A 144,179-nucleotide genomic window follows, 5' to 3' on the forward strand; every position below is an offset into this window, starting at 1 on the left:
TCTTCGGGTCAGGACAGGGATCAGGTGCCTCACACGGTCAAACACCCTGACGATATTCACTGTCCAGACTTGCACATGAAGAATGGTTACTCGAGTGAGGTAATGGAACACTGGCATGGAACCAGAGCTCAACAAGGAGCTAGCACTTTCAGGAATTCGGGGGAGAAAATGGCAGATCGCAAAAGAATTAACTTTTCTAACAAAGGTTCCCACAGCTAAGGAGATGACGTATCGAAACGGATCTAGGACACTGTAATTCAGGGCGGAATATGGTCCCATGACTATATTGCTACTGAACACTTGTTCAACCTCTGCTCTACAGAGGAATGGGCTACGGTCAAAGAAGTTCTAAACCAAAGGCTTTGAGACGCACACTCCACACAAGGAAGAGGACAAAAGCCCCAAAGTTGTACTAGAAATTTTAATGCATTTCTTTTTTTTTTCTGTTTCACAGCAGTGCATTGCCAGAACTGATAGTTTAAGTTGTACATTGGACTGGGCGAATACAATAGTGATATAGCCATTGGTCACACACTTATTATTTCTGTGCATTGAACAGAATTTACATGTTAAACACTAACATGCAGCAAACAAGGCAGATCACAGATCTACTGAAAGTGACTGTCAGACAGGGCCTGAAGGAAGGAAAGCACTTTATCAACCTGTGAGAATGGGAAAATGTGGAAATGTGAGTTTGACAGGGGATTGAGAACGTTGGGCGTACAAGAATGGCAAGAGTTTGTTTTTTCTTCAAATACTCAACAAAGACTTGAAAAGAACGGTTTGCCTATGATTCCCTTGCCGATGGCGATGGTTTGTGCGACATGCTTCCTCTCAGCTTGTGTTACCTGAACGTATCTGCTCCACTATTTAGCTGCTGAATTGGAGGATGTACAGAGCTTCACGGATCAGCTCTGTAAATGGTGAGGGGATCGATCGGCATATGGATGGAAACATTTAGATATTTCGCATGCCAACTGGCTCAAGTGGGCATTCTGCCTCCTACTATGAATCTGTCCACTTGCCCCAGTATCCCCCCTTGCAAAAACAAAAAAGACACTGCAGCTGATGCCACACATACTAATGTACTGTACTCACCTGCACAGTACTCATCTGTACAGTACTCACCTGCACTGCACTCACCTGCACTGCACTCACCTGCACTGCACTCACCTGCACTGCACTCACCTGCACAGTACTCACCTGCACTGCACTCACCAGCACTACTCACCTGCACAGCACTCACCTGCACAGTACTCACCTGCACTGCACTCACCAGCACTACTCACCTGCACAGCACTCACCTGCACTGCACTCACCTGCACTGCACTCACCTGCACAAGGGGAATTTTAACCAGCCAGGAATTGAACAATTCATGCACCTGATTTGCAGCAAAGGAAATTCAATCACCTCAACCCAGAACCTCCCTTTCGCTAGCACCATGTAAAAAACAAATCACAAAAGTGGAGGTTTGTAGCTATGATGGTCCCAAAACATCACCAAGGGCTTGGCTTGCTCATGGTTTTTATATCAATTTGGTACTAAATAGTAACTTTTTTGTTGCTGTAAATGTTTGACTAGGCTGGAAATAGTGATTTTTATCACAGGACGCAGTTCATTCTTGTCCAGATAAATGCTCCAAAAAAGATTGCTCTTTGTACCTGGCACTGTTCACAGTTCCAATGTAAGCAGAAATGTTTGAAAGGGAAGTTAGGTTTCTAGGTAAATTCCATCACAGAGAGATACTTATCTATACTGTCCATCACAGAGAGATACTTATCTATACTGTCCATCACAGAGAGATACTTATCTATACTGTCCATCACAGAGAGATACTTACCCATAGTGTCCATCACAGGCAGGTACACTTCCAATGGTCCATTCACAGAGAGGTACTTACCCATACTGTCCATCACAGGCAGGAATTCAGTCATAGAGTTCTCCTACATCAGCTTTAAAATAATTGGTGTTTAGTTTTGCAGACCTCTGACTTTGGTCTGTCTCTGTCTGTATAGAGCCTTTAAGCCTCCGATTCAGGAAACCTGTGTGGAGCAGATACATGGGGGTGAGTTCAGGCGAGCAGACGCTTTCAGAACTCCTGGGACCTCACTATCCTGGTCTCATAGCAATTGGCATTAGTGGATATTTCCTATATTATTTTTCAAGCTTCCGCCAACTAATAATCCCAGCTCACCTGCAGTCTGAAGCAGGACCAGCTGAGTTTGGAATTCATTAAAGCAATGCACGCAACTAAACAAGTGTTTGTTAAAAAAATGTATCAGGAGGGACCAACACACAATAAATAAAAGTGCACATCCGTAAATGTAATAATTTAACCTTTAAATATATGTGGTTTTTCTTAAAATACTTTTGCCTTTCAATGAACATGTATGGAGTTATGGGATATCTTGAAATCGCTTGAGGATTTTGATGCTGTCTAGGAGATTTCAGCAGCTTTAAGCAGAAACCTGTGTTTGTTTCTGCCTTCTCTGGTGGCGGCATGACAGAAAATGAATCAGGGTTTGTTTCTGTGTGGCTCGATGGGTGGCTGCCATCTTGCCTGGGTTCATGCATCTCAGGATAAGCATGTGGACAGAAAATTCCGGCTCAGACTTAATCCTCCATCAGGTGGAGCTCTCTAGGTGCTGGGATTGAAACAAGATAAGGAGAGTCCACAACGCATTGTTAATCCCCAGATACGAAACACGACAAAACGGGATACTCTCCGCCAACCAGCCATGAAGCAGCGAACGGAATCAGGCGTGGAAAAGATAATCAACGATCAAAATACAAACAAACGGTCTTTTATCAGGTGAAATTCTAAGAGCGAACTCCCTCTAAGTTTGGTTTTGCTTTAAGAGCCCAGTTGTAACTCGGTATTGGTACAGGTCACTAATAAGCAAACACAAGCAGAAAAGGAGGAGGTGTAATTCTGGGCTTGCAAGCAGCGTCAGGGGGTGATGGGCCCAAACACTCACATGCACTATTAACAGATGCATAGTTTTAGTTGGTGAAGGAACAACAGATCTACGAGCTGGGCGACTGGTAACAAAGCATCTGCTCACCACAATGTCACTGATGGCGGTACAGAGAGGACGAACAAAGCAATTTACACTTTCACACAGGTCGCATGCACATCTCTTGCAAGGCCAGTGAATTGTGTGGGGGGGGGGGGGGTCAGGGATCAGGGCGTGATAAGTTTGCAGAGAGACGTTTGCGATACTTTCGTTGGTGCAGAAAACCATCAGGTAACCACGGTAACAGTGAACCGACAACTCAACGAGCACTTAAAGAGACAGCGTCCCCCTCACTGAATAAAACGACTGTATTAAACAAGAAACACAGAAGGCCACACTGTATTGTGTGGCAGGAGCTCCAGGCCGCTGTGTGTAGCCAGTAATTAAGGCTCCCACTCCCTATGGCTTTTTACAGCTTTTTGCCATGATTACATTTTATTAAATTATTTGCTATATCTAAGATTAAATAAAGTAAGTTTGGGAAACTCGCAGATTGGGAATATTTCTTAAAGGGGCTTTGATGTCTTCTTATTACAGCACAGGAACAGGCCATTCGGCCCAGCTGGTCCATGCCAGTGTTTATGCTCCCCACGAGCCTATTCCCACCCTACACCATCTCACCCTATCAACTTAACCTTCTATTCCTTTCTCCCTCATGTACTTATCTAGCTTCCCCTTAAAGGCATCTCTGCTATTCGCCTCGACTACTCCATGTGGTAGCGAGTTCCACATTCTAACCACTCTCTGGGTAAAGAAGTTTCTCCTGTATTCTTTATTGGTTTATCAGTGACTATCTTTTATTTATGGCCCCTAAATAATTTCTACCCTGATCATTTTACCATTAGGAATCCATCAGTTTCAGCTCAAGCTCTGTAGCCCTGCCGCCAATTCCATCCCCTCCCTGGTCTCACGATCTCAGATTGAACTATTATTTGTTGTGCTGTTTTTTGCAGGTACATCCAACCCCTGAAGCATCCTTGCATTGCAAACCCTGACATTGGCCTGTTTAAGAGCATGGGGCACAGACCATCTGATGTTCTATTTGATCTCTCGCTGGCATTCTTGACAAAAAAAAAGACCAGTTTTGAAAAGTGAAGCCAGCGTGCTTGTGACGGAGATACATTACCATGAGCGACTACTGATCACGAGGTGTTTAACTGGGAGGAGAAAAATATTGAAGGATCTGTAGCAAGAGCGGGGAAAGAGGTTTAGTGCGGATAACTCTGATGTGGAGCTTGCACTGACACAAGCAGGAGCCAGTCGATCTGCTTGTGTATTGACATTTTTATGATTCTATATCATCGTAAATTCCTTGACTTGGTCACAAACATCACTGCCTGAAAGGGCGGTGGAAGCAGGTTCAATAGTAACTTTCAAAAGGTAATTGGATAAATAAATGAAACTGTTTCCACTGGCAGGAGGGTCGGTAACCAGAGGACACAGATTTAAGGTAATTGGCAAAAGAACCAGAGGGGGAGATGAGGAGAATTTTTTTTAACGCAGCGAGTTGTTCTGATCTGGAACGCGCTGCCTGAAAGGGCGGTGGAAGCAGATTCAATAGTAACTTTCAAAAAGGGAATTGAAGTGGAGAAATTTGCAGGGCTCTGGGGAAAGAGCAGGGGAGTGGGACTAATTGGATAGCTCTTTCAGAGAGCCGGCACAGGCACGATGGGCCGAATGGCCTCCTCCTGTGCTGTATGATTCCATGATATTGCATTGAAGTATAAGGAGATACCACAGTGCCAGAATTTAACGGCATTGCAAATGAAATTAAAAAGTGTAATATACAAATGAGATATTTTCCTGAGGTGAAAAGGTTAATAGCAATAACAGAGATTTCCAATTTGAAAAGCTTCAGGTTAGATATTGTATTTGCAATTTCGAATTGCAGGGCTGGGAGTTAATTAGAAGCGATACAAACCAGGGCTGGAAATTGCACTCACCGAATAGCCTGGGGCTCATTGCCTTCTGATTTTTGCTTCAAGTAACAGCAAAACAAATAGACCGGCAAATTCAGCAGCTTCTTTGTGTCTGAATGTTTTAATGGCTTCTGATGTGTATATAAAGCAAAGGCCTTGATTTTAACCCTGCGACTGAGATACAAGAGCAGGAATTGAAAGAGAAAAGACAAGTTAACGATTCGAGTTAATACCGGTTCCAAATAAAGGTCTGCGCCCAAAATCGTGACTTTTTAAAAAACTTTTTAGACGCTGACTGTATTTCTGATGCTTTCTGCTCTTCTATTCAGCACTTGCAGTTTTTATTTCTAAGAGAAATAATGGCCTATTGCACGCATAATTCCAACTTCAATCCCAGGTCTCTTTAAGGACGTGCAGGGGAACGCTGTCTCTAAAATAAACAAGTGCAGCTCAGTTCTGATCAATGCCCATCTGACCCCAGCCTGGAACCCCAATTCCCTCACATTAAGTCCTGGTATAAGCATCACATTTCTAACCATAATAGAATTAACAAACAAACAAAAAAAAATAGCAGAGCATACTTATCGACGAAATAATACAAGCAAAATTTTAGATACCAGGAGACAAAACTAAACGGGGAGGCTTCCAGTCCTGTGGTCACAGCTCCAGCAAACTGCACTGTGATAAGAATTCACCCGCATGAATTCACACCGAGGTTTGTCCCATCACAAACTGTGCTCTTTGTCAGTCCTCCAGCCTCCTCTTCTTCTTGGTGCCTGTGATTTCTGTATCAGAGCAGCACCTCCCCTTACTGTACTGGTGTGACATTTTAAAGAAGGTCGAGGGATCTGCGGTACGTTTTATCAGGGTTCAGCTGCACACATCGAGCTTGATTCATGCTCATCTTATCACATGATTACAGAGACAAATTCATTCATTGAAAAGGAACCCATCAGCACAGAGATAGAAATGAAACCGTACACTTGGTCTACTCCGGGCAGGCAATTCACACACATCAACACTAAAATATACACCTGACACAACTGGAACATTTCGCTACACTGAGAAATGATAAAATAAATTAAAATGTACAGAATGATATTGACCCTTGTGGTTTCCTATCACAGCACAGGGACTTGCCCCTCCAGGACCTTTCAGATGCTGCAATGGATGATGGGATGGGTGTCTCTGGCAGAAAGGAGGATTTTTCTCATTTGGAAGCACCTCACAGCATCTTGTTAGCGTGCTTGTTGGCTTCGTTGATGCGGTCTTTGTTCATATCACCCTGGAAAGGAAAACAGAAAAAGATTGGAGGGGCAGCGGAGTGAAGATTTACTTTCTGTTGCCCTGAAAGATTTGGTGTGTGTGTGTGTGTGTGTGTGTGTATGTGTGTATGTATGTATGGGGTGTGTGCATGTGTATGTATGGTGTGTGTATGTGTGGTGTGTGTGTGTATGTATGTATGGGGTGTGTGTATGTGTATGTATGGTGTATGTGTGTGTGTGTGTGTGTGTATGTATGTATGGGGTGTGTGTATGTGTATGTATGGTGTGTGTATGTGGTGTGTGTGTGTGTATGTATGTATGGGGTGTGTGCATGTGTATGTATGGTGTGTGTATGTGTGGTGTGTGTGTGTATGTATGTATGGGGTGTGTGTATGTGTATGTATGGTGTATGTGTGTGTGTGTGTGTGTGTATGTATGTATGGGGTGTGTGTATGTGTATGTATGGTGTATGTGTGTGTGTGTGTGTGTGTGTGTATGTATGGTGTGTGTATGTGTGTGTGTGTGTATGTGTGGTGTGTGTGTGTATGTGTGGTGTGTGTGTATGTATGTGTGGTGTGTGTATGTGTGTGTGTATATGTATGGTGTGTGTGTATGTATGTGTGGTGTGTGTATGTGTAGGGTGTGTATGTATGGTGTGTGTATGTGTGTGTGTGTGTAGGGTGTGTGTGTCTATATAGCTCATGGACTAAAAGTTTCTCCATTGTACTTATGCAAAAATTACGCTGATTTCCGCCGGGTTTCTGCGCCGATCTTGCCGACAGGAAATTACACCTGAATTACCTGCTTTGCTCACTCGCCGAGGCTGGAATATAAAAGCCGGCGTAAAACAAGCACGAATGCGGCGCCACTAATCTGTCACGGCGCCTCACGCCCACAGCCTCTTGCCCCTTGGTAGGGGGCTGCACTGAGACTGACAGCACCTTGGTTATGTATAGAGCTGGTCTCATTAAGAATTTAAAAAAAAATTAAATTGCGAGGAAAATCGCTATTAAACTCCAGAAATCTCTGGTCCACCAATATCAGGTGACTTTGCGCCGTGCTGCACCTTTGACGCTAGTGCATTATTTGCGTAAATCCAGGAAACTAGCACGAGCTGGCCTTGTGCATTGGCGGGTGGGGGCTACGTAAATGAGGGGCAGAGGGTTTCAGCGGACATAGCTGGGAAGTGGCACAAACAACCAAGGAAACTCATGTATCTACCCTATCAAATCCTCGAGTCATCTTTTCCTTTTGCTATTTCCAGTTTTTAATGACCACATGTAAAATAATGGAATTGATTATAAGGAATAAACTCGAGGACTATCGAGGCGGCAACAGCCCAGTAAACCAGGAGACAACATGGCTTTAGACAGGGAACTATCTTGATTTCCTCGAGGAAGTCACAACCCAAGTTGCCTGCGGTAAATCCTATGAGTTAGGCATCCAAAAGGCATTCGGTGAAGTCGCAAGGGTTGTGAATCTTTGGAATTCTCTACTCCAGAGGGCTGTGGATGCTCAGTCGTTGAGTATATTGAAGACTGAGATCACTGGATTTTTGGACACTAAGGGAATTAACAGATATGGGGATAGGGAGGGAAAGTGGAGTTGAGGTCGAAGATCAGCCATGGTCTCACTGAATGGCGGAGCAGGCTTGAGGGGCCATATGGCCTATACCTGCTCCCATTTCTTATGTTCTTTTGTCCCACCCAGAAGGCTACTAATTAAGGTCAAAGCTGCGGGGGATCAGGGCAAACTTGGGGATGGATAAGAAACTGGCTGAAGGGTAGGGAAACAATGGGTACTAGGTTAGAGGGGTAATGTTAGGGTGAGGCTTAGTGTTGGGGCTAATACTGTTTCTAATTTCTTTCAATGACTTCAAGTTCTGAAACTCAATACAAATTGATTACATTTGCAGATGATACCAAACTAGAAGGGGCAGTGGAATCAAAGGAGGCAGCCCAGAAACTGTAGAATGAATTAACCAAAATGGGGGTTAAGTTTGGGAGCGCCAACTCCCGCGCCAGCGTTAGTACCCCGTGCACAAACGGTGAGGTCTGAGGAGCCCCGGATATTGGGCCTCGGACCTCATAACGAAGAAGGCTGTGGGAGGAGGTCGATGCCCCAACTTTAGGCCACAGGACTTGAATGCAGGATCAGAGGGCTGAGTCGGGATCGAGGACTTTGGGCTTGCTGTAGGTGGGGGGAGGGAGATCGGGGGAGGTCGGAGGTCGGGGATCTCGGGACCAGGAGCAGCAGCGATTGGGATGGTGGTTGTGGGAAGTAACTTACCTTTTTTTTTGTTTAAAGCACACCTCTTGTTTGTCCTTACCCAATATGACGGGTGGCGTCAGAAGTGTGCACGCGCTTCCTGCCCGCCATTTTGTAGCCTTTGGAGGCTGCGTAGCGTCTGAAAAACGGGGGCCAATTTAACCCCCCTTATAGGAGTGGCCCAAATAATGGCAGATGAAATTTAATGCAAACAAATGAAAAGTGGGCAACACATATACTTCATGAATGGTTGTGAGACCTGGCTCTAAAAAGGGCAGGATTGGGTACTAAATATTCCTGTTCAAGGTGTTCAGGAAAGATAGGGAAGGAAAGAAAGGAGGGGGGAGGCAGTATTGATTAAGGAGAATATTGCAGTGCTGGAAAGGGAGGATGTCCTGGAGGAGTCAACGACAGAATCTATTTGGTTAGAGTTAAGAAACAATAGAGGTGCCATTACACTACTGGGTGTATTCTATAGGCCACCAACTAGTAGGAAGGATATGGAGGAGCAAATTTGCAGGGAAATTACAGAGAGGTGCAAGAACTATAGACCAGTGATAATGGGAGACTTCAACTATCCTAATATAGACTGGGATAGTAATAGTGCATAGGGCAACGAGGGGGAGGAATTTTTGAAGTGTGTTCAAGAGAACTTTCTTGATCTGTATGTTTCAGGCCCAACGAGGAAGGAGGCATTGCTGGATCTAGTTCTGGGGAATGAGGTGGGTCAAGTGGAGCAAGTGTCAATGGGGGAACATTTAGGGAACAGCGATCATAGTATCATAAGGTTTAGATTAGTTATGGAAAAGGACAAGGAGCAATCTAGAGTAAAAATACTTAATTGGAGGAGGGCCAATTTCAGGTGGTTGAGAACGGATCTGGCCCGGGTAAATTGGAATCAAAGATTGGCAGGCAAAACTGTAATCGAACAATGGGCGGCCTTTAAAGGGGAGATGGTTCGGGTACAGTCGGGGTACATTCTCACGTGAGAGAAAGGTCAGGCAACTAAAGCCAGAGCTCCCTGGATGACGAAAGAGATACAGAGTAAGATGAAGCAGATAAAAGGGGCGTTTGACAGATGTCAGGTTAATAATACAAGTGAGAACCAGGCTGAATATAGAAAGTACAGAGGGGAAGTGAAAAAGGAAATAAGAGGGGCAAAGAGAGAGTATGAGAATAGACTGACGGCCAACATAAAAGGGAATCCAAAAGTCTTCTATAGGCATATAAACATTAAACGGGTAGTAAGTGGAGGGGTGGGGCCGATTAGGGACCAAAAAGGAGATCTACGCATTAGAGGCAGAGGGCATGGCCAAGGTACTAAATGAGTACTTTGCATCTGACTTTACCAAGGAAGAAGATGCTGCCAAAGTCACAGTAAAAGAGGAGGTAGTTGAGATACTAGATAGGCTAAAAATTGATAAAGAGGAGGTTCTAGAAAGGCTGGCTGTACTTAAAGTAGATAAATCACTTGGTCCGGATGGGCTGCATCCTGATGCTGAGGGAAGTAAGGGTGGAAATTGTGGAGGTACTGGTCATAATCTTCCAATCCTCCTTAGATATGGGGGTGGTGCCAGAGGACTGGAGAATTGCAAATGTTACACCTTTATTCAAAAAAAGGGTGTAAGGATAAACCCAGCAACTACAGGCCAGTCAGTTTAACCTTGGTGGTGGGGAAGCTTTTAGAAACGATAATCCGGGACAAAGTTAATAATCACTTGGACAAGTGTGGATTAATCAAGGAAAGCCATATGGATTTGTTAAAGGCAAATCATGTTTAACTACCTTGACTGATTTTTTTGATGAGGTAATATAAAGGGTTGATGAGGGCAATGCGGTTGATGTGGTGTATTTTCAAAAAGCGTTTGATAAAGTGGCACATATTAGGCTTGTCAGCAAAATTGAAGCCCGTGGAATAAAAGGGGGCAATGGCAGCATGGATACAGAATTGGCTAAGTGACAGGAAACAGAGAGTAGTGGTGAATGGTTGTTTTTTGGACTGGAGGGAGCTGTACAGTGGTGTTCCCCAGGGGTCGGTGCTGGGACCACTGCTTTTCTTGATATATATTAATGACTTGGACTTAGGTGTACTTGGCACAATTTCAAAATTTGCAGGTGACACAAAACTTGGAAGTGTAATAAACAGTGAGGAGAATAGTGATAGACTTCAAGAGGACATAGACAGGCTGGTGGAATGGGCAGACACATGGCAGATGCAATTTAACGCAGAGAAGTGTGAAGTGATACATTTTGGCAGGAAGAATGAGGAGAGGCAATATAAACTAAATGGTACAATTCTAAAGGTGGTGCAGGAACAGAGAGACTTGGGGGTATATATGCCCAAATCTTGAAGGGGGCAGGACAGGTTGAGAAAGCGATTAAAAAAGCATACGGGATCCTGGGCTTTATAAGTAGAGGTATAGAGTACAAAAACAAGGAAGTTATGATGAGCCTTTATAAATCACTGGTTCGGCCACAACTGGAGTATTGTGTCCAGTTCTGGGCACCGCACTTTAGGAAGGATGTGAAGGCCTTAGAGAGAGTCCAGAAAAGATTTACCAGAATGGTTCCAGGGATGAGGGACTTCAGTTTCGTGGATAGACTGGAGAAGCTGGGGTTGTTCTCCTTAGAGCAGAGATGGTTGAGAGGAGATTTGATTGAAGTGTTCAAAATCATGAAGGGTTTAGATAACATAAGTAAAGAGAAACTGTTCCCATTGGCGGAAGGGTCAAGAACCAGAGGACATAGATTTAAAGTGATTGGCAAAAGAACCAAAGGCGACATGAGGAAAACTTTTTTTACGCAGCGAGTTGTTATGATCTGGAATACACTGCCTGAAAGGGCGGTGGAAGCAGATTCAATCATGGCTTTCAAAAAGGAATTGGATAAATATTTGAAGGGAAAAAGTTTGCAGGGCTATAGGGAAAGAGCGGGGGAATGGGACTAACTGGATTGCTCTTACAAAGAGCCGGCACGGTCTCGATAGGCCAAATAGCCTCCTTCTGTGCTGTAATCATTCTATGATTCTAAATAGTTAAGGACGAAGTTCAAACTGATCTTGGAGTCTTAGTAGACTCAACAGTCAACATTTCTAGACAATGCAGAGCAGCGATCGGACAAGGCTGAAAGAATGTTGAAACACACTGTATAGGGTTCTGGTCAGACCACACTTTGTGTGCGGTGTCCAGTTCTGGTCACTGAGAAACAAGGGAGACATTCAAACACTGGAGGCATTACAGGGAGGAGACTAGTGTCTCGGGTCTGAGTTGCAAGGAAAGACTGGAGAGACTTGGGCATTTCAGCCTGGAAAGGAGGCGTTTGAGAAGTGATCTTATAGAGGTATACGATAGTAAATGGTATGGAAAAGGCTAAATCAGAATACCACTTTAAATTAAACAGTAGGAATACGACAGCGGTTTAAATTAGTTAACAGTAACTTTCGGACTGTTATCAGGAGGTTCTTCCTCAGGCAGAGAGTGGCCAACACTTGGAATGGACTTCACTGCACAGCAATGGAGGTGAAAACCCCGGAATCATTTGAGAAACTTATAAATGCAGCAATGGTGGGAGTGCAGGGTTACATACGAACACGTGACATCCGACATATGAACACACAAACACATGACATACGAACACACAACATACTGACATACGAACATATGACATCCCGACATCCGAACATATGACATACAAACATACGACACACAAACACGTGGACATACAAACACATGGACATACGAACATATGACATTCGAGCTTACGAAATGGACGGGCAGGAAAAGACCAGCTAGTCCATCAAGCCTGCCCACACCATGATGGCCAGATAATCGTGGCTAAACACTTCTTCCCTCCCCCTCCCACCCACCCCCGCAGCCATGTAATCTCTTGGGAGAGGCAAACAAACAAAGATAAATCCCAGTTCTGGATGGATGAATTAAGATGGGCCAAATGGCCTTCCTGATCCGTAAGTATCTTGTGCTCTTATCACTAGTCTCTGACTTCTTCAACCCCTCTAGTCATCGGAAAGGGATTATCATCGTTCCCCGCAATGAAAGGGCTAGCGTTTGATTGCTCCCTCAAATGACCAGACAGTGCTTGTTTATTTACAGTTTGGTACAGTGAGGCTGTTATCTGGAATAGAGGGAGTGGGTAGTGAGACTTAGCAAAGCCAAAAATCAATTACACTTCAGCCCCGGGGCGGAGAAATGAGTTCAGTCGGAGGCTGTTAAACATAGAAGCCAGCCTACGGTCACCGTGGGTCACCAATTAATTGTAGCTCAGTAAGGATCCTCTTCTAGGCTGAATTAAGTCGTTGCATTGTGGAGATAGCTCTCAGCAAGCTTTTGTTATTTTGCTTTTATTTTTTGGTGACTATTGGTTCAGCGAGATGAGGGATCTTAGAGCTGGGAGCACTTTCCCTTTTCAAGCACCCAGTGCCAGCATCAAGCACTTTCAGGTCAGTTATGAAGTAAAGTTTGACTCGGCCTCAACATTGGGCCAAACCTTGCTGGAAAAATAATGGCGTGTTCATGATGCTGTTTCACACAAACGGCATCTCACCCTTAGCCTCCCCATTATTTTTAAGAACTTGCACATTAATTGCCCATTAAACTCGCCACAGAAATTAACAGCATAAGTACCCCATTAACGTTAATTGTTAATACAATGCGAATTAACCTCTTTGGGCCAGAAAGGGAACAATTTAAACTGTTCAATCTCATTCCTGCATGTAGTAAATTCTTCTTAGAGATTTAAAACATTTCAAATTTTAAAATCTTTTTCTTACTTTTCCTTTCTGTCTCTTTTTTTCTCTCTCTCTTAATCCAATCTTTCTTTCATAGAAACATAGAAAATAGGAGCAGGAGTAGGCCATTCGGCCCTTCGAGCCTGCTCCGCCATTCAATATGATCATGGCTGATCCTCTATCTCAATACCATATTCCCGCTCTCTCCCCATACTCCTTGATGCCTTTTGTGTCTAGAAATCTATCTAGCTCCTTCTTAAATATATTCAGTGACTTGGCCTCCACAGCCTTCTGTGGTAGAGAGTTCCATAGGTTCACCACCCTCCGAGTGAAGAAATTTCTCCTCATCTCAGTCCTAAATGTCCTACCCTGTATCCTGAGACTGTGACCCCTCATTCTGGACCCCCCCCCCCCAGCCAGGGGAAACATCCTCCCTGCATCCAGTCTGTCTAGCCCTGTCAGAATTTTATATGTTTCAATGAGATCCCCTCTCATTCTTCTAAACTTGAGTGAATACAGGCCGAGTCGACCCAATCTCTCCTCACACGACGGTCCTCTCTTTCTTTCATTTCTGTATCTAATTTGACTCTAATTCACCCTATTTCCTTCTCTGTCGTTCCTCTGTTCTTTCCGATAACACATACAATGCACCACAGAGCATAAACTGCAGACTTTCCCCCCTCCCATTTTAGTCTAATGGCTTTGCCCCATCACCGATGGCTTTCATATAACAGCGAACACAAAATCCAGGCTTTGACATCCTCTCTTGTGCCAACACTTCTTTTCCCCTCAATAACTCTAAACTTTCTAAGACTGAAGTCCATCTGAGATTTGAGTAAAGCTCCCACATCTGGGAAGGCTGTTCTAACACACTGCTGTTTAGGGCTCAAGAAACCGTATTGGCTGATAAATGGTCACATTACCACTTCTGGCCTTCAATCTCTGTCTCTCCATCGCAACTCTCCCTGTCTTTCTTTATTTTATAAATATTATGATCAGTGCTTTTCTGAATATTCCTCTCTTCCCCTCCCTCATCACCACATATACCGTCCTGCACATTATCCCTCCTCACCGTGCTGAAACCAAGACCCATTGCACAGTCCTGCTCTAACTCGCGCTTTCCTAGAACTTCTAAACTGTGGAACTCATCTCCTCCCTCAGTTCCTCCTGCGATCTACTGGCTTTCAAAATCCAAGCTCGGTGTCACCAAACCACTACAACTCGATTTATCTCGTCTTCTCTTTCCCACCTTAGAAGTGTCCTACACTATGGCCCATTGCCCTTCACCGAGAATTTCCAACAATACAATTCAGCTTCTTACCTTGACCACAATCCTGTCAATCTGGGCATTCTGGGAGCCGATCTCATTGCTCATGTCAAGCGCCATATGTCGCAGGTTGCCGATGATACTGCCCACCTGATCCAGGTTCTCTTCCATCTCGTTTTCCCGAGCGTCTTCCGTGACTCTGAAATCAGACCAATTACGTAAGGGAAGGCGTTGAAACCAGAAGCAGCCTGGATGCCTGCTATGGATGACTTCAGTTTGGCCCAGGCTGACTCCGATATATTGAACTCAAAGTCAAATCTGGATGACTAAAGCCATTGAACTGGAGGGGACGGATTCTGCTTCTGGACTTTGAGAATGGGATCAGATTTCTTGACAAAACCAAACTCTGCCTTTTGATAAGAAATCGCAGCTGCGCCAGCTGAAGCCTAATTGCAGCACATCCCAACCAAACTATTCAAGATTGGCTGCACTTTGCTTTCCAGCTTTGCATTTTCCTTGCCCCTAGTGCCTCTAGTAACCTAAATACAACGTAAGTTACGATAAACTGGTCAGCTGTGGTTCACTGGTAGCACTCCCGCCTCTGGGGCAATAGGTTGTGGGTTCAAACCCCACTGCAGAGGCTTGAGTATAAAATCTAGGCTGACACTCCAGTGCAGTACTGAGGGAGTGCTGCACTGTCGGAGGTGCCGTCTTTGAGATGAGAAGTTAAACCGAGGCCCTGTCCACTCTTTTAGGTGGATGTAAAAGATCCCACGGCACTATTTCGAAGAAGAGCAGGGGAGTCCTGGCCAATATTTATCACTAAAACAAAAGATTATCTGGTCATTATCTCATTGCTGTTTGTGGGATCTTGCGGTGCGCAAACTGGCTGCCTTGTTTCCTACATTACAACAGTGACTACACCTCAAAAGTACTTCATTGGCTGTAAAGTGCTTTGGGATGTCCTGAGGTTGTGAAATGTGCTATATAAATGCAAGTCTTTCTTTCTTTCTAATCAATCTGCAGTGTGGAACCAAACAATGCAGATCAGAAGGTTCCCAAATTCTCATCCCTGGTCTGTGGTGAGTTAGATAATCTCAACTCAGGTGTCAGTTGAACTCTGTGACCCTGAAACAGTCAGCCACCTTGTGACTGATATCAAAGATCCGTGAAAAAAATGCCCTTAGAATTATAGAATGATACAGCTCAGAAGGAGGCCATTCGGCCCATCGTTGTTGTGCCGGCTCTTTGAAAAAGCTATCCAATTAGTCCCACCCACCCTGCTCTTTCCCCATAGCTCTGCAATTTTTCCCCTTGAAGTATTTATCCAATTCCCTTTTGAAAGCTACTATTGAATCTGCTTCCACCGCCCTTTCAGGCAGTGAATTCCTGATCATAACAACTTACTGTGTAAAAATCTTTTCCCTCATCTCACCTCTGGTTCTTTTGCCAATTATCTTAAATCTGTGTCCTCTGGTTACTGACCCTTCTGCCACCGGAAACAATTTCTCCTTATTTACTCTATCAAAACCATTCATGATTTTGAACACCTCTATTAAATCTCCCCTTAACCTTTTCTGCTCTAAGGAGAACAATCCCAGTTTCTCCAGACTTTCCACATAACTGATGTCCCTCATCCCTGGTACCATTCGAGTAAATCTTCCCTGCACCCTCTCTAAGTCTTTGACATCCTTCCTAAAGTGTGGTGTCCAGAATTGGACACAATACTCCAGCTGGAGCTTAACTAGTGTTTTATAAAGGTGTAGCATAACTTCCTTGCTTTTGTACTCTGTGCCTCTATTTATAAGGATCCCGCATGCCTTTTTAACAGCCTTTTCAACTCGTCCTGCCACCTTCAAAGACTTGTGTACGTACACCCCCAGTTCTCACTATTCCTGCTTATGTGTGGATATCAGGTGACAACAGGGCCATCTATGATGGGTCCCCCTCCCCAAAGCAAAAGAGCCAGCCAACTTTCACTGTGTAGGCTCCTACATAGAGATTGGCCACTGGCATTTGACCAGTGATCATCTCTATGTAGTGGAAGCATACAATAGAAGTCAGTGCATTCAGGAGAGTTGGGGGTGGGGGCGAAATTGGGCGAAAAACACTTGAATACATCATCTGAAGTAGTTCAGTGACACGGTTTTAATAGAATAAATAAGGACAAATCAATAAGTAGAAACTGTTTCCAGTGGCAGAAGGGTCGATAACCAGAGGACACAGGTTTAAGGTGATTGGCAAAAGAACCAAAGGCGACATGAGGAAACATTTTTTTTTATGCAGCGAGTTGTTAAGATCTGGAATGCGCTGCCTGAAAGGGTGATGGAAGCAGATTCAATAGTAACTTTCAAAAGGAATTGGGTAATTACTTGAAGGGAAAACATTTACAGGGCTATTGGGAAAGAGCAGGGGAGTGGGACTAATTGGCTAGCTCTACCAAAGAGCTGACACAGGCACGATGGGCCGAATGGCCTCCTTCTGCGCTGTATCATTCTATGATTCTATGACACAGCAACCCTAAAACTCACTTCAAACTGTTGTGGGTTTAAATCACTGTAGTGCCTCAAGTACCTCTGTACAATTGAGTTATTGCAGTTCTCATCTCAAACCAGAGAAGAAGCATTACTGACCATCATGTGAGATGAACCAGTGATGTTCTGAACCATCCTCTAGGTGGTGTATGAGACTCTCCCTCTGATTTTCACTCCTTCCCTTTTGGAAAGCATCCAACATCCACTACCCCGGTGCCAAGCCACAGTGGAGGAGTTAACATCTTGCTGTGTGAGGGAATAGAGGTACCATATCCCAGCACTCTAAGATGTACCATATCCCAGCACTCTAAGATGTACCATATCCCAGCACTCTAAGACGTACCATATCCCAGCACTCTAAGACGTACCATATCCCAGCACTCTAAGATGTACCATATCCCAGCACTCTAAGATGTACCATATCCCAGCACTCTAAGATGTACCATATCCCAGCACGCTAAGATGTACCATATCCCAGCACGCTAAGATGTACCATATCCCAGCACTCTAAGATGTACCATATCCCAGCACGCTAAGATGTACCATATCCCAGCACGCTAAGATGTACCATATCCCAGCACGCTAAGATGTACCATATCCCAGCACTCTAAGATGTACCATATCCCAGCACTCTAAGATGTACCATATCCCAGCACTCTAAGATGTACCATATCCCAGCACGCTAAGATGCACCATATCCCAGCACTCTAAGATGTACCATATCCCAGCACTCTAAGATGTACCATGTCCCAGCACTCCATGGGGTACCATGTTAGAGCTCGTTTGCCATCTGCAGGAATGTAATTCCTATTTTAATAGCCTTGGAACTATGACAGAGGCCATTTATCAACATAGTAGTTAAGATGTTCACTCTGTGCTGTGGTGACAGCAGATTCCAGTCACGGCACATTTCAGTCTGGCAGCAACCTGCAATGTGTGTTCAGCACAAATGGACGAATATGCATAGGCACAGAATGAGCACCTCCTACCAGCAGTTCAAAGAATGTCCATTTAACATCTTTCCGATTGGGAATTAACAACTTCTGATTTTCTTAAAACAAAATCCTTTACCTTCGGATGTATCCACCGCTCATCGCCATCTGTTCCCGATCGTCCATCACTCGGGCGGGCTGGCTTGCCACTACACCATCCTGGTTATTTCCCCACACCTTCTTGTAGGCTCCTCCTGCCTCAAAGTTCTTTAGCCTTAGAAGGAGAAAATGAACAAGGAGTTTGGTTGTTTCAAAATCACCATTGTTTAAAGTGCAACACTTCCCTAGTTACACACAGTGCCCATAGTCTACACACGGTCAGTGGGAAACCCACTGGCAACACAATAATTACTAACGCTTTGTGTAATATCTTTTTACAAATGTATATTTTCCAAGAGATTTTCCCTCATGTTTATTCAAACTATCTCACTGTGAGTTGTGAGTAAGAAGCTGAAACCAGGCAACAAATTGCTTCAAACTGTAATCACTCCAGAGCATGCAAAGGCATGCCAGCAAACCCAATGTCTCATCGTTACTCTACCGCAAGCAACGTGCAATCAAAGTGTATCGTGGTTTCACCAAATATGCACACCCATAAAAAGGTATTTTTAAAAACACTCTTTTATGTAACTGTGTTAGGTGTATACCTGTTTTTTCTTTCCCCATCAATTTTCCCTTCTTCTGTCCTGAAGATGTTGAAGCTGGTTCTATGGGCTCGGATGTGAGAGTCCAGGAAAACTATTACAGTCCTGCTTTAAAATAATTGCTCAAAGTGCTGATGCTGGGTCTTAGTCTTTTAAAAGGTACTGCTTGAAAGAAGAGAAGTTAAAGCTTTTATACTTAGTATTCAAAATCTGGTGCATGGCGTGCACTTCCTGACCACAAACATTACTTCCTGCTGTCACGTTTTTTAGTCACACTTTTGTGTCAACATTTACCATTGTAAATTACTACGTTTCTCTACATTACAACAGTGACTACACTTCAAAAGTACCTCAATTGGCTGTAAAGCGCTTTGGGACGTCCTGAGGGCGTGAAAGGTGCTATATAAATGCAAAGTCCTTTCCCAATTCAATTTTGCTATGTCAGCTGTCACGATGGTGTAGTTGCAGATGCCAGCCACTAGATGACTCTCTGGAGTAAGATTCTGAAGTCTTTCTCCCAACACTGTCGCCATCTTGTATATAAAAAAACTTAGATTCAATTGACCATGAGCAATGCCTCGGGCAATTCACTATTATAGTTAGAAAGATATGAGATTTGATTTCATACTTGTATAAATTCTTTAGTATCTTTTATACAAAGGAAACAGCTGCATGAATTTAACAAACTTATATATTTCAATTCTCTTATATGAAGGTGGTAAAAAAGAAACTCCCCAGATGGCAGAATAGAAAGGGGCAGGTTGGGAAGGGGCCCTCATAACCAACTTAAGTAGAGGTTGCAAAATTGTACAGCTAGCCTGTATACCTACAGCCAGCTCTGTATACCTACAGCCAGCTCTGTATACCTATGGTCATCTCTGAATATCTATGGCCAGCTCTGTATACCTACGGCCAACTCTGTATACCTACAGCCAGCTCTGTGCAGCTACGATCTGCTCTGTATACCTACGGCCAGCTCTGTATACCTACAGCCAAGCTCTGTATACCTATGGCCAGCTCAGTATACCTACAGCCAAGCTCTGTATACCTACAGCCAACTCTGTATACCTACGGCCAGATTTGTATACTTATGGCCAGCTCTGTATACCTACGGCTAGCTCTATATACCTATGGTCAAGCTGTGTAAATCTGTGGCCAGCTCTGTATACCTACAGCCATGCTCTGTATACCTACGGCCAGGTTTGTATAGCTACGGCCAGCTCTGTATACCTACGGCCATGCTCTGTATACCTACAGCCAGCTTTGTATACCTATGGCCAGCTCTGTATACCCACGACCAGCTTTGTATATCTACGGCCAAGCTCTGTATACCTACAGCTAGCTCCGTACACCTGTGGCCAAGTTGTATACCCATGGCTCAGATTGTAACTCCCAGCTTTGATGTCTTGTTTGCTTGTAGTTTCATACTTCATGGTGCTAATAGCTCAGGTCACAAAACCACGGTTTATGCCAGTTGTCTACACAGTGGGTTCTCAATCTCAGCCATGCCATTCGGAAACCAAGCACTGTTCCACAGGCAAGGGCAAAAAACTTGATGTTGACTCATTCTAGGCTGCTCTTGTGTATCTCCTAGCGACCAGTGGGATAGAAGAATCATAGAGCAGGCCAAGTGCCCTCTACAACGGGGGAGTGCTGGGGAATGTAGAGATTTCAACAAAGGGGTAATGTTTCAAAATAAAACTCTGTTTATTTAGCGATCTTGTGCTCCCAACTCGAGACCTTGCTCGATGGAAGCAGGCATCAGAGATTCAGCACTACAGTGTTGTAGTTCTATCACTAATCAGCCTTCCTACCTTGAGATGTTCTGTGTCAGGATCCTCAGGATTACTGAATTCAGCACATAGCCCATAGAGAGGTCACGTTTGGGTTCATTAACTGGAAACTAATGTTACAGCCCCTTTCTGGATTTACTGAAAAAATAACTTTTTCTTTCATTTCTATTTTCCCTATACAGGGTAGAAGATGACATTGGCGGACAAACACTTAACCTGTTCTCACGACATTCCTCCATCTACTACTTAAAATAAACAGCTCCGTAAAACAGTGGACAGAGAAATGTCATATGAATGGGTTAAGCATTTGTCCACTAAGATTTTAACAATAATTTCTAGGCTTACAAATTAATTCTAGACTGGGTTGGGGGGAGTTCTAAATTGAACCATACCGCTACTGGTGCTTAAACCCTAATCCGAGTGGAGGTGACTGCACGGCATTGCCATGCCCCACATTTCCTGCCCTCGTGGCCTCTCTGGGCGAGTCAGCCACACTGGACTGAATAGCTGAAAGCAGATTGTGTGATAGTCCCAATTTTGGATGGGCTTATGGGGAAAGGGCGGGGGAGTGGGACTAGCTGGACTGCTCTTGCAGAGAGCCGGCATGGACTCGACGGGCTGAATGGCTGTAACCATTCTATGACTGCAACTCACAACATTATAACGACATTAGCATCCGGGGGTCAAGGATAAAGGAATGTTTTGAAATAAAGGAGGGATTCACAGCACTCTCTGACACCCCTCAGGGTGCTTCTGATATGCCTCTATATTGCAGTGAGGATGCTGACTTCCAGCAAACACTGGGGAAGCAGGTATTGGACCCGTGCAGGCAGACAATGGAAAATTTTGTCCCTTTGGGTTCTGACTCACTTACTGAAATAGAATGTGGTTCTATATCAGGGAAGAAGCTGCTCTGGGTTTCCGGTGCAAAATGTTGTCTTATAAAATGTAACTATTGCTCACTGAATGGAGAAATGCAAGTTTCAACCTGGGCTCTGTTCTTGCCTGCTAGTAACGTAGGAAAGTTATAACTCCAGCAGCTTCATAAATTTGCACTGTTGCAGCCTTACACTGCAGAGAAATATTTTCTAGTAACAGTTAAAACACCCCAGCGACTGGCTAACTGTTGTGACCATATCACAGCAGGAAATAGGAATTCACAAACAAAGTAGCATGAGACATATAGATGGAAATAGAAACATGGATACTGATGGAAATTGTGGAGCTATGTGAATTGTGGACACATATCTGACCAAGTTTTTTCTTTTTATTTGTTCTCGGGATGTGGGCATCGCTGGCAAGGCTGGCATTTGTTGCCCATCCCTAGTTGCCCCTTGAGAAGGTGGTGGTGGGCCTTCTCCTTGAGCCGCTGCAGTCCGTGTGGTGATGGTTCTCCCACAGTGCTGTTAGGAAGGGAGTTCCAGGATTTCGACCCAGCGACGATGAAGAAATGGTGATGTATGTTCAAGTCGGGATGGTGTGTGACTTGGAGGTGAACCTGGTGGTGATGGTGTTCCCATGCACCTGCTGCCCTTGTCCTTCTAGATGGTGGAGGTCGTGGGTTTGGGAGGTGCTGTTCAAAGAAGGCTTGGTGAGTTGCTGCAGTGCATCCTGAAGGTAGTTCACACTGCAGATATCATAAATTCCATTTTCCTTGTCTATAAAATATTATTTTTTCTATTGAGTTGTGCACAACTTGAATGTTGTTATATCTTCTAACACCGTCACAATCCTGGAGCGGGTACAAGAAAAAGTAGCTAACCTGTAGGAAGTGGAGTATGCATGCTCCCTTCCTGTATCCCACTTCTGGTTTGACTACCTCTCTGATCACCCTTACCTGGACACGTGGTGACAAAAACCTATCTTCACCAATCCACCAGCGCATTATGCCACTCTGTCACTGCCCAGTGGGTAGCACTCTCGCCTCTGAGAAGGTTGTGGGTTCAAGCCCTGCTCTATAGAGACTTGAGCATGTAATCTAGGCTGACACTCCAGTGCAGTACTGAGGGAGTACTGCACTGTTGGAGGTGCAGTCTTTCGGATGAGACGTCAAACTAAGGCCCCATCTGCCCTCTCGGGTGGACGTAAAAGATCCCATTGGCACTATTTCGAAGAAGAGCAGGCGAGTTCTCCAGGTGTCGTGGCCAATGTCTATCTCTCAACCAACATCACAAAAACAGATTATCTGGTTATCATCTCATTGCAGTATGTGGGATCTTGCTGTGCGCAAATTGGCTGCCGCATTTCCTACATTACAACAGTGACTACACTTCAAAAAGTGCTTCATTGGCTGTAAAGCGCTTTGGGACCTCCTGAGGGCGTGTAATGTGCTATATAAATGCGGGTCCTTTCTTTCTTTCTGTTGTTTCTCAGCAGTTCCGTGCGCTGAGCTGAGCAGTCTCCCGGAACTGCCCAGACTCATTCTGCCCACAACACTTGCCAGCCGTGAAAGAGAGGAGACCATCAGCATTCCATTACATTGAGTCTTAGGGGAAGCTGTATAAGCACATGAGGGAGAAAGGAATAGAAGGATATGTTGATAGGGTTAGATGAACTAAGGAGGGAGGAGGCTCCTGTGCAGCACAAACACCGGCATGGGCCAGTAGGGCCGAATGGCATGTTTCTGTGCTGTACAATCTATGTAATTCCATGTAACAGTTCCTGAGGGCAGCGTCCTATCTCGGTACTCTTTAGTGGCCCAACCGCATCTTATATCACCACTGTGTGTGGAACATAGGTCACTTATGGGGTCACTTTACAACCAGAAGTAACATAGCTGAACTTGGGGCACCTATGGCCATAATCACCACAGCTTTCAATGCATTCTTTCCATTTGAAGCCATACAGACAAACGGAGGGTGAAGAAATCCATGATGTCAAGGCCTTAGAGAGGAGATTTACCAGAATGGTACCTGGGGTGAGGGGTTTCAGTTATGTGGAGAGACTGGAGAAGCTGGGATTGTTCTCCTTAGAACAGAGAAGATTAAGGGGAGATTTAAAAGAGGCGTTCAAAATCATGAGGGGTTTTGATAGAGTAAATAAGGAGAAACTGTTTCCACTGGCAGGAGGGTCGGTAACCAGAGGACACAGATTTAAAATAATTGGCAAAAGAATCAGAAGGGAGATAAGAAGAATTTTTTTTACGCAGCGAGTTGTTCTCACCTGAAATACACTGCCTGAAAGGGTGGTGGAAGCAGATTCAATAATAACTTTCAAAAGGGAATTGGATAAATACTTGAAGGGAAAAAATTGCAGAGCTATGGGGAAAGGGCAGGGGGGTGAGACTAATTTGATAGCTCTTTCAAAGAGCCGGCAGGGGCACGATGGGCCGAATGGCCTCCTTCTGTGCTGTACTGTTCTATGATTCTATTCTATGTAGGAACATGTTGTGCTGCCATTCGGGGAAGGGCATATTTCAGACCACATCTCCACTCAGCATCTTTATCATTTATCTCCACGGGGATGACAACCGAGGTGACCAGAATCTTCCAGCGAGAGGAGTCACTGAGGAAAAAGCAGTCGGCCTGTGGCGCCTGCACAATGCTGGCAGGCTGGTGTCCCATTGGGGCAATCAGATCTGCAGAGGTGAAGGAAATTGGACATTACATTTGGACATTATAAGTTTAAAACTGCAAAGGCTGCAATATGCAGAAACTTCAGAGAAGCTTCGGTTTTCAACAATGACTGATAAGAACGAAACTTCAAACAGGCCTTTGGTTCTCAAAACAACTGACTTGGAAAAACAACTGACTTGGAAAAAGTGCTGAGACAGTTAGAAATCCTTGGGAAAGACAACTAAAACTACAGCCTCTGGGTTCCCAGGGATGAGAGACCAAAGCAGGTTTCACGCCGCGGAAAGACTGCGTCAGAGTTCACGCGGTTTTGAGTGGCTCAGCCAACTGTCCATCATTAATGCAACAGTAGGTGAGTGGCCAAAATGGGACTGTTCTTAACTTTTGCTGACATCCCAACTGCCAAAAATCACCTAAAGACGGGACATTGTGCCAGCTTCTTTACTGCAGTCGGAGGATCCTGATGAAGCTTCGCTGAAGGACATCCAAGAAGAAGAAGAGCCTCAAGATCTACGAGAGAGCTGATCACTCTAACTGCCTCGATGCTGAAATCCTTGGTTTTTAAGGTTGAATGTATTGCTTGATTTGCTTGATGTTTGTGTGAATTGTTTAAACCATTAAATAATCGCTTTGATAAATGAAACTACATGTGACTTTCTTTGACTGACCACTGTCCAGGTTCACGAATCACTGGAACATCTGTATTCCTACAGAGGAGGGATTGGTACAGTTTGAAATTTTGATCCTAAGAAGGCTCTGGCCGTGCTCGGGTGGGTCAGCCCAAAGCTTCACCTCTTTCTGGGTCTTGGACCTTTCAAACAATGGGAGATTTGATGAATGAGGTACAAGCAAACTGTTTCCAACCATCTGTGAAGTCTGTCTGATTCACTATATCCTTTCTTTATTAGCATCAAGTGTCAGTGGTTAGCACTCTTGCTTCTAAATCAGAAAGTCATGGGCTCAAGTCCCACTCCAGAGGCTTGAGCACAAAATCTAGGCTGATATGTCAGTGGAGTGCTGTGCTGTTGTTCAGATTAGATGCTAAACTGAGGCCCTGTCTGCCCTCTCAGATGGATGTAAAAGATCCCATGGCACTATTTTGATAGAAGACCAGGGGTGTCCTGGCTAATATTTATCCTTCAAACAACACCTAAAACAGATTATCTGGTCATTATCGCATTACTGTTTGTGGGACCTTGCTGTGCGCAAATTGGCTGCCGCGTTTCCTACATTACAACAATGATTATACTTTAGAAGTACTTCATTGGCTGTAAAGCGCCTTGGGACATCCTGAGGTTGTGAAAGGTGCGACATAAATGCACGTCTTTATTTTATTGGGGGTTGCCGGCCAACAGTTAGAAATTCCACTGATAACAACATGTAAAAGATACAACAGGTGGGATAATTTAAATTGTGAATAAATTCACTGATCCTATGCTCCCAGGCAAGAGCCATGCTTGAATGGAGCTGCAACCAACAGATAAGACTACAACCCCTGTTGTTGATTCTGTGACCTGGTAGGAGCATGCGGTCAGCCAATTATCCTATAGTCAGTCCATTTCCATTGCTTTCCTTTCCATCCTGAGGCTGTTTACTCACCTTTGTCTTTCCTGTGTTGTTTCAGAGCTCGGGAGGTGATCTTCGCGCAGGTACCCTTTTCTTTACATTAATTTTGCTAATAATGAACATGTTAGAAGACACCAAATGCATGTGTTGTACTGAGGCTGTTTCCATACTGAATTATTGTGCTTGCAAGTAGAGCATCACAAGTACAATTGGCAAGCACAGTATTCAACAGCAGGAGGTTTATAAGTTTGTCGCTGGCTATCTTATTTCTAAGCAGTCAAGTATCTTACTTGACTAACATTTGTCACCGAAATAAGCTGCATCCAAAACTCTGCTGCCCGCATCCTAACTCGCACCAGTCCCATTCACCCATCACCCATGTGCTCGCTGACCTACATTGGCTCCTGGTCCAGGAACGTCTCAATATGCTGTTTTCAAATCCCTCCATGGCCTCGCCCCTCCCTATCTCTGTAACCTCCTCCAGCCCTACAACCATCCGAGATCTCAGCGCTCCTCCAATGCTGACCTCTTGTGCATCCCTGATTTTCATTGCCCCACCATTGGCGGCCGTGCCTTGAGCTGCTTAGGCCCTAAGCTCTGGAATTCCCTCCCGAAACCTCTCCGGCTCTCTACCTCTCTCTTCTCCTTTAAGATGCTCCTTAAAACCTACCACTTTGACCAAGCTTTTGGTCACCTGTCCTAATATCTCCTTAAGTGGTTCAGTGTCAAATTGTGTCTGATAACGCTCCTGTGAAATGCCTTGGGATGTTTTACTTAAAGGCGCTATATAAATGCAAGTTGTTGTTGTTCTTTTTTCCCTTTCAGATGCTGACTGGCTTGTGGTGCATTTCCAGCTCATCTCATTATGATGTAACTTGGGAATTAATTTCTAAGGGAATGAAAAAACTGGCATATTTGCAGACTGATTCTCAAAGTGCTACTTGGTTTATGAGCCTGTCAGCGGCGTATGGAACCATATTATTTCTGAGCAAGCAGGTTTCAGGCAGGCATGCAGGCAGGCAGCTTTCCCCTCGGACCGACATTCGACACCTACTTATTGCAGGGGCAGGAACAAAGACCACAGCATTTGCCCAGATCCGACAGATTTTTTTCTGCTTCTTTCATGTCCTTATTGATCTGATCCATTCCCTCTTCAATCCTCTCCAATTGCTCTGAATGAGGAAGACAGTTAGTTTCCACAGACAACGACAACAAAAGAGTAGGGGATCAGTGAAACCCCCAAACTGATCGGGGTTCAACCAGGTATTTGCAAAATGCGGTAAAGGTGCCCCTGGGGAAGCCTCTAGGTTTTGGACATTCATGTCCCCAGCTGGCACCCAAACCATGCTTTACACCAGCCCCATTCAGTGTGGGATTCCCTCATCCCTCAGAAGATGTACAGACTTATGAGTGAAGGAAAAGAGAGAAACCGACAGACAAAAAACAGTAAGACATGGACACAGGAATTTCTTACTGAGCCCTGACTCAATAGACCCAATGCAGGTCCGTGAAGTGCCTTTGAACGCTAGTGACTCAGGGGTGAATGGAAAGATCCCAGTGCTTTACTATACCTTTATCTGTGAATATTTGTGCTCATCAGGGATGGAATGTTAGTCCTGGAGTGTCAGCATAAAGTAGAACAAGCTGCTTTTACTTGGCCCCAATAACATGCTTCCAAGATCAGATAAAAATCTTCTACTGATTTTTCCATTCCCCAAACTAGCCCTCCTTGTGGTGCCAAATTAAGAACAACTTGTGCCCTCTATAAATTTAACGAAGCTTGCCCAAACTCATTTCACCTAGGGCCCTCACAACCAACACACAGGGGAGAGTCTCATTCCCTTAGTCCGAGCTGAGCTGGACGTCGATCTTAGAAGTAAAGGACAGTGTAGTAACCCACTGTGGCTCCCATGTCCACTTGCCATGTCTCAAATTATTCCCTGGCTCCTTCAAATCTTGGTTTATCTCAGTCAAGCCCTGATCAATGCAATCTAGATCTTAAGTCAGATAAGGCATATTATCAGAGGGGAATTTTCAATTTCAATTTATTAGTGACTATCTTATATTTATGTCCCCTTGTGGGGGAGACCAAAACTAGGGGTCATAAAGAGAAGATGGTCACTAATAAATCCAATAAGAAATTCAGGAGAAACAACTTTACCCAGAGAGTGGTTAGAATGTGGAACTCGCTACCACAAGGAGTAGTTGAGGTGAATAACATAGATGCATTTAAGGGGAAGCTAGATAAACACATGAGGGAGAAAGGAATAGAAGGATATGATGATATGGTGAGATGAAGTAAGGTGGGAGGTGGAGCATAATCACCAGCATGGACCAGTTGGGCCGAATGACCTGTTTCTGCGCTGGACATTCTATGTAATTCTATGTAAAGCATTGTGCACACAAGGCCGTTAGCCATACTAGCGATCAAATACTCAATGTGTTTGTCTAAGTGTTTAATTTAATCCGGTTATCCACCCTGCTTAAATAGCAGAAAGTGTCATACTGAATGTGTTAAATATTCGCCCACTAATACTGGCAACAGTAATTGTTAGACTGAAGTTGGCAAATTTATTCTGACCTGCAGGAGGAGATTGTTAACTTTGTAATTCCTACCAGCCAGCTGGAGACCCACTGTGGGGTTTACATTGCTCTGATAGGGCACCGATAATGTAACTTGTGTAAGCTTGCCTTCTGTGCTAGTTTAACACAGTTGTTACCTTGTTAAGATGAAAGTTCAATTGTCCACAAAGGAATTTTATATTAATGCATTAACCAGAGGGGTTAAACCCCTACATCAGCTGTCCCTGCTGGGAGAGAGACACCTTGTTAATATTTATGGTGGATGGGTGAGTATTTGATTAGCCACATGTCAATACCCTTCCCGGGCTGGGAATCCAAACACAGAGCTACAAGATGATTCTTAAATTCAGTACCAGCTTGAACTGTATTGGTGCTTATTTTACATGCATGGGTTGCCTGCTGCATACTTGGTCCTGTATTGTGCTTTTAAAGAAGGCTCATCCTGATGGCTCGGCTGATAAAGGAATTGAGCCTCACAGACCAGGCATGTTTTCAAGTTCAATCGTCGGTCTGGGCTGAGCTGAGCTGATCTGAGCTGGAGTGGTGGTGAAATGGAAGTGGCCTCAGCCCCCACGAGCTGGGGACGAGGGGCAGGAGAGGAGGGAGAGAAGGGAGGGGGGGAAACAACCAAGGTTCCCATGCTCCAGCTCTGGAAAATGCATGTGTGTCAGAGGAGGACCAAATCGGGAGAGTTATGATGCACCCCATGGTAGATCGGCCCGCTGACACTTACAGGGGTTTACTTTCGACCATGCCTTACTTTCAGTGGGCGGGTTAACATGTTTTGTTTCAGCCCGTAGGTTGATGACTGCAGTAATTAAAGCCCAGAGATTGAATTTAACATGAACTTGTTAATCGGTGCGTTAAATTGTGGCATGGGGAGATTAAGCCTCTCGCTGTTCAGGCTGACGCATGAAGAAAGCATATCTCTAAAAGCAGTAGGATAAAGGGAACGGATAAAGTCGCTGCAGGGCCTGTCAGTGCCAATATCCAGATGGAGGGAGAGATGCCAGCACGATGATTGTTTATGCTGTTTACACTTTAATGAGTTTTCTACTCAAATGATTTCCTTCTCTGACCTATTAGCTGGGTAATGATCAGTCAGTCACTTCAGAGAGGAAAATAATGCAATTCCCAACAGAGAGGTGAAGCTGAAAGGAAAAGATAGCGGAATTTTACTGATAGATACTGAGAGGTCATCAGCTTCGAAAAAGAGGTTAATGTAAATACTTGAAGGGGAGAAAACTTGCAGGGCTATGGGGAAAGTGCAGGGCAGTGGGACTAATTGGATTGCTCTCTCAAAGAGCCAGCACAGGCACAATGGGCCAAATGGCCTCCTTCTGTGCTGTACGATTTTCTGATTCTATTTGGGATTGAGACCTTTTTTCTCAGTAGTGATAAAGCTCAGCATAAAATGCTGCGCTTATTCTCTTTCCCTGCCCTCAGATACTGACTGGCCTGCTGTGTTTTGCTTTTCTTACAGATACCCAGCATTTGCAGTTGTTTTTTCTTTCTCTGTGCAGTGCCGGTGTCTGGCTCCAACATGCTGGCCCTGATAGCCCTTGGGGTGCGATGCCTGCGGCGCCCGCTCTCCAGCGCCAACACTACCGGGGTATGCGGTGCCAGTGGGAGAGCACCTCATCACCTCAGGCACTTCTCCAGCGCCCACCTGCCCATGCCTGCCAGAAACTCCAGTGCCCATCCATGGGGTGTGAGGGGAGAGCCAGGCCACCCTCCCCCAACTGTGCCAATGGTCCTCTCGGCCTCCTGAGGTGGGGCCCACGCACACCCTTGCGGAGGCTTGGTATGCCAAGCGAGGCATACCAGCTGCTACTAATACTCTGGGTCCACTCCCAGCCTAAATTGCAGAACCTCCTGGTTTAGGGAGTCTTCACCCCTGGCATCACCCCTCAGACCACCATTTGCCATGTAAGGGGGAACACCTGGCCTCACTTTGGTGCCTTGCCATAAGGGCCCAATTGAGATCACAAACTCGTCGGTCCTGATTTTCGCCTCAGTTACGCCCTGTGTGCACCAGCTTGTGGGGCATCGCCATTCGGAAGACTCGGTGGAGATCCGTCCCACCGGGTTCCTGTTGCGTTTGTGTTCAAGGCACATCCCCACTTTAAAACACAGAGGGCCAGGAAGCCCACCTGGAATAATTTCCCAACATTCCCAGTGTGCATTACACTGAGGGACCATCATGTCCCTATAGAATGGGTGTCCACCATTGCTAGGTGCTGAGCTGTATATAGAAGGTTAAAGGGGTCTGGTAGGATTTATTCAATTGTTTTAAAGCCACTTCTGCACAATTTCTCTTGATTAGGTTCTCATGAGCTTATGAAGCAATTGTTCGAAGGCTTCTTTTTGTCTAATGGGTTTCCCAATGGGAATTCCCACCTTATGAATTATTTGGAGGACAAAAGAGGACCAGCGGAGGGATGCCAGGCAGATCAGGGATGCTCTGAGCTTGACTGTTAGCACCTAGATATCTACATTTACAGGGAGAGGTGCAGATGCCTCATTTTCGCAAAGGATTAGTGCGTGTGGAGGCTTCAGTTCTCAGCGTTGCTGGTGACAGAATAACTTATGTCACAGATATTTGAAGGCTTGACTGAGCTGGATGGTTCTTTGGGAGGACTGCAACTATGACATGCCATCACTTCAGTGGTACCACATGAAAGAAGGCGTTCCAAGGTGATGCACAGCCTGCTTGGCCACACCCATCAACATGCCATCAACCATCTCTGCAGGCGTTGGCACACTGTGCGGAACTATCCTCTCAGGCTGCAGGTAAGCAGGGAGGTAGATGCGGAGCTGTGTCATCCGCTGCAAAAGGACACCTGCAGCTAACGTGCAGCATAATAATACCAGCCAGCTGTAGCCTCGAGCCTCTTTCCACCTCCTTCCAGGCAATCAGGGCCACCCTTCCTTGTAATCATCTCACGCTGCCCCACCTCCCAGGCCGTGGCCGCTCCATCGCTGGTCCGCAGGCTTGTAATGGGTTTCCAAACATTGGGTTTCCGCTCTCTCTATTTTTGTCCTTCACTTCTTAGCCCTCTCCTTCTTCAGCCTTAGCTGAGGCTCCAACAGGGTGAAATGGCTTTCAAGCCTTTCCTAAGACTGCGTGGATTTTTGTCCCCTAATCCCCCATTTCCCCTTTAATTGTTCACACCTTACATGCAATTTTCTGCTCCCACCACTAGCATGCGCCCTGCACCTGTCCAATGTTCTGAATTATTAAGCTGACGTTGGACAATTGAGTGCTATTAGCACATTACCATTCTGGTAAGATGTGCTTAAGATGTTCTTAACCATTTAGAAGTGACTTACACCAGTACTGGAGATGCAGGTAACGTTGCCCATCTCCACCCCTGCCTCAGCTCATCTGCTGCTAAAACCCTCATCCATGCCATTGTTACCACCAGACTCGACTATTCCAATGGTCTCCTGGCTGGCCTCCCATCTTCCACCTTCTGTAAACTTGAGCTCATCCAACCTCTGCTGCCCGTATCCTAATTCACACCAAGTCCTACTTTGGCTCCCGGTCCGGCAACGCCTCAATTTTAAAATTTTCATCCTTGTTTTCAAATCCCTCCATGGTCTCACCCCTCCCTATCTCTGTAACCTCCTCCAGCCCTACAACTCTCCGAGATCTCTGAGTTCCTCCAATTCTGGCCTCTTGCGCATCCCCGATTTCCTTCGCTCCACCATTGGCGGCCGTGCATTCAGCTGCCTAGGCCCTAAGCTCTGGAATTCCTTCCCTAAACCTCTCTGCCTCTCTCGTCTCCTTTAAGACGCTCCTTAAAAGCTATCGCTTTGACCAAGCTTTTGGGCACTTGTCCTAATATCTCCTTATGTGGCTCAGTGTCAAATTTTGTTTGATAATCGCTTCACTATTAGGCAAGTTGTTGTTATAGGTAGACTTGCACTCCCTATGCACTGCTGGGTGTAATACTGAGCCCAATTTAACCTAGAGTCTGTGCTGAGTCGGTAACTGGCAGCGTTAATACTGGTTTCAGTACCTCTGAGCTAGAGAAGGGACAAATAGGCCAGGATTCCTGCCTTTCATTGCTATCCAGTGACCTCTGCTGGACATCAGGTGAGAACAGGGTTGGACACAGCTATGATGCCCCACCCAGTCAAAGATTTGACAATCACTGTCTCGGCTAACCCATGAAGAATGTAACGTAGCCTGGCTAGTGCGCATCGAGCTGTACGTCAGAAAGAGCCAATAGGGTAAATATTGGTTTTGGCCCCATTTTCGGGCACATAACCATTGGCACACCGTCAGCATGCACCCGAAACCGGGAGGCCCGAGGCAGGCCCGAAATTGGACCTCGGCCCATATTGATATTATTTGGGTGAGCTGCCGGCGCCTGTCCCGCCTCCACAGGCACCTCGCCCATTTTGAAAAGATGAATTTCGGGCCGCTTGCTTCGAAGGGGAGGTCCTGCGGGGGGCGGCGATCGGGGTACCGTGGAATCTCCGTGGAATCTGTCTTCTGGTGGAGGCCGCTGCTTAAGCTGCACCGGTCTATGAAGGTTTCTTAGGCCCCTGTACTGACTCCACTTTGCTCCACACTGCCCACTTTGGTAGAGGTGTCCTAAACCAGCGCGTTATGTAAATCAGGGGCCTGACACCTGTCTAGGCGGCTGCTAGGGGCACCTGAAAAATCCACCCGAAATTGGGTCGGATGTCTTTCAAGCATCCCCCAGGGGCCTGAAATGGGCCCTTGTTACACTGGCTTTGCACTGCTTTTACACGCAGCATTCCTACTCTTCAGGACCGGAGGGGAGGAAACGGGAAAAAAAATTAATAAAATGAAGTTAAAAATTAATTCTGTGCAGAACTTTAACATCTGCCAGAGACTTGCGGCCACCAGAGACCTGAGAGCTGATTCCCTTCTATCTGGGCTGGATCCCAAGTCATTGATGTGAAAGTGCAGAACTCAAATACACTGCAAAGCTCATTCTTCACACGTATAATGTTTAAGAGAGTCAGAATGTAGAGGTTGAGGAGCCTCGTCATTGCTGCCAGCTCTGCCTCGTTCCATCTATCCATCTGTTCTCTGTTTGGACATTTAAATTTCCCATATCAACAATCCCTCTGCTCTTTTACAGAAAGACTGCTCAATTAGTGTGGAATTATAGGCAGTTTGACTGGACTTGTGTTGACACTACTGCTCACACTCTGTCCCACACCAAGTCCCGCTCACCCATCACCCTCTGTCCTCACTTACCTCCAACATCTCAAATTTAAAATTCTTGTCTTACCCCTCCTTATCTCGAATCTCCCCTCAGACCTACAACTTTCCCCCCCATCAACTTCTCCATTCCTCTGATTCCAGCCTCTTGCGCATCACTCCCCTTCCTGTGCCAGAGATTGGTGGCCATTCCTTTGGCTGCCTAGATCCCACTCTCTGGAATTCCCTCCCTAAGACCCTCGACCCTTCCCTTCTTCTTGAAGACCCTCCTTTGACTGAGCTTTAGGTCCTCCCTCCTAATATCTCCTTCGTTGGCTCAAATGTCCATTCTCTTTACAACTCTGTGAAGCACCTTGGGGCATTTTGCTACGTTAAAGGTATTATTTCCTGAGATGTGTTCCCTATGAGTGCTGTGCCCCCCTGGGTTCGGCAAATCTTTGAGTCACCCCTTATATGCATCTTTCCTATGCACTTAATGCTTTTAACAGCCCTGAACCCTACTGGGTGTTCTCCCATACTTTCTACTGTAAGGGCTATGGGGGGAAGAGCAGGGGAGTAGATCTTTCAAAGAGCCGGCACAGGCAAGATGGGCCGAATGGCCTCCTTCTCTGCTGTATGATCCTAGTGTCTCAGTCCCAACTGCAGAAGAACACCACCTACTGCATCAGCTGACATTTTTCTAATTCCCACACCAGCCAACCTGTAGCCTGTAAGTGAAATTCTCAGTTTGGTTTGGTTGCAACCAGTGCTGAATTGAGCACAGCTTTCCATCGCAGTCCCATTCCCTTAGTCCGGAATGGAGTTGAGCCCAGTTCCTAGGACTGAAAGGTCAGTGTCTAAACCCTCCTCAACTCCCACCAAACATATAAACCGAATACCAACACCGAGAACTAAACATTAATGTTAATGTTTTATTTTTGATATACATGTTTCAAATTCCTTTGCGCACTTTTTAAAAACAAAACCAGTTAAAGACCTTACTGAAGTAGTGCATGCACGATTTTGACACAAAGGTGTTAACCAGTGTGTTAAAAAATAAGACCACAGGATCATTTCAGCCCCTCGGAGAACCTCAAGGCCTATGGGATTACTGGGGTACATGTCCCAAACACTGCAGAAATCTTTCAGAAATAGATTACAGGCCCTGAACATTCAAATAGGAAGAAAAGGAGAAAGACAGGCGGGGGTGGGGGAAGGGAAGGAGAGGGGGGAGGGTATGGAGTCCCTTTGCCTCTCCATATTATATACGCTGTCAATGGAATTCTAGGTTATCACAGAAAGTAAAAGCAATCTATTATGGTTCCTGCATTTCTTACATATTTTATGAGAATTGGTGATTATCGGATCAGTGAGTATTTTGAATGTGAGAACATTGATTTAAACCAGTGTTATCCAGGACTGAAATCGTCACAAAGAAAATGAGGAAAGAAGTTAGGAGAAATTATATTGTTACGATCTGGAATAACACTGAGTCCTAAATCTGCCCCGTTGCATGCGGAATTGCATTTAACGAGGCATAATGTAGGATGCGTTGCTGCACTTTGAAACTGTTTTCCAGCTTTTTTGTTCATTGATATTTTTGGTTCCTCTTTCCTGTCAGCACTAGGCTTTGTGCCAAATGTTTAGGCAGTCTCATCTTTTGAAGCGCCTGCAATATTGGCACAGTGTTACCCCCTGGGAATTCTCTTTTTCTTCATGTTTTTTTGGAGGAAGAAGAGGAGGAGCAATAGAGGGATGTCAGTCAGGCCAGGCTGTGCCCACCCAGTGGTAGCCTTGCAGCCACATTTACAGACAGGGGCACACCCGCCTAGATTCATCAGTAAAGTGGAGAGACTGGAGAAGCTGGGATTGTTCTCCTTAGAGCAGAGAAGATTAAGGGGCGATTTCATAGAGGTGTTCAAAATCATGAAGGATACTGATAGAGTAAATAAGGAGAAACTGTTTCCGCTGGCAGGAGGATCAGAGATTTAAGATAATTGGCAAAAGAACCAGAGGGGGGAGATGAGGAGAATTTTTTTTACGCAGCGAGTTGTTATAATCTGGAATGAACTGCCTAAAAGGGTGGAGGGAGCAGATTCAATAGTAATTTTCAGTAGGGAATTGGATAAATACTTGAAAAGGAAAAATTTGAAGGGCTATGGGGAAAGAGCAGGGGAGTGGGACTAATTGGATTGCTCTTTCAAAGAGCCGGCACAGGCACGATGGGCCGAATGGCCTCCTTCTGCGCTGTATGATTCAATGATTCTATGAAATGCTCCAAATCACCAGGGAGGCTGTGCCATCTGCTGCAAGGGCACCTGTAGCTAACAAGCACCACAGACTGGCACTGCCAGTGGCTGTAATGGTCCACTGTGCCCCTCAGGTATTCTGCCCCAGCCCCCTTCCAGGCATGCTGCGATGCTGTACCAGGGAGGGGTGCCTGGGACAGTGGAAAATCTGCCCACCTCCCTTGTTACCACCTCATTCAATGCCACCTCCACTTCCCCAGCTGAGGGCTTTGAGTGTTGTGCTAGTCAACCCCTTTGACAAAGATTCGCTTTCCACCTTCACATTTCTTGTGCCAGTCACTGGAAGTTGCCAGTTATACTCGAACAGCCTTTGCTAAGGCTGAAGTATATAGATTAAAAATACTAGAAGCCTTTGTAAAGACTGCTAACATTTATGTCCCCTCACCTTTAAGAGGACACGAATCCTTAATTTTATCCATCATCCCCTGTAAAGGGCAGCTTTCACTCGATTGCCCCCACCCTCACCGACCTCCCAACATCTGGCTGGCTCCCATTATGTAAATGTGGATGACCCTGCAAACATCAGGAAAGGTCACTGCACCAGCAGTTGGGCAGATGCTGAGAGCACTCGAGCAGAGTGGAAACCCACTTGTAAAAGGTTGTTTTTCAAATACAGATCTATTTTTTTCCCACTTTACATCTGTACCTTATGAAGTGAAGACGTTAATTATCAGCATTATGAAGGCTTTCAATGAACTGTTAGCAATAACAAGGCAAACTCTGTAACTCAATCCATGATCGTGTCCCCATCTTCTGCCCTGTCTAGTTCTGGGATTGGGAAAACATGGCAACCCAAATCTTGTTGGCATTGTTCATTATTTCAGACTAGTGCGGTTACTACCAGTGCACTTAATCAACCATCTAAATAGTTGATTTTAAACCATTAAATTATTTAACAACCCATTTCACCCAAAATTCTTGCACCAGGACTGAGCATCCTCAATCGGCAGTGCAGGTGGATAACCTGGATCCACACTGATGCTGCTTTCATCATGGTTTCTCAGTGTAGTCGTCAGCAGGAGGGGGATTGGTGGTCTCACGGTTGGGGGGATTGGTGGTCTCATGATTGGGGGATTGGTGGTCATGGATGGGGGGTTAGTGCTGTCATGTTTTGGGTATATTGGTGGTCTCTTGATTGTGGCAACAACAGTCTTGTACCTTTCCTCCAGCTCCCTGAATTACCATTCCAAAATATTACTCTTCCCAGAGGGTTAAATATAGGTCACTAAATCATGAGCAAATAACTTCCAGATTTGGTTAATAGGAAGCCTGGTTATGATCCTAACGTCAATAACCCAGGAGCAAAGGCTGGAATGGCTCCTCTGTTAGTTGAGTATGGTTTGCTTTCCATGAAGGTGCTGAGTTATCCTGGGGTATGGTTCTACAGCCCTCCGGTACCTTACCCAAAAAGACCATTCTTCATGAGTGTGCCTAGACGGTGAGTGTCAGCTGGGTGTCTGATCCTGGAGGAGACCACAGCCGAGCATTCACACTGCCTCGCAATCAGGAGAGGGAACTCTGGCTGATTTGGGTCCTTCCCTAATCCAGAGGCCATGTGGCACCTCAGCTGGGATCAGCTAACTCAGCGTAGATTGGGGATTGAAACGAAGACCATTTGGTCTGCATGGCTCAGTACACACTGGAAGGTGTATTTATCCACTGAACAATTGGGAGAAACTGTGTTCTCCACTTGAGTTTTATCACGGAGTTACACCCTCCAGTCCAAACTAAGTTAAAATCATCACCTTTCAATGTGGTTAATGATTTACAATCATCACCCTTTCTCTCCCCGGATATGTACCTATGAGTATTCTCTGAAATCCACTTACCTCCTTGTTCATCCAACATGACCAGAGTCCTGATCCCGGCATCTTTGCTCTGTTTGAGGTGATAAGAAAAAGAATGTGAGAGGGACAGAATGGGAATCATTCAGAATGGAACAGGTACAATTGTCAGCTCTCGACTGTATATCAATAATTCAATCCCTTCAACGTCCCCATTCAGTAGATTCCTGATAAACATATAACCAGTGCGTGCTGCAATATAGCAGGTCAGCATTAGGAGTTCCACCAACTGCATATAAACATTAGCAATGGAATTGTATCTCAACTTTGACAAAATCACCATCAAACTATCCCACTGCATCAAAGCCCTTGTAGAAATGAGATTCTGGGTAGATTAAAGAATAAGGAGCCTTTCCTAGCTTAAGGACACCCCAAAATGCTTCACAGCCAATGAAGTCCTTTTGAAGTGTAGACACTGCTGTATTAATTCTAATCTACATTACAACACCCAGGGAGCTTCCTGATGGTTTGTAAGTAGATGTAAGTAAGTAGTGAAAATCCTATATAATCTAGAGGTTAATTTCTAATACTAATAGGAGTAGACTTTTGGAAGGATAGGTACAGGAATGAAGCTACAATTGATAATGAATGTTGTATTTCGTGCTAACTCTCAGAGCATCCAGCACGATGGTTATTGTTTCAGATATATGATAAAACTGCTTTATATTTTAACAGCTTCACTGCGATCCCTATGAGCAGATTTTGACCTGCGCCAATCCAGAAGATTTAGGTTTTCAGTATCTGTCCTTGTAGAGTTGTGTGATCCTGAAGAATAACAATGATGCTACTTTCAGGAGTCTGCTCACTGTGCGCTCCCTCTCCAGAAATGGAAGAATAGTAAACACGGACCAGAGTGAACACGGACCAGAGTGAACACGGACCAGAGTAACGAAAATATTAATTTACAATTCAGTGTAACTATGAAGTATGAAAAACAATTCAACAAATACTATTGAGGTCAGGTATGAATATTAAACATGAATATACTGTACCGGAAATGAGAAACTATCAAATATTCCCCCCTTTAGTGTTTGTGTGGGATTGTATACAACAGTGAGAGGCAGGAGCTCTCTGAAACAGTTAATGGACTGCTGTCAGTAAGGGAGAGCAGCCTCTTTCAAACTTGTTTTCCAGTGTTGGTGAAACGATAAAAACTAATTTGCACTGGGAACCAGAGTCCAGGAGGAGTTTTGTGCGTATTAAAAAAGGCTGTTTGAAACATGGAGCTCCTTTAAACATTTATTGTTACACTGCCCCGCATGTACATAGAATCATAGAAATTTACGACAGAGGAGGCCATTCTGCCCATCGTGTCTGTGCCGGCCGAAAAAAAGCCATCCAGCCAATCCCACTTTCCAGCTCTTGGTCCGTAGCCTCGTAGGTCACGGCACTTCAAGTGCACATCCAAGAACCCTTTAAATGCGATGAGGGCTCTGCCTCTACCATCCTTTTGGGCAGTGAGTTCCAGACCCCCACCACACTCTGGGTGAAAATTATTTTCCTCAGCTTCCCTCTAATCCTTCTACCAATCACTTTAAATCTATGCCCCCTGGTTATTGACCTCTCTGCTAAAGGAAATAGGTCCTCCCTGTCCACTCTATCTAGATCCGTCATAATTTTCTATACCTCAATTAAATCTCCCCTCAGCCTCCTCTGTTCCAAAGAAAACAACCCCAGCCTATCCAATCTTTCCTCATAGCTAAAATTCTCCACCATTCTCTGGCAACATCCTCGTAAATCTCCTCTGTACCCTCTCTGGTGCAATCATATCTTTCTTGTAATGTGGTGACCAGAACTGTAAGCCGTACTCAAGCTGTGGCCTAACCAATGTTCTATACAGTTCTAACATAACCTCCCTGATTTTATATTCTATGCTTCAGCTAATAAAGGAAAGTATCCCGTATGCCTTCTTAAACACCTTATCTACCTGTCCTGCTACCTTCAGGGATCTGTGGACATGCGCTCCAAGGTCCCTCTGTTCCTCCACATCTCTCAGTATCCTCCCATTTATTGTGTGATTGCATACATTGAGTATGGCTATCCATCGCTGAGGCATGTTCTTAATGAGTGGATTTGGACTCAAGGATTGAATACTGCAGAGAAATCCCGAATACAAAAAAAAGGAGTCTCAAGCAAAAATTTCCAAGGAGCTCTCCAGGTGCCCAGTAATATTCAGATGATTTATACAAATAATTGCATGTCCTGTAGCAGGATAGATTGCTAGGCTGAAGCACCTGGCTCAGATATTCATGAGTGTGGAGCACATACAGGGTAATTACCTGCACATATGCATGTACAGCTCAACGAGTGAGCGAGCATAGTGGCTTGCAAATAAAGAATTAATTTGAGATAAAACTTCACACTTCTCTTCAATCATCTAATCAAACGGTGTCAGCCGTGGCAGTTGGCAGGACTCTCGCCTCTGAGCCAGAGGTTATGGGTTCAAGTCCCAAAATCTAAGCTGACACTTCAGTGCAGTACTGAGGGAGTGCCGCACTGTCGAAGATGCCGTCTTTGGGATGAGACATTAAACCGAGGCCCCGTCTGCCCTCTCAGATGGATGTAAAAGATCCCAAGGCACGATTCGAAGAAGAGCAGGGGAGTTCTCCCTGGTGCCCTAGCCAATATTTATCTCACAACCAACATTACTAAACAGATTATCTGGTCACTGTCTCATTGCTGTTTGTGGGACCTTGCTGTGCGTAAATTGTCTGCCGCATTTCCTACATTACAACAGTGACTACACTAAAAAAGTACTTCATTGGCTGTAAAGCACTTTGGGTCGTCTTGAGGTTGTGAAAGGAGCTATATAAATGCAAGTCTTTCTTTGGAACTGGAGGGATTAGGCATTTTCAGTAATATTCAGTAAATTAAAGACCATATTAACTGCTGCAAGACTGATGTGGTACAACAGCATTGCAGTGCACAGCAAGTGATACACTCCCAAGTACATGACATCAGGGACCATATCACTGTTTCCCTTCTAATTTGGTCAGTACTTCTCCACATATTACATAGCAAAGCACACATAGGAACAGAAGTAGGCCATTCAGCCCCTCGAGCCTGTTCCGCTATTCTGCCATGGCTGATCTGTATCTTAACTCCATTTACCCACCTTGGTTCCATATTCCTTAATGCCTTCACCTACCGAAAATCTATCAATCTCAGTTTTGACATTTTCAATTGACCCCCAGCCTCAACAGCTTTTTGGGGGAGAGAGTTCCAGATTTCCACTCCCCTTTGTGTGAAGAAGTGCTTCCTGACATCACCCCTGAACGGCCTAGCTCTAATTTTAAGGTTACACCCTCTTGTTCTGGACCCCCCCCACCAGAGGAAATAGTTTCTCTCTATCTACCCTATCAACTCCTTTGATCATCTTAAACACCTCAATTACATCATCCCTTAATCTTCTATACTCGAGGGACTACAAGCCTAATATAGGATCGTTTGTGAGGCTTGGTTGGTAGATGTGGTACTGAGCCATACAGGCTAAGAGGTTTGAAAAAAGAGATGAACAGCCGACTCCATAATTAAACTGTAAGGCTGATTTCCCATTACGTTGCTCCCAGACGGGAGTGTGCACACAGGGAATGCTAGTCGAGAAATTAAGGCCCCCCTCCGTCCATTTAAAATCAAGGGTTGAGGACCCGTGATATCCCGTCCAGCGTTCTCCATGATCACTGCTCCACGCTGGGAGTGAGCAATCGGGGAATCAATAAGATTTAAATTCAAGTATTATTGTATTGCCTGTCCCTAACTGTATTAGTATTGAATTTTATTTCAAATCACATTATGGGGAATGCCGGACTCTTTGCCTGTTGTTGCCTCAGAGATGTCTGAGAAGGTTAGGAGTTCTATGGTTTGAGGTTCTGGGAGACAGGAAACTAGGTAGCCATGGGCATAGCTTTTTTGGGAAATCTTACAATATTATTCAGAAATATCCAGAGCCAGACCCTGTCAAAGACTTTGGAGAGGCTCAAAGCAATGACAGGAGATTTATCGAAGTGTTCAAGAGCAGAGTTCAAGAGATGCATATCATAGGCAAGAAAAAAAGAAGAAAGAAAGAACTTGCATTCATATAGCAACTTTCACGATGTCAGGAAGTCCGAAAGCACTTTAAAGCCAAAGGTTGCCAGTAGAACAACCAAGCCCATCGTGAATTTGGCCACAACTTTGAAGGTAATGGATAATTATAGAATTATTTGCAGTTTCCCTAACTTCATGAAGTACAGATGTAAGGGCAATAGGACAGTGGTTCTAACAGATAGAGAAATCACTTTTCCTTCGGCTAGTCATCACTGTCCACAATGACACCCACCGCTGGCAGATACGGAAGAACATTGGAATGAATTTGCCTCCCCCAACTCACAGTGTTAAGTAATTGTACACTAACATTGTGCAGCACAATTTCATCACCGTGGATTATTCCAAGGTTGCCATCTCATTTCAGGGTTCAGATGACAGTTATGAACCACCCCTGGGTTTTTAGTACTTTTTATACAAGATGTTTCTAGCTGCTTCTTTATAAAACACTTCAGGCTGTGCATTATCTTGTTTCTAATACATTTCTCAGTGTGTGACGCTGTAGATAACACACTCCTAACTGTTCATTATCCTGTAGATAACACACTCCTAGCTGTTCATTATCCTGTAGATAACACACTCCTAGCTGTTCATTATCCTGTAGATAACACACTCCTAGCTGTTCATTATCCTGTGGATAACACACTCCTAGCTGTTCATTATCCTGTAGATAACACACTCCTAGCTGTGCATTGTCCTGTAGATAACACACTCCTAGCTGTTCATTATCCTGTAGTTAACACACTCCTAGCTGTGCATTATCCTATAGCTAACACCCTAGCTGTATGTGCTCTCATATATTCTGCTGACTCTTAACTACAAAATGCTGGTGAAAAATGGACCAATTTTATACAGAATCCTATAAATTTGGTAACATACCAATTGCTCCATCTGCAGTGTGTTTTGACTGTAACAGTGCAGACTTCCGATGGGTTTAAAATGCAGTCAGAGTCCTAGAGAACTGGTTTGAACAGGGGGGAGGAATGGCATGAACACAACTATTCCTGCCAGCGTGTCAATGTGATGAACTATGTCTGAAAGAGACAGTTGGTTACAATAAAACAGGCCAAAGTATTGGCGTTATCTGTCTTAGCTCCTGCAGTGACACAGACTGTAACTCCAGGAGCCTTGGCACCACTTTTACATTACTTTCGTCAGTGTGACACTGCAGATCTGTGCTGCAGGTTTAGTATCCGTGTTCTCATTGAGAAGTGTTTCTGCAGTGTGTGAGCCAGGGAGGATAGAGAGTCACACAGCAGTGGGAATGTACAAAAATAAATGCTTAAATGTTTTTAAATATAACTCTTCCAATGCATGTCCCTTGTAATAGTGAAAAATTTACAAGGGGAACCATCTTCTCTGTCCTCACTCTCTTTCTCTGTCAAGCTATCTCTAGATGTGGAGATGCCGGTGATGGACTGGGGTTGACAATTGTAAACAATTTTACAACACCAAGTTATAGTCCAGCAATTTTATTTTAAATTCACAAGCTTTCGGAGGCTTCCTCCTTCGTCATTTACCTGACGAAGGAGGAAGCCTCCGAAAGCTTGTGAATTTAAAATAAAATTGCTGGACTATAACTTGGTGTTGTAAAATTGTTTACAAGCTATCTCTAGCCCTACAACCCTCCGAGATCTCTGCGCTCCTCCAATTCTGTCCTCTTGCGCATCCCCAACTTCCTTCGCTCTACCATTGGCGGCCGTGCCTTCAACTGCCTAGGCCCTAAGCTCTAGAATTCCCTCCCTAAACCTCTCCATCTCTCTACCTCTCTCTCCTCCTTTAAGATGCTCCTTAAAACCTACCTCTTTGACCAAGCTTTTGGTCACCTGTCCTAATACCTCCTTATGTGGCTCGGTGTCACATATATATCGGGGATGTGCTGGCACCAGGTGGCAAGGTTCTTGTGGAACCTGCAGGAGCATTTGTGCTCTTCCTGGCCCCTCGAAATTCAATGCCGCAGCGTTCCTGGCTGCACACTTCTTCCCTTGGTGCCTGAAAGTTACATCGGTGTCCTACGAACACAGCAGGACGCTCCAGCAAACTAAAAGTAGCCTCCCGCCTGAAACAGGTGAATGATTCCACCATCCACTTCAAGGTCAGGTCCAAAATGGCAGTAGCGAAAATAGAGGAGTGAGTGCGGTGCCTACGAGTTTCGGAACGCTACGCTGCCCAGTTCCCGCTCGGCAGAGGCCCTGAAAATCGCCCCCATTGTCTCCTTCGTGCACTCTGCATGCTCACCTCCTCTCACATATTTCGTCTCTCATAATCGCACACTCCTCTGCCAGTCTCTTGCTTTCGGTCTCTGACATACACCTTCTCCCAGTTCCTCACTTTCACTCAAACCCTCATTTATTGCTTTTCATATACACCCTCACACAATTACACAACGACTCTCTCTCCCACATACGCACAGTGATTCTCTCTGCCACACTCACACAAATACACAGTGATTCCCTCACTCTCAACAACAACAACTTGCATTTATATAGCGCCTTTAACATAGTAAAACGTCTCAAAGTGCTTCACAGGAGCGATTATCGAATAAGATTTGACACCGAGCCACATAAAGAGATATCAGGACAGGTGACCAGAAGCTTGGTCAAAGAGGTAGGTTTTAAGGAGCGTCTTAAAGGAGGAGAGAGAGGTAGAGAGGTTTAGGGAGGGAATTCCAGAGATTAGGTTCTAGGCAGCTGAAGACACCGCCACCAATGGTGGCGGGAAGGAAATTGGGGATGCACAAGAGGCCAGAATTGGAGGAACGCAGAGATCTCGGAGGGTTGTAGGGCTGGAGGAGGTTACAGAGATAGAGAGGGGCGAGACCATGGAGGGATTTGAAAACAAGGATGAGAATTTTAAAACTGGGGCATTGCCGGACTGGGAGCCAATGAAGGTTAGCGAGCACAAGGGTGATGGGTGAATGGGACTTGTTGCGAGTCAGGATACAGGCAGAAGAGTTTTGGATGAGCTCAAGTTTATGGAGGGTGGAACACGGGAAGCCAGCCAGGAGAGCGTAGGAATAGACAAGTACAGAGGTAACATCCAGTTCAATCATTTCTTTTATTTTGCTGATACTTGTAAAAATTCCACTCATTGCACCTTTTGTCCTGATCAGGCTGTAACATTCCAAGCCATCATTAGGCCTGATTGTAACGTCTATAAGCCCACTATTCAAGCTGCTGAAATGTAACTTTATCAGAAAGAGGCATCAACTGCTCCTGTTTCCTGTAATTTCTGTCACTCCTCCTTTCTACCCTTCTTGTGTCAACTTTGGCTCAGTAGGCAGCACTTTCGCCTCTGAGTCAGTAGGTCAAACCCTACACTATATAGACCTGAGCACATATTCTAGGCTGACACCTCTAGTGCAGTACTGAGGGAGTGCTGCGCTGTCAGAGGTGCCGTCTTTTGGATGAGACGTTAAACCGAGGCCCCGTCTGCCCTCTCAGGTGGACGTAAAAGATCCCATGGCACTATTTCAAAGAAGAGCAGGGGAGTTCTCCACGGTGTCCTGGACGGTATTTATCCCTCCAACAACATCACTAAAACAGATTATCTGGTCATCTATCTCATTGTTGCTTGTGCGACCTTTCTATGCACAATTTGGTTGGAGCGTATCCCTATATTACAACAGTGACTACACTTCAAAAACACTTCACTGGCTGTGAGGACAAGAGAGGTGCGATATAAATGCAAGTCCTTCCTTCCTTCCTTCTTTTTCTTCCATCCTGATAGAACAGCTGTTAGCTTTTCTTAAGAGAACGATGATCTTTTTTTAATCATCTTTCCCACCCAGCTCAAATCTCAATGATCTTGACAAAGAATCTCTCTCTGTTGCTCCAGTCTGGTTGGTCTTTCTGTCTGACATCAAGTTTTATCTCTGCTGGATTTGGCGAGCCCTCTGCTTTCTGGATTCCAGAAGAACTTTTGGTCCTGATGGTATCCCTCATATCCTCCTCAAGATTTGTGGCCCATAACTTATCCCTGACTAGATCATCTCTGCAATCTCTCTTATTCCTTCTCCTTAGAAATTTGCTCATATTCACCTATTCCTAAGGAACATGATTTCTTACCCTCTAAAACTAACATAGAAAACCATTAAAAAACAAGAGTACAAATCTATAATTTTTTTAATTAAAAATATCTTTGCCATTTTAACAGCTGCTTTACAAATGGGGATTCAGAATGATACCAAGGCTAAATTATGAGGACATGTAGCATAGACTAGGCTTGTATTCCCTTGAGTCTAGAAGATTAAGGGGTGATCTAATTAGGTATTTGAGATGATTAAAGGAGTTGATAGGGTAGATAGAGAAACTATTTCCTCTGATGGGGGAATCCAGAACAAAGGGGGCGTAACCTTAAGATTAGAGCTAGGCCGTTCAGGGGTGGTGTCAGGAAGCACTTCTTCACACAAAGGGTAGTGGAAATCTGGAACTCACTCCCCCAAAAAGCTGTTGAGGCTGGGGGTCAATTGAAAATGTCATAACTGAGATTGATAGATTTTTGTTAGGTAAGGGGATTAAGGGTTACGGAACCAAGATGGGTAAATGGAGTTAAGACACAGATTAGTCATGATCTAATTGAACGGCGGAACAGGCTTGAGGGGCTGAATGGCCTCCTCCTGTTTCTATGATCTTTACTCCCACTGTAAATGGGGTGGGCTGAACACACAGTGGCATTCTATCATGAATGACTGAAAATCACATGCACTCACATTTACTAAGTGTCTTGTTAAATTTTTAAATGAAGCTCTCATCAAATTTTCCAGGCTGCACCCACCCGAATCGCACTGACAGAAACAATCCCGCTGGTCAGAAAATATATCCTCCATTCCTTGGCTGGCTGCGTTCTGCTCATTAATGGGTTCAGACTGTGGATATTATAAATAAAGGATGACAGGCAGCACAAAACACTGTCCTGCTGCTCCTTAAAGATGCAGACTGCCAGCAAAAAAAATATGGAAACTAAAGTCTTGCAATTATATAACTCTTTATCACAGCTCTCAGAAACGTTCAAAGCACTTCACATATAATTCATAATGTTGAAGTGCAGTTTCTATTGGTATGTAGGCAAACACTTCAATCATTCTGCACACAGCAAAGTCCCACAGAAGAATAATGGCCAGTTAATCTACTTTTGGTTGCGTTAGGTCAGGGAGGACGTGTGGCAGGAGAGCAGGAGCATTCTCTGCTCTTCTTTGAATGTCACCTCTGACAATATAGCACTCCCTCAGTACTGCACTGCAGTGTCAGCCTAGTTTATGTGTTCAAGCTCTAGAGTGGAGCTCGAAGCCACAAATCTCTAGCTTTTTAAAAATTCATTCTTGGGATTTGGGCGTCACTGGCAAGGCCGACATTTATTGCCCATCCCTAGTTGCCCTTGAGAAGGTGGTGGTGAGCCGCCTTCTTGAACCGCTGTAGTCTGTGTGGTGAAGGTTCTCCTACAGTGCTGTTAGGTAGGGAGTTCCAGGATTTTGACCCAGCGACGATGAAGGAACGGCGATATATTTCCAAGTCGGGATGGTGTGTGACTTGGAGGGGACCGTGCAGGTGGTGTTGTTCCCATGTGCCTGCTGCCCTTGTCCTTCTAGGTGATAGAGGTCGTGGGTTTGGGAGGTGCTGTCGGAGAAGCTCAGAGGTGAGACTGCCACTGAGGGAATTCTTGCTCTGACTGTGATACCCTGTTTACATCTCAGTTCTGCCTTCGAAAGCACCAAGAATGACCTCACTAACTGTGCTTCTATGGGGTCCCTGGTGGCAAAGCATGGCTGTGGCCAACAGTGGCACTGGATGTCCCTGGCCATCACTTTATCCTGTCTGCGGGTAGGGTGAGCTGCCAACCCACATTATAGATATTACATTGCTGGCTTCCATGGGCCTGCCCCTCCCCCAGGACATTATGGATGTCTAAAGATCTACTGCCAGAAATGGGAGGTCACAAACGGGACTTGTAAGCAACTGCAATCTTACTCTTGTGGAGTTGCTTCAAGGCAACTTGGAGGGCATCCTGAAACCCATCGTACAGGGAACCCCCAGCTTCTGTCGCGACACTACAGACTTCCTACAAAAACTCAGTACCCATGGACCAGTTGAACCAGGAACATTTCTCACCACGATGGACGTCTCGGCACTCTACACCAGTATCCCCCACGATGACGGCATCGCTGCAACAGCATCAATACTCAACACCAACAACAGCCAGTCTCCAGACACCATCCTACAACTCATCCGCTTCATCCTGGATCACAATGTCTTCACCTTCGATAACCAGTTCTTTACCCAAACACACGGAACAGCCATGGGGACCAAATTTTCACCCCAATACGCCAGCATTTTCATGCACAAGTTCGAGCAGGACTTCTTCACTGCACAGGACCTCCAACCAACGCTATACACCAGATACATCGACGACATTTTTTTTCTATGGACCCACGGCGAAGAATCACTAAAGAGACTACACGATAACATCAACAAGTTCCATCCCACCATCAAGCTCACCATGGACTACTCCTCAGAATCGGTTTCTTTCTTGGACACACGAATCTCCATCAAAGACGGGCACCTCAGCACCTCACTCTACCGCAAGCCCATGGACAACCTCACGATGCTCCACTTTTCCAGCTTCCACCCTAACCACGTCGAAGAGGCCATCCCCTATGGACAGGCCCTGCGAATACACAGGATCTGCTCAGACGAGGAGGAATGCAATGGACACCTACAGATGCTGAAAGACGCTCTCGTAAGAACGGGATATGACGCTCGACTCGTCGATCGACAGTTCCGACGGGCCACAGCGAAAAATCGCATAGACCTCCTCAGAAGACAAATACGGGACGCAACCAACGGAGTACCCTTCGTGGTCCAGTACTTCCCCGGAGCGGAGAAACTACGCCATGTTCTCCGCAGCCATCGATGACGACGAACACCTCGCTAAGGCCATCCCCACACCTCCACTACTCGCCTTTAAACAGCCACCCAACCTCAAACAGATCATCGTTCGCAGCAAATTACCCAGCTTTCAGGGGAACAGCGTCCACGACACCACACAACCCTGCCACGGCAACCTCTGCAAGACATGCCAGATCATCGACACAGATACCACCAACACACGAGAGGACACCACCCACCAGGTACATGGTTCATACTCCTGTGACTCGGCCAACGTTGTCTACCTCATACGTTGCAGGAAAGGATGCCCCGGAGCATGGTACATTGGCGAGACCATGCAGACACTGCGACAACGGATGAACGGACACCGCGCAACAATCGCCAGATAGGAGGTTTCCTCCCAGTCGGGGAACACTTCAGCAGTCAAGGACATTCAGCCACCGATCTCCGAGTAAGCGTACTCCAAGGCGGCCTTCGAGACACACGACAACGCAAAACGTCGAGCAGAAATTGATAGCCAAGTTCCGCACCCATGAGGATGGCCTCAACCGGGATCTTGGGTTCATGTCACGCTACACGTAACCCCACCAGCTAATAAAAGTTATCTGTCTTTAATTCAACGGGTCATTTTCTGTCTTTCTCTTCCTTTTGGATGTTTCTCCCTCTCTCTCTCTCTTTTGTGTTCTGGCCGTTTGTATATTCGGTGGTCCTGTAGGTAACACCTCTCTGTCTGAACACTTTGATTGCCTTGACAATGGGCAGTTGGAAAGATTATCTGTAATCACCAGGTATTGTTCTCTGAATATAAAAGCGAAACGTTCAAGGATTCCCACATTCACCTGACGAAGGAGGAAGCCTCCGAAAGCTTGTGATTTTCAAATAAAATTGTTGGACTATAATCTGGTGTTGTAAGATTGTTTACATTTGTTAACCCCAGTCCATCACCGGCATCTCCACATCTTCAATATTGCTGTGAGGGTTTTGATTCCATCCCTACAATATAACAGCAACGGCTCCCTTCATGCCTAGGAGCTTGTGCCCAATCAATTTCTTGGGTCTTCCTGTGGTGTTGGAGGCACGGAATGACCAAGTTGCAATGGAAGGTTTGTCCTTGTTGCCTGTGATAATATTAACAACCCCCGCTCAGGAGGGATCAGACCTATTCACTTATTTACACGGCAAACTAATGCAAACCGTCCTTCCACATTTGTACCTGCCCACATGGCTTGTACAGTGATCTGTTGATATTGATGATCCGGATTCTTTCCCCTCAGTCTGGTTCAGTAATAACTGAAGTCGAATACATTTTAAAGTTCAACACATCTTTAATAGCAGGGTTCTTAGTCTGCAGCATTGATTTGGACTCCTGATAGAGTCCCTCTATGCTGGCAGAGCAAGAACAAAAACATACAGAAATCCACACGTTTTTATACAGATGAATAGGGTTGGAACATACTTAACGAGGGTCAACACCAATCATAAGCCGGGCATAGGTTGCCATGCGAGGTTACATTATTTCCGGCCAATCCTAAATCGTCCATGTGCTGATCATGCTGCTGTTAGACATCAAAGGGGATAACTTCCTCATCTTCCAACTTGGAATGTTCTTCCCTGTTCCTTCTGTTCCTTATCTCCCAACCTGGAATGTCTTTCAACTTTGGCTAAGCTCGTTCCCTATATTGATCTGCCATAAACATGGAGACATTCAGACCAGTCCTTGACTCACATCAAAGACCTATCATTGATAAGACAATGCAGGCCTGCTGACGAAGCAAACATATGGCCCAGCAGGAGGGCCAGGCCACTTGTATCAATCTCAGTTACTAACTAATTAACCCTTTCTAACCATTTTGCATTCTGCTTCTTTGCCACGTAGGCATTTTAATATTTTACTAAAAACTGACCACGTAGGGATTCTCAATATGGGCGGACTTCAGTCTATTCCTATCACTGTGGAATTATCCATTTTCCACGTCAGTCATCCTGTTGCCTCTCTGGGTGAAATTTTCAAGTTGGTGCCAATTAAGGCTAAACTATTTTACAGAAACAATTATTAAAGGGGTTTTTGTCACCAGATTGATACAGATGAGCACAGTTATATGGCCCATCGTAGCTCAGTTTCCCATCACAGCATCCAAATGATTCCAGTCCATGTGTGGACCACTCTTTGTGTGAAGAATTTCTGCACTCAGTCCCAAATTTGTCTTTCCCCAGTTTGAGCCTGTGTCCTGCTGTCACGATTGAGCACGATGTAGTTTATCAGGTTCACATTTTCGGTAGAATTTACTCTCTCTGTGAGGGCCCTCTAGGTTCTAACCTTTCAAGGCTCATGTTTCTCTAGTCTTTGAGGGATCGGCCTCTTGGCTCTTCCCTGATAGCGAGGTGTAAAGTGTTAAGTTATGAGGACAGGTTGTATAAACTTGGCTTATATTCCCTTGAGTCTAGAAGGCTGAGTAGGTGAACTAATTGAGGTGTTTAAAATGATTTGATAGGGCAGACACAGAGAAACTATTTCCACTATGGGAGAATCCAAACTAATGGGGGACAATCGTAACAATGACAGCAACAACAACTTGCATTTATATAGCGCCTTTAACTTACTAAAACGTCCCAAGGCGCTTCTCAAGAGACTAATCAAACAAATTTTGACACTGAGCCACACAAGGCGATATTAGGACTGGTGACCAAAAGCTTGGTCAAAGAGGTAGGTTTTAAGGAGTATCTTAAAGGAGGAGAGAGAGGCGGAGAGGTTTAGGGAGAGAATTCCAGAGCTTAGGGCCTAGGCAGCTGAAGGCACAGCCGCCAATGGTGGAGTGATAAAAATCGGGGATGCGCAAAAGGCCAGAAGTGAAGGAGTGCAGAGATCTCGGAGGGTTGTAGGGCTGGAGGAGGTTACAGAGATAGGGCGGGGCGAGGCCATGGAGGGATTTGAAAACAAGGGTGAGAATTTTAAAATCGAAGCGTTGCAGGACCAGGAGCCAATGTAGGTCAGCGAGCACATGGGTGATGGGTGAACGGGACTTGGTGCAAGTTGGGACATGGGCAGCAGAGTTAGAGCTAGTTCATTCAGGACTGAAATTAGGAAGCACTTTTTCACACAAAGGGTGGAGGAAATCTGACACTCTCTCCCCCAAAAGGCAGTGGATGCTGGGGGTTAATTGGAGCTTTCAAGACTGAGATCGATAGATTTTTGTTAGGTACTAGATTAAGGGATACGGTGTAAAGGTGGGTAAATGGAGTTGAGGTATAGATCAGCCATGATCGAATTGAATGGTGGAATAGGCTCGAAGGGCTGAATGGCCTCCTCCTGTTTGTGCACAAGCTCCAAGGCCAGAACGTCGCCCATCTGTAACAGGAGGTTTAAAGTGTACGGTGAGCACCTTTTCCCATTCCGATGCTGGACTGATCATTTACCAAGAAAGCCGTGCCTATACACACGAGGGTCTGACCACACAATTGCACACACGCAGATATAAAAACCCATCACTTGCTCATGTTTACATGTCTTGCACAAACCTTCTTTAAAAAAAAAATCCAGTGTTGGAAACAGGAATTCTTCTGTCGAGTAGCATAATTACTGGGGATTGGGAGATACTTTTGGAACCAGAATGTCTATTTCGAAATCAGACAACTGCTCACCCTGTTAGAGGGCCATGAGACAAAACAAAGGCTATTCCAAATGACGCTGGCCAAATTGCAGGGTGCTGGTGTGACAGTGCAGCCAGAATACTTATTGATGGACACGTATCCATATCGTGCTGGCCCTGTAGGAGAAATTCCTTGACTGTTCCCTCTGACCTAGAAGTGTCTGCATGGTGTCAGCCATGGCTCAGTGGGTAGCACTCTTGTCTCTGAGTCAGAAAGTCATGGGTTCAAGTCCCACACTAGACACTTCAGCATAAAATCCACACAGATCCACTCCAGTGTAGTACTGAGGCAGTGCTACATTGTCAGAGGTGCTGTCTTTCAATGAGATGTTAAACTGAGGCCCTGTCTATTCTCTCAGGTGGATGTAAACAATCCCATGGCACTATTTCAAAGATGAGCAGGGGAGTTTTCCCAGTGTCCTGGCAAACATTTATCCCTCAACCAACATCACTAAAAAAGATCATCAAGTCGTTGCTTTTTTTATGGGACCTTGCTATGTGCTAATTAGCTGTCACTCCAGCCCAGTCTCTGCAGGTTCCGTGCTGGAATAAGAGGACAAGGAGCATATTGTGTATTTTTTCAGGCTATGGGTGCAGTAGAGCAACATTGGCCCAGCAGACCACAGTTATACTGCCAGCTCCTGCAGTGTGCTCGCGCCAGAGAAAATGGAGCTCCACCCATAAGCAGAGTTCTGCACACCGACTGTCATTTAAATTACAATCCCGGCTGAGTCCCGACTGTCATGTCAGCTCTTGTCAATATTTTAAAAAATTCCCAACTGCAAGATTACAAACTCCCCAGGCTGTCCATTGGGCGGCTACCCCTCCAACTGTCTCATTTATATCTTCCATTAAGAGCTTGAAATCCTCAACTACGTGGTCTCCTTCAGTCATGAGGGCACAGCGGGTACAGACCTGCGGGCTTCTCTGAGACTGACACCCATCAGGGGCAGTATGTTGAATGGAAACACGGCTGTATTGGAATTAGACAAAGACAATTCTCCCCCAACTGAAAGTCAAACACAGGGTTTCTCCGATGGCTCTGCTGATTAAGGCGGAGAGTAGTTAGGTCGTATATAGGAACAGGAGTAGGCTATTCAGCTCCTCGAGCCTGTACCGTCACTCCATTAGATCATGGCTCCATATACCTGCCTTGGTTCCATATCATTTAATACCCTCCAGGATGTTCTAGGAAGCTCCCAGATTCCATCCCAGTCTATATTGAGTTTGTTGATCTCAGCCAGTTAAAGATACTACAATTGACCACAGTGTCTCTGGGTTAGCGAGGGGAGGAGGGGGAGGGGTGTGGGGTTAATTTGACCAAGGTCCTCACGTTTGATTACAATCCAGTGATTCCTGCTGGAAGTGCATCTGTGGAACTTGGGCGATGCCAGGATCAGACTCAGCTCTGATGACTTCCCCATAGTCTAAGAGCCTGCCAACATTAAGAATGTCATTGCATAGAAATTACAACATGCAACAGGCCTCTCGGCCCAACCAGTTCTTGTTGGTGTTTATCCTCCAAAAGAGCAGTAGTGGTAACCCCATGTGCCTGCCCTGTTCCCGTATCCTCTATATTTGAGCGCGGTACAAGCAGTGCCAATGGAATCACATCCCAGCAAGAGTCCGTGCCTTGGAGGAGAGGGGTGAACAATAAAAAGACCCCAACTCTGAATGGAATGCTTCACTATGGTTAAATGCTGCCATTGTGGCCTCACTAAAAGCTGCCAAATCCCAGCTGGCAGATTTGAGTAACAGGACAATACATCCACAAGCCAACGACAACAACAACAACGACAACAACTCCTCACATTTATATAGCGCCTTTAACGTAGTAAATCGCCCCAAGGTGCTTCACAGGAGCGATTATCAAACAAAATTTGACACCAAGCCACATAAGGAGATATTAGGACAGGTGACCAAAAGCTTAGTCAAAGAGGTAAGTTTTAAGGTGCGTCTTAAAAGAGGAGAGAGAGATAGGGAGGTTTAGGGAGGAAATTCCAGAGCTCAGGGCCTAGGCAGCTGAAGACACGGCCGCCAATGGTGGAGCGATGAAAATTGGGGAGGCTCATGAGGCCAGAATTGGAGGAGTGCAGAGATCTTGGAGGGTTGTAGGGCTGGTGGAGGTTACAGAGATGAGGGGCGGGGGGCGAGGCCAAATGCTTTAAACTGCAGTGTTAGCAACGCATGCAATAAATGTAATTTTATAGCTACTTAAAATATGTGACAAACATATTTTATATTCATTACAATCAATACAATCTGCTTGACATTTTGGAGTAAAATTGGCTGGAAAAATGTCGATTGGAATGCTTGCATTGTTTGGTGAGTTCTCTTCTAAAATCATATTGAAATGTCCAAACTACAAAAGGAGACTGACGAGCTCACCTGCATTAAAAACAGATATCGTTTCTGGGACTTCCCCCGCTGGCTCAACAAGATTAGCCATTGAGAAGCTGCACCACATGCACTGATCACCAATCTCTGGCCTGCGCTGAGCTCCCTGACTCACTCGAAGCTACAATTGGTCTCAGATTTACACTCAGAACAGGAGGAGGCCATTCAGCCCCTCGAGCCCGGTCTGCCATTCAATTAGATCATGGCTGATCTGTACCTCAGCTCCATTTATCTGCCCTTCCTCCACATCGCTGGATATTCTCAGCGTCACTGACCACTCCCCCAAGCGGACCTCATGTCCCTTATGATCCAGAGTGTGCCTTTACCTGCCAAAGAGTCAAACAAAAAAACCTTCGCCACTGTACGCTGGTTCCCTGGAATGCACCACATTCAGTAGAATGGCTGAACGTACAATAAGCTATTAGACAATTTATTTAACATAGAACAGGTAAATGAACAATACTCAGTGCAAAACAGTAAGTTACAAACTTTGTTATTCTACGTGAGATATTAAAATAATAGACGGTTGCCCTTAGCTGTCTTTCAAAATTAACTAGATTCCCCAAAACAGTGGCTCATTTCTGAAGTGACAAGACAAAATCATGGAGTGAAACTAGCCCTTGAAGTCTGCTGGTTGTAGACTGATTAACTGGGTTCAGGCACCCACAAATAAAGCCCCCATCGCACAGCTGTCACTCAAAGGACCACCATCCCTGGCTAACTTGGTTATTTGATCTGTGTCAGGTACCTTGACCGAGTAATTTCAAGATCTGTGACGCTATGTCAGAACAATAGACATTAACAAACTCGTTTTTTTTAACTATAGAGATTGGCTCCTATTTTGCCGTATTCGAACGCAAAGGAATCAGCTGTCCCTCAGAAGCTTTGAAATGAAAAGCTTGGCCATTTAAACAATTAATCTATTAAACTCTATTATTCAACAGGAACTGGCTATAGAAAGATGCATTTAAGAGGAAGCTAGATAAGTACACGAGGGAGAAAGGAATAGAAGGGAATGGGGATAGGGTGAGATGAAGTAAGTTGGGAGGAGGCCCGTGTGGAGCATAAACACCGGCACAGGCCAGTTGGGCCGATGGCCTGTTCCTGTGCTGTAAATTCTATGTAATTCTATGTAGAAATACTCATTTACATCTGTGGACTAATTGACGTATAACCTGCCCAACCAAAATTTTTATTCCTGTACTTTGCAGAAATGATCATTAAGAACCAAAGTTCACTAACACAGACAAAAATGACAGAGGGGAGGGGGAGCCAGTTCCTGCTCTTGATTACTATTCAGCTACCCCTGCTACCTGTGTAGATGGGTACGGTAGTGTAGTGGTTATGTTACTGGACCAATCACTAATCTATGTAGGTCCAACTAATAAACCAGAAGTTCAAATCCCACCAGGGCAAAAATATGGAATCAAAAGAAAAAATTTGTAGGGGCTATGGGGTAAGAGTAGGGGAGTGGGACAAATTGGTACAGCTTTTCCAGAGAGCTGGCACAGGCATGTGGGCTGAATAGCCTCCTTCTGTGTTATATGATTCTATGACAATGGTGTCAGTAAAAGTGACCATGAAGCTGTTGGATTGTTGAAAGAAAAAACAACTGGTTCATTAATGTCCTTTAGAGAAAGAAGCCTAGTCGGGGCCTATATGTGACTCTAGTCCCCTGTGGTTGACTCTTATCTGCCCTCTGAGCAAGTTCCTCAGTTATATCAAATTGTTTGATAACTAGGGAGGGGTAATAAATGCTGTCCTTGACAGTGATGCCCACATCCTGAGAATGAATTTTAAAAGAAGTGTAAATCTACCACAGGACATCATAGTATCATAATAAGTACAGCACAGGAAGAGGCCATTCAGCCCATCGTGCCTCTGCCGGCTCTTTGAAAGAGCTATCCATTTAGTCCCATTCCCCTGCTCTTTCCCCATAGCCCTGTAATTTTTTTCCCTTCAAGTATTTATCCAATTCCCCTTTTGAAAGTTACTATTGAATCTGCTTCCATCACCCTTTCAGACAGTGCGTTCCAGATCATTACAACTCACTGCGTAAAAAAATGTTTCCTCATGTCGCCTCTGGCTCTTTTGCCAATCACCTTAAATCTGTGACCTCTGGTTCCCGACCCTTCTGCCACTGGGAACAGTTTCTTCTTATTTACTCTATCAAAATCCTTCATGACTTTGAACATCTCTATCAAATCTCCCCTTAACCTTCTCTGCTCTAAGGAGAACAACCCGAGATTACATACGAACTTACAAATTAAGAGCAGGAGTAGGCTATTCAGCCCCTCGAGCCTGCTCTGTCATTTGATAAGATCATGGCTGATCTGATTGTGACCTCAACCCTACTTTCCTGTCTACCTACTATAACCTTTGACTCTCTTGTTAATCAGAAATCTATCTAACTCAGCCTTAAAAATATTCAATGACCCTGCCTCCACCGCTCTCTGGGGAAGGGAGTTCCACAGACTCACGACCCTCAGAGAAAAAATTTATCCTCATCTCCGTCTTAAATGAGAGACCCCTTATTTTTAAACTGTGGCCCCTAGTTCTAGTCTCTCCCACAAGGGGAAACATCCTCTCAACATCTACCCCTTCTAGTCCCCTCAGATCTTATATATTTCAATAAGATCACCTCTCATTCTTCTAAACTCAGTGTATACAGGCCCAACTTGTCCAACCTTTCCTCATAAGATAACCCCCTCAGCCCACGAATCAATCGAGTGAACCTTCTCTGAACCGCCTCCAAAGCAATTATGTCCTTTCTTAAATAAGGAGACCAAAACTGCGCACAGTATTCTAGATATGGTCTCACCAACTGTAGCAAAACATCTCTACTTTTATATTCCATTCCCCTTGCAATAAATGACAACATTCCATTTGCCTTCCTAATCACTTGCTGTAGCTGCATACTAACTTTTTGTGATTCATGTACTAGGACACCCAGATCCCTCTGTACTTCAGAGTTCTGCAATCTCTCTCCATTTAAATAATATACTGCTTTTCTATTCCTCCTGCCAAATTGGACAAGTTCACATTTCCCCACATTATACTCCATCTGCCAAATTTTTGCCCACTCACTTAACCTATCTGTATCCCTTATTAGTTGGGCCTTCCTTGTTACCTGCTCAAAAAATTCAATCAAGTTAGTCAGAAACGACCTTATCTTAACAAATCCATGCTGACTGTCTGATTAATCCGTGCCTTTCTAAATGACGATTTATGCTGTCCCTCACAATCGATTCCAATAATTTGCCCACCATCGAGGTTAGACTGACTGGCCTGTAATTACTCAGTCTATCTCTTTCTCCCTATTTAAACAATGGTACAACATTAGCAGTCCTCCAATCCTCCGGCACCATGTCTGTAGCCAGGGAGGATTGGAAAATGATGGTCAGAGCCTCCGCTATTTCCTCCCTTGTTTCTCTTAGCTACCTGGGATACATTTCATCCGGGCTTGGCGATTTATCTACTGTCAAAGATGCTAAACCCCTTAATACTTCCTCTCTCACTATGTTTATCCCATCTAATAACTCAGACTCCTCCTCTTTAACGACAATCTCTGCATCGTCCCCCTCTTTTGTGAAGACAGATGCAAAGTATTCATTAAGAACCATACCCACATCTTCTGCCTCCACACATAGGTTAGGCTGAGTGGCCTGTAATTGCTGGGTTTATCCCTCTCCCCTTTTTTGAACAGGGGTGTAACATTTGCAATTGTCCAGTCCTCTGGCACCCTCCCCATATCTAAGGAGGATTGGAAGATTGTGGCCAGAAGCTACGCAATTTCTACCCATACTTCCCTCAGCAACCTGGGGTGCATCCCATCTGGACCGGGTGACTTTTCTACTTTGAGTACTGCCAATCTTTTAAGTACCTCCTCTTTATCTATTCTTATCCTATCCAAAAGTGAGATCGAGGCGGATAAAGGAGGGCCCGAGAGCGGGAGAGCCGAGCTGAGCGAGATCGGAGGCGGATAAAGGAGGGCCCGAGAGCGGGAGAGCCGAGCTGAGCGAGATCGGAGGCGGATAAAGGAGGGGCCGAGAGCGGGAGAGCTGAGCTGAGCGAGATCGGAGGCGGATAAAGGAGGGGCCGAGAGCGGGAGAGCTGAGCTGAGCGAGATCGGAGGCGGATAAAGGAGGGGCCGAGAGCGGGAGAGCCGAGCTGAGCGAGATCGGAGGCGGATAAAGGAGGGGCCGAGAGCGGGAGAGCTGAGCTGAGCGAGATCGGAGGCGGATAAAGGAGGGGCCGAGAGCGGGAGAGCCGAGCTGAGCGAGATCGGAGGCGGATAAAGGAGGGCCCGAGAGCGGGAGAGCCGAGCTGAGCGAGATCGGAGGCGGATAAAGGAGGGCCCGAGAGCGGGAGAGCTGAGCTGAGCGAGATCGGAGGCGGATAAAGGAGGGCCCGAGAGCGGGAGAGCTGAGCTGAGCGAGATCGGAGGCGGATAAAGGAGGGGCCGAGAGCGGGAGAGCTGAGCTGAGCGAGATCGGAGGCGGATAAAGGAGGGGCCGAGAGCGGGAGAGCCGAGCTGAGCGAGATCGGAGGCGGATAAAGGAGGGCCCGAGAGCGGGAGAGCCGAGCTGAGCGAGATCGGAGGCGGATAAAGGAGGGCCAGAGAGCGGGAGAGGGGAGCTGAGCGAGATCGGAGGCGGATAAAGGAGGGCCAGAGAGCGGGAGAGGGGAGCTGAGCGAGATCGGAGGCGGATAAAGGAGGGGCCGAGAGCGGGAGAGCTGAGCTGAGCGAGATCGGAGGCGGATAAACTGGGACCAGCGGCAGAGTTCCAGAGGTGACGTCACCAGTGAAAAAGGGACGCGGCACAGGGGAGGCAGCTGATTGGTGAGTAGGTTCAGTAAATCAAGGTCCCTGTGAGGAGGGCAAGTGAGTTGACGAGGAGGAGGATCGAGCTCCTGCAGCTGCTGGAGGCACGAAGTCACAGCCAACAGGTAAGTGATTGGCTGGTGACTGGTAAGTAGTTTTTCTTTCCTTTTTTTTCTCTTGACATTGTAGTTGTTGTTAAGCTAACTTAAGGGTTAAGTCATGGCAGGAGATCCCAGACCCGTGTCATGTTCCTCTTGTGGGATGTGGGAATTCAGGGATCCTTCCTGTGTCCCTGGTTCCTTCACCTGCGGGAAGTGTGTCCAGCTGCAGCTACTGTTTGACCGCTTGACGGCTCTGGAGCTGCGGATGGACTCACTTTGGAGCATCCGCGATGCTGAGGAAGTCGTGGATAGCACGTTCAGTGAGTTGGTCACACCACAGATAAAAATTACTGAGGGAGATAGTGAATGGGTGACCAACAGACAGAGGAAGAGTAGGAAGGCAGTGCAGGGGTCCCCTGCGGTCATCTCCCTCCAAAACAGGTATACCGTTTTGGATACTGTTGGGGGAGATGGCTCACCAGGGGAAGGTGACAGCGGCCAGGTTCATGGCACCGTGGCTGGCTCTGCTGCACAGGAGGGCAGGAAAAAGAGTGGCAGAGCTATAGTGATAGGGGACTCGATTGTAAGGGGAATAGACAGGCGTTTCTGCGGACGCAACCGAGACTCCAGGGTGGTATGTTGCCTCCCTGATGCAAGGGTCAGGGATGTCTCGGAGCGGCTGCAGGACATTCTGGAGGGGGAGGGTGAACAGCCAGTTGTCGTGGTGCATATAGGTACCAACGATATAGGTAAAAAACGGGATGAGGTCCTACAAGCTGAATTTAGGGAGTTAGGAGTTAAACTAAAAAGTAGGACCTCAAAGGATTGCTACCAGTGCCACGGGCTAGTCAGAGTAGGAATGACAGGATAGCTAGGATGAATACGTGGCTTGAGAGATGGTGCAAGAGGGAGGGATTCAAATTCCTGGGCCATTGGAACCGGTTCTGGGGGAGGTGGGACCAGTACAAATTGGACGGTCTGCATCTGGGCAGGACTGGAACCAATGTCCTAGGGGGAGTGTTTGCTAGTGCTGTTGGGGAGGGTTTAAACTAATGTGGCAGGGGGATGGGAACCGATGCAGGAAGTCAGTGGGAAGTAAAGTGGTGACAGAATACAAAAGGCAGTAAGGGAGAGTGTACAAAACATGACCGGACAGATGGTCTGAGAAAGCAGGGCAAAGACCAAGGGAAGTCTAGATTAAACTGCATTTATTTCAATGCAAGAAGTCTGATGGGCAAGGCTGATGAACTCAGGGCATGGATGGGTACATGGGACTGGGATGTTATAGCTATTACTGAAACATGGCTAAGGGAGGGGCAGGACTGGCAGCTCAATGTTCCAGGGTACAGATGCTATAGGAAAGATAGAGCAGGAGGTAACAGAGGAGGGGGAGTTGCGTTCTTGATTAGGGAGAACATCACGGCAGTAGTGAGAGGGCATATATCCGAGGGTTTGCCCACTGAGTCTATATGGGTAGAACTGAAAAATAAGAAGGGAGAGATCACTTTGATAGGATTGTACTACAGACCCCCAAATAGTCAATGGGAAACTGAGGAGCAAATATGTAAGGAGATTACAGACAGCTGCAAGAAAAATAGGGTCGTGATAGTAGGGGACTTTAACTTTCCCAACATTGACTGGGACAGCCATAGCATTAGGGGCTTGGATGGAGAGAAATTTGTTGAGTGTATTCAGGAAGAATTTCTCATTCAGTATGTGGATGGCCCGACCAGAGAGGGGGCAAAACTTGACCTCCTCTTGGGAAATAAGGAAGGGCAGGTGACAGAAGTGTTAGTGAGGGATCACTTTGGGACCAGTGATCATAATTCCATTAGTTTTAAGATAGCTATGGAGAATGATAGGTCTGGCCCAAAAGTTAAAATTCTAAATTGGGGAAAGGCCAATTTTGATGGTATTAGACAGGAACTTTCAGAAGTTGATTGGGAGAGTCTGTTGGCAGGCAAAGGGACGTCTGGTAAGTGGGAGGCTTTCAAAAGTGTGTTAACCAGGGTTCAGGGTAAGCACATTCCTTATAAAGTGAAGGGCAAGGCTGGTAGAAGTAGGGAACCATGGATGACTCGGGAGATTGAGGCCCTAGTCAAAAAGAAGAAGGAGGCATATGACATGCATAGGCAGCTGGGATCAAGTGGATCCCTTGAAGAGTATAAAGATTGCCGGAGTAGAGTTAAGAGAGAAATCAGGAGGGCAAAAAGGGGACATGAGATTGCTTTGGCAGATCAGGCAAAGGAGAATCCAAAGAGCTTCTACAAATACATAAAGGGCAAAAGAGTAACTAGGGAGAGAGTAGGGCCTCTTAAGGATCAACAAGGTCATCTATGTGCGGAACCACAAGAGATGGGTGAGATCCTAAATGAATATTTCACATTTATGGTTGAGAAAGGCATGGATGTTAGGGAACTTGGGGAAATAAATAGTGATGTCTTGAGGAGTGTACATATTACAGAGAGGGAGGTGCTGGAAGTCTTAATGCGCATCAAGGTAGATAAATCTCCGGGACCTGATGAAATGTATCCCAGGACGTTATGGGAGATTACGAAGGAAATTGCGGGTCCCCTAGCAGAGATATTTGAATCATCGACAGCTACAGGTGAGGTGCCTGAAGATTGGTGGATAGAAAATCCTTTGTTTAAGAAGGGCGGCAGGGAAAAGCCTGGGAACTACAGACCGGTGAGCCTGACATATGTAGTGGGTAAGTTGTTAGAGGGTATTCTGAGAGACAGGATCTACAGGCATTTGGAGAGGCAGGGACTGATTAGGAACAGTCAGCATGGTTTTGTGAGTGGAAAATCATGTCTCACGAATTTGATTGAGTTTTTTGAAGGGGTAACCAAGAAGATAGATGAGGGCTGTGCAGTAGACGTGGTCTACATGGACTTTAGCAAAGCCTTTGACAAGGTACCGCATGGTAGGTTGTTACATAAGGTTAAATCTCATGGGATCCAAGGTGAGGTAGCCAATTGGATACAAAATTGGATTGACGACAGAAGACAGAGGGTGGTTGTGGAGGGTTGTTTTTCAAACTGGAGGCCTGTGACCAGCGGTGTGCCTCAGGGATCGGTGCTGGGTCCGCTGTTATTTGTTATTTATATTAATGATTTGGATGAGAATTTAGGAGGCATGGTTAGTAAGTTTGCAGATGACACCAAGATTGGTGGCATTGTGGACAGTGAAGAAGGTTAGCTAGGATTGCAACGGGATCTTGATAAATTGGGCCAGTGGGCCGATGAATGGCAGATGGAGTTTAATTTCGATAAATGTGAGGTGATGCATTTTGGTAGATCGAATCGGGCCAGGACCTACTCCATTAATGGTAGGGCGTTGGGGAGAGTTATAGAACAAAGAGATCTAGGAGTACAGGTTCATAGCTCCTTGAAAGTGGAGTCACAGGTGGATAGGGTGGTGAAGAAGGCATTCAGCATGCTTGGTTTCATTGGTCAGAACATTGAATACAGGAGTTGGGGTGTCTTGTTGAAGTTGTACAAGACATTAGTGAGGCCACACTTGGAATACTGTGTACAGTTCTGGTCACCCTATTATAGAAAGGATATTATTAAACAAGAAAGAGTGCAGAAAAGATTTACTAGGATGCTACCGGGACTTGATGGTTTGACTTATAGGGAGAGGTTGGATAGACTGAGACTTTTTTCCCTGGAGAGTCGGAGGTTTATGGGTGATCTTATAGAAGTCTATAAAATAATGAGGGGCATAGATAAGGTCGATAGTCAAAATCTTTTCCCAAAGGTAGGGGAGTCTATAACGAGGGGGCATAGATTTAAGGTGAGAGGGGAGAGATACAAAAGGGTCCAGAGGGGCAATTTTTTCACTCAGAGGGTGGTGAGTGTCTGGAACGAGCTGCCAGAGGCAGTAGTAGAGACGGGTACAATTTTGTCTTTTAAAAAGCATTTGGACAGTTACATGGGTAAGATGGGTTTAGAGGGATATGGGCCAAGTGCAGGCAATTGGGACTAGCTTAGTGGTATAAACTGGGCGACATGGACATGTTGGGCCGAAGGGCCTGTTTCCATGTTGTAAACTTCTATGATTCTATTCTAAGCCTTGCAAATTTTACCCTTTGATTGAAATGAAACATCCTGAAATACCCTGGGTTTACGACAGATGCTAATTCTGCCCCCTCACACTATCAGGTTGACTCCTGCAGGATAGTTTCCCTCATGTTGTCCGATGTCCTCCCCTCCTCTCTTGCAGGTGTTCGTACGGAGGTACAGCCTCATGGAGGTCTAGTACTTCAAGTGGCCATTCTGTATGTGTGAGCTCACACGGTGCCGGTAGGCTATTCAACTACAGAGGGCATTGCAGCTCAGCTCAAACCTGTCCTCACCTGGCGTTGACTGAACAGCGATCAAGTGCGGGAACCCAGGTTGATTTCTCCCCCCTCTTTTTAGCCCAGGAGTACTGAGGCCAATTGTAGCATCTTGACCATTGATCTGGTTGAGATCAGCTCACTCTGGACAGACTGGGGATCAAGTACATGTCCTTCCTCACTATGCTAGTGGGAAAGCTCTGAATTGCTTTAACATTTGGACATAGGGCCAGCACCACCTAAAAATTCCAAGTTCAACAATGCAAAGCATAACGGTAGCACCTGAAGTGCATCTTAAAACAAACCAAACAAAATGTATTTACAGCAGCAGAGGTGATTCCTTCCTGACTAACATCAGCCCAGGTACAGACAACATCTGGAATGCATTACCCGAAAGGGCGGTGGAAGCAGATTCAATAGTAACTTTCAAAAGGGAATTGGATAAATACTTAAAAAGGAAAAATTTGTAGGGCTATTGGGAAAGAGCAGAGGGGATTGGGACTAATCGGAAAGCTCTTTCAAAGAGCCAGCACAGGGCTGATGGACCAAATGGCCTCCTACTGTGCTGTCTGATTCTATGATTAAGCAATTTGAATAAAACAGCATGGGGGGGCTTTTTTTTACTTGCACAATTTCAATTTAAATTAAGCAACTTCAAATTAAGAGGAGTAGACTGTTGTTCTATCCAGGCCTCAGGGCCTGGAGATTGTGACATCCACTTCACAAAGCATGCAGCCACCGACTGAAGTCCGAGGGCATTTCGGCATTTGGTTACAGCAAGAGGGAGTGTGTCTCTGGTCCAGGCTGTTGAGGTAACGCCTCAGGATAGTTTCTTCCCTCCCCGAGAGCTGAGATAATTGACTGACAGGAGATGCGTCTCACCCAGCAGCAAGACCATCTCCTATTGGTTCGGGATTCTTCTCAAAGTCACGCTATCCAATCCACAAATTATTCTCGGCCTTCTTGCTCGCTGCCTTCCCAGACTGACACAGACTGTGTTGGGGTGACATTTCAGGAAGGGGTGACACAGGCAGCAGAAAATGACCTCCTTAAAAAAAACAAAATGGTCTCCTTTATTCCCACGGTCACACACTGGCTCTCATGCCTTAAATGCAAAGTATTAAAAAAGCAAAAGGCGTTCGTCTGTCACTGGCTCTTTGCTTTCACTTTTTTGCTGAGTGTTCAAACGGCAAACGGGTGTGTAAATTATACATGAACCTTTCAGGATCGCAAGGAGACTAATGACTGCAGCCAATCTCAAGTCGTCACTTTCTCCATACATCCTCTGCAGCACTGCGGCCAATGCCTTCAGCCTTTAGAAACTATGAGGTTATATTTAACTCCTTATCACCTGGAGTTGTCATCCTTAGAGCAGAGAAGGTTAAGGGGAGATTTAATAGAGATGTTCAAAATTATGAGGGGTTTTGATCGAGTAGATAGGGAGAAACTGTTTCCACCGGCAGGAGAGAGTCAGTACCAGAGGACACAAATTTAAGATAATTGGCAAAAGAACCAGAGGAGAGATGAATGTTTTTCACTCAGCGAGTTGTTATGATCTGGAATGCGCTGCCTGAAAGGGCGGTGGAAGCAGATTCAATAGTAACTTTCAGAAGGGAATTGGATAAATACTTGAAAAGGAAAAAATTTGCAGGGCTACGGGGAAAGAGCAGGGGAGTGGGACTAATTGGATAGCTCTTTCAAAGAGCTGGCACAGGCACGATGGGCCGAATGGCCTCCCTCTGCACTGTATGATTCTATGATTATCACATCCTTCAGGACACCCCAAAGCAATTCTTCACAACAATAAGAACAAGGACAACGTGCATTTCTAGAGTGCTCTTTAATCTAGAAAAAGGCTGCAAAGCACTTCACAGAGGCACAAGCAAAAAAAGGACGCAGAGCCAAAGAAGGAGCTATTAGGAGGAATGAGCAAAAGCTTGATCAAAGAATTGGGTTTTAAGGAGCATCTTAAAGGAGGAGAGGGGTTTAAGAGGAGAATTCCAGTATGGGAGCCAATGTAGGTCAGCAAGGATAGGTGGGCTGGACTTGGTGCAAGTTCGGATACGGACAGCAGAGTTTTAGATGAGCTGAAGTTTACAGTCAGTGGATACCGGGAGGCCAGTCAGGAGAACTTTGGAATAGTTGAGTCTGGAAATGGCAAAGGCATGGATGAGGGCTTCAGCCAAGGGTGGGCTGAGGTAGGGGTGGAGTTGGGCGATGTTACAGAGGTGGCAGCAAGTGGTCTTTGTGACGAGAGGATATGGGACCAGAAGCTTAGCTCTAAGTTAAATTGGACGTTGAGGTTGCAAATAGTTTGGTTCAGTCCGAGGCGGTGGCTGGGGAGGGGGATGGAGCCGGTGGCGAAGGAACGAAGTTTGTAGCTGGGGGAAAAGATGGTGGGTTCGGTCTTCCTAATATTTAGCTGGAGGACACTGTGGCTGATCCAAGACGATGTCGGACAATCAGTTTGACAGCACAGAGGCGGTAGAGGGGGTCGAAAGAGGTGGCAGAGCTGGGTGTCATCAGCGGATATACGGAAGCTGACCCCATGTCTGTGGGTGATGTCGACAGGGGTTAGATCAAGTGGGGATAGAGCTGGTTTGGCTGTGATGCCCTCCACAGTAGAAAAGCCTGCCGTCACTTACTGCCCAGATCAAACATAAAGAATGGCCATTTAGCAAAGAACTGGTGGGTTCCTTTTGCCCGTTGAACTGTACACCAGTGAGAACCTGAGCCTTGAAAGGCACAGGGAAAGTTGAAAAAAAAATCCTTCTAAATGTTAGAAAGACATTACTGCCCCAGTATTGTCCCAGACTATAATATGGACCTGTCATTGCTGTGATGATCTGCGAGAGTATTGGTAATTACCATACGTTTTCACATATAACACATACTCATGTGCACCTCCTTCTGTATCAACATATTCTTTTCAATGAATAAAACTGTGGTTTAATCTGAAATGCGATTTGTTAGCATTGGGGTTTTTGTGCAAATCAGAGCAATTGGGACAGTGCATTGAACATCTTGCACATCTTTCGACTAAGTGACTGGAGATATGGGTAAATGGTAATCCTGCCGTAGCCCAACCCATTCACTCTGTGCACAAGGTGTACAGGTTCTAGGTCGCAGTTGACACAGGCCTGGTTAAGGAAATTGCCTGTTACTGTAAGCATGAATCAAAATCGAGGGGGATGGAGCCGAATAGTAACAGTGTGCAAGGCTTACGTGCTTTGCTTCATGTCCCAATCCCGATCCATTTTGATTTGGAAAACACTTCCATGCTCATTCTGACCATGGGAATTGAGATTGCACTGTGCAATATTAGCAACAAGGGCATCCACACTGTCTTTTGAAATTCTTCTCGCTGCTATCTCAACAAAGGCATTAGAATAAACAGGCTAACACGTCCTTTAAAACACTGGAATAAACAGGCTAACACGTCCTTTAAAACACTGGAATAAACAGGCTAACACGTCCTTTAAAACACTGGAATAAACAGGCGAACACTTCCATTAAAACACTGGAATAAACAGGCTAACACGTCCTTTAAAACACTGGAATAAACAGGCGAACACTTCCGTTAAAACACTGGAATAAACAGGCTAACACATCCTTTAAAACACTGGAATAAACAGGCGAACACATCCTTTAAAACACTGGAATAAACAGGCGAACACATCCTTTAAAACACTGGAATAAACAGGCTAACACATCCTTTAAAACACTGGAATAAACAGGCTAACACGTCCTTTAAAACACTGGAATAAACAGGCGAACACTTCCGTTAAAACACTGGAATAAACAGGCTAACACATCCTTTAAAACACTGGAATAAACAGGCGAACACATCCTTTAAAACACTGGAATAAACAGGCTAACACATCCTTTAAAACACTGGAATAAACAGGCGAACACATCCTTTAAAACACTGGAATAAACAGGCGAACACTTCCATTAAAACACTGGAATAAACAGGCTAACACTTCCTTTAAAACACTGGAATAAACAGGCTAACACTTCCTTTAAAACACTGGAATAAACAGGCTAACACTTCCTTTAAAACACTGGAATAAACAGGCGAACACTTCCTTTAAAACACTGGAATAAACAGGCGAACACTTCCTTTAAAACACTGGAATAAACAGGCTAGCACTTCCATTAAAACACTGGAATAAACAGGCTAACACATCCTTTAAAACACTGGAATAAACAGGCGAACACTTCCATTAAAACACTGGAATAAACAGGCTAACACTTCCTTTAAAACACTGGAATAAACAGGCTAACACTTCCTTTAAAACACTGGAATAAACAGGCTAACACTTCCTTTAAAACACTGGAATAAACAGGCGAACACTTCCTTTAAAACACTGGAATAAACAGGCGAACACTTCCTTTAAAACACTGGAATAAACAGGCGAACACTTCCTTTAAAACACTGGAATAAACAGGCTAACACTTCCTTTAAAACACTGGAATAAACAGGCTAGCACTTCCATTAAAACACTGGAATAAACAGGCTAGCACTCCTCAGAGGGTAGTGGGTCTGTGGAATTTGCTGCCCCAGGAAGCTGTGGAAGCTCCATCATTAAATAAATTTAAAACAGAAATAGACAGTTTCCTAGAAGTAAAGGGAATTAGGGGTTACGGGGAGCGGGCAGGAAATTGGACATGAATTTAGATTTGAGGTTAGGATCAGATCAGCGTTGATCTTATTGAATGGCGGAGCAGGCTCGAGGGGCCGATTGGCCTACTCCTGCTCCTATTTCTTATGTTCTTATGTTCTTTAAAAGACTGGACAAAAGGAAGCTCATACAAATACATTAATGTGCTCAGTACGAGTATCACACAGTGCAATCTCAATCCCCTTAGAATTACATAGAATTGCATAGAATTTACAGCACAGAAACAGGCCATTTGGCCCACTGGTCTATGCCAGTGTTTATGCTCCACATGAACCCCCTCCCACCTTACTTTGTCTATCCCTTTCAGCATATCCTTCTATTCCTTTCCCCCTCATGTACTTGTCTAGCTTTCCCTTAAATGCATCTAAGCTGGCTCATTGGTGTAAGCATTTTGTAAAGTGCTATTTATATGTTTATTAAGATTTATGTGGAGTTTGCATGTCCTCAGGATGTCCCAGGATGAATTATTTTATGAAGTGCAGTCACTGTTAATATGCTGGCAAATACAGCAGCCAATTTACACACAGCAAGGTCCCACAAACAGCAGTAAGACAAGTGTCCGGTTAATCTGCTTTGGTGGTATTGGTTAAGGGATAAATGTTGACCAGGTCACGGGGAGAACTCCCCTACTCTTCTTTGAATAATGCCATGAAATCTTTCATGCCCACCTGAGCTGTTTAAGGGGATCTCGATTTAACGTCTCATCCAAAAGATGACACCCTCGACAGTGCAGCACTCCATCAGTACTGCACTGGAGTGTCAGCCTGGATTATGTGCTCAAGTCTCTGGAGTGGGACTTGAACCCACAACTCAAGTTAGGGTTACAATAGATAGGTTAGGTTAAAAGACTAGAGGTAACATTATTCTGCACCTATCTGTATTATGCTTGCCCTGGCTCGATACCAACCATGGGTACTAAAAGTGGAAGTGTTCTGTTTCTTAGTACTGGTCCTTCATCTGGATGAACATAATGATCACAAAAAAAGGGGAATGGACTCCACTAGGAGGCCTCTTTGATGGGAGAAGGGGATCTGATGTGGGGTGGAACCATCTGATGTGGATGTGCCCACTGTCCATGGGGTAAGGCACAATATCAGTGAATCAGGCAGATGCCCATTCCATTAGCGGTGGCATTGAGGTGCCCGCCTCAGGAGGCTCACGGTGGGGCCCGGCCACAGATAAGGAGTAGTGGCCTATAGAAACGCAAAGTAAAAAAGCTTCTCATTTTTTATTTTTGAGAGGCTGATTCCCAGTTGCCTTTGAAAATGTAACTGCCTCCAGCACCGTAGAAATGCTGCGTGCCAGCTATGGGCAGAGGTCCCTTGTGACCAGCGTTGCTGAGGGCATTAATGCGACAATTAAGCTGCATGATGTTGTTCCCACTTTTGCATGCGGGGGCTGGAAACTCTTAACGGGTTTAAAGAAAGGGCCGGGGAGCTAGCATAATAGGGTCCTGCACCCATTTCTGCCCTCACCCCCTGCCCCCTGCCCAACACAATGTCGTGTTGAAAATGCCGAACAAAATCCTCCCCAAAATGTAAATATAAAAAATCTCACATCCAGCATCAGTGAAAAATGTTATTCCGTGGACCCCAATAACAGCCCTGTCTTTAAGGGTCAAATGCTAGATAATAATGGCTACGTTTCCATTTTCATTGCTGCATGCTTCATTCAGTACAGTTAATGAAATCATAGGGTTGCCAACTCTGGTTGGACATATTCCTGGAGGCCTCCCACCTCCAACTGCCCCACCCAGTCAGAAAAACCCTCCCCGCCCATCTCCAGTATTTTTATAACTAAGAAACAAAACTGTTTGCGGAAAATGAAGAAAACACATTTTTGTTAATGCCCCTAAGATTTTTCACCCGGGTTGCTGACAGAGATTAATCTTTAATTCCTGGAGACTCCAGGGCAATCCTGGAGGCTTGGCACCGCTGGTCACAGAGGCAGTGACAATAGGGTCTGTTCTACAGGGTCGTGTGCTGTTGTTCGTCCTGCTTGCTTTCTCTGAGAATTTCTGCGCTCAGAATTATTTCTCCCTAATGCAGCCAGCAGATGCTGAAGGTGAAAGTCCGCTCACTCGCAAATCTCTCCTACCACAGTAAATCTTTCTGCCTCGCTGGACAGAACCTGGAGCTGTACAGAGATCCTCCCATTGCAGACTGGCTGGTGAAAAGGTTTCTGAATGAATTGCTATATTTTACAATTAACAGGAATGCGCACTCAACAGATGCTCCCTGAAAATGTATTAACTGGGACAAGCAACCAATTACTTGTTAGACAGGGCCTCTACATCATCACAGTTTGATTCTCCTGATTATCACAACATACACTTCACTAAATGGATGACATTTGTCTGGGTCCTGTAATATGCAAGTTCAATAAAGAAGCCTGTTAGATACTTTTTACATTCTGCAGTTACTGAGTCTCTTGTTAAAAACTTAAGTCGGAAGGTTTCCCACGATGCGCTGCCCAGTGTGGAGACCTGGAAGATCCCGGATTTGATCCCCAGTCTGTGCATGTGTCTGCTGAAGTCAGCTGCAGTGTTGAAATTCCCCTCAACACCACTGGGCCAGGGAACATAGGAACAGGAGGAGGCCATTCAGCCCCTCGAGCCTGTTCCGCCATTCAATTAGATCATGGCTGATCTGTATCTTAACTCCATTTACCCTCCTTGGTTCCATATGCCTCCATACCCTTACCCAGCAAAAATCGATCAATCTCAGTTTTGAAATTTTCAATTGGCCCCCAGCCTCAACAGCTTTTTGGCAGAGAGAGTTCCAGATTTCCACTCCCCTTTGTGTGAAGAAGTGCTTCCTGACATCACCCCTCAACGGCCTAGCTCTAATTTTAAGGTTATGCCCCCTTGTTCTGGACTCCCCTACCAGAGGAAATCGTTTCTCACTATCTACTCCATCAAATCCTTTAATCATCTTAAACACCTCAATTTGGGGGTTGGGTTGGTTCTGCGATGAGATGCCTGAAGATTGTGGCCCTCTGTGGCAGTGGGTGAGATGAGACCTAAGACAGGCAGCTCTGCAGTATTCCAAAATACTGTTGCTGATTGACCAGCCAGGCTGGCTCATTAATACATTCAGGATGATCAGACTTCTCACTGAGAATTAGGACTCTTTCCACTTGGCTCCAGATAACCTCTCAAGTCAATGTCCTAATAGGTAAAGTGGGTCTACTGGATAAGCAGCTCTGTGCTGGTGAGCTGCATGGTTTCAACTGTTAAATTCCATCAGTCTCTCTACACATACTTTGGGGTTCCCTAAACCTTAGTGGGCAATCTGTACATACCCTTTCTGGATTTGGGTAAGTGCGGTGTTTCTCTAAGTGGTTAGCGTACACACTCCTTACTGGTTTAGGGAAAGAGATTCAGAGTTATGGATATGGTGGTTTGAGACTCTGCCGCCAACAGTCGAGGAGGGAGAGAATCGCAGGAGATGTTGTTGTGAGCTGGGACATGGTGCTGGAGAAAAGTGCAGCAAAAGAGTGATGTGAGGCCATCTTGGCATTTTTTTTATTCGTTCATGGGATGTGGGCGTCGCTGGTGAGGCCGGCATTTATTGCCCATCCCTAATTGACCTTGAGAAGGTGGTAGTGAGCCGCCTTCTTAAACCGCTGCAGTCTGTGTGGTGAAGGTTCTCCCACAGTGCTGTTAGGTAGGGGGTTCCAGGACTTTGACGCAGCGACGATGAAGGAACAGCGATATATTTCCAAGTCGGGATGGTGTGTGACTTGGAGGGGAATATGCAGGTGGTGTTGTTCCCATGTGCCTGCTGCCCTTATCCTTCTAGGTGGTACAGGTAGTGGGTTTGGGAGATGCTGTCGAAGAAGCCTTGGCGAGTTGCTGCAGTGCATCCTGTGGATGGTACACGCTGCAGCCACAGTGCGTTGGTGGTGAAGGGAGTGAATGTTTAGGGTGGATGGGGTGCCAATCAAGCGGGCTGCTTTGTCCTGGATGGTGTCGAGCTTCTTGAGTGTTGATGGAGCTGCACATTGAGGACCAGGACAAGGATTTTGACCTCAATGTGTTGGGAGACAGGGAGGAGATGGAGTTTGGACAAAGATAAAGTATTTTGTAAAGGGTGGGAGAAAAATGAGATTTTGACATTTTTTAAGCCTACTTGTGCTTGCAACTCATTCACCTGATGTGTCCAGGAATCCTAGTCAATAAATATAATCAAAAACTAATCCAATATTCCAAAAGAATTAGGTGTGCCCATCCCTGTGCCCTGCTTTTGCGGCTTAAGGTACTTATACTGACACCTGTTGAGGTCAGACTCCGGGCCACTGGTGTCAATGAGCTGAATGCCAAAATTTCTACTTCTAAATCTGCCTCGGGCTGAATTGTAGAGCAGCTTTTTAGTGGGTCTACGAGGCTGCTGAAAGAATAGGGTGGCTGGATTTAGCAGCCTAAACACCAGGAGCCAACTCATGGACGCCAGTCTCCCGGAGTTTGACCTAAACAAGTGTCGGTGTAAAAGGGGTTCAAGTATCTCCGCACATGGACCATTCTCCCCATCTCCTGCTCTCTTCAATGCTTCACGTTTGAACAAGTTGTCACACAACGCTTAGAGATTTGACTCGGTAATTCCGATTCATGTAGCATTTGCTATGCTAACAGCTCCCATTCTGCTCGGAAGCCACTGATGAAGTTGCGACAATCAGTCAGAACAACCTTTTCACACATCAATAGGATTAAGTACCACTCCATTGGGCCCTTCGATATGGAACAATATAGCAGCTTACAGTGTAAGTCTGTTGCAAGATAACAGAGAACTCATTTCAAAGTAGCTATTCAGTCATGAATTGTTTAATTCAAAGCAAGTTTTGATCCACTGCACTGCAGTCACAGATAAAGAAAAACACAATCATTATTTCCTTTATTTCTGGGCGCTTTGTGGCACAGTTTCAGGAGAGTAATGCCCATGTGGTTTGCAATTTCAAAGTTTGCAGATGACACGAAATTCAGAAATGTAGTAAACAATGTGGAGAATAATAACAGACTTCAGGAGGACATAGACAGACTGGTGAAATGGGCAGACACATGGCAGATGAAATTTAAACAGAGAAGAATGAAGTGATACATTTTGGTAGGAAGAATGAGGAGAGGCAATATAAACTAAATGGTACAATTTTAAAGGGGGCGCAGGAACAAAGAGACCTGGGGGTGCATGTACACAAATCTTTGAAGGTGGCAGGACAAGTTGAAAAGGCTGTTAAAAAAAACATATGGGATCCAGGGCTTTATTAATAGAGGCATAGAGTACAAAAGCAAGGAAGTTATGCTAAACCTTTATAATATACTGGTTAGGCCTCAGCTAGAGTATTGTGTTCAATTCTGGGCACCACACCTTAGGAAGGATGTCAAAGCTGTAGAGAGGGGGCAGAAGAGATTTACTAGAATGGGACCTTGGATGAGGGACATCAGTTATGTGGAGAGACAGGAGAAGCTGGGATTGTTCTCCTTACAGCAGAGAAGGTTAAGGGGAGATTTAATAAAGGTGTTCAAAATCATTAACAGTTTTGATAGAGTAAATAAGGAGAAACTGTTTCCAGTGGCAGAAGGGTCGGTAACCAGAGGACACAGATTTAAGGTGATTGGCAAAAGAACCAGAGGCCACAGGAGGAAATATTTTTTTACGCAGCGAGTTATTATGATCTGGAATGCACTGCCTGAAAGGGTGGTGGAAACAGATTCGATAGTAACTTTCAAAAGGGAATTGGGTAAATTTACAGGTCCATGGGGAAAGAGCAGGGGAGTGGGACTAATTGGATAGCTCTTTCAATGAGCCAGCACAGGCACGATGGGCCAAATGGCCTCCTTCTGTCCTGTATCAAAGTATAATAATATTACTGTGATACTATGCGCCACTCTTAAATTTGGATCAGGAAGCTGGTCACTGTGGGCATTCTGGGCTCCATTTTAACATGGAGTCCCAGAAAGCAGGTGCATGGGAAAGGCTCCTGTGTTTCCCGTCTTAATAACGTGAGACAGCACTGGGCTGGGGAGAGGTCGTTGAGTGCACAGGTTCTGCATCGGGAGGCAGCAGGGGAGAGGGAGCATTAGGTGGATTTTTGGAAGGAGACGAGTCTGATAAGGACAGGGGGTAAAGAGTGTTAGAAATTGGATAGCCAAGTGGTGAAGGATAGAATACTAGAGCCTGGTCTTCAGTTGCTTCCAAGCCTTTATTCACAGAGATCCACATTACACTCTAGATCAGCTCTCTTATAAATGGATACAAGCGAGTTCCCAATTAATACGCACCACCTGAATACAATTAACACTAATTGATATAAATCACATGGATACAATTAGCAAAGAGATGGGGAAGATGCTATAAAGTGAGGGGTCATGGCTGAGGTCCGGGGAAGAGGATGAAGAAATCCATGAGCTCCTCATGCTTAGCATTTGAGCTTGAGACTGACAGAGGCACGGGAAGGAGATTGAAAGAGGCTTGTTATGGAGAAAGGATTTTGGGATTGTCCTTACCCTCCAAGCTAATACTAAGAGGACATGGCCTTGCTTTTATATTGATTGAAGTGGCCCAAGTCAGATCTCCCAGTGGAAGAGTAAGCCAGTAATGCCCAAAGCCTTAGGTCCTCCAATGTGAAGATGCAGATGAAGATGGGAGGACCCTAGGCAAGACAGAGGGTCAGAGGGATCTTGGTGTGCAAGTTCACAGATCCCTGAAGGCGGCGGAACAGGTAGATAAGGTGGTAAAGAAGGCATATGGGATACTTGCCTTTATTAGCCGAGGCATAGAATATAAGAGCAAGGAGGTTATGATGGAGCTGTATAAAACACTGGTTAGGCCACAGCTGGAGTACTGTGTGCAGTTCTGGTCGCCACACTACAGGAAGGATGTGATCGCTTTGGAGAGGGTGCAGAGGAGATTCACCAGGATGTTACCAGGGCTGGAGCGCTTCAGCTATGAAGAGAGACTGGGAAGATTGGGTTTGTTTTCCTTGGAGCAGAGGAGGCTGAGGGGGGACATGATTGAGGTGTACAAAATTATGAGGGGCACAGATATGATGGATACTAAGGAGCTTTTTCCCTTCGTTGAGGGTACTATAACAAGGGGACATAGATTCAAGGTAAAAGGCGGGAGGTTTAGAGGGGATTTGAGAAAGAACTTTTTCACCCAGAGGGTGGTTGGAGTCTGGAACTCACTGCCTGAAAGGGTTGTGGAGGCAGGAACCCTCACAACATTCAAGAAGCATTTGGATGAGCACTTGAAATGCCATAGCATACAAGGCTACGGACCAAATGCTGGAATATGGGATTAGAGTAGACAGGGCTGATGGCCGGCGCGGACACGATGGGCCGAAGGGCCTCTATCCGTGCTGTATAACTCTATGACTCTATGACTCTAGGTGCGAGATGTACCAGAGGAACGACAGGGGTGAGAGACCATGAAGGATTTAGTGGAATAAGGGAATCAATATCAGCGGCAAGAGAGCTGGTTGATGAGGACAAAAATGTCATGGTAGGTGGAGGACCAATGGAGATCGAGTTGGGATTTAGACAGGTTGCTTTTGAAGAATTTGGTGGGTAGTTTTTCCAGTGCAGAGGGTGAGGACGGTAGGGGGAGCGGGGACAGTAGGGGGAGCGGGGACGGTAGGGGGAGCGGGGACGGTAGGGGGAGCGGGGAACGGGGACAGTAGGGGGAATGGGGACGGTAGGGGAAACAAAGGTAATAATCAGAGATGGCTGTCAGTCAACAAATAGGGTGAGATCAAAGATGTCGCCTTGACAAGGGCTCCTCTCCAGTACAGAGGGGGAGAACACTGTTAGTATAACAGATGGTCTATTCAAACTGAAATCCAAAAAGAAATATAAACTAACTTAAATTACAATTCGCAGATCTAATCAGATAATACAGTTAATCCTGTATGGGGCCCACAAGTTGCAGAAGGCTGAGAGTGAACTAGCAAACACTGAGCAAGAGTCGGATCCAGCGCATTCAGGCATATACCAAAGTTGTAAACATGGGCAAGCAGTTGGAGACACCCTTATCCTACACAGTCAGGCCAATGAAAGATTTTAACATTGGAACATTCAACCCTTCGAGCCGATTCCACCATTCAATGAGATCATGGCTGATCTGTATCTTAACTCCATTTACCTGCCTTGGTTCCATATCCCTTAATGCCCTTGTCCAAACAAAAATCTATCTGCCTCAGTTTTGACATGTTCAATTGACCCCCAGCCTCAATAGCTTTTTGGGGGAGAGAGTTCCAGATTTCCACTCCCCTTTGTGTGAGGAAGTGCTTCCTGACATCACCTCTGAACGGCCTAGCTCTAATTTTAAGGTTATGCCCCCTTGTCCTGGACTCCCCCCACCAGAGGAAATAGTTTCTCTCTATCTACCCTATCAAATCCATTAATCATTTTAAACACCTCAATTAGATCACCCCTACCCCTGTCCCTGCCCCTCCCCCTGCACCTACCCTACCCTATCCTGCCCTGCCCCACCATGCTCTGATCCAGCCCCTCCCCTGCCCTATTGCTCCCCCGCTGCTGCTACACCCACAATAACTCCAAACGGAGACCCTCACATCAACCCATTGCCGTTCTCCGTCTCTCACTTGACCCCCACCACCGCACAAGCGGAGTCACCCATGAAGCTCTAGCCATACCCATGACCAATCACAACCTGTTACTCAGAAATCTTCCATCCCGACATCCAATAGAAACCCGTCTCTCATTCCCTCCCAGTCGGGGAACACTTCAGCAGTCAAGGACATTCAGCCACTGATCTTCGGGTAAGCGTTCTCCAAGGCGGCCTTCGAGACACACGACAACGCAAAATCGTCGAGCAGAAATTGATAGCTAAGTTCCGCACCCATGAGGACGGCCTCAACCAGGATCTTGGGTTCATGTCACGCTACACGTAACCCCACCAGCGAAAAAAAGAGTTATCTGTTTTTAATACAACTGGTCATTCTCTCTCTTTCTCTTCCTTTCGGATGTTTCTCTCTCTCTCTCTCTCTCTTTCTGTCTTTGGGCTCAGACCGTTTGTATATTCAGTAGTCCTGTATGTAATGTCTCTCTGTCTGATTGCCTTGACAACGGGCAGTTGGAAAGATTATCTGTAATCACCAGGCATTGTTCTCTGACTATATATGCGGTAACCTTTATGGAATCCCACACTCACCTGACGAAGGAGAAAGCCTCCGAAAGCTTGTGATTTTCAAATAAAACTGTTGGACTATAACCTGGCGTTGTAAGATTCCTTACATTTGTCCATTGCTCTCAGGCTGGGCAAGTTTGGTTTGAATGAAATTCACATATTAGATTCAGGGAATTGGAAAACAAAGAATTGGAAAGCAGGGAATTGGAAAACCAATTCTGACGGAACGCCCACCCCTACATTTTGAGGTGTAGATTGTTTCCACTCCAATTGGTTTTTAGATGATTTCTGTTTCTCTCCTGGTCAGATGCAGCATTCCCAAGTGGTTATTTTTTTTCCCGATTTCCTTCCCTCCTCTCCTGAAGATGCTGACTCACGCCAGGATACAGTTCCACAGGCGCTAGGTGTCCAACGCCTTGCTTCATGAGTCAGCAGTAAGGGGTTGTCAACTCTCCAGGATTGTCCTGGAGTCTCCAGGAATGAAACGTTAATCTCCTGGACGCTGCTGTGAGCGACACCCAGGGGAAAAATCATCAGGGGCGTTAAAAGTAAGTGTGATTTTTTTTCTTTGAACTTTCGTTTATTAGTTATAAAAACAAGGTGAGCAAAACAAGGCTGTTTGATCAGGCGGGGCAGCTGTTAGCGGGAGGTCATGTGACGAGACCTCCAGGAATACGTCAAACCAGAGTTGGCAACCCTCGTCAGCGCGTGAGTGCTGGCAGACTATTCAACCACAGAGACCATCACAGGTCAACCCGACTCATCTGCACATGCACATTGCCCAACAGGAGACACTGGCTATTGATCAGCAGCTGGAACCTTGGCTTCATTTCCCCCTCCCTGACCGCGAGGAGCTGAGGATATTTTAGTTGCCTGTCAGGGCTGGCTGACATTAGCTGACTCAGCAAAGTGGAGATGAGTAATCCAGTCATCCTGTATTGATTGCGAGATACTGCAGAGCCCTCTTAAAGCTGCAGTGCTCTGCGGTTATAATGAGCAGTGCAGAGGCATGACCAATTTCATTGATTTCCGGTCAGTCTCGCTGTTTCAAAGGTCATTTTCGTCCTGTCAATCCATATCGAAAGGTATCATTATACAAACAAATGGTGGCTTTGTATTGCTACCTGTAGAGTGCGCTATGCAGCTGACCGATGCCAGTTAAACTGCCAGCAGCCCTTCGCACTCTGACCAGTGGTAAAAAAGCTCCTGCATGCACAGACCAACTTTGAACTGTTTAAAAAACTTGGCTTTGGAATGTACTGCAGCGTGCCACACCTGATGCAAAGTCTGGGTAGCGGGAGACTGCAGCAGTATGTCTGGCCTATAAAATGTCACAGGAATCTGGCCATCTGTTTATCAGGAATTTACCAATATAGAAAATAGATGAAAGTTGCTGGTACTATACCTCTTCCACCAGCTGCAGCATACGGCGAGTGCTTTCCAGGGACTGCGGAGAGAGAGAGAGAAAAACACACGGTTAGACCACTGTAAACAAACACTAACCCTTCACTTTACCAGCACTTTAATAAACATACATCTAGACCATAGGAACACTGTTGACTACTTGGAGTTACTGTGCACAGTTCTGGTCTCCATATTACAAAAAGGATATTGAGGCACTGGAGAACGTGCAAAAAAGATTTACTAAGATGATACCAGGTTAAAACGATCAGAAAAGACTGAACAAGCTGGGACTCTTTTCTCTAACAAAGAGGAGGTGGAGGGGTGACCTGATAGAGGGCTTTAAAATTATGAAAGGGTTTGATACGGTAGACTTAGAGAAGATGTTTCCACTTGCGGTGGAGACCAGAACTAGGGGCCATAAATGTAAGATAGTCACTAATAAATCCGATAAGGAACTCAGGAGAAACTTCTTTACCCAGAGAGTGGCTAGAATGCAGAACTCCCTATCACATGGAGTAGTTGAGGCGAATAGCATAGATGCATTTAGGGGGAAGCTAGATAAGAACATGAGGGAGAAAGGAATAGAAGGATATGCTGATTGGGGGAGATGAAGTAGGGAGGGAGGAGGCTCGTGTGGAGCATAAACACCGGCATAGATCAGTTGGGCCGAATGGCCTGTTGTATTCTATGTACTTCACCAGCCCAACTCTTCTGGTCAGTGCTCCTGGTACAGAGGGTATTGTGTGTTCATTTATTGTACGAATAATGTTCAGCCCATACTGGGGATTGGGGCCATTTACTAGCAAGGTCCAGGTTGCTCAGGGCACTGCAGTGATGTAATTTGAATCATGCTGTGCCATACATTGGTGAGAGATTATGCTGAATCCCTATACAGCCGATATCTGATTTCATCCATGCCACTGGGTGGAGGGAGGGGGAGGTAGCAAGTGAAACTCAGGCTATTCTATGTAGCAAGGGCCGCTGGTTTACACTGACTGAATCAACCAGGTTCCACTTTTACTACAACGACTTGTAATTATACAGCGCCTTTAACGTAGTAAAACATCCCAAGGCGCTTCACAGGAGCGATTATCAAACAAAACGTGACACCAAGCCACATAAGGAGATATGAGGACAGGTGACCAAAAGCTTGGTCAAAGAGGTAGGTTTTAAAGGAGCATCTTAAAGGAGGAGAGGGAGGCGGAGAGGTTTAGGGAGGGAATTCCAGAGCTTCGGGCCCAGGCAGCTGAAGGCACGGCCGCCAATGACGGAGCGAAGGAAATCGGGGACGCACAAGAGGCCAGAATTGGAGGAGCGCAGAGATCGCAGATCCAAGTCCGTCCATTTTCCATAAAAACTACATGGAGTGAGGGGGGAAAATATCCTGGACCTCTCTCACTCTTCCACAGCAAAGGTCTCAGGAACTAAAAAATAATCTGTTTTATCCAGGGGGGAAATGAGGAGAAATATTTTGAAGCAGCATGTTGTTATTATCTGGAATGCACTGCCCGAAAGGGTGGTAGAAGCAGATCCAATAGCAACTTTCAAAAGGGAATTGGATATATACTTGAAAAGGAAAAATCTGTGGGGAAAGAGCAGGGGAGTGGGACTAATTGGATAGCTCTTTCAAAGAGCTGGCACAGGCATGATGGGCCGAATGGACTCCTTCTATGATTTCAGTAATTAATAATCTTTTCCTTTGCTGTTTAATTGCTGCTGCTCTGCAGACCCCATCATCCCCTCTGGTGGGAGTGTGTTGTGTTGGCTGCAACCTCTTGAATCTCTCTGATGGTATTGGGTCACACTCAAGGCATTCCCCTCTGCTGAAAGCATTGGCCCAGTTCCTCGGGCTGCATCGAGCTATCAAACAGGATCATTTCTTTCACACCAGAGTCTCTGGACTGTTACTCTGCGTACTCTGGGTTGCAATCATCTTGACAATTAACATCACCAAAAGTGAAAGAGAAACTGAATTTTTAATGGTCGAGTTTACATTTGACTTCGAACAAGCCACTCAAAGTCTGGACTGTACAGTGTAAAAGCAGGCAGGTGTCAGCCCTACTCTGCCCCAGTACTAATGGACTTTGTAATAGTGACACTGCCCTCAGGAGACAGCGGTCATATTGAACTATGTGCTGAGCTGTAATATAATCAGTGGATGAGATAAACACAGGGGATCTCAAACAACCTTCAGCATCATCTAAACTCTCAGCTTGCGTTACGGACTGCAGCTAACTCCGGCACAATGGAAGTTTACCCAGTATGTCACGGTAATGCCTACAATATCCTAAAGTCTGCCACAGGACCAGAGTCTCCCATCTGTTTTTGGTTGCATTGGGAAGATGGGGTAGTAGTTTTATGATGAGGTACAGGGTGCTGGTGAGACCACACCTGGAGTACTGCGTACAGTTCTGGTGCCCTTATTTAAGAAAGGACATACTTGCATTGGAGGCAGTTCAAAGAAGGTTCACTAGGTTGATTCTGGGTATGGAAGGGTTGTCTAATGAGGAAAGGTTGGGTCTACACTCATTGGAGTTTAGAAGAATGAGAGGGGTTCTTATTGAAACATACAAGATTCTGAGGGGGCTCGATAGGGTAGATGCTGAGAGGATGTTACCCCTCATGGGGGAATCTAAAACTAGGGGGCATAGTCTCAGAATAAGGGGTCGCCCGTTTAAGACGGAAATGAGGAGGAATTTCTTCTCCCAGAGGGTCGTGATTCTTTGGAATTCTTTACCCCAAAAAGCTGTGGAGGCTGAGTCATTGAATACATTCAAGGCTGAGTTAGACAAATTTTTGATCAGCGAGGGAGTCAAAGGATATGGGGAAAAGGCGGGAAAGTGGAGTTGAAGTAAAAATCAGATCAGCCATGATCTCATTAAATGGTGGAGCAGGCGCTAGGGGCCGAATGGCCTACTCCTGCTCCTATCTCTTATGGTCTTATAGGTGTGTGACTAGATATCAGGATGCCAAGCTCTCAAGTAGATCATGTCCCATTGACAGGAAGGACCATAGAATCATAGAAGTTTACAACATGGAAACAGGCCCTTCGGCCCAACATGTCCATGTCGCCCAGTTTATACCACTAAGCTAGTCCCAATTGCCTGCACTTGGCCCATATCCCTCAATACCCATCTTACCCATGTAACTGTCCAAATGCTTTTTAAAAGACAAAATTGTACCCACCTCTACTACTGCCTCTGGCAGCTCATTCCAGACACTCACCACCCTTTGAGTGAAAAAATTGCCCCTCTGGACCCTTTTGTATCTCTCCCCTCTCACTTTAAATCTATGCCCCCTCGTTATAGACTCCCCTACCTTTGGGAAAAGATTTTGACTATCTACTTTATCTATGCCCCTCATTATTTTATAGACTTCTATAAGATCACCCCGAAACCTCCTACTCTCCAGGGAAAAAAGTCTCAGTCTATCCAACCTCTCCCTATAAGTCAAACCATCAAGTCCCGGTAGCATCCTAGTAAATCTTTTCTGCACTCTTTCTAGTTTAATAATATCCTTTCTATAATAGGGTGACCAGAACTGTACACAGTATTCCAAGTGTGGCCTTACTAATGTCTTGTACAACTTCAACAAGACAACCCAACTCCTGTATTCAATGTTCTGACCAATGAAACCAAGCATGCTGAATGCCTTCTTCACCACCCTATCCACCTGTGACTCCACTTTCAAGGAGCTATGAACCTGTACTCCGAGATCTCTTTGTTCTATAACTCTCCCCAATGCCCTACCATTAATGGAGTAGGTCCTGGCCCGATTCGATCTACCAAAATGCATCACCTCACATTTATCTCAATTAAACTCCATCTGCCATTCATCGGCTCACTGGCCCAATTTATCAAGATCTCGTTGCAATCCTAGATAACCTTCTTCACATTCCACAATGCCACCAATCTTGGTGTCATCTGCAAACTTACTAACCATGCCTCCTAAATTCTCATCCAAATCATTAATATAAATAACAAATAACAGCGGACCCAGCACCAATCCCTGAGGCACACCGCTGGTCACAGGCCTCCAGTTTGAAAAACAACCCTCCACAACCACCCTCTGTCTTCTGTCGTCAATCCAATTTTGTATCCAATTGGCTACCTCACCTTGGATCCCGTGAGATTTAACCTTATGTAACAACCTACCATGCAGTACCTTGTCAAAGGCTTTGCTAAAGTCCATGTAGACCACGTCTACTGCACAGCCCTCATCTATCTTCTTGGTTACCCCTTCAAAAAACTCAATCAAATTCGTGAGACATGATTTTCCACTCACAAAACCATGCTGACTGTTCCTAATCAGTCCCTGCCTCTCCAAATGCCTGTAGATCCTGTCTCTCAGAATACCCTCTAACAACTTACCCACTACAGATGTCAGGCTCACCGGTCTGTAGTTCCCAGGCTTTTCCCTGCCGCCCTTCTTAAACAAAGGCACAACATTTGCTACCCTCCAATCTTCAGGCACCTCACCTGTAGCTGTCGATGATTCAAATATCTCTGCTAGGGGACCCGCAATTTCCTCCATAACCTCCCATAACGTCCTGGGATACATTTCATCAGGTCCTGGAGATTTATCTACCTTGATGCACATTAAGACTTCCAGCACCTCCCTCTCTGTAATATGTACACTCCTCAAGACATCACTATTTATTTCCCCAAGTTCCCTAACATCCATGCCTTTCTCAACCATAAATACCGATGTGAAATATTCATTTAGGATCTCACCCATCTCTTGTGGTTCCGCACATAGATGACCTTGTTGATCCTTAAGAGGCCCTACTCTCTCCCTAGTTACTCTTTTGCCCTTTATGTATTTGTAGAAGCTCTTTGGATTCTCCTTTGCCTTATCTGCCAAAGCAATCTCATGTCCCCTTTTTGCCCTCCTGATTTCTCTCTTAACTCTACTCCAGCAATCTCTATACTCTTCAAGGGATCCACTTGATCCCAGCTGTCTATGCATGTCATATACCTCCTTCTTCTTTTTGACTAGGGCCTCAATCTCCCGAGTCATCCAAGGTTCCCTACTTCTACCAGCCTTGCCCTTCACTTTATAAGGAATGTGCTTACCCTGAACCCTGGTTAACACACTTTTGAAAGCCTCCCACTTACCAGACGTCCCTTTGCCTGCCAACAGACTCTCCCAATCAACTTCTGAAAGTTCCTGTCTAATACCATCAAAATTGGCCTTTCCCCAATTTAGAATTTTAACTTTTGGGCCAGACCTATCATTCTCCATAGCTATCTTAAAACTAATGGAATTATGATCACTGGTCCCAAAGTGATCCCTCACTAACACTTCTGTCACCTGCCCTTCCTTATTTCCCAAGAGGAGGTCAAGTTTTGCCCCCTCTCTAGTCGGGCCATCCACATACTGAATGAGAAATTCCTCCTGAATACACTCAACAAATTTCTCTCCATCCAAGCCCCTAATGCTATGGCTGTCCCAGTCAATGTTGGGAAAGTTAAAGTAACACAGGAACACCTGGTAACTGTGATGAGTATAAGGTCAGGTGGTGAGTGTTGGTGTCAAGTATTAGGGTCAGGCGGTGAGTATTCATAGAAAGTTACGGCACAGAAGGAGGCCTTTCGGCCCATCGTGTCTGTGCTGGCCGAAAACGAGCTATTCAGGTTAATCCCACTTTGCAACTCTTGGTCCATAGCCCTGTAGGTTACGGCACTTCAAGTGCACATCCAAGTAATTTTCAAATGAGTTGAGGGTTTCTGCCTCTACCACCCTTTCAGGCAGTGAGTTCCAGACCCCCACCACCTTCTGGGTGAAAATATTTCTCCTCAGCTCCCCTCTAATCCTTCCACCAATTACTTTAAATCTATGCCCCCTGGTTACTGACCCCTCTGCTAAAGGAAATAGGTCCTCCCTATCCACTCTATCTAGTCCCGTCATAATTTTATATACCTCAATTAAATCTCCCCTCAGCCTCCTTTGTTCCAAAGAGAACAACCCCAGCCTATCCAATCTTTTCTCATAGCTAAAATTCTCCAGCCCTGGCAACATTCTCGTAAATCTCCTCTGTACCCTCTCTAGTGCAATCACATGTTTCCTGTAATGTGGTGATCAGAACTGTACACAGTACTCAAACCGTGGCCTAACCAGTGTTTTGTACATTTCTAGCATAACCTCCCTGCTCTTATATTCTATGCCTCAGCTACTAAAGGAAAGTATCCCATATGCCTTTTTAACCACCTTATCTGTCCTGTTACCTTCAGGCAAGTGTAGATATGCACTCCAAGGTCCCTTTGTCCCTCTGCATCTCTCACTATCCTCCCATTTATTGTGTATTCCCTTGCCTTGTTTGCCCCTATTGGGCCTTATTAGGTTCAGGTGGTGAGTGTTAGGGTCAAGTATTAGGGTCAGGTGGTGAATATTAGGATCAAGTGATGAGTATTAGGGTCAGGTGATGAGTATTAGGGGCAAGTATTAGGGTCAGGTGATGACTATTAGGATCAAGTATTAGGGTCAGGTGGTAAGTATTCGGGGCAAGTGATGAGTAGTAGAGTCAGGTGATGAGTAGTAATGGCAAGTATTAGGGTCAGGTGATGAGTATTAGGGGCAAGTATTAGGGTCAAGTGATGAGTATTAGGGGCAAGTATTAGGGTCAGGTGATGAGTATTAGGATCAAGTATTAGGGTCAGGTGATGAGTATTAGGATCAAGTATTATGATCAAGTGATGAGTATTAGGGTCAAGTGATGAGCGTTAGGGTCAGGTGATGAGTAGTAGGGTCAAGTGATGAGTATTAGTATCAAATATTAGGGTCAGGTGATGAGTATTAGGGTCAAGTATTAGGGTCAGGTGATGAGTATTAGGGGCAAGTATTCAGGTCAGGTGATGAGTATTAGGGGCAAGTATTAGGGTCAAGTGATGAGTATTAGGGGCAAGTGATGAGCGTTAGGGTCAGGTGATGAGTATTAGGATCAAGTATTAGGGTCAGGTGATGAGTATTAGGATCAAGTATTATGATCAAGTGATGAGTATTAGGGTCAAGTGATGAGCGTTAGGGTCAGGTGATGAGTAGTAGGGTCAAGTGATGAGTATTAGTATCAAATATTAGGGTCAGGTGATGAGTATTAGGGTCAAGGATTAGGGTCAGGTGATGAGTATTAGGGGCAAGTATTAGGGTCAGGTGATGAGTATTAGGGGCAAGTATTAGGGTCAGGTGATGAGTATTAGGGGCAAGTATTAGGGTCAGGTGATGAGTATTAGGGGCAAGTATTAGGGTCAAGTGATGAGTATTAGTATAAAATATTAGGGTCAGGTGATGAGTATTAGGGTCAAGTATTAGGGTTAGGTGGTGAGTATTAGGGTCAATTAATGAGTATTCGGGTCACATGGTGAGTATTAGTGTCAAGTATTAGGGTGAAACGGCCCGTGATGAGTCCTGCGAACTTCTACACTTACCACGTGTAAGCACGAATTATTATCTGCACAAAAATCCGAGGTCCAGTGAGAATGAATGGATGTGAATAATCACAAATCGCTTGGCCTAAAACTAGGGGCCGTAACTATAAGATGGTCACTAATAAGGAATTCAGGACAAACTTCTTTACCCAGAGAGTGCTTAGAATGTGGAACTCGCTACCACGAGGAGTGGTTGAGGCAAATAGCATTGATGGATTTAAGGGGAAGCTGGATAAGTACATCAGGGAGAAAGGAATAGAAGGATATGTTGATAGGGTGAGATGAAGTAGGGTGGGAGGAGGTTCAATTGGAACATAAATACCAGCATGGATCAGCTGTCTTAGTAAAATCCTATGTAATGATTATACATTGTAGAGAGATTACACGGTCACTGAAGCAAAGAACACACAGTCACATTGTATCATATGAAGGTATTACATCTTCATATACTGTATATATATTCATATATATGAGCAATACGTCGAGATTACACACAATACGTTAAATATAGATAGAGCATTGAGTATTATAGAGATTGCAGTCTCTATATTATATAGAGGTTATATATAATAGTCTATAGAGATCGTATTTAGTCACACCAGACTATAGGTTACCGTCGCTGCATATTATAGATTAAAGACCATGCCTTCAATGCTGTGTTATTTACTTTGCCTAATTCAAATGATTGGATAATTATTTTTTTCCTGTAAAGAAGCAACTCTGAATTATCAGTACACCTTAGAGTCCTGTATATTATAAAGATTACAGTCTCTGTTGGAGGTCACATAGAAGTCACAGACACTGTACATTATACAGCTTAGTCTCTTTATACATAAATTGCAGTCTCTGTATATTATTTAGAAGTTACAATCATTGTATGCGATGTAGAGGTCACTGTATACCGTAGAGATTACAGAAGTGTATTTTTTATATAGACATATTACAGTTTCTGTTTATTTCAGAGTTACCGTGCTGTTTAGTATATAGAAGCCAGTCATGGTAATATTAGAGACATCACACATTCACTATGCAGCTCAAACAGACAGCAATTCTCTTGCTTTGAAATAACATAAATATAAAATCGACCAGACCCTTTTGTCTGTTTTTAGATTTAATCCCCCCCTTGTTCCCCCGCTGGGGTCTCATTTGAAAAACCGTCTCATTCTAGTGGGTGTTTCATTTTTGCTTTCCTCAGTCTCAGGGTCTCACAGTCACAGCGATGAGCTGTCAGCGCTAATTATCTGCTTCCCCATCACACACCGCGGGCTCCTGTCTTTAATATCTCCTCCATCCTCAAGGTCAAACTTGTCCCGATCTCAGTGCATCCATTTCCACTCTCCCATTATTCACAGCCCGTGACCCTCCAGAGATTCTGCAAATTGCTGCCAATCTGGCCCCTTTGAAATTTAACAACCAGACGGAGGGTTTCTGTGCCAGAGATAAATTACAGAGCAATCTCAGCCGCTCCGATGTCACAGAAATCAACCCAGAATCAGAGCACGTATCCCTCTCTCTGCCACATTTTTTCTCTTTTGGTCCCGTCTCTTTCATGACTCAGTCTCCCCCAACACTCTCTTTCTCCCTCTTTCCTTTGTCTTTCTCTCTCACATTCTTTTTTAGCTGCACAAGTAATAACTGGGCAGAAGTGTTATTTTATGTAGGTGACTGTGCAGCAGTGTAAGAATAAATTGTACCGCACTTGCCTGATATGCAACTTAATCATGCTCAGTAAGCCCTGCTCTGCTGCCACAGAGGGCAGTAAATTCATTAGCGGTGATTCCATAATCCAACGCTCCCAATGTAGGAGCAATGTTTGCATGGGACGGATAGGGCTACATCACCGTAGACACATCTCACTGAGATAGGGCTGCATCACGTAGACCCATCTCGCTGAGATAGGGCTACATCACCATAGACCCATCTCGCTGAGATAGGGCTACATCACCGTAGACCCATCTCGCTGAGATAGGGCTACATCACCGTAGACCCATCTCGCTGAGATAGGGCTACATCACCGTAGACCCATCTCGCTGAGATAGGGCTACATCACCGTAGACCCATCTCGCTGAGATAGGGCTGCATCACCGTAGACCCATCTCGCTGAGATAGGGCTACATCACCGTAGACCCATCTCGCTGAGATAGGGCTGCATCACGTAGACCCATCTCATTGAGATAGGGCTGCATCACCATAGACCCATCTCACTGAGATAGGGCTACAACACTGTGGACTCATCTCGCTGAGATAATGCAGGGAATTGGGTCCACCGTGTTGTAGCCCTATCTCAGCGAGATGAGTCCACCGTGTTGTAGCCCTATCTCAGCGAGATGAGTCCACAGTGTTGTAGCCCTATCTCAGCGAGATGAGTCCACAGTGTAGCAGCCGTTTCTCAGCAAGATGAGTCCACAGTGTTGTAGCCCTATCTCAGCAAGATGAGTCCACAGTGATGCAGCCCTATCTCAGCGAGATGAGTCCACAGTGTTGTAGCCCTCTCTCAGTGAGATGGGTCTATGGTGATGCAGCCCTCTCTCAGTGAGATGGGTCTATGGTGATGCAGCCCTCTCTCAGTGAGATGGGTCTACGGTGATGCAGCCCTATCTCAGTGAGATGGGTCTATGGTAATGCAGCCCTACCTCTGACCCACGTTTGCTTCGAGTTGGCTGCTCGCTGGGAGTAAGGATCACCTCTATTGGGTTGTTTCACCTGTTGTTTTTGTTCATATAAGCCTCTTAAATCAATGAGAAGCTTCAGACTCAGAGCCTCATTTATTGCCCTGGGTGCTTTTTTTGACTCATTCTTACATGAGTGCCCCCTACACCATATGCTGGATGGATATCTACTATTGCTGGAGTCAGCCTTGTCCACATTGCGATGAATTATTTCTTCCCATTAGATTTAGGGACTAAAACTTCCCCTGTGGGATTCGGCAATGTGAACCCACCTCTGACTTTCCTATTGATTTGTCAGGAATTGATTGACTTTCCATGTTTTGGGCCCAGGGCAGTGGAATACCTGCTGCTGTAGAAACTGACACACGGAGGGTGAATTTCTTCGGAGTTTCTCTCGCTCTGTCGTAACGTCATTGTAAGTGCGGCGGAAACCTCATTAATGTGCATGAACAGGGATTCTGCCATACTTCCTGCCAAGTTACAGTGATGGAGCGGGAGAAACTCTGAGGAAATTTACCCCCACCTAGGCCTCCTTGTAAACTTCACTCGGTGGTTGTTCCTCACTTCTAGTTCAGGCCATTCTTCCCCACCCTTCAATTCTTCCCACTTCTCCTGAAAACCCTGACCCACATCTTCCATCAGGAGTAACAACAACAAACTGCATTTATATTGTGCCTTTAACATAGTAAAACGTCCGAAGGGGCTTCACAGGAGCATAATCAGACAAAAATTTGACACCAAGCAGCATAAGGAGATATTAGGACAGGTGAGGTAGGTTTTAAGGAGTGTCTTAAAGGAGGAGAAGTTTAGGGAGGGAATTCCAGAGCTTAGAGCCTAGGCAGCTGATAGCACGGCCGCCAATGGTGGAGCGAAGGAAATCGGGGATGCGCAAGAGGCCGGAATTGGAGGAGCGCAGAGATCTCGGAGGGTTGTAGAGCTGGAGGACATTGCAGAGATAGGGCGAGGTGAGGCCATGGAGGGATCTGATCACAAGGATGAGAATTCTAAATTTGAGGCATTGCTGGACCAGGATCCAAGGTAGGTCAGCGAACACAGGGGGTGATGGGAGAACAGGTTATTGATCAGGGGCTGGAACCTAGAGTTGATCATTTTTTCCTCTCCCTATTACAGGGAGATGAGGCCAACTGGATTGCTCCAACCACTGCTGTGGCTGAGATCAGCTAACACAGCACAGACCAGGAATCGAACCCAGGACCTTGCTAGTATTTACAGCCACAATTTTACACCCCCTTTACCACTGAGCCAGCAGGGGGAGCAGAACTCAATGTGTTCTCAAGGTTTCAGGGAATGTGTTTCTGGAGTTTGTTAGATGGCAGTAGCTTGGCAATTCTCTAAGCTCAGTCCTGGTCTCGAATGTGGGGGAACTGAGGGGAAATACCAACCTCAACCACCCTTTTACCTTGACTATTATTGTTGGGTGGTTTCTCTCTGGTTTTGGGCCAAGCCAGTTTGACAAACAACTCAAGTAAATGGAGCATTAAACTTCAAGAGTAAGAAATGGAAACTTGATTTCATGCTGCATTAATTTTTTTTAAATTGCTTTTGGGGACTGGATGTACAGTGGTTGGGTCTAGTGTTCTTTTATCTTGGGATCCTGGCTTCATATCCAGCCCAGATTGACAGTAAAAGCCATTACAGAAAGAACATAAGAAATAGGAGCAGGAGTAGGCCATACACCCACTCCAGCTCCGACATTCAATAAGATCATGGCTGATCTTCAATCTCAAATCCACTTTCCCGCCTGATCCCCATATCCCTTGATTCCCTTAGTGTCCAAAAATCTATCGATCTCAGCCTTGAATATACTCAACGACTGAGCATCCACAGCCCTCTGGGGTAGAGAATTCCAAAGAGTCACAACCCTTTGAAGACTTTCATCATGTCACTTTTATCTTCAGGTTTAATAATTTTTAGTTTGCTGGTTAACACTTTTGCATTAATTGTTTTAAATTAGCGCAACCAGGAAGTTAATGGTTGTTAACCAGTACTGTAATTGCAGATGAGACATTAAACCGAGGCCCCATCTGCCCTCTCAGGTAGATGTAAAAGATCCCCTGGTACTATTTCGAAGAAGAGCAGGAGAGTTCTCCCCGGTGTCCTGGCCAATATTTATCTCTCTATCAACATCAGTAAAAACGGATTATCTGGCCGTTACCTCTTTGTTATTTGTGGGACCTTGCTGTACTCAAATTGGCTGCCGTGTTTCCTACATTACAATAGTGACTACACTTCAAAAAGTATTTCATTGGCTATAAAGTGTTTGGGACGTCCTGACGTCGCGAAAGACTCAAAATAAATTAAAGTCTTTATTTCTTTCTGTAATTATATTGCCCACAGAGAATCAAACTCTACAGTCTCTTGTGCACTGGAAGACAGGGGTAGAATCCTGCAACCTCTCAAGGTCGCTCTCCTGGTTCTAATTTTGCAGTGTGCTGACAATCCAAATTGGGCCCGGTGGAGAGGTGACAGGATTAAGGCCCATGCTTTTCTCTACTTCCAGTGGGACCCATGAAAATTTGGGTACAGGGAGCTACCGAGTTCGCCTGAAAAGGCTGGAGCTCTTTTCTTTAGAAAAGAGGAGGCTGAGAGGTGACCCTATAAGTCTTTAAAATTATGAAGGGAGGTTGACAGGGTAGAAGTAGAGAAGATGTTTAGATGTTTTCATTTGTTGTGGGGGGGGGGGGGTTCCAAAACTAGGGGCCATAAATATAAGATAGTCTCTAATAAATCCAATAGGGAATTCAGGAGAAACTTCTTTATGCAGAGAGTGGTTAGGATGTGGAACTTACTACCACATGGAGTGGTTGAGGTGAATAGCATAGATGCATTTAAGGGGAAGCTGATAGACACATGAGGGAGAAAGGAATAAAAGGATATGCTGATAGGGTGAGATGAAGAAGGGAAGGAGGAGGCTCGTGTGGAGCATAAACACTGGCATAGACCAGTTTGGCCAATTTCTGTGCTGTAAGTAATTCTATGCAATTGGAGGTAGTATTACACTCTGCCAGTATCAAGGTAAAACTGCCATAAGAAAACCTATGTAAAATGGGTTTGTGCAGTCTCACTACATTATACAGGCACATAGCATCAAGCTGTACAGTTAATGCAACAGAGTGTTGCGTCAGAATAATGTTACTTTTGGGCTGTTGAATCAAGACTTTCTCATCCCCAGTGGAGTCTTCACAGAAAGATTTCACACTACATTAGCTCTGATTATACAGTCTACTTGCAAAAAAAAAGCAATTTATTTCATTCTGCTAATGCCATTTTTACGGGTTAATTTAATAATAAATGAAATTGCAAATCAATGTATGAAATTTATTTCAAAGGGCCTACAAAGTCTCCCTCGAAGGCAATGACACAGCAATGATACCAATGGGTAATGTGTGGAAAAGTGCACACGAGCAAATCAAGCTGCGTCCCTCTTTCTCCATTGTTATCCAGGGACTTGAGCACATAATCTGACACTCCAATGCAGTACTGAGGGAGTGTGCACTGTTGGAGGTGATGTCTTTCGGGTGAGATATTAAATCGAGGCCCCGTCTACCCTCTCAGATCAGCCATGATCTCATTAAATGGCGGAGTAGGCTCGAGGGGCCGAATGGCCTACTCCTGCTCCTATCTCTTATGGTCTTATCGTTTCTCAGGTGGGTATAAAAGATCCCATGACACTATTTCGAAGAAGAGCAGGGGGCTTCTCCCCGGTGTCCTGGTCAATATTTATCCCTTAATCAACATCACTAAAAACAGATTATCTGGTCATTATCACATTGCTGTTTGTGGGATCTTGCTGTGTGCAAATTAGCTGCCTCGTTTCCTACATTACAACAGTGACTACACTTCAAAAGTACTTAAATGGCTGAAAAGCACTTTGGGACGTCCTGAGGTTGTGAAAGGCGCTTTTTAATTGTAAGTTTTTTCTTTCTTTCTCCATTATTAGCTCTCTTGTTTTGTTGGGTGATTTGTTAAGGGCCTAAACCCATAATTGAAGCTCGGATTGCTTCTGCAAGCTATGAGAGCCTGATGCTCACTCAGATGCGTGGCAAGCTCACATTTGATTCAGATTCTGGATCACAAAACCTGCTGCTCATCCTCATAAAGGTGATCTGAGCCAGGCCTCCCCATGGCTCAGTGGGGTAAACGCACTGCCAGGTGTGGGACTGACTTTAAAGGTGGCAGCATCAAATTCAACCAGGGCAGCAAGAGGGGGAGGGCAGCAACAATCGGTCACAACACCCCTGTGCTAAGGAATGAAAAAAACGCCTCCCACAGTTAAATAGTGTGCCAATGTTCATTGAATCAACTCATATATGGAGACTGGCCACTTGGGCTAGTGTTCCAGAAGGCTGATACTGCCTGTGCTTTCAGAAGGAAGAAAATTGCGGCAAAATATTATTTGGGATCAGTCGGTGCTTTTAGATCTGTTGGTATGACGCAGTTCAAACACCAATATACAGTGGGGGGATACAAGTTTTATTCCTCCTTTTCTTGAGTTCCTCATCTTAAGCGCACTGTACCAGGATATGTGTAGCGGAGGTCAGGTAGCTCTTTGTGGGTGGGGGAATGGGTGGGCGGAGTAGGAAAGGAGGAATCTGAGGTTGTGCCATTGCCGGATGCTCTGACGTAGCTTGTGATCACAAGCCAACGAGCAACATTAGTCACCAGATCTCCTCTTGGGCACGGGTAGTGCCTGTCCTAGTAAGATCTAAATCAAGGGGACAAAGCAGGGGAGGATGTACCATAAATAAATAAAATCATGGGGGGACTGGATGGTTCAGTGGGTGAGGCACTGCGAGACTTGGATTACAATTCAGTGAAATGCTGCAGTTTGAAGTGGGGGTTTTCCCTTCTGCTACAGAAGCCCTTAACATGGCTTGCAATTGAACGTTTAGCCCAGGAACTTATCCAATATTGACCACTCTGGGTCATCACTGCTCTGTACACGTCTCTATCCTGCGGGACTGCTTCTACATCACTGTGTCTTGCGCTCAGGTCGATGTCCTCCAGTGCACTCGCCCCCATCTTTGAGTGTCTCCATGGTCTCCTTCCTCTGCTATTCTTCAGCCCTATGTCCCCAGCCTACGCCCTTGATCTTCTAACTCTTGCCTACTGCCTGTTTCTGCTCCCTTTGCTCCAATTTTAATGGCAGAGGATTCTGCAGTTCGCCACCTCAAACCACTCCACTTTTTTTTTATTCATTCATGGGATGTGGGCGTCGCTGGCAAGGCCGGCATTTATTGCCCATCCCTAGTTGCCCTTGAGAAGGTGGTGGTGGGCCTTCTTCTTTAACCGCTGCAGTCCATGTGGTGAAGGTTCTCCCACAGTGCTGTTAGGAAGGGAGTTCCAGGATTTTGACCCAGCGACGATGAAGGAACGGCGATATAGTTTCAAGTTTTCCCAAGTTTTTGCTACCTATCTCCACACTCTCACCTCTGAGTCTAGGAGGTTGTGGGTTCAAGACCTGCTCCAGAGGTTATGAGTACAGAATCAAGGCTGACACTCCAGTGCAGTACTGAGGGAGTGCTGCACTGTCGGAGGGGCCGTCTTTCTTATGAGACATTAAACCGAGGCCCCGTCTTCCCTCTCAGGTAGACTTATTTTGAAGAAGAGCAGGGGAATTCTCCCTGGTGTCCTGGCCAACATTTGTCCCTCAATCAACATCACTAAAACAGATTTTCTGGTCATTATCTCATTGCTGTTTGTGGGATCTTGCTGTGCGCAAATTGGCTGCTGCGTTTCCTACATTACAACAGTGACTATATTTAAAATAAAACTTCATTGTCTGTAAAGTGCTTTGGGATGTCCTGAGGTGGTGAAAGTTGCTATATAAATGCAAGTTCTTTCTTTACAAAAGCCTCCTGAAAATCGACTCCATTGACCTTGCCTCCGGTCACATTGCGGATGTTTTGTTATACGAGAGGCTCTGTACAACGTAAGCTGTTGTCCGGCTTGAGTTATTATTACTACAGTCTTTGGAACCGAGTCAAAGATCAATTCTGCAAATGGCATTCATCCAATAAAAAGCTCATTGAAATTCAGGCTTCAAGTCAGATGAGAAGCTTTTCGCTCAGAATTAGACAGAGACAGCCAATTGTCTGTTTGCATGCAGACGGCTTGTTGATTTGGTCATTAACAGGATGCTGCTTTCTTTACAGCCCTTCAGAGCAGCTTGTTGTTATTCGCAGCACTCCTCCTCTGTTATTAATGGACCATTAGTAATGTTTTATATGAAGCTAGTTAATAGTCAGGAACTGCGTCAGCCATTGAGTTTCATGATCAGCTTGCTTGCTGAGCAACACTGCCCATGATTGGCTGAGTGAGATTTCGAGGCCCTAAGTTATGAGAGCTGTTAACATTGGACAGATCCTGGTGTGAGAGTTTCAGTCATGAGCCATGTACCACAACCCATGTACCTGAACCCATGTACCACAAGTCATGTGCCACAAGCCAAGTACCAGAGATGTTCACTTGCCCCAAGGACATAGGGTGGTGGAAGCAGATTTAATGGTAACTTTCAAAAGGGGATTAGATAAATATTTGAAGGCGAAAAAATTGCAGGGCTATGCGGAAAGAGCAGGGGAATGGGAATAATTGGATAACTCTTTCAAAGAGCAGGCACAGGCACGATAGGCCGAATGGCCTCCTACAGCGTTGTATGATTCTGATTCTATGATGCTATAGTTAAAAGCAGCAAGCTGTAACTGCATAAGAGCTGCAGGGCACGGCCAAGTGGGATTATTATATTCTTCTTCTCGCTGCTGTCCTCTTTTCCTCATCTTCCTCTTTTATTCTTTTTCTCATCTCTCTTTCTGCATCGGCGTCTCTTCCTTCTGGCTGTGGGATTTGCAGACATTCTATTTTGCTGGAGAGCAAGACAACAGGGGACAGCGATGGTCTGTCAGCCTCTACTCTAGTGAAAGCAATCGATTTAATATGATTGGCTGTGGCTCAGTGGGTAGCACTCTCACCTCTGAGTTTATTAAATGGTTGTGGGTTCAAGTCCTGACTTGAGCACATAATCCAGGCTGAGTCCCCCCAGTGTAGTACAGTGGGAGTGCTGTACTGTCAGAGATGCTGACTTTCAAATGAGATGTTAAACTGTGCCTGCCCTCTTAGGTGGTTGTAAAAGATCCCATGGTGCTATTTTGAAGAAGAGTAGGGGAGTACTCCTCTGGCCAATATTTATCCCTCAACCAACATCTAAAACAGACGATCTGGTCATTATCTCCTTGTTGTTTGTGGGCCGTTTCCTACATTACAACAGTTACACTTCAAAAGTACTTCATTGACAGTGAAGTGCATTGGGACATCCTGAGGTCGTAAAAGGTGCTATATAAATGCACGTTCTTTCTTTAGTGGGGGTGGCCAACCTGCAACTTATAAAGCCGCACACGGCTCTTCTGTGGTTGAAGTGCGGCTCGTTGTTTATCCGAGCCTGCTCACACGCTTAATCTTGCCCTGGAGCCCAGTAAAGGAGGAAATAAGAAAGTGGCACTGCCACTAGCACCACAAAGCACAACATTTCAGCCTGCTACTGGTCTCTGTAACAAACCAGTTGTAACGGAGGTGCTGCTGCTGGTTTATTATGAGGTAATTGGTAATATTTAATTTTTCAATGAAATGGTACAACATTATGGGTCCTGAGGATCGCAGGCAAACTGATCTGCAACAACAATAACTTGCACCTTTAACGTAGTAAATGGCCCAAGGCGTTTCACAAGAGAGTTATTAGACACCATCTGACACCGAGCCACATGAGGAGATATTAGGCCAGGTGACCAAAAGTTCGGTCAAAGAGGTATGTTTTTAAGTCGAGTCTTAAAGGAGGAGAGAGAGGTGGAGTTGAATGGTTTGGGGAGGGAATTCCAGAGCTTAGGGCCCAGAGCTGAGGCATGGTCGTCAACGGTGGAGTGAAAGAAGCGGGGGAGCGCAGAGATCTCGGAGGGTCGTAGGACTGGAGGAGGTTACAGAGATATGGAGGGGTGAGGCCATGGATGGATTTGAAAACAAGGATTAGAATTTTAAAATCAAGGCGTTGGTGGACTGGGAGCTAATATAGGTCAGCGAGCACAGGGGTGCCTTACCAACGCGCATTTATGTGGTGCCTTTAATTTAGAAAAATGACCCAAAGTGCTTCAGAGAAACGCATGGGAAAAAACGGAAACCAAGGAAGATATAGTTGAGATACTGGGTGGGCTAAAAATTGATAAAGAAGAGGTACTTGAAAAGCTAGCTGTACTTAAAGTAGATAAGTCACCCTGTCAGGATGGGATGTATCCTTGGTTGCTGAGGGAAGTAAGGGTGGAAATTGCGGAGATACTGGCCATAATCTTCTAAATATCCTTAGATACAGGGTGGTGCCAGAGGACTGGAGAATTGCAAATGTTACACCTTTGTTCTAAAAAGGGTGTAAGGATAAACCCAGCAACTACAGGCCAGACAGCTTAACCTCAGTGGTGGGGAAACTTTTAGAAATGATAATCCAGGACAGAATTAACAGTTACTTGGACGAGTGTGGATTAATTAGGGAAAACCAGCATGGATTTGTTATCGTGTTAAACTAACCTGATAGAGTTTTTTGATGAGGTAACAGGGAGGGTAGATGGGGGCAATGCAGTAGATGTGGTGTATATGGACTTTCAAAAGGCGTTTGATAAAGTGCCGCATAGTAGGTTTATCATCAAGATTACAGCCCATGGAATAAAGGGGGCAGTAGCAACATGGATACAGAATTGGCTAAGGGACAGGAAACAGAGAGTAGTGGTGAACGGTTGTTTTTCGGACTGGAGGGAGGCGTACAGTAGTGTTCCCCAGGGGTCAGTGCTGGGACCACTGCTTTTCTTGATGTATATTAATGACTTGGACTTGGGTGTACAGGGCACAATTTCAAAATTTGCAGATGACACAAAACTTGGAAGGGTAGTAAACAGTGAGGAGGATAGTGATAGACTTCAAGAGGATATAGACAGGCTGGTGGCATGGGTAGGCACGTGGCAAATGAAATTTAACGCAGAAAAATGCAAAGTGATACATTTCAGTAGGAAGAACGAGGAGAGGCAATATAAACTAGAGGGCACAACTCTAAAAGGGGTACAGGAACAGAGAGATCTGGGGGTAAATGTGCACAAATCGTTGAAGGTGGTAGGGCAGGTTGAGAAAGTGGTTAAAAAAGTATACGGGATCCTGGGCTTTATAAATAGAGGCATAGAGTACAAAAGTATGGAAGTCATGATGAACCTTTATAAAACACTGGTTCGGCCACAACTGGAGTATTGTGTCCAGTTCTGGGCACTGCACTATAGGAAAGATGTGACGGCCTTAGAGAGGGTGCAGAAGAGATTTACTAGAATGATTCCAGGGATGAGGGACTTTCGTTATGTGGATAGACTGGAGAAGCTGTTGTTCTCCTTGGAACAGAGATGGTTGCGAGGATCGAGGTATTCAAAATCATGAAGGGTCTAGACAGAGTAGATAGAGAGAAACTGTTCCCATTGGCGGAAGGGTCAAGACCCAGAGGATATAGATTTAACATGATTGACAAAAGAACCAAAGGTGACATGAGGAAAAACTTTTTTACACAGCGAGTGGTTGGGATCTGGAATGCACTGCCCGAGTGGGTGGTGGAGGCAGATTCAATCATGGCCTTCAAAAGGGAACTGGATCAGTACTTGAAAGGAAAAAATCTGCAGGGCTATGGGGATAGAGCGGGGGAGTGGGACTGGCTGGATTGCTCTTGCATAGAGCCGGCACGGACTCAATGGGCCGAATGGCCTCCTTCCGTGCTGCAACCTTTCTATGATTCTATGATTCAAGCTAAAGAAGGAGGTATTAGGAGGGATGGCTTTTTCCCTTCGTTGAGGGTTCTATAACAAGGGGACATAGATTCAAGGTAAAAGGCGGGAGGTTTAGAGGGGATTTGAGAAAGAACTTTTTCACCCAGAGGGTGGTTGGAGTCTGGAACTCACTGCCTGAAAGGGTTGTGGAGGCAGGAACCCTCACAACATTCAAGAAGCATTTGGATGAGCACTTGAAATGCCACAGCATAAAAGGCTACGGACCAAATGCTGGAATATGGGATTAGAGTAGACAGGGCTGATGGCCGGTGCGGACACGATGGGCCGAAGGGCCTCTATCCGTGCTGTATGACTCTATGACTCTATGTGGGTTTTAAGGAAGGTCTTTTCGGAGGAGAGAGAGATGGACAGGCAGAGGGGTTCAGGGAGGGAATTCCAGAGTGCAGCACCCAGGCAGCTGAAAGCACATCTACTAATGAAGGGGCTACGGGAGAGGTCACAAAAGGCCAGAGTCAGAGGAACAGGGAGTGGGGGGGGGGGCATTGTAACGTATCAATCAGCTCACACGGGCAAGCAATGGTAATGTTGAGAGTCAGCAATGACACCATCAGATCAGACCTTAATCTCCTTGCCTTCAAGCAAAACAAATTCAGCAACTTCTAAGGCTCTGTAAGCAAGACAAGGAGTTCAATAGAAAAATAGGGAAAACTGTATTTCATCATTAAGCTTTATTAAATCATTTAAATTTCCAGGGCAGAGTGTACATTTCAGGGCAAAAAATAATTAAATATTTTAAAGATCAGCATATTTATACAATATTTGTCACTTTTTCTGGCACGCTCCTGAAGCCAAGTGATACCCACACTGCAATGTGCCTAAGGTTCTCCAGTGTTACGGTGAGCTGATAATGGTCTTGTGGACCTTATGAGACTACAGGCTCCACCCAGGAGCAGTGGCAATTGTAGTATGTAGTATATAAAATGGAGTGAGACAAGAAAGGGACAGAGTGGGAGAGGTATTAGAGGCGAGGGAAGTATTGATTACCAGATTTGAATGCTGCTCCCACATTACAAGATGGACACAGATCACATTTTGGACCATCTATCCACAACACCTCACACAATCCCTTCATCACAATATCCAACAATCAATAAATCATCCCAGGGTTTTTGTCTCCACTACCCTGCCCAGAAGTCCATTCCATGCGGTGATCACTCTACGAATGAGTTACTTTGAAGTACATAGAATTTACAGCACAGAAACAGGACATTCGGTCCAATTGGTCTGTGCCTGTGTTTATGCTCCACACGAGCCTCCTCCCACTCTACTTCATCTAATCCTGTCAGCATATCCTTCTATTCCTTTCTCCCTCATGTACTTATCCAGCTACCCCTTAAATGCATCTATGCTACTCACCTCAACTACTCCTTGTGGTAGCAAGTTCCACATTCTAACCACTCTCTGGGTAAAGAGGTTTCTCCTGAATTCTTTATTGGATTTATCAGTGACTATCTTATATTTATGGCCTCTAGTTTTGAACTCCCCCACAAGTGGAAAGGTCTTCCCTATTTCTACCCTGTCAAACCCTTCGTAATGTTAAAGACCTCGATCAGGTCACCTCTAGAGAAAAGAGCTCCAGCCTATTTGGTCTTTCCTGATAGTTAAATCTGAATTTATCTTTCCCCAGTTTTAAACTTGAGACCCCTTGTGATCATGACTGAACTTGGAGGATTTTTATGTGTCCTGTATTGTTCACCATTTTAGATACATAGAATCATAGAATGATGCAGCACAGAAGGAGGCCATTCGGCCCATCATGCCTGTGCCAGCTCTTTGAAAGAGCTACCCAATTAGTCCCACACCCCTGCTTTTTCCCCATAGCTCTGTAAATTTTTCCCCTTCAAGTATTTATCCAATTACCTCTCGAAAGTTACCATTGAATCTGTTTCCATCACCCTTTCAGGCAGCGCATTCCAGATCATAACAACTCGCTGCGTAAAAACATTATGTAAAAACATTGATTCTTTTGCCAATCACCTCAAATCTGTGTCCTCTGGTTACCGATCCTTCTGCCACTGGAAACAATTTCTCCTTATTTACTCTACCGAAGCCCCTCATGATGTTGGACACCTCTATCAAATCTCCCCTTAACCTTCTCTGCTCCAAGGAGAACAACCCCAGTTTCTCCAGTCTCTCCACATAACTGATGTCCCTCATCCTAGGTAAAATTCTTCTGCATCCTCTCTAAGGCATCCTTCCTAAAGTGTGGTGCCCAGAATCGGACACAATACTCCAGTTGAAGCCTAACCAGTGTTTTATAAAGGTTTAGCATAACGTCCTTGCTTTTGTACTCTATGCCTCTATTTATAAAGCCCAGGATCCCGTATGCTTTTTTAACAGCTTTTTCAACTTTTCCTGCCACCTTCAAAGATTTGTGTACATACACCCCCAGGTCTCTCTGTTTCTGCATCCCCTTTAAAATTGTAGCATTTGCCTCTTCTCATTCTTCCTGCCAAAATGTATCACTTCACACTTCCCTGCATTAAATTTAATCTGCCATGTGTCTGCCCATTTCACCAGTCTGTCTACGTCCTCCTGAAGTCTGTTACTATCCTCCTCATTGTTTACTACATTTCTGCGTTTCGTGTTGTCTGCAAACTTTGAAATTATACCCTGTATATCCAAGTCCAGGTCATTAATATAAATCAAAAAGAGCAGTAGTCCTAATACCACCCCTGGGAACATCACTGTATACCTCCTTTCAGTCTGAAAAACAACCATTCACCACTAATCTCTACTTTCTGTCCGTTAGCCAATTTCATATCCATGCTGCCACTGTCCCTTTAATCCCATGGACTTCAATTTTGCTAACAAGTCTATTATGTGGTAATTTATCAAATGCCTTTTGAAAGTCCATATACACATCAACCTGCTACACTCGTCAACCCTCTCCGTTACTCCATCAAAGAACTCAATCAAGGTAGTTAAATACAATTTTCCTTTAACAAATCTGTGCTGACTTTTATTTATTAGCCCAGCCCAAGTGCCAATTAATTTTTTCCCAGATTATTGTCTCTAAAAGTTTTGCCACCACTAACTTTAGACTGACTGGCCTGTAATTGCCGGGTTTATCCCTCTCCCCTTTTTTGAACAGGTGTAACTCTTGCGATCCTCCAGTCCTCTGGCACTACTCCCATATCTAGTGAGGATTGGAAGATTGTGACCAGAGCCTCTGCAATTTCCACCCTTACTTCCCTCAGTAACCTTGGATTCATCCCATCTGGACCGGGTGACTTTTCTACTTTGAGTACTGCCAATCTTTTAAGTACCTCCTCTTTATTTTATCCTATCCAATATTGCTACTGCCTCCTCCTTTACTGTGACATTAGGAGCATCCTCTTCTCTAGTGAAGATCGATGCGAAGTATTCAGAATGTCAGCCGTGCCCTCTGCCTCTAGAAGAAGATCTCCTTTATGGTCCCTAACGGCCCCACCCTTCCTTTGACTACCCTTTTACTATTTATATGTTTATAAAAGACTGTTGGATTCCTTTTTATCTTAATTCTAATTCATTTTAATTATATGAGCATCTACGAGGTCCCCTTGTCCAGCGCTGTACTACTACGATACGTTCTCTCCTTTGTGGGTTTAGCACTCACCTCATCCGTAATCCGGTCAGCACATCGCTGCAGCTCATCCTGTTCTGACCTCGGTTCCATATTGTTTTCCATGGTGCTTCTTGTTGTGGATTGTAACACGATTGCAATCGTTCAGAAGCGGTGTGGTCGCACACGTGCAGCAGGGCAGGAGAGTCTGAAAATCAAAAAGGGGAATGTTTTAGGATATTTACCGTGCTTTGAACAAGGCGGCCAGGAGAAGCTCGTTAACAAGCACTGGAGACTCCGAAGGGAATAGTTAGAATTTGATATGACAATTTCTGTTCTCCTTGATAGTCTATCAGGTAGAGTCACTATGAGGTGTAACACCAAGTTATATGGACCAGTAGGTCCTGGGTTTTATTCCCAGTCTGTGCTGAACTACTTAATCTCAGTCCTACTATAAGACTTGCATTTATATAGTGCCTTTCCTGACTTCAGGATGCCCCAAGGCACTTTACAGCCAATGAGGTACTTTTGACATGTAGTCACTGTTGTAATGTAGGAAACGCAGCAGCCAATTTATGCACAACAAAAATCCCACAAACAGCAATGTGATAATGACTAGATCATCTGTTTTAGTGATGTCGGTTGAGGGATAAATATTGGCCAGGACACTGGGGAGAACTCCCCTGCTCTTCTTCCCATGGGATCTTTTACGTCCACCTGAGAGGGCAGACAGGGCCTCAGTTAACATCATGGGTGAGCATGAGGTAATACATCTGTGAGTCCCTCTCTCCGGTCTGAGGATGCTGGTCCAGTGATGCTCTTACACTCCTGCAAGGCTCTGACGGTGGACAGGCCGTGTTTATTTTCAGTCTCTGATTGGTATTTGCTAAGACATGACAAACGCTCATCAGGATTGCAAATCAAAAGAGCAGAGCCAGCTTGCAAGTGTCGCCGCATTTTTTTTTGTTGTAATTCATCCCGCACCCCCTCCTTTCTGTTGCAGACGAATCCCTGAGTGACAGGACAGGAGACAACTCCCCCCCACATCCAGAGCAGTCTCACCAACGCACTGCACCATCAGACCCACTCTCTCCCCCACCCCCACTCACTCCGGTCTCTGGATCATAACATTAAGAACCGGACTGAAGGTCTTTTCTGCGGCGTTTTCAGGACAGAATTGTCCACCGTGAACTGCTGCAAAGGGACACTTAGGGGGTTCGAAGGGTTAAGCATCGACAGCAGAGATTTGCTTTGTAACGTGTGAACATGAAGCAATGAGTCATGAATAAACAATTCCTCATTCGACACTGACGCTTGCAGCTAACGGACAGTAGGGTCTGAAATGCGACAATTAATCATTTAAACACTCCAGATTCTACCCACCCATTCAAAATGAGAGGAATCACTGTTATACAAGTAAGATGCATACAGGATAAGGGGTAGCGCCTTAAAGGAGAAGGTTATTATACTAAATTGCTACATAATACAACGTATTATGAAGAATAAGATGGCTCTATACTTACTGGTGTGTGTCCAGTCCTTCCGTGTTCTGTTTTATTTCCTCACACTGCTGGTTAGATGGAGGCTGGGAGCAGACATTGTGTGTGGAAACTCCTCTTCAGTGAGATCATGAAGCTCCTCCCCCTATAAAGAGTAACGTTGAGGGCTGGAGGCAGCCCACTCAATTTAATGGTGATTCTGGCCAAGAACCTGATGAGGTCAGCAAAAAGAGGGCTCGAAAAGATATGTCTGCCCCCAGTCAGCCTCTGACCAGCAGTTTGAGAACACCTTAAATAAGGCAGTACGGAAGGGCCCCAGCAAGGATATAGGTATCTCACTTCGACCGTGCTGAAATGTAATGGAGTATCCAAGCTATCTTGTGACATAGAATGCAACATTATTTTTTCCCTCCTCCTTAAGATCATATTGAGCTACAAACTCCTGTTCGATAGCTACCCTTGATATCTTGCCCACTCTTCATTTGTGAGCCTAAGCAGTGAGTGTCACCGAGGGTGCTATTCAACTGCACAGGCATCACACCCAAGCTTGTCCACACCCAACATCGGCAGAGCGCACTTTCTGGCAAGGGTCAAAGGATACAGTGACCACGGAACCCCAGCTGTTTTTTTTTCCCTCCCCTTCCCTCATCTGGGCCACTGAATCACTAAACGTGTCACTAGAAACAGATTATCTGGTCATTATCACATTGCTGTTTGTGGGACCTTGCTGTGCACAAATTGGCTGCCATGTTTCCTACATTACAACAGACACTACACTTCAAAAGTACTTCATTAGCTATAAAGCGCTTTGGGACATCCTGGGGTCATGAAAGTCGCCATAGAAACGCAAGTTCTTTCTTTTTGAAGCCAAGTGTAGCCTTTCAGCGGAGAGCAGCATAAATTGGAGATCGACTGAATCATGCATTTATTTCCTAGGGCAGCAGGACAGTGTTAACTGTTAACCTTTAAACCAATAGAAACATATATTTAGCCTTGGGCGACAATTGCAGGCACAGGCAGCAGTAACCCAGACATGTGCGTGACTACCTGTACATGAGAGTAATATCATTTCACACCTGCCTTACACTCTATGAATGAAACACACAAACTCACAAGTGCTCCCAGATGCCACCTATTTACCAACAGACTTTTTTCCTCTCTCTTCCGAGCTGCTCTTATATTGGCACGGATTAAATTCAGATTCTGGGAGACTGGTGGTCAATGAGCCTGGTAGTTATGTGGTTAACTTTGACTTCCTTATCCCGCTCCCAGACTCGCACATTCCCCGACAAAAAGTGGGCAGCCTATAGTGACACCACAAGTCCTGGCCAGAATGGAGATGATTGGGTAATTCCCCCGTCAATCACGCCTGGAGACCGCACTGCTATATGTAACTCGGGTTGATTTTACACACATTATGTAACTATCCTCCAGTCACTACATTTTGCTGGAGAAATAATCCTGCTGTACTCAGGAGACGCTGCTGTAGTTTCAGTCATGAGTTCGGAGACTCTGCAGTTTATGAGTAAATAGACTCTGTTTGCTGTAGTAAATAGACTCTGTCTGCTGAGTAAATAAACTCTTTGCTGCAGTAAATAGACCCTGTTTGCTGTAGTAAATAGACTCTGTTTGCTGTAGTAAATAAACTCTTTGCTGCAGTAAATAGACCCTGTTTGCTGTAGTAAATAAACTGTTTGCTGCAGTAAATAGACCCTGTTTGCTGTAGTAAATAAACTCTTTGCTGCAGGAAATAGACCCTGTTTGCTGTAGTAAATAAACTCTGTTTGCTGCAGTAAATAGACTCTGTTTGCTGTAGTAAATAAACTCTTTGCTGCAGTAAATAGACCCTGTTTGCTGTAGTAAATAAACTCTGTTTGCTGCAGTAAATAGACTCTGTTTGCTGTAGTAAATAAACTCTTTGCTGTAGTAAATAGACTCTGTCTGCTGAGTAAATAAACTCTGTTTGCTGTAGTAAATAGACTCTGTTTGCTGAGTAAATAAACTCTTTGCTGTAGTAAATAGACTCTGTCTGCTGAGTAAATAAACTCTTTGCTGTAGTAAATAGACCCTGTTTGGTGAGTAAATGGACCCTGTTTGCTGTAGTAAATAAACTCTGTTTGCTGAGTAAATAGACCCTGAAATCGTAAATAGACTTTGCTGTAGTTCATGAGCTAAATAAGACTCCCTCTACTCTGCATCAATAATGTGCTTCAGCCTCAAAGTCAGAGGCACAACATCTACTACAACAACAACTTGTATTTATATAGCGCCTTTAATGTAGTAAAACGTCCCAAGGCGCTTCACAGGAGCGATTATCAAACAAAATTTGACACCGAGCCACATAAGGAGATATTAGGACAGGTGACCAAAAGATTGGTTAAAGAGATGGGTTTTAAGCAGCGTCTTAGAGGAGAGAGAGGTGAAGAGGTTTAGGGAGGGAATTCCAGAGTTTAGGGTCGAGGCAGCTGAAGGCACGGCCGCCAATGGTGGAGCGATTAAAATCAGGGAGGCACAAGAGGCCAGGATTGGAGGAACGCAGAGATCTCGGAGGGCTGTAGGGCTGGAGAGAGGTTACATAGATAGGGAGGGGCGAGGCCATGAAGGGATTGAAAACGCAAGCATTGCTGGACCGAGAGCCAATGTAGGTCAGTGAGCACAGGGGTGATGTGTGAACAGGACTTGGTGTGAGTTACGATACGGGCAGCAGAGTTTTGGATGAGCGTAATTTTATGGAGGGTGGAAGGTGGGAGGCCAGCCAGGAGAGCACTGGAATAGTCGTGTCTAGAGGTAACAAAGGTAACAGTGGATGAGGGTTTCAACAGCAGATGGTCTGAGGAAGGGTCGGAGACAGGCGATGTTACGGAGGTGGAAGTAGGTGGTCTTGGTGATGGAGTGGATATGGGTTCGGAAGCTCAGCTCAGGGTCAAATAGGACACCGAGGTTACGAACAGTCTGGTTCAGCCTCAGACAGTGCCCAGGGTGGCAGATGGAATCCAAGTCTACTGTGTTAGTATACCATTTTCCATTCACTAACCATCCTGCAGTCTCTCCAAGTGAGAGTGCTAATCAAATTACAGGCAGTTTTAAACTGTTGGCCCATGTCCACAAAAAATAGTACAAAGTCATCTCACAGAGCAGCCTTACAGCCAACAGAGGGAGATCTGGATGTAGGTTTCAGAGGCACCGTGCTAACCCACTGTTTGAACAAAAAAACATTAAAAACAGAATGGAAAGGGGGACTGGTGGTGCAATGTTAGACAGAGGGCGTATTGTCTCTGGAATATGGACTCAATTCCAGCCTATAATGGGATGAAAATCTCCTCTGTTTGTTGTCATAAGGGACTTGTCTGAAATCAGCCAGTTCCTAGAGCCTATTGCTTCACCATAGACGGCCTCATCAACAAAACTTCTTTCAAACATTTCTATCCTACCTGGCATTCCGCTGGCTCAATGAATTTGAAGAGTGAGAAGCTGAGGCATTCTCTCTCTAGTACTGAGTCACATACTGAGCCTTTAGGAGCAGGAAAATCCCTTTTCTCGTAGTTAGATGGTCTCAGCCTTGACAGCAGTGGGGTACCAGAGTCAGCATTAGTGGAGAGAGGTTGAGTAGAATGGGCATATACTCTCTGGAGTTTAGAAAAATGAGAGGTGATCTCATTGAAATATATAAGATTATGAGGGGGCCTGACAGGGTAGATGCTGAGAGATTGTTTCCCCTAGCTAGAGAGTCTAGAACCAGGGGACATAGTCTCAGGATAAGGGGTCGGCCATTCAAAACTGAGATAAGGAGGAATTTCTTCACGCAGAGGGTTGTAAATCTTTGGAATTCTCTACCCCAGGGGGCTGTGGATGCTGAGTCATTGAATACATTCAAGGCTGAGATCGATAGATTTTTGGACTCTAGGGGAATCAAGGGATATGGGGATCGGGCGAGAAAGTGGAGTTGAGGTCGAAGATCAGCCATGATCTGATTGAATGGCGGAGCAGGCTCGAGGGGCTGTATGGCCTACTTCTGCTCCTATTTCTTATGTTCTTACTGCCCCAGGCTTAGGGAGGGGAAATCAGTCAAGGTTCCTGCACCTGGTCTCTTTCCAGTGACCCCTGCTCAAAAGGGCCTTCATGTGGATCTTGGATGAGGAACATAGGAGCAGGAGTAGGCCATTCATCTCCTCGAGCCTGTTCCGCTATTCAATGAGATCATGGCTGATCTGTATTTCAACTCCATAACCCTTAATACCCTTACCTAACAAAAATCAATCAATCTCAGTTTTGACATTTTCAATTGATCCCCAGCCTCAACAGTTTTTTTGGGGAGAGAGTTCCAGATTTCCACTCCCCTTTGTGTGAAGAAGTGCTTCCTGACATCACCCCTGGACGGCCTAGCTCTAAGTTTAAGGTTATGCCCCCTTGTTCTGGATGGGAGTAAGCTGAGTTGTGAAACCCCAGTGATTGAATTACCTGCGAACATTCACTGCATGGCTCACAAATGAGGAATGGCCACTTGGGCCTGGTATAAGGTTAACGCCTGGAGAACTGTACTCAGAATGAGTCAGCCTCTTTAGATGAGAGAAGCAAACCAGAAGGACAAAGAAAACCACCAAAACAAAATGGAAGACTGTTTACTGAGGAAACCATCTTTCAGACAACACCCCCTGTCAGATAACAGAGTTTCCTCTCACCCTATCAAAAAATGACTGTGTCAGTGAAATACCACACATCTTCCCCTTCATTATCTCCCAGCTTCGTGCCTCTTCCAGAGTGTAGTGATGATATAGAGACATGAAGATTATGGGCCATGTCGCCTTCATTTGCAATGCAATTCTTTTGAGGACATTGAATCATACAGCATGAAAGGAGGCCATTCGGCCCATCGTGCCTGTGCCGGCTCTTTGAAAGAGCTATCCAACGAGTCCCACTGCCCCCTGTTCTTTCCCCATAGCCCTGCAAATTTTTCCTTTATAAGTATTTATCCAATTCCCTTTGAAAGTTACTATTGAATCTGCTTCCACCGCCCTTTCAGGCAGCGCATTCCAGATCATAACAACTCGCTGGGTAAAAAAAAAATTCTCCTAATCCCCCCTCTGGTTCTTTTGTCAATTATTTTAAATCTGTGTCCTCTGGTTACCAACCCTCCTGCCAGTGGAAACAATTTCTCTATGTCTCCTTTATACCGTAGCCCAGTGCTGTTAGCTAGGCTATGTATTCAGATCCCTATGGTTTGATTGCATGGATCTGCCCCACTTATAATGCCATCTCACAATGGGATGACTAAACAGTGTATATCGGACACTGACTGTACCTGCACATCACCTGCTACGTGTGTCTGTGATTATAGGAACATAGGAACAGGAGTAGGCCATTCAGCCCCTCGTGCCTGCTCCGCCATTTGATAAGATCATGGCTGATCTGTGATCTAACTCCATATACCTGCCTTTGGCCCATATCCCTTAATACCTTTGGTTGCCAAAAAGCTATCTATCTCAGATTTAAATTTAGCAATTGAGCTGGTATCAATTGCCGTTTGCAGAAGAGAGTTCCAAACTTTTACCACCCTTTGTGTGTAGAAATGTTTTCTAATCTCACTCCTGAAAGGTCTGGCTCTAATTTTTAGACTGCAGGCTCTTCCCCCTTCCCCATTAGACACTGTGTTTGTCTAGACATCAAACGTGTGCCTCCTCCCACCTCAAACACATTCATATTTCAGCCTCGACAGTGAATGTCAGCAGGCTATTTGACTATGGAGGCATCACTGCTGAGGCCAATTGTGTGCTCGCTTGGTGCTCTACCAATTTGCACCTCCGGCCAGGTCTGCTGAATAACAATCAGGAGCTGGGAACCTGGGTGTCTTTCCCCTCTTTAACCCAGGGCACTGAAGCCAATTGTAAAATTCCTAACACTGCCCCACTTGAGATATTGGGGGTGAGTTTAACCACTCCACAGGGCGGGCAGCTGACAGGCTCGGGTCAGCCGCCTGCTTTGCATCCGGACCCATTTTACTTTCCATTGACTGCAACGGAGACTAAAATCGGGCGAGTGGGAAGCAGGCGGCCCAACCTGATCCCGTCCCGAATCCCACCCCATCCGATCCCACCTAATCCCGCTTGATCCCGCCTGATCCCACCTTATCCCTCCCGGTCCCGCCCGATCCCACCCCATCCCAATCCCAACCCGAACCCGGCCAATTCCACCCAATCCCGCCCCGATCCCGCCTGTCGGGTTCGTTTAAAATTACAACCACTGCATTTGAGTAAAAGTGAACATCAGGCGGAATGGGCCCCTTGTCCTGGGTGATCGGTGGAGCCAGGACCGGGGTTGGTTGTGAGTCCAGATCCTTTATTTGATTGAGAAAATGAAGTGAACGATCGAAGCTTATTGTGGAGGTTGAAAAGAGCAGGAGAGGAGACAAGGTAAATCAGGGAGTACTGGTTAGGTGAAGAAAGGTTTGGGCTTTGATTTGCTGCAGTCGGAGAAAAGGGAAGGCTGAGGGAGATTAAGTAGCTGCGGAGTGTTGTGGTCCTGGGAAAGAATCGACTGGCCATGGTGCGATGAGCCTTGATTTGTTTGCTGATATTGAAGGGCATGAAACGTGTACTGGGGAAGGTCCCGTTTAAACAGCACTGAGTTTGGGCCGTTACTGAGTGGCTGGATTTCAAGAACGATCTGACCTCCAAATACCAGCGCCAACGAAGTAAAATAGAGAAAATTCCAGTCCTTTACAGTAACCAATTCATCTCTCAAATGGCCTCGCAATTCAAACAACGAAATCCTCCTGGGAAGACAGGTTTGCAGTTGGCCTATTTTATAGCATGTATTATTAGAGGGAGGCTGTGCGAAGCTGCCGAGCCCAGAGTCACTTTCCATTTGGTTGCCGATGTGGCTTGATGTGTTGAGACAGCACTGCTCCCTTTGGCACAAACTCTGAGCATCCCAAACGCACTCAGCATAAAGACATTTTCTACGGCGCCAGTGAAAGGGTAGAGGCCACGAGGCAGCGGGAAGGAGGGCAGTGCAGAACCCGAACTGCGCTGAATTTAGTTACTTCCGATTTATTTGGGGGTAAAAGTTTAAAATTGGCCCAATTAAACATTTGATTTGCCCCCTTTTTGCCAACATGTGGGAGGGAGGCAAGCTGACCATCGCCCCCCTGCTGGAAGTATGCATGTATAACATTAGCTAAAGGCAGGATTCGGCACTGCTGTGCTGCTCCCCATGGTTGAATAGCATGCCCGCACTCATTATCAAAACATACACATGAATAATGAGGTATCAGAGGGCCACCTGCAAGAAGGCAATGCTTTCAAGAGAGGAGGTGAAAAAAAACATATCCATCCTTTCACAAAAAAAATCCCTTGAATTGTCCTGAGATGTTTAAAGGGACATGATCTTCTCCTTAAAGGGGAGTTTGGCAAAACTTTTTTTTGGTTTGGTGAGGGCAAAAAAGCCAGAACATCTGGGTATCATCTTTGTCACAATAACGTCACGTGCCAGGGATACACAATGTGCTTCAACAGAACGTACATCATCTGACTTTATGCTTTAGAGCAAATAAAACAAGGTGCATCAAATTTAAGGTAATTGGAAAAAGAACCAGAGGGGGAGATGAGGAGAATTTCTGTTACTCAGCGAGTTGTTATGATCTGGAATGCGCTGCCTGAAAGGGCGGTGGAAGCAGATTCAACAGTAATTTTCAAAAAGGAAATACTTGCAGGGCTGTGGGGAAAGAGCAGGGGGGAGTGGGACTGATTGGATAGCTCTTTCAAAGAGCAGGCACAGGAACGATGGGCCGAATGGCCACCTCCTGTGCTGTACGATTCCACAATTCTATGAGATGATTTTCATGAAACTAATGGGCACTCGGGATTAACTGGGTGCTGTCTGTACCTCTCATCCCCACAACCTGCGTTCAAATCCAGCCACACTGCCTGACGTGTGACGGCTGATAAGAGTCCTGTGTGAATTGAATTTAGGCAATTCCAACACAGTTCCAAGTGGGGATGAGCCTACAAGCAAACTTAATTGGCGATCTCACACAGAGGGGTCACAGGATGACTGGTATGGGAAATGAGATAGGGTTTACTGTTCCGGCATTGGAGTTTGAGACACACAGCTGAGGGAGTTGTACTCTAGCCCCAGAGGTACTATAGGCGACCTAGACGGCTTGATACTGATGCCGAGTGTTTTTGTGCTCACCTTAATGAGCACAAAATTCAGGACATGGCATCAACTTGGTAAGGAGTTGAAATAACATCAAAAATCTACTCAGGGTGTAGAGTCAGTAATTTTTTGCCACTGGAGTTTATATGTTAACTCCCAGCCAGCTCCTCAACACCATCATCACTACTCACTGTTTAAACAGAGATTCTGGAAAAATTCTAAAGAAAAGCCATCCAAATGATATCAAAAGTTGCTGGAGTTTGGCTTCACCAGCACAGCAGCTCTCTGGCACCTTGCGTTAAGTGGCCAGTCTCACCGCTTTCAGCAGGCCTGCCACCATGGGGGGCATCACGGCCAAGCCTGATCCTGTGCTCATCGGCATCTACAGACCTACAGCAGGGGTCACTCGCTCCGCGGCAGGGGTCACTGGATCAGCAGCAGGGGTCACTCGATCAGCAGCAGGGGTCACTCGATCAGCAGCAGGGGTCACTCGATAAGCGGCAGGGGTCACTCGCTCCGCGGCAGGGGTCACTCGCTAAGCAGTAGGGGTCACTCAATCAGCAGCAGGGGTCACTCGATCAGCGGCAGGGGTCACTCGATCAGCAGCAGGGGTCACTGGATCAGCGGCAGGGGTCATGGATCAGCGGCAGGGGTCACTGGATCAGCGGCAGGGGTCACTGGATCAGCGGCAGGGGTCACTGGATCAGCGGCAGGGGTCACTGGATCAGCGGCAGGGGTCACTGGATCAGCGGCAGGGGTCACTCGATCAGCAGCAGGGGTCACTCGATCAGCGGCAGGGGTCACTCGATCAGCAGCAGGGGTCACTCGATCAGCAGCAGGGGTCACTGGATCAGCGGCAGGGGTCACTCGATCAGCAGCAGGGGTCACTCGATCAGCAGCAGGGGTCACTCGATCAGCGGCAGGGGTCACTCGATCAGCAGCAGGGTTCACTCGATCAGCGGCAGGGGTCACTCAATCAGCGGCAGGGGTCACTCGATCAGCAGCAGGGGTCACTCGAGGCTCTGGCAGATTTTTCCCTGTCCTTAACCTGGGTACTGCTGAGATCAGTTATTAGCACAAAATGGAGATTGAACCTGGAACCTTCCTGGCTTGTATGAAGAAGAACTTGCATTTCTATAGAGCTTTTCACAACCTCAGGACGACGCAAAATGCTTTACAGCAAATGAAGTACTTTTTGAAGCATAGTCGCTATTGTATTGTTGGAAACACGGCAGCAATATGAGCACAGCAAGGTCCCACAAACAGCAATGGCCAGTCTGTTTTAGTGATAAATATTGGCCAGTACACTGGAGAGAATTCCCCCGCTCTTCTTCATACAGTGCCACAGGATCTTTTATGTCCGTCTGAGAGAGTAGATGGAGCCTCAGTTTAACATCTCATCAGAAAGACAGCACCTCCAACAGTGTAGCACTCCCTCAGTACTGCACTGGAACTCACTGCCTGAAAGGGTGGTAGAGGCAGAAACCCTCAACTCATTTAAAAAGTACCTGGATGTGCACCTGAAGTGCAGTAACCTACAAGGCTACGGACTAAGTGCTGGAAAGTGGGATTTGGCTGAGTGGCTCATTTTCGACCGGCGCGGACAGGATGGGCCAAATGGCCTCCTTCTGTGCCATAAATTTTCTATGATACTATGAGTCTCTGGTCCCGAGCACAGGCAATAGAGAAGTAATCACTTTTCCCAGGTCAATCATGCGTGGGCTGATGCATCTCAGTATCTGCCAGCTGCAGGATGTGCTGAGCAGTTTGAAAAAAAGGCTGGTGTGTTGCTCTCTCCAAGTGAGCTGGAGCCAGTCCCTGCTGCAGTGCTTTTGACTGTAACAATTGCGATGCAGCATTACATTGATCAATGACACAATGTACTTGGCTTACAGGCAGGCAACAAAAATCTGTAGACAGGGGAATATGAATTTCCAAAATTTCAGACAGGCAGGTATTAAATGATGTGGCCCTTGGATTGTCGGAGTTAGGGCAGCTTCCCGATGGTGCCTGGGGCACCACAATCTCTCAGTGCCACTCTTCTCTTGTTGCTGCACCTGGACAAGGCCAGTCTACATTGAGACCAATAAAAAGAGGTCCATGTTTTCTGTCCATGCCAGCCCTGCTCCGGGTACACACTAAAAGCCAGATCCTGGATTCCACCATAGGAACAGGAGGAGGCCATTCAGCCCCTCAAACCTGTTCTGCCGTTCAATTTGATCACGGCTGATCTGTACCTTAACTCCATTTGCTCCATATTCCTCGATACCCTTGCCTAACAAAAAGCTATCCAGTTTTGAAATTTTCAATTGACCCCCAGCCTCAACAGCTTTTTGGGGGAGAGAGTTCCAGATTTCCACTCCCCTTTGTGTGAAGAAATGCTTCCTGACATCACCTCTGAACAGCCTAGCTCTAATTTTAAGGTTATGCCACTTGTACTGGACTCCCCCACCTGTCCTCATAATTTAACCCATTTAGCCCCAGAATCATTCTGGTGATTCTGCTCTGCACCCCCCCCTCTAAGGCCAATATATCCTTCCTGAGGTGCGGTGCCCAGAACTGATCGCAGTTCTCCAGCTGCATGCTAACCAGAGCTCTTTACAGCTGTAGAATAATTTCCATCCCTTTCTGTTCAATATAGATAATTATGAGGTATTACATTTTGGTAGGAAGAATAAGGAGGCCACATACTGCTTGGATAATAAGAGTCTAAGTGGGGTAGAGGAGCACAGGGATCTGGGGGTACGGACACAGAAAAAACTAAAAGTAGTGACACAGGTTAATAAGGCCATAAAAAAGGCAAATCAAAAGCACTGGGTTCATTTCTAGAGGGATAACATTGAAAAGCAGAGAAGTTCTGTTAAATTTGTACAGAACCTTGATTAAACCACACTTAGAGTACTGTGCACAGTTGTAGTCTCTATATTATAAAAAGGATATAGAGGTATTGGAGAAGCTGCAAAGGGATGATACCAGAATGGGAATTCGGGAGAAACTTCTTTACCCAGACAGTGGTTAGAATGTGGAATGCGCTATCACAAGGAGTAGTTGAGGCGAATAGCATAGATGCATTTAAGGGGAAGTTAGATAAGCACGAGGGAGAAAGGAATAGAAGGATATGCTGATAGGGTTAGATGAAGTAGGGAGGGAGGAGGCTCGTGTGGACCATAAACACCAACATAGACTAGTAGGTCTGAATGACCTGTTTCTGTGCTGTCGACTCAATGTAACTTGATGTAACTTGATGTATTCCAGCCCCCTTCAGCTAATGGTTAACATCCATTAGCCTTTTTGATTATTTTTTTGTACCTGTTTTTAGTGATTTCCGTACATGGACCACTAAATCTCTCTGCTCCTCCCCAGTTCCTAGCTCCTCACCATTTAGAAAATACTCTGATCTATGTTTCTTAGGTCCAAAGTGGATGGCCTATCACTTCCCCTCACTAATCTCCATCTGCCACAGTTTTGACCACCCGCTTAATCTATCAATGTCCCTTTGCAACTTTCTGCTCCCATCTACACAACTGACTGTGCCACCTAACATAGTGTCATCAGCAAACTTAGATATACAACTCTATTCCTTTATCTAAGTTAGTGATAAATATAGTGAAAAGCTGAGAACCTAGTGCAGATCCCTGGGGGACATCACTAGTCACATACTGCCAATTTGAGTACGTACCTATTATCCCTACTCTCTGTCTCCTACCTCACAACCAATTCCCTCCCCATGTCAATAGGTTGCCTCCAATTCCATGCGCTTTCATTTTTGCTAACAGTCTCTTGTGTGAAACCTTATTGAATGCCTTCTGGAAGTCCATATAAATAACATCCATAGACACTGCCTTATCTACCACATTAGTGACCTCCACAAAAAATTCAACTAGGTTAGTTACACGAATCCATGCTGCCTCTCTCTCATCAGTTCATATTTGTCCAAGTGTTCAGTCACCCTGTCCCTAATAACAAATTCTAGTAACTTCCCTAAACGGACGTTAGACTAATAGGTCTATAATTTCATGGTTTCTCTCTCCCACCTTTCTTAAATAATGGAGTGACATTGGCAATTGTCCAATCCAAAGGGACAATTTCTGAAGCAAGAGAGCTTTGAACATTATGATTAAAGCATCTGCAATTTCTTCACCTTCTTCTTTTAATACCGTGGGTGGAAACCATCAGGTCCTGGAGATTTGTTAACCTTCAGTCTCATTATTTTCTCCATTACTATTTGTTTAAACATATATTAAATCTAGTAAGTGCCTCCCCTTGATTTATTTTTAGTTCCTCTGGTACTTTATCCTCTTCCTCTATTGTGAAGACCGATATAAAGTAATTATTTATCAAGTCTGTTGTTTCCTTATTTTCATTTACAATATCACCTGCATCTGTCTTTAAGGGGCCCACCTTACTCTCAGCCACCCTCGTTCTCTTAATATACTTGTGAAAATCTTTATTGTTGTCCTTGATATCCCTGGCAAGTTTTTACTCATATTCCCTTTTTACAGCTTTTACCACTTGCTTTGTATCCCTTTGCTGTTCTTTATATCTCTCCCAGTCTGCGGGATCTCCACTATTCTTCGTATTTGTATAAACCCTTTTCTTTTAGTTTTATACTATCTCTCACTTCTCTTGTTGACCAAGGCTGTTCAATTACGCAAGCAGAGCTCTTGCTCTTTAGGGATATGTACAGATCTTGTATTGTACCAAATACTTCTTTGAACACTTCCCATTGTTCATCTGTAGTTTTATCCATTAACAGTTCTGTCCAGTCAACTGTGGTCAATTTCTGTCTCATCCCTTCAAAGTCAGTCTTCCCTAAATTTAAAACCTTGGTTCGTGACTCACCCATCTCCCTCTCAAATCTAATATTGAATTCAATCATGTTATGCTCACTGTTAGCTAGGTGTTCCCTTACCGTTAGATTGATAACTAATTCCTTAGATTGTTAACTAACTCATCACTAAATGTAATATGGCCTGTCCTCTTGTTGGTTTAAGAAGACATTGTTCCAGAAAACTGTCTCAATTGCACTCGAGAAATTCACTGCCTTTGGGACTTGAGCTGTTCTGCTTCTCCCAGTCTATGTGAAAATTAAAGTCTCTCATTATAACCACTTTGCTTTTGCAACAAGCTTCTCTGATTTCTGTGCATATGCATCCTGCTACTTTATCACTGCTCTCAGGAGGTCTGTAGACAACGTCCACCAAAATACTGCGTCATTTTCTATTCCTCAATTCTACCCAGAGTGTTTCTACTGCCTGCTCACCCTTACTGATAGCCCCAATTTCTAATAATGTAATCTGTGACAGCAGAGTCATAAATTTTGTTTCCTTTATATTATATTGTGCCATCATCAGAGGGAGTACCATTGACTCAGCAATGAAAGCACAATGTCAAAGTAAAAGTCTCCTTAACTGAGTAAGCTCAAGTTAAAATTGGAAATGTTGAACTTCAAGCAAGAAAACAGGAAACATCCAACACTGCTTCACTGATCTTGAGCGCAAGTTCAGGGCGAATCGTCTGCTCAACAATGTCAGAGATTCCACAGGTTTGAAAGAATAAGAATGCTCCTTTGCCTCACCCGTGAGCCATTATCCCCAAGAGCAGCCCTCAGTGCACTAGTAGGTCAGCACTCTTTACACGTCTGGGCCCTGGGTTCAAATGCAGCCAAGATTAAGGAATGAAAGTGCCCTTGGTAAAAATAAGCTTGGGGCAGATGCAACTCAGTGCCTAGTGAATCCCAGGCTACCCAGGAAATTTCAACAGTGCACCTTATAAGGCCTCTCCGATACTCTTGCCAGCTCAGAGCTGGCGTGAGTCCAGCTGAGATCTTTTAAAAGTCCCCAACCTCTACCGAGCAAAGGTCATTGATTACAACAACAATCTACATTTATATAGCACCTTTAACGTTGCAAGGCGCTTCACAGGAGCAATTATCAAACAAAATCGGACACCAAGCCACATAAGGAGATATAAGGACAGGTGACCAAAAGCTTGGTCAAAGAGGTAAGTTTTAAGGTTTGTCTTAAAGGAGGAGAGTGAGGTGGAAAGGTTAGAATCATAGAATGGTTACAGCACGGAAGGAGGCCATTCGGCCCACGGAGTCCTTGCCGGGTCTCTGCAAGAGCAATCCAGCTAGCCTTGCCAGTGACACCCACATCCCATGAATGAACAAAATAAAGTCCTACTCCCCTGCCCTTTCCACACAGCCCTGCAAATTTTTTCCTTCAAGTATTTATCCAGTCCCCTTTTGAAAGCCATGATTGAATCTGCCTCCACCATCCCCTCAGGCAGTGCATTCCAGATCATAACCACTTGCTGTGTAAAAAAAGATTTTCCTCATGTCACCTTTGGTTCTTTTGCCAATCTGGTTCTTGACCCTTCCGCCAATGGGAAAAGATTTAGGGAAGGAATTCCATAGCTTAGAGCCTAGGCAGCTGAAGGCACAGACGTCAATAGTGGAGCGAAGAAAACTTTAAATTTCTTACCTTACCCTCTCTTGGGAGCTGAAAAGCTTCATACGTTTTTTGATTTTCGGCCTCGGGTGGAGCCTAGTGGAGTGGCTTTTGGCCATTCAGCTGCCTGTGGGCGGCTCGGGGCTGACGGCTCTTGGTGATCACGGCTCAAGGGTGCGGCTGATGCACCCATGCAGGCACCAGTGGCTTGCTCCCGCCATGCAGTGACTCCGTCCGCACAATTTGGGGTGGGCATTAGGGATTTGAGCATGGCCACACTTCTGCCAGCTCAGTGGGCCGATTGGAATTTCTGCCCCGAGGATCCTACGGTGTAAATAACCAAGGAACATATGGAACATTGAAGTTGGTTTGATATTTCCTAGGGAGCCCCCCGTCATTTTCCCTCCTCTAACGAAGGCGAGAGATTCAAGCCACACAAGTGCCAGCTTCCCCCAGTACCTCAACAAGTGGCTATTCTTCATTTGTACTGGATCATCGGAGGGCATAACAACCAATTATAATTCTGGCTAATAGCCACACATGTGCTGTGGCTCAGTGGGTAGCACTCTTATCTCTGACTCAGAAGGTTGTGGGTTCAACCTCTACTCCAGAGACTTAAACACAAAATCTGGCCTGATGCTCTCAGTACCAGTACTGAGGGAGTGCTGCACTGTCAGAGGTGCCGTCTTTCAGGTGAGGCATTAAACCGAGGCCCTGTCTGCCCCCTCAGGTGGATGTAAAAGGTCCCATAGCACTATTTTGAAGATGAGCAAGGGAGTTCTTCCCGGCGTCAACCAACATCACTGAAACAGATTATCCGGTCATTGTCACATTGGTGTTTGTGGGATCTTGCTGTGCGTAAATTGGCTCCTGCTTTTCCTACATTACAACAGTGACTACACTTCAAAAGTACTTCATTGGCTATAAAGCGCTTTGGGACGTCCTGAGGTCGTGAAAGATGCTATATAAATGCAAGTCTTTCTTTCTTTTCCCAGTAAGCATCATTGAACACCAATCAGAAGCAGGAAACATTGATAATTTTACCCTTCCTTGATTCAAAGGAGCTCGGGGCAATTGTGTCCACTCCTCCCCCGCGGAGTCTTCACTGAGATCAGCTGACTGAGCAAGTGGATCTGTTTAATGCAGTTGCGCTGTATTGATTAGCAAATACTGCAGAGCCCTCTTTAAAGCAGCAGTGCTCCACGTTTACAGTAAATAGTATACAAGCATTGCAAACCTCACTGATTTTTTTTTTGGGCAGGGATGACTGGAAGTGACCAGGATTCGGGAACACTGACTCCTTTCCCTCAAACAGTAATGCTGCCGATGACAATCCAGCCAAGCTCAGCTAACACAGCACAGATCAGCAACAAAATCGGAGGCTTGCCAGGTCTGCATGGCTCAGAACCACATCGCACAATGCATTCATCACTTGGACATCAGTGAAGCCACAACTTGCAAAATATTGAACGAAGTACAACCTGCTAAAATTGTGCCAAACAGTTAATCAGACTGCAATGTGATTTGTGCCTCACAGGGAACCTGTGGGTCCATTTTAGATTACAGACACGAGGCAGCAATGTGGAATTGTGCACAAGACAGCAGGAAACCAAAAACCTGCCGATTGCACAGTTTTACTCTTTTCTTTCCAGTATTCATCTCAGACTCATTTTTTCCTGCAAACTGTAGAAATTCCAGTTTTTATTTTACCTCATAAATGGGGCAGGTGATTTGTTATCGTTGAGAGCTGCTGAGAAACCGGCATTTCACTGCCCACGGAATCATTTTATGCAAAATAGCAGGACTTGGGCGGCAAATTAGGGATGAGTCGTTGAACGGCATGGCACAACTAATGACTGATCCTGGTCATAAAGATTAGGATAAGGCTGTCATTTTATGGTATGTTTTTCCATTCCCTTGTCCCTGCTTTGCTGTGTTGCACACTGCCCACATGGAGGGGTAACCAGCTCCCAGATCACCACTGATATCACTCTGAGTCCAATGACTGGGAATGCAGCGAGCAGCATGAGATAACAGAGAGAGAGAGCTTCTATTCTGGGGAAAGAAAGACAGAAAGATTTGCATTTCTATAGTGCCTTTCACGAAACCAAGAATGGGGAATCAGTTTAGAGAATGTAAGTCAGAGGGTTGGGAACCCTACCAGCAGTAGAGATATATTAACAGGAAACACTGGAAATCTGAAATAGAAACAGAAAAGGCTGCGAATGCACAGCAAGTCAGTCAGCTTTGAAGAGGAATTTCTTTCTCTTTCGCTGGGTGCCTGACATGAGGGGAAACCCATCATCTTGCTACTGAGAAATCCATGGGAGTTTTCATCTGCCTGACACTCTCTCCACTTACCTAAGCCCAGAGAACTCAAGCACAGGTTGGAGGGAGCCAGGACTTTGGGACCCCAACTCCTCAAAAACCCATGACTTCCAGGACAAGTTCAGCAGGCGCATGGGAACACCATCACCTCTAAGTTGCCCTCCAAGTCACACGCCATCTCAACTTGGACATACATCAGCCCTTTTTTCATCGTCGCTGGGTCAAAATCCTGGAACTCCCTCCCTAACAGCACCGTGGGAGCACCTTCACCACACGGACTGCAGCGGTTCATGAAGAAGGCCCACCACCACCTTCTCAAAAGCAACTAAGGATGGGCAATAAATGCCGGCCTTGCTAGCGATGCCCACATCCTGAGAATGAATTTTTAAAAACTGCCGAGGGTTACTGCAGAGATTTAACCCACTAATACTGCACAGTTTACCAACACTGATAAGCTTCCTGCTGCTCATCCAGATAGGATCATTCTATCCTTCGGGGCAATGGTTGGCAGAGTTATCCAGAGAGCTGCGTGGGAAGAATCTCAGCTTTAATGAGATAAAAAGATAGGTTATAATTTAGGTAGGGCTCTTTGCTCATAGATTGCTGTTGAATGCTCTTCCTCTTAATTGCTTGGGGACCAATGTAAAGGGATCCAGGTGGGAAAGAATAGCCAGATTTACCACATTAGCACATATATCGCTGATTAAAGATATGGGCCATGGCTAATTTTCCACATCTGGCACCAGTTTACTGATATAGCAGTGGAGGATTCAGTATCCTGCCATATTAACCACTCTTATAGAGAAGCAGCAAATCAATTGGAAATGGGCAAAAAGTAAACAGAGCCCAAGAACCCAAAGGGGCAAAAACAGCCAGGAAAGCATATCAGTTTAGCTCAGTTGACAGCACTCGTCACTGGCTCAGAAGACTCTGGATTTGAGCCTAACTCCAGGACTTCAGTACGTAATGTAGGTAGGTGCTCCAGTGTAGTACTGAGTGAGTGCTGCTTTGTCGGGTGTGATGACCTTCTGATGTGATGTTAAGCAGAAAATCTAGGTTGACATTCCAGTGCAGTACTGAGGGAGTGCTGCACTGTCAGAGGTGCCATCTTTCAGATGAGACTTTAAACCGAGGCCCTGTCTCCCCTCTCAGGTGGGTGTAAAAGATTCCATGGCACTATTTGAAGGCCTTTTGAAAATCCAAATATATTACAACCACTGCATTACCCTTATCTACTCTTTCTGTTACTTCTTCAAAGAATTCAATTAGGTTGGTCAAGCATGACTTTCCCTTCTGAAATCCGTGCTGACTATTCTTTATTATATTTTTGGTTTCTAGATGTTTTTCTATTACATCTTTGAGTAAAGATTCCATTATCTTTCCTACCACTTACATTAAGCTAACTGCTCTATAGTTCCCTGGACTTGTTTTATCTCCCTTTTTAAATGTAGGAATCACATTATCTGTCCACCAGTCCTCTGGCACTATTACCTTTTCTAATGAATTTTTATATATACGTAATAGTGCCTCTGCTATCTCTTCCCTAACTTCTTTTAATATGCGCGGATACAATCCATCAGGACCTGGGGTTTTATCCTCTCTAAGTTTAATTAATCAATTATCTTCCCTTTTATATCTGAAATCCTTTTATACCTTTTTTGATCTCTTCTTCTAATGTCGTACCCAACCTGGTTAGTCTCCCCGGTAAATACTGAGGCAAAGTAACTATTCAATATTTCTGCCATTTCGCTGTCATTACCTGTGAGTTTATCACGTGTACCCCTTAGTGGCCCTGTCCCTACCCTGATTTTTCTTTTGCTTTTTATGTGTCTGTAGAATTCTTTACTATTTCTTTTTATATTCCTTGATAATTTAATTTTGTAGTTCCTCTTTGCTTTCCTAATTGTTATTTTGACTTCCTTCCTAACCTTTTCGTATTCCCTTTTGTCATTGTCCCCTTTGTTATCTATGTACTTAGTGTATGCCTTTCTCTTTAGTTTCAATTTTACCCTTATTTCTTCATTCATCCATGGTGAGTCATTACTGACTAGTTTTTTCCTGTTTTTTAGAGGATTATATTTCTCTTAGATTACCAACCTGTCTCACCTCATTCTTGGGCGCAGCTTTATCATTGATGTAGGACAGCAGTATCATGATAAATACTTCAGTACACAGTTAATTTTTGGTTTAAAGGATAAAGACAAGAAATACACAGCAGGTCCATCAGTATTTAATTTGTGAGTGTGGCTTATAAGTATATTTAAGAAGGAAAGTTTGGTAAAACATATTCGGGTCAATTTTCTGAGTGTGTACTACCAGCAAGGTGCTCAGTCCGCCAGCCATGCTGGAGTTTGGCCACATTGCAATATATCATGCATTTAAGGAGAAGCTAGATGAGTACATGAGGAGAAAGGAATAGAAGTTCATGCTAATAGGGTTAGATGAAGAAGGGTGGGAGGAGGCTTGTGTGGAGCATAAACACCAGCATAGACCAGTTGGGCCAAATGGCCTGTTTCTGTGCTGTACATTCTATGTAATATTAAAATAGAAAGGTATTTCATTTATTAAACATCAACCTCTCTGTACAGAATGGGAGATAAATCAAAAGAGAGCTTTTAAAAATATGTGCTTCTGTTTTGGCTCCTCCAGTACTTTTATATTAAATGAGATTTAGGTTTAAGAAATCCCCATTTACCGAGCCCCACGGGTATTATTTCACTGTCTGCAGTCTACGCACATCAGTAGCCTTTAGCTGGTAAAGGGCTTAGCAAAGTCAGAACACCTACTGAATTAGTCATTTAGATTGCCAGCACTGTGCTACTGCAGGCTGGTTGATAAGATAGGTCTAAAGATGTCAGCGTTGACTCTTGACGTCATTTGTGCACTGAAGGTGAGACTTGGCAGCAATCCCAGACTGAGACAGGCAATGCACAACCCATACTGTTAATTAGCTTGAACTGAGCATTCTGCGAGACCTGGAGTGACACTTTACAGCAGAGCTCTGTGTATACAATAGGAAACAATTTTACAACACCAAGTTATAGTCCAGCAATTTTGTTTTAAATTCACAAGCTTTCGGAGGCTACCTCCTTCCTCAGGTGAATGATCGTTCACCTGAGGAAGGAGGTAGCCTCCGAAAGCTTGTGAATTTAAAACAAAATTGCTGGACTATAACTTGGTGTTGTAAAATTGTTTACAATTGTCAACCCCAGTCCATCACCGGCATCGCCACATCATATACAATAGGAATTCAGTAAAGTATCTCCGGAATGGTACAAACCTGTGCTGTGGGCTGAAAGGGAGCATGTCACCGTGTAAAGTGTCTTTGCAGGAACTTGACTGCATTCATATATGGAACTGAGCGCAGCGCCACGATGAATATATGATTTTGTTTTAATTTTGATAAAAAATCAAGTAAAATATCAAACTTGCAGAATGCAAAAGGCCAGAGTCAAAGACGCACTCCGTTAGAAATGGACGCCTAAGGGCTAAAATTCAATTTCTGAAGAAGTGCTCCCTGTTACATGCCGGTAAGGGAAGTAATTTTGTGAGCCTGCACTACCAACCTCAACCATTGGGAGCGCTAAGATGGGGGCAGGGATCTGGTAGCAATGACAAAAGCTTAAAGATAAAAGGGACAGGAGATGAGTGTAAAGGTCAGACCAGAGTAAGGAATAAAGATTTTTAAAAATGGTCAACGAGTAAATACAATTATGAAATAGAAATATAAAAGGGCTGTTAAAAGTTAAGTAAAAGGAACAATTATTAAAGAGAATTTAAACTGCCTGAACAGCAATAATGTACACAGCATCCAAAATAAAACGGGGGATCTGGAGGCAATAGTGAAGAACCAGATCTAGTCGGAATAACTAAAACATGGCTACATAAAGAACAGGACTGGCAACTAAATATTGCAGGTTATAACATAACCAGAAAGGGTAGGGAAGGAAGGGGGAGGGATGGAGTAGCTGTACTAATTAGAGATAACATAATGGCAGTAGAAAAAAGGGACACAACTAACAGAAGGATAGAAACAGAATCCATATGGATTGAAATAAAAGATAAGGGATTGATCACGCTAATGGGGGTATACTACAGACCACCTAATATTGGGAAGGAGGTAGGGGAAGAAATATGTAAGCAAATATATGAAATGAGTAAAGGACATAGAATAATCATGAGAGATTTTAACTACCCCCAAATAAACTGGCAAGAGGTAGGTAAAGGGGTACAGGGAATGGTACAATTATTACAATGTGTGCAGGACTCCTTTCTTACCCAGTATGTAAAAAGCCCAAGAGAGGAATCACTGTTGGATCTAGTAATGGGAAATGAACCAGAACAGTTAAGAGAAGTAAGCGTAGGGGAACATCTAGGCAATAGTGATCACAACATAATAAGGTTTAAGATAAAGATTGAGAAGGACATAAGTAAGACAAAGACAATGTAATAAATGAGAAAAAAGATGACTTCCAGGGAATAAGAACAGAACTAGGGAAAATAAACTGGAAAAAATTACTGATAAACAAAGAAATAGAACATTTAAAATGGTGATCAATAGAGTCCAGGAGAAATATATTTCACTACAAAGCAAGAACAAACTAGCCAGCAACAATAAACCATGGATGAATAAAGAAATAAGGACAAAATTGAAAAAGGCATACGCTAAGTACATAGACAACAAAGGAGAGGATGACAAAAGGGAATATGAAAAGGTTAGGAAAGAAGTGAGAAAAACAATCAGGAAAGCAAAAAGAAATTACATAATTAAATTATCAAGGAATATAAAAATAAATAGTAAAATATTTGACAGACACATAAATAACAAAAGAAAAATCAGGATAGGGATAGGGCCAATAAGGGATACACACGATAAACTCACAAGTAATGACAGTGAAATGGCAGAAATATTGAATAATTACCTTGCCCCAGTATTTACCAGGGAGACTAACATGGTGGGCATGACATTAGAAGAAGAGATCAAAAAAGATATAAAGACATTTAAGGTAGAAAGGGGGGAGATAATTAATAAACTAAATCAAACTTAGAGAGGATTAAATCCCTGGTCCTGATGGATTGCATCCGCATATTAAAAGAAGTTAGGTAAGAGATGGCAGAGCACTATTACATATATATAAAATTCATCAGACAAGTGAATAGTGCCAGAGGACTGGCAGACAGCTAATGCGACTCCTATATTTAAAAAGGGAGATAGAATCAGTCCAGGGAACTATAGACCAATTAGCTTAACTTTGGTGGTAGTAAAGATAATGGAATCCTTACTCAAAGATGTAATAGAAAAACATCTAGAAACTGAAAATGTAATAAAGAATAGTCAGCACGGATTCCAAAGGCTAGGTCATGCTTGACCAACTTTATTGAATTCTTTGAGGAAGTAACAGAAAGGGTAATAGACAAGGGTAATGTCGTAGATATTATATATTTGGATTTTCAAAAAGCCTTCAATAAGGTCAGAGCATGTGGAGTCAGGGGACAAGTAGCAGAATGGATAGCAAGCTGGCTATAAAACAGAAAATAGAGAGTAGGGGTTAATGGTAGTTACTGGGACTGGCAAAAGGTGGGAAGTGGTGTTCCACAAGGATTGGTGCTAAGATCACTATTGTTCAATGATTTGGACTTGGGAATCGGAAGTACAATTTCAAAATTTGTAGACAACACCAAATTGGGGGGTTTCGTTAATACAGAGGAGAACTGCGACAAAATACAGGAAGACATTAATAAACTTGCAAAATGGGTGTGTAAATGGCAAATGAATTTCAATATAGATAAGTATGAGGTATTACATTTAGTAGGAAAAATAAGGGGGCCACATGCTGCTTGGATAATAAGAGTCTAAATTAGGTAGAGGAGCAGAGGAATCTCTGGGTACAGAGACACAAATCATTAAAAGTAGCATCGCAGGTTAATAAGGCCATAAAAAAAGCAAACCAAGCAATGGGGTTCATTTCTAGAGTGACAGAATTGAAAAGCAGAGAAATTATGTTAAACTTGTATAGAACCTTGGTTAGACCACAATTGGAGCACTGTGAACAGTTCTGGTTCTCCATATTATAAAAAAGATATAGAGGCACTGGAGAAGGTGCAAGAAAGATTTACTTGGATGATACCAGAGCTGAGGGGTTATACCTATCAGGAAAGATTGAGCAGGCTGGGGCTCTTTTCTCTAGAACAGAGAAGACTGAGGGGTGATCTGATAGAGGTCGTTAAGATTATGAAAGGGTTTGATAGGGTAGACGTAGAGAAGATGTTTTCACTTGCGGTGGGGGGGGGGGGAACCAGAACTAGGGATCATAAAGATAAGATAGTCACCAATAAATCCAATAGGAATTCAGGATAAATGTCTTTAACCAGAGAGTGGTGAGATTGTGGAACTTGCTACCACAAGGAGTAGTTGAGGCGACTAGGATAGATGCATTTCGGGGAAGCTTGATAAACACATGAGGGAGAAAGGAATAGAAGGGTATGATGATAGGGTGAGATGAAGTAAGGAGGGAGAAGGCTCGTGTGGAGCATAAATACCTGTTGGGCCAAATGGCCTGTTTCCGTGCTGTAAATTCTATGTAATTCTATGTAGCAGTCTCACCTATTGGGAGCGCTAATCAGAAATTTGGGTTTGCCTTGCCCCAAATGCGCCTGAATTTCCGATCTGTGTGTCTGGTGGGCAAGGCTCCTGTCGGTAATGCGGACTCATAAATCTACCTCCTTAGGAGCAGAAGCACCACCTGTCCTATTCTTGATCCTGTTTCTAGTATGCAAACAGGGCAATAAAGTTTGTTTTTAAATAAAAGTAGATTTTTTTTTCCATTTCTGTGCCTCACGATGCAGAGTCTTTAGTTATTACGGTGTTAGAGATAATAATACATTCAACTGGATTTGACTTTTTTTAAAACAACATCCATTATTATCTCAAAAGCAAAATACTGCGGATGCTGGAAATCTGAAATAAAAACAGAAAATGCTGGAAATACTCAGTAAGTCAGGCAGCAGCTGTGGTGAAAGAAATAGTTAACTTTTCAGGTCGATGACCTTTCGTCAGAACTGGAAGAAGTTGAAGATTAAACAGTTTTTCAGCAAGTGCAGAGCCAGGGAAGGGGTGGGGAGGGAAGGAAGGGGAGAGGAGGAAAGAACAAAAGGGAAGGTCTCTGATAGGGTGGAGGGCAGGGGTGATTAAATGACAAAGGGAATAATGGTGCAAGGCAAGGAGGGTGGTAATGGGATAAATAAAGAAACAAAAGAAAGTGTAAGAGGCCGAGGACAGAGAAGTCAGAGTGAGAGTGGGAAGGGGAATTAAAATGGCAAGCGACCGGAAGCTCAGGGTCACGCTTGCGGACTGAGCAGAGGTGTTCATCAAAGTGATCACCCAATCTGCGTTTGGTCTCCCCAATGTAGAGGAGGCCGCATGGTGAGCAATTACCACATTATCTGTTACTCTTCCAAATAAATTAAGGTTCAAATCCCCATTGCTTTGCCATCTAGGCATTTACGTACCACAGGCCATAGGTGGTGCTGTTACCGAGGGCTGCATTTCAATCCTGAGATTTAACTAATTGGGAAAAACTTAGACCCAAAATTTGCCCCTTTTATCAATTTAGTATAAAATGAGACCTGGTTAAAAAGTAGTGCAATATCGGTAGAAAGCACTAATGGTCATTTGTCCACATTTATGAGCACTCTTTCCTATCCAAAGATTGTAGAGTACATTGAGATGGCAGCTAGGAGCATAGAAGTTATAGGAGGAGAATGAGGAATGACACTTCGTCAGTATTACCCCAGGCAGTGGGTATAACGCCACAGATCAGATATCTGGGCATGGTAGAGAAGCAGCACAGGAGAATCACTCACCAGAGAGGCTGTGATGAGATGTGCCACCTGGGCCATGTAAAGACAAACTTGCATTTATGTAGTGCCTTTCACGACCTCAAGCAATGGAAATTGGGGGTGCACAAAAGGCCAGAATTGGAAGAGCACAGAGATCTCGGAGGGTTCTGGGGCTGGAGGAGGTTACGAGATAAGGAGGGGCGAGGCCATGGAGGGATTTGAAAACAAGGATTTTAAAAGCAAGGCATTGCCGGACCGGGGGCCAATGTAGGTCAGGGAGCACAGGGGTGATGGGTGAACGGGACTTGGTGCGAGTTAGGTTACAGGCAGCAGAGTTCTGGATGAGCTCAAGGTTACAGAGAGTGCAAAGTGGGAGGCCAGCCAGGAGAGCATCGGAATAGTCAAGTCTAGAGGTAACAAAGGCACGGATGGGGGTTTCAGCAGCAGATGAGCTGAGGCAGGGACGGAGACGGGCGACGTTCCGGAGGTGGAAGTAGGCGATCTTGGTGATAGGGAGGATATTGGGTCAGAAGCTCAGCTCAGGGTCAAATAGGACGCCAAGGTTGCGAGGGAGAGGGATAGAGTCAGTGGATAGGGAACGAGTTTGTGGTGGGAACCGATATTTAATTGGAAGAAATTTCTACACATCCAATACTGGATGTTGGACAAGCAGTGTGACAAATCAAAGGCAGTGGAGGGGTTGAGAGAGGTGGTGGTGAGATAGAGCTGGGTGTCGTCAGTGTACGTGTGGAACCTGACATTGTGACATCGCCAAGGGGCAAAATGTAGATGAGAACTAGGTGGGGGCCCCAAAGGTAATAGTGCAGGAGCAGGAAGAGAAGCCATTGCAGGTTTCTCTGGCTACAACTGGATAGATAGTGGTGATAGATGCAACAGTGATAATGACCAGATAATATATTTTAGTGATGTTGGTTGAGGGATGAATATTGGCCAGGACACCAGGGAGAACTCCGCTGCTTTTCTTCGAAATAGTGCCACAGGATCTGTTAGGTCCATCCAGACATGGCTTTGGTTTAATGTCTCATGCAAAAGACGGCACCTCCAACAGTGCGGCACTCCCTCAGTACTGCACTGGGAGTGTCAGCCTGGATTTTGGGCTTAAGTCTCTGGAGTACGGACTTGAACCCCTAACTTTCATAAACTGGGACGTAAGAGGGCTACCCACTGAGCCACATAATACCTAAGTGATTGTCAACCATCTGCCATGCATTAGCAGTGCCAGTGAAGATTATCACCACCCTCAAGGGGTTTCTAGGCACCCACGGGAATAGCAAAGAAGTCATAGACACTTTGTTGTCTTTTGGTCATCTGATGCTTTTCTTTTCTGCACAATGAAAGAATGATAGACTTCAAGATATATGAAAAGTTCATTAATTTTATTAAGATTTTCAGTGCTTGTGATGTACCTGTTTAATTATAGCATTAGCTGAGGTTCACTGGGTAGCACTCTTACCTCTCAGTCATAAAGGTTGTGGGTTCAAGTACCACTTCAGGAGTCTTGAGCACATAATCCATGCCAACACTCCCAGTGCAGTACTGAGGGAGTGCTGCACTGTCAGAGGTGCTGCCTTTTGGATGAGATGTAAAACCGAGGCCCCATCTGCCCTCTCAGGTGTATGTAAAAGATCCCATGGTACTATTTTGAAGAACAGCAGAAGAGTTCTCCATGGTGTTCTGGCCAATATTTATCCCTCAACCAACATCACTAAAAACAGATTATCTGGTTTTAGATAAAATTGCTGTTTGAGGGAGCTTGCTGTTTGCAAATTGGCTGCCATATTTCCTACATTACAATGATGACTACACTAAAAACATATTTCATTGGCTGTGAGGTGTTATAAGACCTCCTGAGGTTGTGAAAGGCACTATATAAATGCAAATTCTTTCTTCTTTAATCTGTTTTGCTGTTGCATTTGCCTGATGTGTGTCGTAGATGTGGCCCAGTAGGTGCTCCCCTAGCTGAGGGTGTATCACTAGTGGGTGACTGCACAGCCAACTCGTGAGTTTTGTGGGATACAGAAGGCCCAACACCTGTACCTGATGGTCCTGAATCACTGCCAGTAATCTCCCGTGTAGGTGTTACCGTGCACTTACTGTTTTCAGAAAGTGGCTGCTGTGATTTGGGAATGACTATGTAATGGCCCAGAACTGCCACTGACACAAATGGCGGCTGCTGTGTTCCTTCCATGCACGCCATGATCGGAGTGAATCTCCTCGTTAGGCCCACTGGGTGTAGGACAGAAACTCCTGGAAATTACAGCACAAAAGTGGGCCATTCAACCCATTGCGCCTGTACTGTGCATGCTCTTTAACTGGAGCTATCTACTCTAATCCCAATTCCCTGTGCTTTCCCCCATTTTCTTTCAAATACCGAGCCAGTTCCCCTTTAAATTATGCCACAGGCCCATATCTCTGTTTCAATAGGTTTAACCCTAAGCTCTGGAATTCCCCCCGAAACCTCTCTCTCTCCTCCTTTAAGACGCTCCTTGGAACCTACCAACAAACTTTTGGTCACCTGTCCTAATTTCTCCTTACATGGCTCAGTGTCAAATTTTGTTTGGTAATGTCCCTGCGAAGCGCCTTGGAATGTTTTACCACGTTAAAGGCGCTATATAAATGCAAGTTGTTGTTGTTTGCACTTATTGGGAGATTTTGTTTTTCTCATCAGAAAGCAATTCACTTCAACAGAGGTTCCTATTAAATGGCGGGCAATGGGTTAACCAGAGTTGTTTAGGAGTGAGCTGGTGTCTCGGAGCAGCATAAATACTGGGTTGAGTGTATATACACAGGGGACTATACTGAAAACATACCTCTCAACGGGCTTACCAAATTGAACATGAATATGAAAATAAGAAAGCACCTTTTACCCGAACACCATTTCTGCCGCTCTCAGGTATCACTCCTCTGCTAAGAGTGCCACTTGTCCAGTCTATAGTACATTTGCATAGCAAGTTGACACTAATCTTCCATGTATGCTTGTAATTGGAAGTTCGATAGGCTGGAATCTGACCTCTGATTGCCTCTACAAGCTCAGCTTTCTGTTCTGCAAATTGAAATGAGACCTCTTCCAAGGGCACAGTGTAAATGTTGGTTGGATTCATAGCCCGATCTTCTCTGTTTTTGCCTGCTCTCTTCCTCCCTAATTCATCATCTCCAGAGGCAGTAAGGGTACAGCAGATGGCATCAGGGCTCCTGGCTACAAGAGGGAAAAGGCATTTGGGGTTCCAGCACCTGATCACTACCCATTGACCCTGTCGTGAAAAGTTCACTGGGTGGACATTGGTTGAGAAGCTCTTTCATGGTTGATTGGCCTGCCGACACTCACTCTCTAGGCTCACGTATAAAGAACAGTCACTTGAATGTGGTACCAGAGAGTGGCTGCCACAATTGGGAATGAACCTGACTAAAGAGTAAAACCATGACTCAACGGTAGCACTCTCGCCTCTGAGTCAGGAGGTTGTGGGTTCATGTTCCATTCCAGATACTCGAGCACAAAAACTAGGCTGACACTTCAATGCAGTACTGAGGGAGTGCTGCACTGTCAGAGGTGCTGTCTTTTGGATGAGTCGTTAAACCGAGGCCCTGTCTGCCTTTTCAGGTGGATGTAAAAGATCCCATGGCACTATTTTGAAGAAGAGCAGCGGAGTTTTCCCTGGTATCCTGGCCAACACTTATCCCTCAACCAACATCACAAAAGACAGATTATCTGGTCATTATCACGTTGCTGTTTTGTGGAATCTTGCTGTGTGCAAATTGGCTGCCGTGTTTCCTACATTACAACAGTGCCCACACTTCAAAAGTACTTTATTGATTGTAAAGCGCTTTGGGACATCCTGAGGTGGTGAAAGACGCTAAAGAAACGCAAGTCTTTTGTATAAAATAAAAACAGAAAATGCTGGAAATACTCAGCAGGTCAGGCAACATCTGTGGAAAAAGAAACTGAGTTAACATTTCAGGTTGATGACCTTTCTTTCTTTTAAAGGCAGCACCTTTAGGAGAGGAAGGGAGAAATTTGGAAACATAGGAAAGCAAACATTTACATATGAACAACGAGCAGCATGGGGGTCGCTAGAGTCCAAGGATAAACTGTCAACACTGAACGGTAAGAAGACAGCAGCCTGGAGCAGGAGGTCTGCCACATAGTGGTGAGTTTACAAAAGTCACTTTGAAATCTTGGTCCTCCAAAATTTTCTTCCCAAAGGCAATGACTCGTGCTGGGGTAACGGTTTCACGGGTACCAGTCGTCCTCCACTATCTCACCAAAGTGGCCACTCTATATATGCCTCTGGAAGTTTGCACTTGAACACTTTGGTTATTCATCCATCATTGACTTGGAGGTTTCCGAAATCCTTTGACAGGGTCTGGCACTGCGCACTTTTAAACAATTTACCATCATCTGGTCCTCCACCAATGTTAGGTTCATAACGATTTAGTTTCCTCTCCAATTCTTCTAGTTGGTGGCTCATCATTTGACTCTTTTTCTATCATTTAGGGGTTCCTCAGGGCTCTGTTCTCCAACTCACTCTTCCTTCTCCATATAAATGTCCTCCTCCACTCAGCTTTCAACCCTACCTATTCTTTCCAAGATGATCCCACTCTACATTAATAAACTTTCTTCAGACTATAGACAAGAAATAGCCACCATCTCTTACCTTTGATGGCTTCACCTTTAGTATTTCTCATATTCCTGGTCTGACTTTCTCCTTTGCTCAGAAATGGAACTCCCAAAGTAGCGTTGTGGTTATATTACTGGACTAATAATCTAGAGAATGTGAATTTAGGTTTTTTTCTAAATTTGGAAATAAAAAACTGGTATGGGTAAAAGTGACCACGAAGCTGTCAGATTGTCGTAAAAACCCAACTGGTTCAATAATGTCCTTCAGGGAAGGAAACCTGCCGTCCTTACTGGGTCTGGGCTTATACGTGGCTCCAGTCCGACACCAATGCGATTGACCCTGAAGTGGCCTAGCAAACCACACAGTTGTATCAAATTAAGGATGGGTAATGAATGCCGGCCTTGTCAGTGACGCCCACATCCCAAGAATGAAAAAAAAAATCTCCTCCATTGCTAAAGCTGCCTCCAAAGTTTGGGTTCCTTGTCAAATGCTGCTTTTCCCTTAATAACTGCGTTATTATGATCTGGAATGCAGAGGTGGTGGAAGCAGATTCAATAATAACTTTCAAAAAGAAATTGGGTATATACTTGAAAAGGAAAAATTTGCAGGGCTACGGGGGAGAAAGCAGAGGAGTAATTGGAGAGCTCTTTCAAAGAGCCGGCACAGGAACAAAGGGCCGAATGGCCTCCTTCTGTGCTGTAAGGTTCTATGATTCTATGAACCCAAGTCTTTACAGAGCCTAATTCCAGTCAAGATTTAACTGCTTCCATATCTGGGCAGGCTCTTCACCTCTCTTACACTTCTTCACCAGATTAGAAAAATAACTTGTCATCTGATAATATCTACTGCAGTTATTGCTTCTCTGAACTTTCCTCCCTTATAACGCTTGAGCTCTGAACATGCTGTGCTGTGTACTCTTCCTCCTTGCTGCATCCTTACTGTGTTGCAATCAAAGACATATCTCACCAACATTTACTCCAATTAATTCTTTTCCAAGAGCTCTAAATTATGGAACTCTTTAACCTCCTCCTTATTCTTCCTTTCCTCCTAATATCTATAGGCTTTTCAAATCCAAGCTGGCTGACAACTAACGACCATTTCTTGATTTACCTCGTCTGCTCGCCTACATGTATCACCTTTGTCTAATACTATGAGTCTTGGCCCTTCACCTCGGTTTCTCCATTTAAAATAATGCGTATGAACCCAAAGAGTGGCTATCGGCAGGCTTTCCAACTATGGGGAGCATCACAGCCAAGCCTGATTCTGTCTGCATCCTGTCCTCACAAAGAAATTATAGAATCATACAGCACAGAAGGAGGCCATTCGGCCCATCATGCCTGTGCCGGCTCTTTGAAAGAGCTACCAATTGGTCCCACTCCCCTGCTCACTCCCCATAGCCCAGCAAATTTTTCGTTTTCAAGTATTTATCCAATTCCCTTTTGAAAGTTACTATTGAATCTGCTTCCACCACCCTTTCAGGCAGTGCATTCCAGATCATTACAACTCACTGCTTAAAAAAAATCTTCTCATCTTCCCCTCTAGTTCTTTTGCCAATTACCTTAAATCTGTGTCCTCTGGTTACCGACCCTCCTGCCAGTGGAAACAGTTTCTCCTTATTTACTCTATCAAAACTCCTCATAATTTTGAACACATATAATAAATCTCCCCTTAACCCTCTCTGCTCTAAGGCGAACAATCCCATGCAGGTGGGCATGATCCTTTAAAAAAGCCACTGCCCCTTTAAAAAAAGAGTAATTTGAAGAAGGATTATGTGAGTTGTATGAATTTGAAAATATTGAAATATTCCACAGGAAAACACAAGCAAAATATCTTACTGATTATAATCTAGCACAAAGCAAGCTTTGGGGTTAATAATATTATGATATATTTTGAACTGAAGGGCAGTCTCCTCCTTCAAGAACATCTGACCCGAGATCAAATTAACACCTTCTAATTCAGAATGTCCGTAGTGTAATGATCACCAGAACAGGCCAGTGGTGTAGAGTAATGGGTTGCAGCAGTCCAGGAAAATGGCAGTTTTCCAGCACACAGCTCGTTGTGTTTCAGAAAAGTGCAATTTACCAGGGCTGGCTCAGTCACCGATTTGCCGCACAAATGAGGTTTATAAATCTATTTTGCTGCTCCCAAGACGGCAATGCTGTATCAACAATCCCCCTCCCCCCTACGATGAATTCAGCTCATGCAGCAGGGCGATGAATGGCCCATCGGACAGTTCTGCTCTCATTTGTTGGGAGAATTTCACTTCCATCTCACTGCGGGGTACTGTTATTATCAAGAAATGTGCAGTATGTGCAACCGACCTTGCTGCAAACACTGCAATATAATCTACCTTCAATTCGCCACCACCATCTCCCTCCACGACACACACATAGACTCATGTCATAGCCAACCTACCCCCTCATTATTCCCTCTTGTGAACCAATGCAGACATCTGCTAAATGTGAATTATCTGTGCAAAAAAAAATCTTCAAGCAGTTAAGGGACAATTTTTTTTGTTCCTTCCAATTTACTCACCCCCTCTTAATGGCTACGGGCAAAGGACAGGGGAATAGGGCTAACTGGATTGCTCTTACAAAGAGCTGGCATGGGCTCGATGGGCCAAATGGTCTCCTTCTGTGCTGTAACCATTCTATGATCTTTGAGTAAGGATTCCATTATCTTTCCTACCACCGACGTTAAGCTAATTGGTCGAGAGTTCCCTGGACTTTTTCTATCTCACTTTTTAAATATAGGAATAATATTTCGCTGATCGCCAGTCCCTTTTCTAATAATTTTTTGTATATATGTAATAGTGCCTCTGCTATCTCTTCCCTAACTTCTTATAATTTGCACTGATGCAATCCATCCAGATCAGGGGTTTTATTAATCAATTTAGTTTATCAATTATCTCCCCTTTTCTATCTTAAATGTCTTTATATATTTTTTGATCTCTTCTTCTAATATCATGTCCACCATGTTAGTCCCCCTGGTAAATACTGAGGCAAATTAATAATTCAATATTTCTGCCATTTCGATGTCATTACCTGTGAGTTTATCATGTGGATCCCTATCCTGATTTTTCTTTTATTTATGTCTGTAGAATACTTTACTATTTATTTTTATATTCCTTGATAATTTAATTTCGTGGTTGCTCTTTGCCTTCCTAATTGTTTTTTTAACTTCTTTTCTAACCTTTTTGTATTCCCTTTTGTCATCCTCTCCTTTGTTGTCTATGTACTTAGTGTATGCCTTTTTCTTTAGTTTCAATTTTGCCCTTATTTCTTTATTCCTCCATGGTGTATCATTACTGGCTAGTTTGTTCTTGCTTTTTAGTGGGATATATTTCTCCTGGACTCTAACGATCACCGTTGTAAATGTTTCCCACTGCTGTTTTATTTCTTTGTTTATCAGTAAATTTTTCAAGTTTATTTTTCCTAGTTCCATTCTCATCCGCTGAAAATCAGCTTTTTTCCAATTTATTATTTTGGTCTTTGTCTTACTTATGTCCTTCTCAATGTTGTGATCACTATTGCCTAGATCTTCCCCTATGCTTACTTTTCTTACCTGCTCTGGTTCATTTCCCATTATTAGATCCAGCAGTGCTTCCTCTCTTGGGCTTTTTACATACTGGGTAGGAAAGGAGTCCTGCACACACTGTAAAAACTCCATTCCCTGTACCCCTTTACCTACCTCTTCTTGCCAGTTTATCTGGGGGTAGTTAAAATCTCCCATGGTTATTCTATGTCCTTTACTCTTTTCACATATTTGTTTACATATTTCTTCCTCCACCTCCTTTCCACTATTAGGTGGTCTGTAGTAAACCCCCATTAGTGTGATTGAGCCCTTTGTATCTTTCATTTCAATCCATATGAATTCTGTTTTTATCCTTCTGTTGGTTATATCCCTTTTTTCTACTGCCGTAAGTACTTTTGACGAGTGAAGAGATATATGTATTGGGGGGATAGTGGTGGGGGGAGGTCACCAGACCAGAACATCTTTTACAGTCATGCTTGGTCTGGTCTATTTCAGCACTTTTAGTCAGACGTCACAACTAGACTTGCTGCAGATCCTGTAAGTTTTCCCTGTCACATTGTCTGCTTTGCTAGCTCCTGTAGATGTCTACTGGTTCTAAAACTTCCATTCCAGTCTTCCCATGCATACCTGAGCTTTGACCTTTGAGGACCAGTTGGGAGCCTTTAATCACAATGCGACCTTACCAATCTTTGACCATGTTGCACACGGTCCCTCTGCATTGCGTCAAGATTTCAGCACCCTGTCTGTTTCACTGCATGGTTTTGCCGTTTGTGTAGCCAAGCCCATGTACATCTTTTTTCTTTGTCTCAATTTTGCGATGTCGGTGTCAATATTAGCTTTGCTTCTGGCTAAATCGCTCACTAACATCGTACAATCCCTGCTGTCCCCCCTTGTCTTTGCATTCGCTGTTACCTGGCTCATAAATATTGATGAATTTACCTTCTGCTCCAGAGCAAACCAACAGTAAGATGACAACTGTGATCTGTTGCACTGCTTAACCTTTCCTGGCTTCCTGCAAAACTGATGCAAAGTCATGTCCTTGTGCTGCTGCAGTGAATATGGTGGATGCCACTGGGCGATGAGCTCTCGAGCTGCTAACTGATGCCAAGTCCAAGAATGAACAAGAGGGCAGGGAGCAGATAGAATTTTCATTTGGTTTTGGACATGTATTTTGCTGCTTATGGCAACTCACTGAAAACCTTAATCACTAATTCTGCAGGACACAAGAGACAGAAATGGGAACCCACACCCCCATCATTCCCATCAATCTCAACAGAAAGTGTTTTTATTTTTAAAATAAGCTTTCACCGTAGAGAGCTGGTTCTGACCTAGTCTGCTGAGTTAGTAGACCGGAACAATGGGGGGAGCTAAAATTAGCCCCTGGGTTATGGAGCAAAAAAAATGCAGCCAGTGTTTCTACTCCTGATCACTACGTAGTGGCGGGTGCTGAAAAATGAGCAAGTATGGGGAATTCTTGGAGAACCTTTCAGCATTACATATTTTGTCTGCAACAACAACAACGTGCATTTATATAGCGCCTTTAACGTAGTAAAACGTTCCAAGGTGCTTCACAGGAGCATTATCAAACAAAATTTGACACCGAGCCACATAAGGAGGTATTAGGACAGATGACCAAAAGCTTTGTCAAAGAGGTAGGTTTTAAAGGAGGAGAGAGAGGTAGCGAGGCGGAGCGGTTTAGGGAAGGAATTCCAGAGCTTAGGGCTAGGCAGCTGAAGACACGGCTGCCAATGGTGGGGCGATGAAAATTGGGTATGTGCAAGAGGCCAGAATTGAAGGAGCGCAGAATCTGGGAGGGTTCATAGAATCATAGAATGGTTACAGCACAGAAGGAGGCCATACGGCCCATCAAGCCCATGCCGACTCTTTGTAAGAGCAATCTTGTTAGTCCCATTCCCCTGCTCTTTCCCTGTGGCCTTGCAAATTTTTTCCCTTCAAGTATTTATCCAATTCCTTTTTGAAAGCACAAATGAATCTGCTTCCACCACCCTTTCAGGCAGTGCATTCCAAATCATAACTACTCGCTGCGTAAAAAAGTTTTTCCTCATGTTGCCTTTGGTTCTTTTGCCAATCACCTTAAATCTGTGCCCTCTGATTCTTGACCCTTCCGCCAATGGGAACAGTTTCTCTTTATTTACTTTTATCTCAACCCGTCATGATTTTGAACACTTCTATCAAATCTCCTCTTAACCTTCTCTGCTCTAAGGAGAACAACCCCAGCTTCTCCATTCTATTGTAGGGCTGGAGGAGGTTACAGAGATAGGGAGGAGCGAGGCCATGGAGGGATTTGTAAACAACAATGAGAATTTTAAAATCAAGACTAATAGGCAGCAATTTTTGCTCAGAGAACTCTCCCATTGTCTACTGTAATTCAGCCAGTGATGTGATTTCCCCAGGCTAAATGACTCCCGATCTGCCACAAACTTTGCCTGACATTACTGCCCCCACTGCAGTGAATGGGGCCAGTGAAGGGTGCAGAGATCCCCTTTTCATCAGTGACATTACTGGAGTAACCTGGAGGTAAGCAGTACCCACAGGGAGACTGTTCGGGCAATGAGTATTTTCATCCATTTCTTCAATAGTCGATGTAGGGGGTACCCTAGACTTACCTTCCCCATTAAAAGTTATTGTATAAATGACCATCCTATCTTACATTAGCATATAAATTGTCATCCTATTCTAAACAATGATATAAGCACCACTGGTGCAGAATGACAATAATTACTTCTATTCTTACAGAAAAAGACTTGCATTTATATAGCACCTTTCTCAACCTCAGGATGTCCCAAAGCACTTTACAGCCAATGAAGTATTTTTGACATGTAGTCACTGTTGTAATGTATGAAACATGGCAGCCAACTTGTGCACAGCAAGATCCCACAAACAGCAATAAGATAATCGGTTTCTCTTAGTGGTGAATATTATCCCCTGCTCGTCTTCGAAATCATGTCATGAGATCTTTTACATCCATCTGAGAGGGCAGATGGGGACTCGGTTTAACATCTCATACTGAAAGACAGCAACTCCCCCAGTACTGCACTGGGAGTGCCAGCCTGGATTATGTGCTCAAGTCTCTGGAGTGGGGCTTAGAACCCACAACTTTCTTGCTTCAGGGGCAAGAGTGCTACCCACTGAGCCACGGCTGACACAGACACTAAAAATAGGCAGCAGACACCGACATCCAAACTGGGCAGCAAGCCAGATTGCAGCAAACGTGTTGCAGACTGAGTGGTGCATTGGGTTGGCACACTAGCCGTTCACATCAGGGAGCTGTGCTTGAATCCAGCTCGGGCTGATGGATTGAAAGTCTCTTCTTTCTAACAGCCTTAAGGGCTTAAAGTGAAATATCAGAGAGTCTCAACTCAGTTCCTGCAAATCCACAGAATAAACCTTTCAGGGAGAGTGATGCACGTCGATGCTGGTTCTTTGTTTGACACTGCTCTCACCGTGAAAGGACATTATAAGGTACAATACACATGGTTTTTATGGTACTGCACTACGAAATCAGAGATCAGAGTTCAAATACCACCATAGCAGGAAGTTAGTGATCAGCAGTTGGAATGTTATAATTTGCTTTAACTCCTTGATTACAGAGACACAAAAATAAAATCAGAGAAAGGTTCCCTTTCCTATTGCTGTCTAGTGGCCCACGCTGAATGTGAACTTCAACTATAGGCTCAGCTGTGATGCTCTACATGGTAGAATAGCCTGGCAATCCTCACTCTCTAGGCTTACATTTGATGAATGGCCACTTTGGTGAGGTACTGGAAGCCGGCTGATGAATGTGGATGCCAGCATGATCAGCACCTTCAGGAGCAGGAGTAAAAACGATCGAACTGATTCCTGGTTTCATATTTACATATAGCATAAAATTTTGATGCAAGACTTATAATTTACTGTTGTCTCACTTTGCTCCTGTTCACAGTGCTCTTTCTTTGCTTTCTCACTCTCCTTCCCCTTACTGCATCTCCTTTCTCACTGGACCTCCTGGATCCAGAACTAATCAGCACTGCACAACATTCAAGAAAATGGCAGTCCAAATTCTTGGAGATCCTTTGAGTGTTACATATTTTCTCTGAAAACCTCGGTTATTGTCGCAGAGCATTGGTAACATACAACAACAACTTGCATTTATATAGCGCCTTTAACGTAGTAAAACGTCCCAAGGCGCTTCACAGGAGCGTTATCAAACAAAATTTGACACCAAGCCACATGAGGAGCCATATTCGGACAGGTGACTGCTCGGTCAAAGAGGTAGGTTTTAAGGAGCGTCTTAAAGGAGGAGAGGTAGAGAAGTGGAGAGGTTTACGGAGGGAATTGGGGATGCCCAAGAGACCATATAGAAAGCCTCTTAGAAGTAGGCGATTGCAGAAAATTATTCCTTTATCCATTTTCGGTCTGAACTTCTTGCAGAATACACTAATCCCCACAGAGATGAGAGTGCTGACAGTGTCAGGCTCATTCATGCTTTCAAGACACAAAGCACTAACCACAAATCTATCAACATTCACTCTTTAAGCAAAAGTAGGTATTTACTTTAAAAATCAACAAGAAACAGAGGAAAGAAAAACTTGCTTTTATATAGCACCTTTCACAATCTCAGGACTTCCCAGAGCGCTTTACAGACAATAAAGCACTTTTGAAGTGTAGTCGCTGTTGTAATGTAGGAAACACAGCAAGGTCCCACAAACAGCAATGTGATAATAACCAGATAATCAGTTTTTAGTGAGGGATAAATATTGGCCAGGACACAGGGGAGAACTCCCATGCTTTTCTTCAAAATAGCACCATGTCTTTTTTTAATGTCTCATCCAAAGGACAGCGCCTCCGATAGTGCAGCACTTCCTCAGTACTGCACTACAGTGTTGGCCTGGATTATGCGCTGAAGTCACTAGAGTGGGACTTAAACCCACAAGCTTCTGACTGAGAGGCGAGAGTGCTACTGACTGAGCCATATATATATATGGTTACTGATAGGTCTTGACATTTAAAGAGGTACTGGTGATGACACTCACTTCTAATCTCTTGGCCGCAAAGTTGTGAAGGAAGCATCTTTTGTATTAGTCCCCTATAGTTAGATATCCCAGATAATGGACCTGTGTTGTAGAGGGAAAGGGTGGTGTGGTGGGTCTGCACACTGTACTCTCCTTTCTGGGAACTAAGTTTGAAACCAGTCTCCTCTGTGCTTTCTGTAAGGATCCGATCGGGGCAGTCTTAACCCAGTTCCCGGTGCATACAGGCTCGCTGCACCAAACTGACACAGGCACAATGGCCCGAATGGCCTCCTTCTGTGCTGTATGATTCTATGATTCCAATTCAGTACAAATTGGCAATTTCACTCACATGGGTAAATTTGTGACTTTAGTACTTCCAGTATAGAGCTTGGGAACCTGGGTGTGAATCTTTTCTCCAGGAATACTAAAGGAGGTTTACCCAGGATGTTTGGTGTGGGAGCTCCTCAGAGGTTGGAGTTAAGCCATATTGTTGGGGCAGAGTAGAAATAGCTTCATTCTATATCTAGCCATGCTGTATCTTACCTCGTACTACTTGATGCTGACAAAAAGGTAGAAAGTGCACAAAAATGGGGGAGAGGATATAGAATCATAGAAAGGTTACAGCAGGGAAGGAGGCCATTCGGCCCATCAAGTCCGTGCCGGTTCTATGCAAGAGCAATCCAGCTAGTGCCACTACCCTGCCCTATCCCCGTAGCTCTGCAAATCTTTTCCTTTCAAGTACTTATTCAGTTCTCTTTTGAAGGCCATGACTGAATCTGCCTCCACCACCCCCTCAGTCCAGATCCTAACCACTCCCTGCGTAAAAAGTTTTTCCTCATGTTACCTTTGGTTCTTTGCCAATCACCTTAAATCTATGTCCTCTGGTTCTTGACCCTTCCGCCAATGGCAACAGTTTCTCTCTATCTACTCTGTCTAGACCCTTCATGATTTTGAATACCTCTATCAAATCTCCTCGCAACCATCTCTGTTCCAAGGAGAACAACCCCAGCTTCTCCAGTCTATCCACGTAACTAAAGTCCCTCATCCCTGGAATCATTCTAATAAATCTCTTCTGCACCCTCTCTAAAGCCTTCACGTCTTTCCTAAAGTGCGGTGCCCAGAACTGGACACAATCCTGCAGTTGTGGCCAAACCAGTATTTTATAAAGGTTCATCATGACTTCCATACTTTTGTACTCTATCCCTCCATTTATAAAGCCCAGGATCCCGTATGCTTTTTTAATCACTTTCTCAACCTGCCCTGCCACCTTCAAAGATTTATTCACATATACCCCCAGATCTCTCTGTTCCTGTACCCCTTTTAGAGTTGTGCCCTCTAGTTTATATTGCCTCCTCGTTCTTCCGACTGAAATGTATCACTTTGCATTTTTCTGCATTAAATTTCATCTGCCACATGTCCGCCCATGCCACCAGCCTGTCTATATCCTCTTGAAGTCTATCACTATCCTCCTCACTGTTCACTACACTTCCAAGTTTTGTGTCATCTGCAAATTTTGAAATTGTGCCCTGTACATGCAAGTCCAAATCACTAATATATATCAAGAAAAGCAGTGGTCCCAGCACTGACCCCTGGGGAACACCACTGTACAGCTCCCTCCAGTCCGAGAAACAACTGCTCACCACTACTCTCTGTTTCCTGTCCCTTAGCCAATTCTGTATCCATGTTGCTACTGCCCCTTTTATTCCATGGGCTGTAATCTTGATGATAAGCCTACCGTGCGGCACTTTACCAAACACCTTCTGAAAGTCCACATATACCATGTCAACCTACCCTCCCTGTTACCTCATCAAAAAACTCTATCAGGTTAGTTAAACACGATTTGCCTTTAACAAATCCGTGCTGGATTTCCCTAATCAATCCACACTTGTCCAAGTGACTGTTAATTCTGTCCCAGATTATCGTTTCTAAAAGTTTCCTCACTACTGAGCTTAAACTGACTGGCCTATAGTTGCTGGATTTATCCTTACACCCTTTTTGAACAAGGGTGTAACATTTGCAATTCTCCAGTCCTCTGGCACCACTCCCATATCTATGGATGTTTGGAAGATTATGGCCAGTACCTCCACAATTTCCACCCTTACTTCCCTCAGCAACCCGATCCGGACTGGGTGACTTATCTACTTTAAGTACAGCTAGCTTTTCAAGTACCTTTTCTTTATCAATTTTTAGCCCGT

The 144,179-nt window shown here is 44.8% G+C and overlaps 1 protein-coding gene across 1 annotated transcript; it reads right to left on the reverse strand.

The window, feature by feature from the left end:
* Positions 1-407: 407 nt before the first annotated feature.
* On the reverse strand, positions 408-102,731 carry LOC137306072 (synaptosomal-associated protein 25). The gene is made up of 7 exons (XM_067975137.1): positions 102,584-102,731; positions 79,019-79,060; positions 37,489-37,537; positions 26,637-26,754; positions 18,087-18,221; positions 14,536-14,680; positions 408-6,222 (listed from the first exon to the last, which is right to left on the reverse strand). The coding sequence occupies exons 1-7, from the start codon at positions 102,653-102,655 to the stop codon at positions 6,163-6,165; spliced, it is 621 nt and encodes a 206-aa protein (XP_067831238.1). The 5' UTR covers positions 102,656-102,731; the 3' UTR covers positions 408-6,162.
* Positions 102,732-144,179: the final 41,448 nt, after the last annotated feature.

This window comes from Heptranchias perlo, chromosome 41 (genome assembly GCF_035084215.1).
Source record: "Heptranchias perlo isolate sHepPer1 chromosome 41, sHepPer1.hap1, whole genome shotgun sequence".
Taxonomy (NCBI): Eukaryota; Metazoa; Chordata; class Chondrichthyes; order Hexanchiformes; family Hexanchidae; genus Heptranchias; species Heptranchias perlo.

Excerpts from the sequence above, each read along its gene's own strand:
- LOC137306072 (XM_067975137.1), bottom strand. The coding sequence starts at position 102,655 with ATGGAAAACAATATGGAACCGAGGTCAGAACAGGATGAGCTGCAGCGA. Across the intron at positions 79,061-102,583 it reads CTGACCGGATTACGGATGAG|TCCCTGGAAAGCACTCGCCG; the intron begins GTGAGTGCTAAA and ends CTCTCTCCGCAG. Across the intron at positions 18,222-26,636 it reads TGTTCCTGCCCCTGCAATAA|GCTAAAGAACTTTGAGGCAG; the intron begins GTAGGTGTCGAA and ends TCTCCTTCTAAG.